The 121,896-nt window shown below is 51.7% G+C and overlaps 7 protein-coding genes and 2 pseudogenes across 19 annotated transcripts; 5 read left to right on the forward strand and 4 right to left on the reverse strand.

Moving 5' to 3' along the window:
• Window positions 1-7,316: 7,316 nt before the first annotated feature.
• On the forward strand, window positions 7,317-27,254 carry HSPA12B (heat shock protein family A (Hsp70) member 12B). Of its 2 annotated transcripts, none has more exons than XM_080685649.1 (13): window positions 7,317-7,421; window positions 12,756-12,815; window positions 15,374-15,471; window positions 16,478-16,602; window positions 19,548-19,734; window positions 20,086-20,190; window positions 20,466-20,582; window positions 22,470-22,644; window positions 23,525-23,611; window positions 24,052-24,156; window positions 24,250-24,508; window positions 24,999-25,102; window positions 25,706-27,254. In XM_080685649.1, exons 2-13 carry the CDS (start codon window positions 12,773-12,775, stop codon window positions 26,365-26,367), a joined length of 2,067 nt encoding a protein of 688 aa, XP_080541775.1. In that variant the 5' UTR covers window positions 7,317-7,421; window positions 12,756-12,772; the 3' UTR covers window positions 26,368-27,254. The 2 variants fall into 2 exon arrangements, with proteins under 2 accessions (XP_080541775.1, XP_080541774.1); XM_080685648.1 differs by lacking the exon at window positions 7,317-7,421 and adding an exon at window positions 8,019-8,112.
• Window positions 27,255-27,645: 391 nt separating this feature from the next.
• On the reverse strand, window positions 27,646-41,474 carry ADISSP (adipose secreted signaling protein). 5 transcript variants are annotated; one of them, XM_080685654.1, is made up of 7 exons: window positions 41,278-41,474; window positions 35,784-35,806; window positions 33,789-33,904; window positions 32,309-32,451; window positions 29,583-29,721; window positions 28,593-28,715; window positions 27,646-28,335 (listed from the first exon to the last, which is right to left on the reverse strand). In XM_080685654.1, the coding sequence occupies exons 3-7, from the start codon at window positions 33,805-33,807 to the stop codon at window positions 28,235-28,237; spliced, it is 525 nt and encodes a 174-aa protein (XP_080541780.1). In that variant the 5' UTR covers window positions 33,808-33,904; window positions 35,784-35,806; window positions 41,278-41,474; the 3' UTR covers window positions 27,646-28,234. The 5 variants fall into 5 exon arrangements, with proteins under 5 accessions (XP_080541780.1, XP_080541777.1, XP_080541779.1 ...); XM_080685651.1 differs by lacking the exon at window positions 41,278-41,474 and adding an exon at window positions 40,533-40,680; XM_080685653.1 differs by lacking the exon at window positions 41,278-41,474 and adding an exon at window positions 40,147-40,476.
• Window positions 41,475-46,499: 5,025 nt separating this feature from the next.
• SPEF1 (sperm flagellar 1) lies at window positions 46,500-54,061 on the reverse strand. Of its 2 annotated transcripts, XM_080683487.1 has the most exons (8): window positions 53,768-54,061; window positions 52,578-52,689; window positions 52,098-52,254; window positions 51,862-51,901; window positions 51,670-51,730; window positions 51,402-51,525; window positions 51,204-51,307; window positions 46,500-47,597 (listed from the first exon to the last, which is right to left on the reverse strand). In XM_080683487.1, exons 1-8 carry the CDS (start codon window positions 53,874-53,876, stop codon window positions 47,576-47,578), a joined length of 729 nt encoding a protein of 242 aa, XP_080539613.1. In that variant the 5' UTR covers window positions 53,877-54,061; the 3' UTR covers window positions 46,500-47,575. The 2 variants fall into 2 exon arrangements, with proteins under 2 accessions (XP_080539613.1, XP_080539614.1); XM_080683488.1 differs by lacking the exon at window positions 46,500-47,597 and having other exon boundaries at window positions 49,025-51,307; window positions 53,768-53,982.
• On the forward strand, window positions 47,472-47,640 carry LOC308255696 (small ribosomal subunit protein uS14-like; annotated as a pseudogene). Its single transcript has one exon. The product of its transcript is annotated as a small ribosomal subunit protein uS14-like (transcript).
• A 3,139-nt stretch (window positions 54,062-57,200) lies between the features above and the next one.
• On the reverse strand, window positions 57,201-60,094 carry CENPB (centromere protein B). The gene has a single exon (XM_080686779.1). It carries the CDS (start codon window positions 59,843-59,845, stop codon window positions 58,022-58,024), a length of 1,824 nt encoding a protein of 607 aa, XP_080542905.1. The 5' UTR covers window positions 59,846-60,094; the 3' UTR covers window positions 57,201-58,021.
• A 5,988-nt stretch (window positions 60,095-66,082) lies between these two features.
• LOC308256580 (ubiquitin-ribosomal protein eS31 fusion protein-like) lies at window positions 66,083-67,384 on the reverse strand (annotated as a pseudogene). Its single transcript has 2 exons — window positions 66,941-67,384; window positions 66,083-66,094 (listed from the first exon to the last, which is right to left on the reverse strand). The product of its transcript is annotated as a ubiquitin-ribosomal protein eS31 fusion protein-like (transcript).
• Window positions 67,385-70,609: 3,225 nt separating this feature from the next.
• Window positions 70,610-80,297, forward strand: CDC25B (cell division cycle 25B). The gene is made up of 15 exons (XM_080683906.1): window positions 70,610-71,050; window positions 71,908-72,017; window positions 72,619-72,670; window positions 74,845-74,886; window positions 75,057-75,093; window positions 75,283-75,630; window positions 75,819-75,950; window positions 76,354-76,434; window positions 76,527-76,703; window positions 76,854-76,949; window positions 77,464-77,526; window positions 77,649-77,747; window positions 77,944-78,077; window positions 78,728-78,839; window positions 78,989-80,297. Exons 1-15 carry the CDS (start codon window positions 70,848-70,850, stop codon window positions 79,127-79,129), a joined length of 1,827 nt encoding a protein of 608 aa, XP_080540032.1. The 5' UTR covers window positions 70,610-70,847; the 3' UTR covers window positions 79,130-80,297.
• Window positions 80,298-91,630: 11,333 nt separating this feature from the next.
• Window positions 91,631-97,294, forward strand: AP5S1 (adaptor related protein complex 5 subunit sigma 1). The gene is made up of 3 exons (XM_080686219.1): window positions 91,631-91,884; window positions 93,670-93,861; window positions 96,161-97,294. The coding sequence occupies exons 2-3, from the start codon at window positions 93,686-93,688 to the stop codon at window positions 96,585-96,587; spliced, it is 603 nt and encodes a 200-aa protein (XP_080542345.1). The 5' UTR covers window positions 91,631-91,884; window positions 93,670-93,685; the 3' UTR covers window positions 96,588-97,294.
• On the forward strand, window positions 97,028-119,635 carry MAVS (mitochondrial antiviral signaling protein). 5 transcript variants are annotated; one of them, XM_080686215.1, is made up of 8 exons: window positions 104,649-104,726; window positions 106,161-106,352; window positions 109,087-109,265; window positions 110,853-111,027; window positions 112,609-112,778; window positions 113,518-113,674; window positions 115,592-116,091; window positions 117,094-119,634. In XM_080686215.1, the coding sequence occupies exons 3-8, from the start codon at window positions 109,149-109,151 to the stop codon at window positions 117,541-117,543; spliced, it is 1,569 nt and encodes a 522-aa protein (XP_080542341.1). In that variant the 5' UTR covers window positions 104,649-104,726; window positions 106,161-106,352; window positions 109,087-109,148; the 3' UTR covers window positions 117,544-119,634. The 5 variants fall into 5 exon arrangements, with proteins under 5 accessions (XP_080542344.1, XP_080542340.1, XP_080542342.1 ...); XM_080686218.1 differs by lacking the exons at window positions 104,649-104,726; window positions 106,161-106,352 and adding an exon at window positions 97,028-97,136; XM_080686214.1 differs by lacking the exon at window positions 106,161-106,352 and having other exon boundaries at window positions 104,634-104,726; window positions 117,094-119,635.
• The last annotated feature ends 2,261 nt before the right edge of the window (window positions 119,636-121,896 follow it).

Raw genomic sequence — 121,896 nt, forward strand, 5'->3', positions numbered from 1 at the left:
AGGCCTAAACCAGCAGTCAGACATTTCCCGAGTGGTCCCGGGTTGCGAGAGGGTGCAGGCTGGGCTAAGGGACCCCCCGCCTCTTCCCATGCACAAATTTCATGCACCAGACCTCTAATTTTTAAATAATAAATAAATAAATAAATAAATAAATAAATAGTCCTCAATGCCCTGGCTGGGTGTCTCACTTGGCTGGAGCGTCATCCCGTAACCAAATAATGTGGATTTAATTCCCAGTCAGGGCACATACTTAGGTTTCAGGTTTCTCTCTCTCTCTTTAACTTTTTTGTTGCTGTTATATTCACCTGAGGATATTTTTTTCCATTGCTTTTTCAGAGAGAGTGGAAGTGATAGAGGGAGGGGAGAGAGAGAAAGAAACCCTGATGTGAGAGAGACACATGGACTGGTTGCCTTTCACACGCTCCCCGACTAGGGGCAGGGAGCAAAACCATAACCCAGGTACATGCCCTTGACCAGGAATCAAATCCACGACCCTTAAGTGTGCAGGGCAGAGATCACTCGCACGCTCTCTCACTCTCTCGCTCTCTCTCTCCCTTCCTCTCTCTCTAAAATCAATAAAAACATATCCTCGAATGAAGATTTAAAAAAGAAAAGCCCTCCTCAAAGCAATTTTCCCAAACCCTGGTCTCTACACCTTTTATCTTCTCCCAGCCTCCCTCCATCCTAATTCTGCATCATCAAAGCTAAGAAGCCTCTGGGGAGACCGAATCCTCCTGACATGATGTTGGAAGGGGTGGATGAAGCTGAGTGGAAAAGCTAGAATCGTCTATCATGGGCACACTCTGCCTGGGTGATCTCATCGCTTGCGTGGCTTCAATTACCATCTCCATACGGACAGCTGCCAAATCTCTACCCGCAACTCCAAACTCTGCTCCGAGCTGCAGATCTGTGTACCAAGTGCCTCGTCAACATTTCTCCTTGGGGTCGAATCGGGTAGGATTACATTCTGCTGTGAGTAACAGAGACCGAAAACACAGTATCCTAAACAATAGAGTGTGTTTCTTTTGCACGTAAAAGTCTAGAAGCACACAGCCCTAGGCTGGCATGGGGACTCGACTCCATGCCAGTCTCCTTGCAGGTCACTGTGACACTATCATGAGGGTGTGTCCCTCAACCTTATGGTCCAACGTGGTAGTTAGAATTACAGTCATCCCATCCACATTCCAGGCAGCAAGAGGCAGAAAAGCAGAATGAGGCATGAGAAACAATGGGCAACCAACAGCAGTGTTTACAGGCTGGAAAACACCACGTAACATATCTCATTGGCCAGAACTTAGTCACACGTCCAAGCCTAGCAGCAAGAAAAGCTGAGAAATCTATTCTCTATGCTGGGTGGCCATGTGCATGGCTAAAAAGAGACGATTCTATTATTAAGAAAAAGAGAATCGACATGGTGGAGGAAGCAGACAGCAGGCCCATAATCTCCTCCAACTTGCCATGACTGAATTGGAATTATCATCTTCCACCAACATTTCTTTTCCCCTCTAGGTCTCTGTACCCCCACACCCTAGCAGAGGGTAACTCTGTGGGGCAGGGGCTGGCAAGGGGAGGTGTCACCAGAGCTAAGTGAAGGGGTGAGCAGAGAGAAAATTGTGCAATGAAGCTGAACTCCCAGGGGTCTGGAATAGAGGCCGAAGACCCCTAACAGAAGGTACCCAAGTGCAGCAAGTCAGGTTGGGGTTTCCTGAGCAAAGGGCCAAGGGTGCCTGCTGAGGTAGGAGACACAGATAGCACCAGGAACAAGCACACCCAGCCCCTCATCCAGCGTGTGGCTGATGCTGTCCATTCCTTCTGCCTCCTGGTCACGCCACCACCCATGCCTTTGTCTGCACCCTTCCTTCTGCTGGCCTGCCCTTCCTGCTTCCCCACATGAGTAACTCTCTCAGTCATCCTTCAGGGCTCAGATCAGGACCACCTCCTCCAAGAAAGCGCCCCCATGCCCCCACTGGGAACTCTAATAACATCACACTGGGGAAGGGGCTGCCCGTGGGGCAGAGTTCTTAGATATGGGGCCGATTCAGGTGCTTTGGGTGTCATATGGGGCAGGGTGTTAGGGAGGTGGGACCCCAGGGCCCTCTTTGTATGAAGGAGGAGGTGTCAGCTGCCCTTGCAACAGTTGAGATAGGGCACCACCAAGGCTGAGCCTTGAACTCCTGGCCACGGGCAGGGCCTCCCACATTCCCATCCCCAATGAGGGACATTATGCAGACAGAGGCTGTGAGCCAGAGAGAGGAAGTCCACCAGGGTGGGGGCAGGTGGAGTAGTTCCTGGAAGGAAGCCCGCACCTCAGGAATCTGATAGAGGAATACTCTAGAGGCCTCTGTCCCAGGAGCCCCACCTCCTGCCCTCAGCCATCCAGGGGATCTGCCTCTGGGTGCCCAGGTCCTCCCTCCCCTCACCAGCCTCCTGCAACATGTGGCCCAGGCAAGAGCACAGACTCTGGGGCAGCCCCTGGGTCTGTGCTCTGTTCTGCCTAAGTCTCAGCTTTCTCCTCTGTAGAATGAGGGTGGAGAGTCCTCCCCCTGCTCCCCACAGGGCGTTGTGGCAGCAGAAGAGGCAGAGTAAGGTACCCAACTAGGAACCAGCACACCATGAGGCACAGTCAACAGGGTCTACTGCTGTAAAAAGCCTCTGCCCATGCCCAGCTGGTGTAGCTCAGTGCTTGAGCATTGACCTGTGAACCAGGAGGCCACAGTTTGATTCCTGGTCAGGGCACATGCCCGGGTTTTGGGCTCAGTCCCCAGGAGGGGGCGTGCAGGAGGCAGCCGATTACTGATTCTCTCTCATCATTGATGTTTCTGTCTCTCTCTCCCTTCCTCTTTCTGAAATCAATAATATACTATCTACTGTATATACCAGAGGCTTGGTGCATGAAATTCGTGAACTAGGGGGGTGGGGTCCCTCAGCCTGGCCTGGACCCCTTGCTCCTTACCGCTCAGCTTGCTGCTCCTTAGCACTGCTGCAGAGGCAGAAGAGGCTCCCGCCACCACCACTGCACTCACCAGCTGTGAGCCCGGCTTTTGGCTGAGTGGCACTCCCCCTGTGGGAGCGCAATGACCACCAGGGAGCAGCTCCTGCATTGACCATCTGCCCCCTGGTGATCAGTGCGCATCATAGCAACCGGTCGTTCTGGTCATTCCACCCTAATGGTCGCTTAGGCCTTTATTATCTACACTAATAAAAGAGTAACACACTAATTGACCATACCTTCATGACGCCCACCAGCCAATCAGGAGTGAGTATGCAAATGAACCCAACAAAGATGGCAGGTTAATTTGTATACGCAGGTGCCGAGCGGCCGGGGGCAGGGCGGGATGCTTGCGTAGTGGACATGGCGACGACGTAGGTGTTCCACACCACCCCAGCCACTCTGGGCCTCTGGGTAGCGTGGGAAGGTGGAAAGGCAGCTCCAGCCAGAGCGAAGGCGGTGCCGGCAGCCAGGGGAAGGAAGGCCCATTCTTGCACGAATCTTCATGCATCAGGCCTCTAGTATAGCTATAGATATATTTTTTAAACCTCTGCCCACCCTACCCTTCCTTCTGAGGTAGGCTGTGGGGGCATCTAACCTCCCCCTGGTGCTCATGCACTTGAGTTCATGTGTGTATGCATGTGCCCCAAGCTCTGAGGTGGAGCAAGCAGCCGGCTTGGGCAGGGTGGAGAGAAGACTGAGAAGTTTTCTCCACAGCCCCTCACCACACATAGGCTTAGGTGGGGGGATGAGGTGTCCTAAAGACAAACGTCACCTCTGCCCTAAAGCTGCCAGGCCAGGCCAGGCCAGGCAGCGGGCCCCAGGAAAGGAGAGCCTTACTCCTGCCTCCCAAACCCAAAGAGTCTTCCTAAATGCCCCACCTGGTGGTGACAGGGCGGGGGCTCTCCGAGAAGATACAATAGGACCCAAAGGGCCAGTTTCTCCCTGGGTGTCCAAACAGAGAAGGATGTTTCCTCCAAGAAGGTCACGGCTGGCCCAGGTGGAGCAAAGGAGCAGAAGCACAGGGGGCAGGTGTGCTGGAGGGGCAGGAGATGGGGCTGGAGGTTAGGGCTGGAAAGGGCAGCTTGAGAGGTCAGTCAAAGGCAGTTCACACCTGGGATCTTCTGTTTTAGCTAATGGGGAGCTATGGAGAGTATGGGAGTGGTGAAGCAATGGGACCAGATTTGCACCTTTTTAAAAAAATATATTGTTTTATTGGTTTCAGAGAGGAAGGGAGAGGGAGATTGAGATAGAAACATCAATGATGAGAGAGAATCATTGACTGGCTGCCTCCTGCATGCCCCCCACTGGGGATGGAGCCCTGACCTCCTGGTTCATAGGTCGACGCTCAACCACGGAGTTATGCCAGCCAGGCCAGATTTGCACCTTTGAAAGTCTCTTCCAGTTGCAAGATAGGGATGGACGGGAGGAGCAGGGCTGGCAGCACTGGCATCCACAGGAGAAGATCCTGAGCAAAGGCCCGAGGAGGGAAGCCTGGCCTGAGAGAGACGACTCCTGGAGGACACTCTCAGAGGCTGATCTTCCTCTCGCTGCCCCCATGGGGAGAAGCAGGAAGCCGCTGAGGTCAGTGGGTGGGCCCACAATGGCGCCCAAGGGAAGAGGAGGGAGGTGCAAGAGCACAGAGAGGACAGTGAAGGGCAGGGGCTCTGCAGGACACTTACCTGCTCTCTCACCATGTGATTCTCTCTCACCATGTGGGCCCAAACCTTCTGAGGGCAATTGACTCAAACCTCCTTTAACTTGGAGCAGGATTCATGGGGATTATTTACTGTCCTCTGTGTCAGACTGGAAGCTGCCCAAGGGTGGGGGCCTGTGACTCCCAAGTCAGGCTGAGCTAAGGGGGCCTGACATGCAGGAGAGGGAGGGCAGAAGGCTGCCAAGCAGGAGGGCGCCCAGAGATCCCCACCCATGAGTCTTCATTCCTGCTCAGAGCCTGCTGCCAGCCCCTCAGAGATGAGCCAATCTGTGGAGCTCAAGATGGGGATGGAGGAAAACTGGGAGGAAAAAGGAAAAACAAGAGGCGGGTTGCATTTGAGGGTCCAGACCTTCTGCCTCTTCCCCACACACTCACAAACAGCCACACTTCAGTCCTCCCAGGCTTTGTTCAACCTCTGAACTGAGAGGAAGGCCTGCCAGCACACACTTGTTACACACTCACAGACAGACAAACAGAGACACTCACACACAGCCCTAGCTGGTTTGGGTCAGTGGATAGAGCATCGGCCTGTGGACTGAAGGGTCCCATTCTAGTCAAGGGCACATGCCTAGGTTGCGGGCTGGAGCCCCAGTAGGGGATGTGCAGGAAGCAACTGATCAATGATTCTCTCTCACCATTGATGTTTCTCTCTTTCTCTCCCTCTCCCTTCCTCTCTGAAATCAATAAAAATAAAAATATATTTTAAAAATAAAAATATTAAATAATACACACATCACAAGAGACACACTCAAACACAAACATACATATACACACAGTCACAGATACAAGCAAACATACCCACATACATACACATACCGCCACACCAACAGATAGACACACTCAGGGCAGCCAGTGGAAGTTGCCAGAAAGTGACATCCAAAATTGTCTAGTGCAGCCCTAGCCGGTTTGGCTCAGTGGGTAGAGCGTCGGCCTGCGAACTGAAAGGTCCCAGGTTCAATTCCGGTCAAGGGCACATGCCTGGGTTGTGGACTTGATCCCCTATGGGGGACTTGCAGGAGGCAGCCAATATCTCTCATCATGGATGTTTCTCTCTCTCCTTCTTCCTTCTTCTCTGAAATCAATAAAAATGTATTTTTAAAAAATTGTCTAGTGCAGCACACACCCTACCCCCAACCTCCTTGCAGGTGGCTCTGGGGCAGTGGCCCTGCCAATAAGGACAACAAGCCTAGGAGAGATGACAATTTAGTTGGGGAGCCTTTAAGCTGGGCAGAGAGGAGGAGGGAGGAAAAATGGCCCCTGCAAAGGTTTGGAGTGGGAGGCAACTATGATGCTCAAAGAACTATGGGAGCCTTGTCTTGGGAGAGGGTTGGGAGAGCAGACAGAGACCAGGTACCCTAGTGTGGAGAGCTGGGCTGAGCCACCCTGAGCCTCTGGGGCACATTTGGTGGAGGGAAGGGGCCTGCTCAGAACAAGGAGGTGCTGGGGTCCTGCCAGTGGCTCAGATGGTTGCAGGTTCATTCCTAGTCAGGGCACTTACCTAGGTTTCAATCGCCTATGGGAGGTGATGAATTGATGGATTGATGTTTCTCTCTCTCTCTCAAATCAAATAACAAATATTTGCCCAGCCTGAGTAGCTCAGTGGTTGAGCATCGACCTATAAACCAGGAGGTCATGGTTCGATTCCTGGTTAGGGCACATGCTCGGGTTGCAGGCTCCATCCCCAATGCAGGAGGCAACTGATCAATGATTCTCTCTCACCGTTGATGTTTCTGTATCTCTCTCCCTCTCCCTTCCTCTCTGGAATCAATAAACATTTTTTTTTTAAAGGAGGTCCTTGGGGGCACAGTCAGCTGCCTTACAGGGGCTTAGCAAAAGGGGGTCTCCACCCTGCAGATCCCCTTTTGGAGGCCACATCCCAGCATCCCCAAGAGGACCTGGGTTAGGTCAGGACAAGTCTGTGCGACCCCACAGAAAAGGAGCGGGTGCTCTGGCAGAGGTAAGATGAGTTCTGGGTGAGCCCCTGCCAGCAGTGGGGACCCAGCCGGTGAGCACCCTTCTCTCTAGGCCTCAGACTTCAGCAAGAACAGAGCCAGGCCCGCTCCCAAGGGCTGCCTTCACCCTCAATTGGCCTCCTGTCTCTCTCACCCTTAGAGACCAAGCTAGGGATGGCGGGGTGGGTGGTCTGAGTTCAGGGACTGGGGGGTCTGGGACAGGGTACTGTGAGGGGCCTGGAGCGAGCTTTCCCTCCCCAGCATACAGGCTCGCCCCGAGGGCTGGCCTAAGCAGAGCCCGAGGTGGGCCTGTTGGGGCAGGCAGGGGGCCCCTCCGCAGGCGAGCCGCAGGAGGCCGACAAGGGGTATGGAATTCCTCTCCCCTCCCTCCCCCTCCCCTCCTCACCCTGTTCCCCCACCCCACCCCCCGGGCTGCTGGGGAGCCGGCCGCCAGGCGCTGGAGAGGCTCAGGGAGGGGCCCTGGACGCCGGGCCAGGCTGGGCCCCTCGGCAGAGGCCCCGCGCAGGCAGGCCCCGCCCCGGCCTCGCACATCTGGGCTGAGAGCGCGGGGCCCACCCGGCGGCGCAGCCGCGCGGCCATCCGGCCTGGGGGAGGGGGCGGCGGGCGGGGTGGGCGGTGCGGGGCGCGGGCGGGCGGCGAAGGGACGGGCACGTCGAGGGCTGCGGACGCCGCGCAGGGCGCTGCCACGGCTGTGGGGCCGCGGTCGAGGCGGCAGGGCAGATCGCGCTGTCGGAGGGCGGAGGTGAGTCCTGGGGCGAGGGGCTCGCAGAGCGGAGAAGGGCACAGAGGTCAGCCCTCCATGCCGGTCTGTCCCGTCCTGGGCTGTCGGCTGAGACCCCGCCACAGACTTCCTGCGCCCGGGACGCTGGGTTGGGGACAGATCGCAAGGCCCTCTCTCCAGCGGGACTGTGGCTGTGGGCTCCCCTCCAGGCGTTGGGACCCCACACGCTCCGCAGAGTGGGGGGCCGGACAGACTCCTTGCTGTGGGATGGGGGTGGGGGTGGTGAGGCTGGGGGGCTGCTCGAGGGGCCAGTTTGTGGAGGGCAGGGTGCCTAGACCTGAGGTAGATACCTGGTGTGTGTGTGGTGTGTGTGTGTGTGTGTGTGTGTGTGTGTGTGTGTGTGTGTGTGTGTGTTTGGGGGGCGTCTTGGATGGGAGGGGCGGTAGTCCTGGGACCTGTGGTCCCAGAAGTTCTAGAGTGGCTGGGTGGCCGGGGTGCCACAGTTCCAGACTGTGGACTGGCCTCCTGCGCAGGGAACTCTGGTTTTCCTCTGTGAGGCTAGCTTCCGGGTCCAGGTGGGGTGGGTCTGGGCTCCCTGCAGGCCAGTGGAGCCTGTGTGTGAAGCAAGCTTGTGTGTGGGAGAGCCTGGGAGGGAGGGAGCGCTAAAATATGGACGCCCTGTGAGAGCTAAGGCTGCCAGTTGCCCCAGAAGGTAAGGGCGGTGATGGGGGGACTGGTGGGCAGAGGATGGGAGGGGCTTCAGGGCCCAGGCTCTGTGGGACAGAGGTTGTTTGTGAACTGGCTACTCCCATGAAGAGGACCTACTGGGTGGGGCAGGATGCATGGAAAGACGGGAGGGGCCATTTCTGTCACCCTTGCCCCAGCACAGAAGGAGGCAGCCTCCCAATGGTCCCTCTGGCTTGAGAGAAATGCCTGTGGCCTCTCTGCCTGCTGAGAGTCCAGTCCTGTGCCATTAGAGGGCTGGCAGGTGCTGAGAGAGAGCAGTGGGTGGGAGAAGCTGGAAATATGTGGGAGAGAGAGGGGACCTGTACAGATCTGGGTGGGCTCTTTGTCCTCATGGGCAGAGGACAGGTACAGGTGGAGCCCTGAAATCCAGCAGCATCACGTGCCCCCAGTGCTCTGGGAGGCATAGGTACCCAGCCTTGACACCCTCACCCCAGGAATAGATCCTTGGAGAATTCTCTCCATCAGGCAAGAAGTCCTAGGCCTTGTGATTTGGGGGGACACTCTAGGATGGGGGTCTCCAGTTTCAAGTCCCTACTCAGCCACACCCTGTCCTGGTCCCCAATGACTGATTGATCATGTCAATTGGGTAGAAGTCAGTGCCAGAAGTCATGGTGAAGGGGCTGAAGATTAGAGGTCGATATGAGGTCAAGGGCTAGGGGTCATCAGTCCATGGGCAAGGATGGGTCAGTCCATGGGCAGGGTTAAGGATCTGTGTCTGTGGGTAGGGTAGGGGTCAGATTGGGGCCAGAGTTTAGCCTGTGCTTGTAGTCAGGAAATGAAGTTACTTTCTGTGTAAATCAAACTGCCGCACCCAGTGATTCTTAAACCTAAGCAGCAGTAGTCTGAAATTAACAAGCCCCTGGGACAGCATCTTCCTCATCCCATTTCCAGCCATGGACTCTGCCCAGACATACAGCTTTGGGAGTTGAGGTTGTCCTGAGCCCCATGTTCATCATTCTCCTTAAATCTTTCTGAGTGTGTGTGCGTGATAGGGGTGGGGTGGGGGTCGTTCCTGAAGACAGATGGTGCTGCCACCCCCTCCACTTCCACCTCTCAAGGAATCAGCAGGATCCTCCTTTTTTAAAAAATATTTTTTATTGATTTCATAGAGGAAGGGAGAGGGAGAGAGAGATAAAAACATCAATGATGAGAGAGAATCATTGATCAGCTGCCTCCTGCATGCCCCACACTGGGAGATTGAGCCCACAATCCAGGCATGTGCCCTGACCGAGAATTGAACCAGGACCTCCTGGTTCATAGGTCTATGCTCAACCACTGAGCCATGCCAGCTGGCAGAATCCTCCTTCTTTAACACAAATTGATTCCAGTCTTCCCTCCCTCGCTAAAGAATGAAGAATGACTACAATAAACTCTCAATAAGACCAAAATCTTCTAAGAAGAGAAATTCAGAATCCACATCCTGAAGGGAAAGAATACTACTCACATCTGTCCAACTCCCTGCCTTTTGTCAACAACCTATTTAAAAAACAAACAAACAAACAAAAAAACACCCATATTTTTATTGATTTCAGAGAGGAAGGGAGAGGAAGAGATAGAAATCAATGAGAATCATTGATTGGCTGCCTCCTGCACGTTCCCCACTGGGGATCAAACCGCCCTTGACTGGAATTGAAAATGGGACCCTTCAGTCCCCAGGCTGACGCTCTACCCACTAATCCAAACCGGACAGAGCTCAACCACTTTTTTCTACCTGAACTTGATCGTCACAAGCCCCCTATATAACCCATTTTGCAGTAAATGCACCAGGGCACAGAGAGGCAACCAGACTACACTCCACCCAGGTGCCATAATAGGTCCTTGCCAGCCCTGAGACCCCAGTGTAAAGCACTCAATGAATCACACACTCAGAAATGAGAGGTAACTGGACCAGCTTCAGGCAGCTGGGGAGATTATAGGCACTCAATTTGGATGTGGAATCCAGCTTAGAGTGACGACTCCTGACTCTTTTCCTGGTGGTTCTAGATTATTTCTCCTCCAGATACAATAGCCTTGGTTCAGAAAATCCATTCATTCATTCAACAAAGTGTTTCTCCGGCACTTAGCTCAGAACCTGGCACAAAGAAATGCTCAATCAGTTTTCGCTGAAGAATTGAAACGATGTACAAATAGGGCTGCCAGCTTCTCCTTTGTGGCCTAGATCCAGTGTGTGCTGGTAAATGTTTTACAGTCAACACTACAAAAGGGAGAAAACCCTGATTTGTAGTGTTTGCCAATTTTGGCTCCCACCATGGCCAATTTCAAGCTACCAATGTGATGTCAATGAATGTGGAATTGGTAAGAGATGTAGAGACTGCTTTTGCCAGCTGGTGGGAATCAGCTCCAGCATGCCACTCCATCACCCTGAACTGGGCTCCTGTCCCTGTCTGTCAAAGCCTGTACCCACCCTGTCTATTTGCTTTCCTTTTCTCAGCATCACTCAGCTGCTCTATGAACACCCATAACCCATCCCTGTCTTTCCCCCTGATTCTGATTCCTGGACATCCAACTTTGCACCTCCAATGAGAGCAGAATTGAGTGTATCTGGAAATCTCCATGGTGCTGGCCATGTGGGAGTATCCTGGACATGTCTGGATGTCTATGCATGACGGGGCTGAGTTGTGTGAACTGTGCATTAGCAAGGATGCATGTGTGTATGTGGGCGGGGGGGGAGGTATGACAGTGCCCACCTGTGTCTGTTGGTGTTCTATTAGCAAAACTTCCTGGCTACAGAGAGGGAGTCGGCTCTGGGCAGCTCCCCTTAAGCTTTATGCTCCTCTGGATACTGTGCATACATCAGCTCCTGATCTCAGCCATCCTCCTGGAAGTGCAAGCTCCATTCGTCTACCCTCTGCTCTCTCCTCACCTAGGCTTACCTGACTCCCACCCCTTCTCATCATTCCACCAAAATGCAGCCCTGGGCCATTCAAACAGGTGTTTCCAGTCTCATCTAACAACTGAGATGCCATAAAACCACAGCAGGCATCTAGGTCTCCTCGGCCAGCCCACCTTCCTGGAGTCAGCCTTTATGCGAAGGGTCCTTTCCCTTCCCTTCCCCCACTCTGCTTTCTGCCAATGACCCCCAGACACACATCTCCACCACAGCTTCTCCCTGACCTCTAGATCATATATCCTCTGGCTCCTTGGTCTGTTCCCTCAGCAGTTCCTGAACTCCACCCAGAACACTGCCCCTTGCGCCCTGCGAGCCTGTGTTTGTGGGTAGGGTAGGAGTCAGGGGAGCTTGCCCTTCTCCACTGTTCTCCATCTGACCACCCATCTGCCAGTTTGACTCAGATACTGTCATCCTAGACACCTTCTTCTTAATCCCCATATCTAATCCTGCCATCCTCCATCCCTGTTGGTTTTAACCTCTAACTTAATTGTATCCTCTTCTGTCTCAGGATACACAGCCAGGAGCATCATCAGTCGCCTGGAGCCCTGATTGTGCTTCTGCTTCCATACTGTCCCACTGCAATCCACACCCCCATACAGCCAGAGGAACTTTTAAAAACGCAAATCTGGCCCTAACCGGTTTGGCTCTGTGGATAGAGCGTTGGCCTGCAGACTGGAGGGTCCCTGGTTCGATTTCGGTCAAGGGCATGTGCCTTGGTTGCGGGGGTGTGCGGGAGGCAGCTGATCGATGTTTCTCTCTCATCGATGTTTCTAACTCTCTATCTCTCTCCCTTCCTCTCTGTAAAAAATCAATAAAATATATATTAAAAACGCAAATCTGGTCATGCCCCCACCTCCACTCTGCCACTTCAAAACTTTCAAGATTGCCCCACCGGTGTAGCTCAGTGGTTGAGCATCAACCTATGAACCAGAAAATCACAGTTGAACCCCGGTTGGGGCATATGCCCAGGTTGTGAGCTCAATCCCCAGTGTGGGACCTGCAGGAGGCTGCCGATCGATGATTCTCTCTCATCATCGATGTCTCTATCTCTCTCTCTCCCTCTCCTTTCCTCTCTGAAATCAATAAAAAAATATATATTAAAAAAACAAACTTTCAAGATTTGCTGTTGCCCTTCATGTAAAACCAAATCTAAAATAAGGTCCACAAGGGCCTGCCTGCAGGGCCAGGCCAGGCCAGCCCCTCTCTCCAGCCTTACCATGCTCTCCTCTCTGTCGCGCTTGTAACCAGCTGTGACCTTGACTGCATCATCTGTAATCTCAAATCCACTTGGGTGTTTATTATAATCAGTTCCCCGCCAGGTTGTGGGCCCCTGGGGCAGAGACAGTGTCTCTCTGGGTCTGTGTCTGATGTCCCCCAGCACCTGGCACAGAGTGAGCACCAAAAACATTTATTTTCATCCTGATTCCAACAAAGCAACTGTTAAAAAAGACCTTTTTGAGAAAAGCTGGGACTGTGGACTGAGCATTAGATGAGATTAAGGAATTAATTTTGTTACACATGGTAATGGTGCTGTTGCAATGTTTTTAACAGTCTATCTGTTGGAGAGACATATTGAAGAATTTATAGGTGAAACAACATAATGTCTGGTATTTGCTTCAAAAGACTCCAGCCAAAAATAAATAAATAAAACAAGTAAGCATTCAATGAGGGAAAAAGGAACAAATAAATGTCATTTGAATGTCTGTTCCTGTTCACAGCCTCAGGGCCTGCAAAGATGCTGGCTGTTCCGGAGCTGGGCATGCAGGGGCTGTACATTGGTAAGAATCCCTCACCTTTGCCCCCACCCACTCTCCACTTGCCCTTGTCTGGATAGGGGGTACCTCTCCCAGAAGAAGTTCCTGAGAGTGTATGTGTGTGCAGCTAGGGTTAGTGCACACAGGACTGTGTATGTAAGTGTGTGTGTTTGTAAACACTTCACTCCTGTGTGCACACAGGACATATCTGTTCATGGGACCCTGTGCGTGTGTGTGTGTGTGTGTGTGTGTGTGTGTGTGCGCGCGCGCACACGCGCAGAGAAGTTCTGTGTGCAAAGGACTCTATGCATGTGCATGTTTTGTGTGTGTACAGGACCTGGTTGTGTGTATTTGTGTGTGTGTGTGTGTGTGTCTGTCTATCTGTCTGTCTATCTGTTTGCTGTGGGCAAATCTCTGTGCGCAGGGCCTTGTATGAGACTGTGTATATCTGCAAGTAGGTCTATGTGCACAGAATTCTGTGTGTGTGTGTGTGTGTGTGTGTGTGTGTGCGCGTGCGTGCGCAGGGGCGGGAGGCCAGGAGGCAGGAGGGACACTCCTCAGGAAGTCCACTCACAAAGACCTGGTGGGCTGGGCCTTCCTTCCTGCCTCCCTTCCCAGGCTCAGGCCACACAGCGCCTTGGCCCTTCAAGCTGGAGCTGGTGGCAGGGCCTAAGCCCATGCTGGTCGCAGGAGGAAAGGGAGCCCTGAGGCTGTGACCAAAATGTCCCTGCCTCTCCAGCACCCCAAGACAGACTCCAGCCCTGTCCAGGCCCTTTCTAGAATCGCCCTCACTTCCTGCCCCTCACATATGTTCCCAGGGTACCCAAGGCCAGGAAGGGCTGGGAACTGCCAGGGCAGCCGCTGAGGGAGCACAGGCCCTGGGCCCCGGCTCAGCCTGAAGCCAAACAGTTTGCTTTGTTCATGGCTCTTTATGCCAGACTCCATCACCCCCTCATCCCATGCCGGAATCTCAGGAGCCCCAGTCCTCCTCACAGGAGCCCTAGGAAAGCCCAGAGTGGTGGTGACAGGCCACCAGCCCACACCTGGGGGATGTCTAGCAGACAGACCCCTGAGCCGCCTGAGCCTCCAAGCCAGGCTTTGGGCTGCCTTCTGGGGCTGTGTTGCTTCCACTGAAGGTCCAGCTCAGTCCTGGGCCTGTGAGAGAGGCTCAATGGGGCCTCATGCCCCCCAATGCTGTCTCCATGTGTATGTGTTGTTGGGGGGGGGGGTTGGGGGGATGACTTGGGATTCACTTCCTATTTTTATGGACACCCCTCAGCTCAGGGCTGGGCTGGGGCGGTGCTGCCCTGCCTTGATCCTCACAGGCAGCCAGCTGGGCCTGTCTTTGGCCCTTGTGGGGAGTACTAGGGGTACCGGTGTATAATGCCGATTTTTTCAATAGATGGAGTTACACATATGTTGATATATATGTGATTTGATATGTATGCTATTTTGTTGTATTGCTTCTTCAGATTACCACTTGTTCCGATCGATGGCACACATACTTTCTGAGCAGCACTTCAAAACGTACGAAGAAGTGGAAAATCGGGTCTCTGAATGGTTTGCCTCTAAACAAGAAAAGTTCTATTGGGACGGTATCCACAAATTACCTGAAAGATGGGGAAATGTGTAGCTAGCGATGGACATTACTTTGAATAAAGCACTTTTGATGTTTCTCTTGAAATTATTGTGTTTTCTTTGATTACAAAATTCGTATTAACCAGTTAATAATGCGGATTAGCTGTTAACCGGTTAAAAATTCAGATTGACTATTAACCAGTTAATATTGTGGATTTTGTAATCAAAGAAAACACAATAATTTCAAGAGAAACATCAAAAGTGCTTTATTCAAAGTAATGTCCATCGCTAGCTACACATTTCCCCATCTTTCAGGTAATTTGTGGATACCGTCCCAATAGAACTTTTCTTGTTTAGAGGCAAACCATTCAGAGACCCGATTTTCCACTTCTTCGTACGTTTTGAAGTGCTGCTCAGAAAGTATGTGTGCCATCGATCGGAACAAGTGGTAATCTGAAGGAGCAAGGCCTGGTGAATGCAGTGGATGGGTTAATACTTCCCAGGCAAGATCTTTTAACGTGTCTTTACTAGTAGAAGGGGATTGCTCTCTCAGGTTCTAAAAACCATGTGGCTGAACTCTAGGGGGAGGGGATCCTCCCCACCTTTCATGGTTTCTCCACCTTCCACCCCAACCCAGGCAGGAGCTCACCCACCCCATCTCTCCTGCTCTTCTATCTCTGTACTCAGTCTAACCCCCCACACACTGCTTCTCTGTCTCTCCCCTCCCTCACTGTGTCTGAGGGGTGAGATGTGGGGTCCCCAGGTGAGGCATGGGTCATCCTCCAGGAATGGTCACCTCTAACCGATAGTAAGTCCTCAGCCTGCTCCTGCCTCAGGTGTCCCTTCTCAGTCTCGTCCTTCCTCCCCTCCCACCCATCCCCCTTTTTCAGCAGGGAACCCTTGCCTTGGCCCAGCAAGGACCGATGGAGAACCTCCCAGGCCTGGGGCCCAGCTGCCAGCCCCCTACCCTGATTGTGCCACAGTGACTTCCCCTCTCTTTGCAGGCTCCAGCCCAGAGCGGTCCCCCATTCCCAGCCCACCCGGCTCCCCAAGGACCCAGGAAAGCTGTGGCATTGCCCCCCTCACACCCTCGCAGTCTCCAGTAAGCCTGGCGTGGATATCTGTGTGGTGGGTGGCCCGAGTGGTGTGGAGGAGGGTGGTGCTCCAGAAAACAAGACCTGGCAGGGCCGGGGCAGGGCTGGGGGTATCACTGTGCCTCCTGCCCCAGCACACCCCAGGCATGCTCTCTGCAGAAGGGTTAACCTTATGTGACCTTGCACTTAAGGGGTAACGATTCTATTGAGGTGAGCCCCAGTACTAACACCCAAATACCCGCTCCAGGATGACGTCCAGGGGCTGTTGCAGCTCACCTGCCTGGGGCAGGCGTATTTCTGAGCATATGGTTTTTTCAGGATCTGCACTGGCCCTCCCAGAGTTACCCCACCCCACTCCTGTCTAGTATAGCCCCACCTGAGGAAGGGGAGACACGCTGCTAAAAAATACATGGTTTAGAAATTACTAGCTTGAACTATCCAGGACATAACCCTCCCCCAAGCTCGCTGGGTCATGTCACCCCAGACAGCCTCACCCAAATTATCGAGCCTGGGGGTCTCCTTTGTTCTCAGGGAGCCAGGCCTAAGAGAAGGCAGGGGCCACTCTGGGCACGTGCACGGGGCCTCTCTCCTCTGCCACAAAACCGACCGTCTGGTTGTGTCACTGTGGCCACAAAGAGCAACACGGTCAAATATACACAGGTCCGTGTGCTGTGAAGCTGCCAGGAGTGGCGTAATTGCTCCCAGCTGGACCCGGGCTGTGAAATGGTGTGAGATGGGGGTGGGCTAAGGCTGTGCAGACAGAAGGTGGGCAGAGAACCAGAAGGCAGGAAAGCAGGAGCTTGAGCTAAAAGCTGCGCAAGGCTACCTGAGAAGCAGTTGGCATCTCCGGGGATCAGCCTGGAGCCTGGGATGGGAGAGGAGCCCAGGCAGGCAGGCAGGTGGGAGGAGGTGAACCAGGGATGGGCTGGACCTCAGCCAGGAAAGGGCGGGGCTCCCATGTACACCCAGCCTGGCCCTTGGGCTGCTCCCTAACTCTAGGTCTTTCACTTGCAGAAGCCTGAGGCCCGAGCCCCCCAGCAGGCCTCCTTCTCCGTGGTGGTGGCCATCGACTTCGGTACCACTTCCAGTGGCTATGCCTTCAGCTTTGCCAGTGACCCTGAGGCCATCCACATGATGAGGTGCGGGCCACTGGGCTGTGAGACTGGGTGGGGGGAAAGGGGTTGGGCCTGGTCCCAGAAGTCCTGTCACTGAGGAGACATGGGGTACCCTCAGAGCTCCTGCCACCCCAAGTCTGGGTTCCCCTCTGGGGTAAAAGTTTGGAGGATGGCCCTTGGCCTGTGCCCCCAGCCTCCACTGGAGCAGTTCCCTGCCCTCTGCAGGAAATGTTGGGCTCCGTTTTTAATTTTAAAACATTTTATTGAGGTATAACAAACATACAGGAAAGTACACAAATATCTGGGCTTGCTTACAAACACATACACTGAGTGGCCAGATTATTATGATCTCTGAATGCATAATAATCTGGCCACTCAGTATATATATTATAGGCCAGGTGCATGAATTCGTGCATGGGTGGGGTCCAGCCAGCCTGGCCAGGGGGAGGGGACATGGGCGGTTAGCCGGCCTGCCTGCTGGTCGAACTCCTGGTCAATTTGCATATTAACCTTTTATTATATAGGATATACACTGAGTGGCCAGATGATTATGCATTCAGAGATAATAATAATCTGGCCACTCAGTGTATATGTATGAATATATGTGTGTATATATGTTTTAAATAAAAGTGGGATATCATACAATTTGCCTTCTTTATTTTTATTTTTTATTGATTTTAGAGAGAGAGAGGAAGGTACAGGGAGAGAGAAACATCAATATGAGAGCATAACATTCATCGACTGCCTCCTGCACGCCCCCTACTGGGATTGAACCTGAAACCCGGGCATGTGCCCTGACCAGAATTGAACTGGCAACCTTTCGGTGCACGGGACGATGCCCAACCAACTGAGCTCACTGGCCAGGGCCAATTTTCCTATTTTAAACTTTCAACACTGTTTTGTAGACATTTCATGTCAATACATAAAGCTACCACTTTCTTTTTAATAGTTGCATAGTATTCCATAGTATGGATGTTTCAAAATTTATCCATTCTTCTACTGATAGTTGGTTTTTTTTTGTGTTGTTTTTTTTTGGGGGGCGGGGGGAGGGCTCTAATTTTTCACTATTACAAAAAAATGCTGCAAGGAATCTCCTTCCTTGAAAACTTGTGCTGGGATTTCTATGGAGTAGATTCCTAGAGGCAGATTCCTAGGTCCAACATCTCAAATGAAAAACAAGGACGTGAAAGATCAGAAGGCTAAGTGAGTTGACATAAGTCACACAGTTGTTATGAAAGAGATGGTCAAAAAATCCATCCTGATGTCGAGTTTATTTGAACAAAACATTTCTTTAAACATTTCTTCTCTCCAGCATCCTAATGGAGGCCTTCTCCCAGCCAGCTAGTTCGCCTCGCCCAAGGCCGTCCTTCACAGCCAAGCTCCTTTAAGGCACTCACGACATTCCTATCTGACCCCAGCAATACCCCAGCAGACGGCACCTCTGCCAGGTCCCCCAAAACCTGAATGACATTCCAAACCTCCCTATTCATAGGCACAGACCTGCAGACCCTGATCCTTAGAGTGTATCTTAGTGGGGCTGCAGCCAATAGGTATAGCTATAGAAGACCCCAAAGCTCCCAACCCAGACTGAAATGGGGGATCAGGAGCATCCCCAGGGCCCGGGAGACTGGATGGAAGGGTGGATGGAGAGACAGATAGTAAGGTCACTGCCCCACAGATACAGGGACTTGACCTTCATGAGCCTGGACTGTCGTTCCCCTTTCTCTGCTCCCCCATATCCACATGAAGCCACAAAGGCTCTGAGCATTTACAGTCCCCTAGGATCAGCACAGAGCAGCTGAGGCCATGCTGCGCCCCATGCTGGAGCCAAGGACACATGAAGGGACACTGCCTCTATCCTGTGGAGGTGACAGTCACAGAAAGTCACTGGGGACATCCTGGCCTCCTCCCAAGCCTTCCCCACCCCTACCAGCCACCAAGTCCCATCATTTCTGTCTCCTTAATATCTCTGGAGTACCATCCACTTCTCTCCACGGCCACCACCCTCTCTCACCTGGATAGTTTTTATTCTCCGTCCCCCCTCCCCTCCAGGCTGTTGCTACATGGACACCTGTGACCTTTCTAAAGGCAACTGTGGATCATGCCTCTTCACTCCCCAACCTAACCCCCAGCAAGAGAGAATTCCGACATGGCATTTGATGTTCTTCTTTAGCTGACCTTAACACTCCTGTCTTTTCTCCTGCTGCATTTTGAGCTAACCTACAGCTAGTTCTCCTGTTCTTTCACATCTCTAAGCGTTTGCACATACTGTTCTTCTACCTGGATTCCCAGTACCTTCCCCAAAGGGCCACAGTGGCAAGTGTGGCCTAGAGGAGTCAGGAAATCAGGGAAGATTTCCAGGTCAGAGAACTGGGCAGGGAGTTCTGGGTGGAGGCCTGCATGTGCCTGTGAATAGGGAGGTTTGGAATGTCATTCAGGTTTTGGGGGACCTGGCAGAGGTGCCGTCTGCTGGGGTATTGCTGGGGTCAGATAGGAATGTCGTGAGTGCCTTAAAGGAGCTTGGCTGTGAAGGACGGCCTTGAGCGAGGCGAACTAGCTGGCTGGGAGAAGGCCTCTATTAGGATGCTGGAGAGACACATCAGGAAGCCAGACCCAGGCAGATGGATGGATGATGGCTTGCTGCTTCGTGTTAAGGGTGCAGGGAGGTGAGGTCAAATGACTAAGGGAACCCAGAATGCCGGGTGCATCCCGTAGCCCCATGAATAGGGAGGATCCAAGAGCAGCATTCATGGAGATTTTACTGGATCCAAACACCATCTTTATTTTCACAAGAACCCTAAGAGGCAGGTACTATTATTATTCCCATTTTACAGTAGGGAAGACTGAGACTGGGGGGAGGCTAAGTGTCCTGCCAAGGTCACACAGCTCACCCCAAAGCCATTATGCAACCCTCCCCGACCCCCAAGTGAGGGTTGCTGCTGACCCCACTGATAGCCCTGTCTCTACAGGAAATGGGAGGGCGGGGACCCAGGCGTGGCGCACCAGAAAACCCCCACCTGCCTCCTGCTGACCCCGGAGGGTGCCTTTCACAGCTTTGGCTACACTGCGCGTGATTACTACCACGATCTAGACCCTGAGGAGGCTCGGGACTGGCTCTACTTCGAGAAGTTCAAGATGAAGATCCACAGTGCCACTGTGAGTCACATTCTGGCTCAGGACCAGTTCCAGCCAGGGAAGCGGGGTCAGGAGGGGAAGGGGCAGGCCTAATGGAGGGTGGGCAAAGAGGAGGGGTGGGGTGTGGTGGCTAAGAGGACGGAGCTTGAAAGTAAAGAAGGGATATAAGGCGTGGCTGAGGGTGAGGATAGGGTTAGAGGAGAGGCAGGGCTAAAGAGGGGCTGTGGACAGAACTCAAGTGAGATTATAGAGTGAGTGGGACGATGCCCAAGAGGATAAGCACCAGGAAATGGAGCGATTTTTAAGAGAGAGGTCGTCAGGAAATGGGGCAGAACTATGGCCTTCTGCAGAGTGGCCCTGTGTCCCTGCCAGGATCTCACCTTGAAGACCCAGCTGGAGGCGGTAAATGGAAAGAAAATGCCTGCCCTGGAGGTGTTCGCCCATGCCCTGCGCTTCTTCAAGGAGCATGCTCTTCAGGTGCGCTGTGGCCCCATCCCCAGGCCCACCCTTTCCCCTTAGCCCATCCCTTGCCACTGTCAGAGATCAGAGGTCATCTTCTCCACTCCCCTGCCTTCTTGTCTGTAGAGCCTGCATGGGCCATATAGGTGTTGGTGGAGGGGTTAGTGTTAGGGATTTTCCCAACTCTTCTGGAAAGCTCTTCCTGAGGCTTGATTAGTTCTCCCAGCTCCCACAGAGGGCTGAAGACACCCCACTCAAGCCAGCCGCTCATCTCACTGCCCCTCCTGCTCCAGGAGCTGCGGGAGCAGTGCCCATCGCTGCCAGAGAAGGACACTGTGCGCTGGGTGTTGACGGTGCCCGCCATCTGGAAACAGCCCGCCAAGCAGTTCATGCGGGAGGCTGCCTACCTGGTGAGGACACGCAGGCAGAGCAGTGGATGTTGCTCGGGAGGGCCCCAGGGATGGCCCCATACATCCCCTCATTCACCCCACCACCCTTGGGACCAGAGATTCATTGTGGGAAGACCTCCAGCCGTTACTTGCTGGGCATTTTGGCCATTTGTTGCCACTGGGGGAGGGAGGTGGCTGCAGGAACAGAGGACTGAGGGACAAGAGGCACTGCCCAGGCCCGCTTAGCCAGTGTCTTAAGTCAGGTCTCCTAAAAGCAGAGCCCAGAATGGGAATTGTGCATTGTTCTATTGAAGGACACTCAGGAGAAAGGGGTGGGGGAAGCAGGACAGGAGAAAGAGCTGAGCAGGGATGTGGTCTCAACTGGAGTGTGATCTCCGCCTGACCCCATGGAGAGCTCTGGAGGGGGAACTGCACCCCCGTGTTGGCCACAGTGAGGCCAGGGGGCCAGTTTTTTGTTACTGGTTACTGGGTAGAGGGGATCCTCTCCAAGTGAGGTGGTTCCCATTCGGCTGAGGGCAGCTCCAGAGAAGGGGGCAGTTGTGAGCCAATAGCAGCCACACTCCCAGTTGCTGGGCAGGGTACTAAGAACATCCACTTCATCCAGCATCAGTATTTTCAGGAATTCACCACCACCACAGCCCCAACCACTGTAAGTTCCTGAGCACAGGAAACTGAAAGGAGGTGGTCTGGGCTAGTGTTCGCTGGTTTTCCTACCATAAGAGGTACCCAAAGGTCTGGGGAAAGGATGAGTGGAGCTCAGGCACCCCCTCTCTAGTAGAGACGGGGGGAGAAAATTGAACAGCCTTTCAGAGCAAGACTCTTTTCTCGGTCCTGACCCTGGGGCTTTGGAGGATACCCTAGGACCTACAAAAGGGGTCTCAGGGCTGCCTGTAGACCCCTTGGAGGATACCAGGGCCCCCAGTGGGTCAGGCATGCGCCCAGGTGCCTATGCTTGTCACTGGAAGAAGCTAACCCTAAGCCTAGTGGGCATCCCCCTGCAAAGACCAGAATGAAAGCAAGGCTGTGCCCAGCTAGAACAAACTCCCCCTCCCCCCCAGCCAAAGTGCTCCTCCTCCTGCCAGTTTACCCACTCTGCTTCCTCCCACACCGTTCCCTGGCTGCCAGCTCAGGAAGGGCTGGCCCTGGCAGGAAGTCTGGATACCTACCCCTCCTCACCCCCCACCTTGTCAGAATCCAGGGAATCCCACAAAATCATAAAAGACTTTCCACAGGGATTCCCCCATTCTGATGCAGGAAGTAACAGCTCCCAAATGGTTTTCTCCCCCCAACTGGCCTGTCTTGGTGCCTGGAATTTCACTAGGCGTTTCCTTCCTCCTACTGAGATTCCCCAGGAACAAAGTTCTCCTGGGAGTGGGGAGGCCTGTGGCTACTGTGCCACCAGCCTGGTGAAGGAGGAGGGCTCAGTGAGCTAAAAGGGGTCCCCACCATCTCATTTGATTGATGGTCTGCCCATTACTCACCACACACCCCCACCCCTTCACCCCCACACACACACACACACTATGCTAGAGTCTCCACTAACACCCTCGGCCAGTGCCCAGCTGGCCAGCCAGCCCTGCTTCTGTGAAGGGGACCTTGCTGCAGCCTAGGCCATATTGGGCAGCTCAGAGGGCCAGATCCCAAGGTGCCCTAGGTCATCACTCTGTCTAGGGTCTCTTCCTGCTGGGCAACCCCATGGTGTTCTTCACAGGGCAACTGTGGAGCAGCTCCAAATTTGTGCAGCATCGAGGGGCCTGAAGGGCTCGCATGGGTGGGGTGTGATGGGGAGGAGATGGGAGCCCCACAGGCCCTGGGTGCCTGCCCTGGGCGCCATCTTAGGTGTGACAGCCCACGGTGCTCCTGGCCCTGCCCACAACCTATCTCCAGGCGGGCCTGGTGTCCAGAGAGACTGCAGAGCAACTGCTCATCGCCCTGGAGCCTGAGGCCGCCTCGGTCTACTGCCGCAAGCTGCGTCTGCACCAGCTCCTAGACCTGAGCTGCCGGGCCCCAGGCAGCGGGCGCCTGGGCGAGCGCCGCTCCATCGACTCCAGCTTCCGACAAGGTGAGCCATCTCCAGGGCCACTGAGACCAGAGCTCAGCTTTGTCCGGCATGAAGGAGAGCCCCCCGCTACTCTGGAGAAGCCCACGAGAGGGCAGAAATATCCCAACTGGAGTTCAGTTGGAATGAGGAGGCACAGCCATGACCCGGGGAGGTCTTCAGGCGTGTTCCCCTGCCTAAACCAGTGGTCAGCAAACCGCGGCTCGCGAGCCACATGCGGCTCTTTGGCCCCTTGAGTGTGGCTCTTCCACAAAATACCACGGCCTGGGCGAGTCTATTTTGAAGAAGTGGCGTTAGAAGAAGTTTAAGTTTAAAAAATTTGGCTCTCAAAAGAAATTTCAATCATTGCACTGTTGGTATTTGGCTCTGTTGACTAATGAGTTTGCCGATCACTGGCCTAAACTGATCCTGTGCCTGGATCCTCCCCTCATGGCACATCAGCTGCTCCCCTCCACCCCCCACATCAGCCCCAAGATCCTGCTGCAGGACCAGGCACTGAGACAGCTATAGTCAGCCTTGTTTATTGTGACAGGGAGAGGTACAAGTCCTGAGCTCCCTGGGTCCCCCAAGACCCACCCTGCACACACACGCAGCTCCTTCAGACCCTCCCAACCCTGATTTTCCACAGCCTGAGCCCTGGTCCTGCAGCCAGAAATACTTCCCCTCAGCTGTCGGTTACAGAGCAGGAGATTATCCCATCAGGTTCCTCCAGCCCCTTGGGGGGTCAGCACCCCCTCTCCCATTCAGGAGTGGAGCAGGAGTTTCAGGAGCGCTGGCTGCTCCAGGTGCTCATGGAGGGTGTTGGCGGGAGGATGAGGATTGAGTGTGGTAGCTGAGACACCTCCTTCTAACCTCACTGTCCTGCTCCCCCTCCACTCCCCAGCCCGCGAGCAGCTGCGAAAGTCCCGCCACAGCCGCACGTTCCTGGTGGAGTCGGGGGTCGGAGAGCTGTGGGCAGAGTTGCAAGCAGGTGGGGAGACCGGGAGATGGCAGGCTATGTCTTGGGCCCTCCAGGCCCCTATACACTGATAGCTGGAAGGGAACATTCAGGAAGTTGGCTCCAGCTCCTAAAAACCCCTCCTGCCAACATCTGCTGTATCTAACCTGGCAGTCCCTTCACAGTCACCTGCACCCTCACCCCACTCACAACCATGCCCCTAACTCATGCTCCTTGCAGAGTTGCAGAGCCCTGGACCATCCCCCCTCCCTGGCACCCCACACATACACATACCTCGTGCCCCTCCCAGTGGCCTTAGGTTCAAGAACCTGAAGCCTCTCACACCTCCACATCGCCACCCCTGCAAGCTGGACTGAGGACCTGCTTGGAGCAGGGCTGGAGGCTGGTCGGGAGGAGGCGTAGGGCTGAGGGTGCAAGGCAGGCCACGAGAGTGTGCTCCCGCTCCGCTGCAGGAGACCGCTATGTGGTGGCAGACTGCGGAGGAGGCACGGTGGACCTGACCGTGCACCAGCTGGAGCAGCCCCATGGCACCCTCAAGGAGCTCTACAAGGCGTCGGGTGAGTAGCCAGGCAGCACCCTTGATACCCAGCCGCCAATGCCCTCTGGCTGCCATGTCTGCACTGGTGCCTTCATCCCCTGCCCCACTCCAGGTGGCCCCTATGGCGCAGTAGGCGTAGACCTCGCCTTCGAGCAGCTGCTGGGTCGTATCTTCGGCGAGGACTTCATTGCCACCTTCAAGAGGCAACGGCCCGCAGCCTGGGTAGATCTGACCATCGCCTTCGAAGCCCGCAAACGCACGGCCGGCCCTCACCGTGCGGGGGCGCTCAACATCTCACTGCCCTTCTCCTTCATCGACTTCTACCGCAAGCAGCGAGGCCACAACGTGGAGACGGCCCTGCGCAGGAGCAGGTGGTCTTGGGGGCCATGGGCTCAGGGGGCTGTGCGGATGGGGAAGGCCCCTATAAGGGAGGATGTAGGCCAACGCGGGCAGTGGGAGTCAGCCTAAAGCACAGCTTGCACAGCTCTAGCCAGCCCTGCAGCAGGGGCGGCACATGAGTAGCCCAGCTAGACTAAGCGGTCCCAACTGGAGCAAGGGAATCATGGGCCTCGGGAAAAGGGCCATCGTCTATCTTCTCTCCCCTCTTACCCCCCCCCCAGACACACACACACACACACACACACACACACACACACACACACACACACCGTGCTAGGAGGCTAGGGAGGCTCCTCTCCTGGGACCTCATGCTTGGAACAGAAGCAGGCCTCGGCTGACGCCCCTGGGAGAGTGGGGATTGGGATAACACATAAGGTGCAGTCAGTGCCCAGGCACATAGGCCCGGGCCAACAGTGGTACCCAGGACCCTGACATATGGACCTGTACCCCCTTCACCTGCAGCGTGAACTTCGTGAAGTGGTCCTCACAGGGGATGCTCAGGATGTCTTGTGAGGCCATGAACGAGCTCTTCCAGCCCACAGTCAGAGGGATCATCCAACACATAGGTGAGCGCCTGAGCTTGGGTCCTCCATCACCCCCACATACACACCCAGATACAGGAATAACGGCCTCTGTTAGTGCCTGGAAACCCCCACACATCCATACACTGGAATGAGACCCAGAATCATCTGGAACCCTGGAGGAGTCAGTGCGTTGGGAAATAAGAGCTGGGAGGGATTGTGTGTAGTCTTGCCAAGTTAAATAACCTCTGGTGCCTCAGTTTTCCAATTTATAAAATGGGGTGATAGTATCGGGTTCCCAAAACTGTTATCACAGGGATTTAAAGGAGCTGAAGTTTCTAAAGAGCTCAATGTCTTGTGCGCAGTAGGCATTTATCAGGTGCATATCCTTCTCTCAGGGCCCCCATGTGGGGGGAGGGGTGTATTGTTGGGGAGGCAGAGCTCTCAGTACAAGCGCTCAGTGTTGTTTTTGTTTTTTTTTTCATCAAAATAGGGCAACCGTTTTATAGTTGAAATGGCTAATTTCTAATTGCCAGGCAGGTGGAGAGGAGGTGCTAGTGGCCGCGCAGTGGTAGCCTCAGCAGCTCAAGCTGTCCCTCTCCTCTTCCCTCCTCCTTCTTCCCCCCACACCTCCACCCCATCCCGCAGAGGCGCTGCTGGCGCGGCCGGAGGTGCAGGGTGTGAAGCTGCTGTTCCTGGTGGGCGGCTTTGCCGAGTCAGCTGTGCTGCAGCACGCGGTGCAGGCGGCGCTGGGCCCCCGTGGCCTGCGCGTGGTGGTCCCGCACGACGTGGGCCTCACCATCCTCAAGGGCGCCGTGCTGTTCGGGCAGGCGCCCGGGGTGGTGCGGGTGCGCCGTTCACCGCTCACCTACGGCGTGGGCGTGCTCAACCGCTTCGTGGACGGGCGCCACCCGCCGGACAAGCTGCTGGTCCGCGACGGCCGCCGCTGGTGCACCGACGTTTTCGAGCGCTTCGTGGCCGCGGAGCAGTCGGTGGCGCTGGGCGAGGAGGTGCGTCGCAGCTACTGCCCGGCGCGCCCCGGCCAGCGGCGCGTGCTCATCAACCTGTACTGCTGCGCCGCCGAGGATGCGCGCTTCATCACCGACCCGGGCGTGCGCAAGTGTGGCGCGCTCAACCTCGAGCTCGAACCCGCGCCCGCTGAAGGCGGCCCGGACGCCGCCGGTGCGCCCCCCGGACGCCGCGAGATCCGTGCCGCCATGCAGTTTGGCGACACCGAAATTAAGGTCACCGCCGTCGACGTCAGCACCAATCGCTCGGTGCGAGCCTCCATTGACTTTCTTTCCAATTGAAGGCGCGGGGTGGGGGGTAAAAGGGGGGGGGGCGCGGTGCCAGCCAGGCTCTGTCCGGCCCCGCCCACCTTCGGTTCGGAGCGCAGGGGACCTGGCAAGGGCTTGCAAACATCCTAGTTCTGGTATCAGCGCTCCTTACCCCGCCCTCCTGCCCGGGAAGATGAGGTCGCAGGAGGGTGGGTGGGGAAACCCAGAGGCTCTGGCTTTGGGATTAGGCCCAGACTGACTGTAAGGCTGAAGGCCTCTGCCAAGGACTGGGGTCAAGGAGGCTTGATCGTCACGCCCATAAGGGAACACCTGACTCCGAAGGCAGAATGCTCCAGATGACTGGATCCTGGCCAGAACTGGGGGTGGGGGGTGGATGCAGTTGGGAGGGAGAGGCCAGGCAAGGCCCATAGCAGAGGGGCAGCAGGAGGAAGGGGGTTGGCTGGGACTGGGCAGTGCACTGATTGGTGGGCTCAGCCCACATAGGAAGGGGGAAGAGCAGCCCAGTACCACAGGAAAGTGACTGGAAGCTGACACAAGAGGGACAGGGGTAGTAGGGCCTTCCTGGGGTGGTGCTGACCACCCAAGTATGATTGTTAATTGTAGAAAGGGCAGTAGCAGGCTCATGAGAAGTGTACAGGGTGAAGGCACTTATGAGGGAATGTGGGTAGCATGCTGGGGGCGGGCTTTCCTTCGGGACAGATGAAGGCACCAAGGGCAACCTGTGAATGACCCACTTGAACCCTATCCCAGCCACAAAATGGGGGAGGGACATTAGGAGGACAAAGGGGACACTAAGGACTGTCTCAGCTCTGCCAGACAACTCAATGTGCCATTATGCCCACCCAGGACATGGAACAGCCCTACCTGCCCAAGGTGACAATAAAGCATTTATGCTGGTACCTCACAAGAGGGAACCCGTAATGTAGTAGAGGGGGCCTGAGTTCCAGAAAAAAGGGAGAAAGCTTTCAGCTGTGCATGGGGCTGGGAACTGATAATTAAGAGGATGCTGGTGTCTCCTTGTCAAGTATCCCAAACAGAACTCCCCCACTCCATAAGACCTCTCTCTGGCCTGAGCAGAAGGGCCATCTCCATCCAAACTCTCTTGGCAACTGTTCTCAGGCCTAAAATGCCATCACTGTAGATAGCTCTTTGGGGACTAGGACTATAATACCACACAGTTCCCTTGCCTCCTAAAAGTAGGAGCTTAGCCAGAACTGTACCTTGGCCCATAGTCTAAGCCTAAGGGCTTGGGCGTTCTCAGGACCCTGAAGAACAAAAATCCCACTGGTCTCTGGTATCCACTGAAAGTTTTATTTCTTTAGGATTTCATCCCAACCATTGTTTAAAAACCAAGTAACACACACCTGGGTGCAGGAGCTAGGAACTGCACCTCCCTCCTACTCACCATAGACAGCAGTGGGAAAGAGGGAGGAGGCAGGAGAGGTGGCTTAAATGAGACAGCAGCAGCAGTAATGGAAATGATGACATCACAGAGCCAGCTCCCTCCTCTCCCGGGCCCTGGCTGGAACTCCTATGGCTTGCAAGTGGGGAGGGATAGGTAAAACCCACCCTAGGTCCTCCCCCTCCTCCACCCCTCCTCAGATAGCCTCCTTGGGGGCTCAACCCATTTCTTCCCGCAGGAGACTGAGGCACATGGAGAGGAGGAAGTGGGAAGAGGAAGACACAGGAGAGGCAGGGAGGTGGCATGAATGAAGGCAGAGGTGAGGTGTGGGCAAGGCCCCAGCTTGGAGGCCCCTAGACACACGACCCCCATGCCCATCCTAGGGACAGATGAGGAAGCCACACCATCATGCAGCATTTGGGGAGATGAGGTGGAGATTAAGGCTGAGGGGCCCCAAGGTGGGCCGGGGTGTGGGCCTCAGTCGAAGCCGTGCCAGTCGCTGTGCTCCGAGTCGTATTCTAGCTCAGCACCCACGCACTTGACACCATCCAGCAGCATGGGTGTGCCATGGTGCCGGTCTGCAAGATAGGCTTCAAGTCAGTATGCCAGGCTGGACCACTGGCCCCACCCACTCCAAGAGGACCCCTCCACCTTCTCTCTGGGCTCTACTGCGGGGGGGGGGGGGGGATGGGGGGGAAGTGGAGACACTCACCAAGGAGGTGGGGAACCCCAGCCATGGCAATGATCCCTTTTTCAGACAGGAGGAAGGCAGAATCCCCTTTTGGCCAAACAGGCGCTTCCCTCCCCTAGCCAGATGCATGCCCTGCACTCTCACCCATGACGCGGGCCTGCACCACCACTCGCACACAGGTGCCTGTGCCACCTTCACAGGCTAGCAACATCTCCTCCTTGAGGACGCCTTCCTTGTGCGCTGTGTACTCACACTTGACGCTGTAACCTGTCCGGGCAATCAGCAACTCCATGGCCTCCAGCCCCTGCCCCCAGCACTCATCATCTCCCTCCTCCAAAAGAGCAAGGATGGCCCAGGACCCGTGCCCCTGGGGCTGGGGCACAGGCGTCAGAAATTTCGCATCCTTCAATGACCTCTACATGCCTCAGGCCTGTGGGCCACCCCATTAAGGTTCCAAGGGTCAAACTTAGGCTTCCAGGAGGAGGGACTGCTGATTCCCCGAAAAGGCAGGCAGGGAGAGGGAGTGATTGGAAAGGAGGGTGGACAGGCCAGGACTTGAGCAGATTAGGTGGCAAGAGGCAAAGGCCTGAGGGAGTTTGCTCAATCCACTTAAGGGTAAGGTATGAGGAGGTGGGGGGACATGTGACTGAAGCTGGGGCTCCGGCACATAGTGAAACTGACACCCTAGCCTATGGAGAGGGTGGAGGCTGAAGCTTAGCAGGGTAGGGAGAGGCAGCCCCCAGCCCAAAGCCCAGGTGGGGGCTAGGAGGGAGCCATGAAGTTCCTAAGGCTCCAGCAGGTTTCTCTTGAGGGACATAGGGAGGGAGGTCTGAAGGTCCAGAGCCAGCTCCTCAGTGGCTCCCATCATCCTGCTGAATGAACTATCAGGCAATGGGGCAGACATAGGCCAACAGTGTGAGTCCATGGGCTTCTGTCCAGGAAGTGAGGCCTGGGGCAAGGGACCTGCCAAGTTGCCACACTGTGAGCCCGTATAGAAGGCGTCATGTTCCCAGATGCTGAGTTGCCTGTCCCCCCTCCATAGGGGGAAAAGAGCATCCCATGTTCTCACTCCCATTCACTCCCAGGCCCTGCTGGAGGAAGGCAAGCCTCCAGCACCCTGAGCAGAGGACACACCTTCTGGGACAGGCATGATGCTGAGGAGCTTGAGGTGCAGGCTGGGAACAGGTGCCTCTCGGACGTCCTTGCTCAGCCTTTGCACCGAGGGCAGAGTGAAGGTAATCTCATACCTGTGCAGGATCTTCAGGAAGCCAACCTGCAGCAGGAAGGGTGGAGGAAGGAAGCACCTTCACTTACAGCCTCCCCCAGGGCCCACCCACGTCATGCCATCTATGATCCTGTGGGCTTTTGCACCTGTTTCCTTGGGGATCCTAAGGGGTCTATCTGCCCCCTCCACTCCAGCTGGTCCTCACCCCAAGCCCGGTGACTCCAGGTCTTTCCCTGAGGACCTCACCCCACAGCTGGGCCACACTCTTCAGCATCTGTCTCATGGGCCCCACAGCTCCTCAGTGGCCCATTTTATAGACAAGGAAATGGAAGCCAGGAAATGATAGGCTACAGCCCTCCTGGCCCCACTTACCATGAGTAGCCCAGAGCAAAGTACCAGCCACTGCCCAGAAGGGGCCATTCACCTGCCCCCATCACTACTATCACCTGCCCAGAGCCAATAGCCCTGGGTCAGGGACACTGGTCCTCCAGTCACTCATGTGGAGGCATGGGGCAACACAAACTGCACATAATGAAGGCTGGGATAGAATTAGAAACTGACACGAGACCAGCTGTGTCAGTCCAGAGCTGGCCCACAGACGTGGCACCAGCCATTGAACCCAGGCTCTTGCCTGCCTGCTGGCATCTGAACATGGATGCCTGCCTGCCCACTCAAAAGCGCACTGTGTCCAAAAGGCCCGACTCAGGGTCCAAGGAATTTCTTTTGTTCATACAGTGCTTGGCAACCAATGTTCTCTGGGATACATGCCATCCTTGGAAACTCCAGTTGTATGAAGGGTCACAAGCCAGGATGGCTGCTGAGCAGGTAGACTGACCGAGTGCCAGTCCAGTAGATACAGAGGTGCATGCTGTACCCACAGCTCACATGCACACACACTCTTCTGTTCATGCTCTCAGGGGCTGGAGGGCGCTATCCCTGGGGGCCAGTTGGGGTTGGCTGCATGGAACATTTAGCCTTTCAATGGGATCAGGCTGATGCCACTGCATGATAAAGCTCAGTCCGTGTGGCTCCCGCATTCTGCAGGTGGAGGACACACTTCTCAAGAGAGCTTTCTGGCTGGAACTGCCAAGGGTGACCCTGTGATGCAGCTGCACCACTTGCAGAATTTTCCAGGGGAAATACTCAGAGATGTGCAAAAAAAATACTCATCACTGCCCTCTTTATAACAGTGAGAAATAGAAACAGCAGTAACACCCGGAATAGGGAGCCAGCTAAATCAACGATGATATATATAATGGAATACAGTTGTAGAATCTCATGGAAAATGATTTACTGACAGAGGCAGGAGACGGTTCACAACAGAAGCAAGCAAAAAAGAGTGTTACACTGTGATACCAGCTTTTTGTTTATGGAAACAAAAGCTATAAAAAAAACTAGAATGACACACATCAAAATATTTACCATTGTTATTTCTAGATTCTAAAATTGTGGGTACTTTTAAATTTCTTTATCGTTTTCTCTATCTTCCAAAGTTTCTGTAATAGACATGATAGATTTTACAATGGAGAGTGGGGGAGAGGGAGAGATTTTTTCACCCAAGGATATTTTTCCCACTGATTTTCAGACAGAGTGGAAGGGGAGGGGGCGTTGAGAAAGATAGAAACATCAATGTGAGAGAGACACATCGATTGGTTGTCTCCCGTACATGCCCCAACCAGGGCGGTGGATCAAACCCACAACCGAGGTACATGCCCTTGACTGGGAATCAAACCCTCGACCCAAACCAGCCAGGGCTACTTTTTTTTTTAAGTTTTATTTCATTCTGTTTATTCCCTTGGGGAAGTTGTCCTAAGAGAAAGAGCAAGGATTGGGCAGAGATGGGTATGAATCTGGGCCACTCCTCAAGGTGGTCTCGATGGACCAGAAGGGCGCCCCCCCCCTGCCCCCCAGCATTCCTGCTCAACTTTGGAGCCCTGGTTTATTGTCCAACCTGAGGGTCTCACTCTCTGTTTCCCCCAATCCATTCCCTTCAGAGACTTTCTCCTGCCCCTCCCAAGTGGATGTGGGATCCAACAGTGTCCCAAGAGTTGGAGAAGCCACACTAAAGGGTATGTGAAGTGTGACCAATAAGAGGTGTGCTCCAAAGAGCAGAAAACATGGGGCCAAATTAGCCAGCGGTTTGGCAAAAAAGGAAAATAAAGTCATACCTTGTTATTAGCATAATTAGTCAGTCTCGCCACTGTGTAACATACATACATTCTTCCATTTTATTCTCGAACAAATTCTATGGGATGTGAATTCTCTTCATTTCAGAAAACAGGAAGCTGAGGTGAACTGTCCAAGGTCACAGAGCCTGACTAGCAGGCCTGGACCTGAACCCAAGCCTGTGACACCACAGCCTGGACACCCACCTTCCATTGCTATATTTAGGGTGATGCAGATGATAACGGCTCCACTCCACTCACCTCATTCAAGGTGACATTCTAAATGTATTCATCTCATTGCAGTCTCCTCACCTCCCACTGCACAGATGGGGAAACCAAGGCCCAGGGAGGGATAAAGATATGCCTATGGAGGCAGCTTAGAGGATGTGAAACTGCCACGCCCAGGAAGCCAAGCAGGGCTGAGAAGGAGGTGGAGGAAGTAAGACTAACGGTGGGAGCTGTGCACATACCTTAACCAGAAAGCTGCTGTCACTCTCCTGGGTGACCATGACTACTGAGTCATGCAGCTTCTCATCAAAGTGGACGTGGCTCTGGGAGCCCTCCGCATCGTGGCCTGCTGCAAAGCGGATGCTCCGGACTCTGGGCTTGTTGCCTAGGAAGAGTGGGAGATGGCTTCAGGGACTGCGGGCTTCCTCTACCCCCAGGAAATGACTCCTCCTTGTTGCTCCCCAAGGCCCTGTAAGTGCCCTTGACATCACCCAGCACTTACTGGCTGAACTCCTTTCAAGGCTAGGCCACATCCTACCAGACTCTTGGGATCATGAGGCTTGAGGCCCAGTCCTCCCATAAAAAATACCCAAAGAATGGGTGTCGGGAATTGGCTAATATCACACCTCACTTAAGGGGAATAAGGCTGACACCAGAGACAAGAAGAGACTCTCACCTAGCCCCAGGTGGACCAAGACCCAGCCCTGGCCTCAGGAAGCCTGCCCAGGGCTTTCCTCTGCAGGACCACGCCCCCCATCTCTGGGACCTTCTCTTCCAGGTACGCCTATGCCTGAGGTCCCTGCCTGCCCCTCCTGATGACCCCAACCTGGTCGAGGTGAGGGGCAAGGACAGGAACAGGCTCCTTGGGACCTGTCTGGGAGTGGGAAAAACAAAGGGAGGGCAAACCCCACACTGAGCCCACCACCTGGGAGAGGCTGCACTGCCCCTAACTCATCACGGATCACTGGCAGGAAAGATGGGAGAACCCAGGGGAGCCTCCAGGACTCTACCCAGAGACACCCTCTTCTGTGTAACCCTTCACAAGACCCTCAGCTGTCCCCAAAGGGGTCAGATTCTCCAAAGCAAGGAGGCAGGAGTTGAGACAGGCAGATATCAGGAGCCAATCCTGGGGGAGGTCTGTCTTACCAAGAGCATGACCCCAGTCCTCTCTGGCCCCCACAGTCCCGAGGCCTTCCAAAAGCCCTGCTCAGAGTCCTTCTGGTGCAGGGCCTGGCCTAGCCCTGGCCTGGGTTCTTAGAGGAGCCAGCCTGGTACTTCCACATTCTTTGCTGAGACCCCAGACCTGACCTTTAAATCTCACCAGCCTCCCTTGCCTAAAACCCTCCAGGAGCCCTTCTGACTCTGAATGAAACCAAAATTCCTTTCTGTGGCTCTACCACATCGCCAAGCTCAGTGCTCACCCAAGCCCCACATGTCCCCCAACCCCCACAGTGCAACACAGAGGATGGAACACAGGGACATGAGGGCACATACTTCCACAGACCAGCACACCAAGGGGTCCCCACATTCCCTGCTAGGGCTTGGGTGTACCCTAGGACCTGGCATAAACACTGGTGCAATTACTGATGTAATTTGTGCTCACATTCAGACACACACACCCCCACACACACAGCCAATGCAGGCCCCACAGGCAATAACACCCCTCTTACCAGCACCCGCTGGAAGACCCTGCAAAGCCCACCAGGCCAGGAAGGCACTCACCCTTGTTGGCTGCAGCCATGGATGCCCTCCCTGCCACGGGGGAGACACGCAGCTCCTTCTGGACCCTGCCGCTTAAGCTCAGCAGCCTCCCATGCTCCAAGGACACCAGCAGGAGCCTGTAGGGTAGGGAGTGGGGAAGGCATGGATCAGGGCCACCCATGGCCTGAGAACAGAGACCTCCCTTTAGGAAGGACCCAAACCCCTGCTGCTCTTAGCACCCCAAGTGGTGCCTGCATCCTCTAGCACAAGGAGCTCTGCCCCCAACTCCTCTACCCACACCCCACATTCACCAAGAGCTCTCACCCCGCCTGACACCCTATTGACCCAGGGCCCAACTGGCAGGCACGGAGCTGCAGCTTCTGGGTGCCAAAGCACCAGCACAGAACGCGTGTGCCAGGCCACCTGAGGCTGACAGGAAGGGCAGTCTGGAAAGGAGGGGACTTCTTTGGCTCTTTCCAGGAGCCAGTTCTAGAGCTGGTGACACCAAGGGGTGTACCCTCCTGCAGCCAGAGTCCACAGTGTTCAGGTCATACACCCAGTAAGTTGGGTCCAGGTCAGAGTCAACAGTATGCTTAGAGGGGAACAAGAATGGGGGTCTACATAAGACGTGTCCTTGGAGCTTTCCCTACTGGTGACTGACCAGGGCCATATACAGAACAGATGCCTGTGAATGGGGACTGCCCTCCCCAGCTCAGCTCCCCAAAAGCAGGCTGCCTCAAGGCAGGGACAGCGGAGGTGCCCAGGAAGCCTGTGTGAGCAGTCGGGCCCCCGTGGGCTGAGCTAGGATCATCTCAACATCAAAACGAATAATAAGTGCCGAAACCGGTTTGGCTCAGTGGATAGAGCGTCGGCCTGTGGACTGAAGGGTCCCGGGTTCGATTCCGGTCAGGGGCATGTACCTTGGTTGCGGGCACATCCCCAGTGGGAGGTGTGCAGGAGGCAGCTGATCGATGTTTCTCTCTCATCGATGTTTCTAGCTCTCTATCCCTCTCCCTTCCTCTCTGTAAAATATCAATAAAATATATTTAAAAAAAAAAAAAAACGAATAATAAGCATGCCAGTGTGGCTCAATGGTTGGGCAACCCATGAATCAGAAAGTCACAGTTCAATTCCCAGTCAGGGCACATGTCGGGGTTTCGAGCTCGATCCCCAGTAGGGGTTGTGCAGGAGGCAGCTGATCAATGATTCTCTCTTATCATTAATGTTTCTATCCCTTTCTTCCTCTCCCTTCCTCTCGCTGAAATCAATAAAAACATTTTTTTAAAAAAGAATAATGAGTGCAACTGAAGGAAACAGATGGAATACATAAAACTGGAGCAGTCACAGAGATGAGGAACAAAAGAAGAGAGAAAGCCAAACAAACAAACCCAAACCCTCATTTGTCACCACTGACAGTGACAATGCCCTAACTCTTTACTCTGAAAATTGGCAATAACGAGAAATAATTCAGCCTGTCTCCTGGCCTTTCCCGTAATGAAATTGCCTGGTGGTTAAAAGAAAGCTCTTTTTTTACAGAAGAATTCTCGCTATTAAATAACAAAGAAATGACCAAATGCCAGAAATTCTGCAACCCCCAACTTGTGCTGGAGGCAGTGAGTCAGTGGATGGTAAACCAGGAGGAAAAAGGTTGACAGAAGTAGATGCTTACAGATTCTCTCTCACATGTCACCAACAGATGACCTAGAGTTCTTAAGGGGAATGACACAAGTTTGCAATGGAGAGATGTAACATCAGCCAGTCATGCACCGGTTAATCGCCCCTCACTCACAATGGAACCTGACCACTGATACCTCCTGATGTGAGGCAGCACCAAATCACAGCACCACTGACAAGGACACAGCACCTGCCCAAAACATCTAACTTGCATCTAATCAAGCCCCTAGCTCCAACTTCTGGCCTATTGAAAACACAGAGGTTAGTGGAACAAATTAAATGACTCCACAAGAAAGCAATGAGACACACCCAGAAGGCAGGATAGTCTTTAGAACAACTGACCTGTTTTGTTATTTTTTTCCAAACTGCAAGAAAAATAAAGAGAAGTTTTTTAGATAGGGGATGGGCAAAAAACAGACTACAGGGCTGCTGCCTGTTTTGTTTTTATTGACTTTAGAGAGATGGGGGGAGAGAGAGGGAGGGGGAGAGAGAGAGAGAGAGAGAGAAACATCAATGAGAGAAATACCAATCTGCTGCCTCCCGCGGGTGCCCAACCGCCCTGCCTACCCTGCCCGAGGATCAAACCTACAACCTGGGTGTGTCCTGACCAGAATCGAACCGGCCACCTTTCAGTGTACGGGAGGAAGCTCCAACCAACCAGCCAGCGCCCCTGCCTGTTTTTTGTCAAGTTTTATGGGAACACAACCACACTCATTTGTTTACATATTATCTAAAACTGCTTTTGCAATAAAAAAAAATTAAAAATTAAAAAAAAAAACAAAAAAAACCTAGTTTGAATTGTTGCCACAGAGACCACATAGCTTGCAAGGACTAAATTATTTACTATCCGGCCCTTCACAGAAAAAGTCTGCCAACTGCTGTTCTAGATTAACACACAAAGAGACCAAGAAGGCAGGGTACTCTATGGGACAAATGACCTGGTTTTTTCCACTACATCAGCTGCAAGAAGAAAAACAAATGGGGTAAGGGGTTTCTAACTACCCATAAAAAATACATTTGGGGGATAATTAGAAAATGTGAATGGGACTGGTTCTTAAGACAACATTAAGAAATAAGGGCTTATTTTATTTGGTGAGATAATGAAATTGTATTCTGTAGAGAAGTATGTCCTATTTTTCAGATACACACTGAAGTATTTGGGAGATGAGTGACCCACGAATGATCTCAGCTAGTCCAGGGAATGAGGAAAGGAAACAAACCACAGATTGGTGGCCTCACAGTGAGGGGCTGGGCCAGCGGAGGGCATGACCTGGAGGTCTTTCAGGTGCTGAGCTGCCTGGGCACCGGCCTCACCTCCCTTTCCACTTCCCAGTTCAAGAAGTCCACCCAGGCCCAACCCTGCCTCCTGGGCACAGTGACCAGCTTGGGTGCCAGGAACCCCTGATTGAAGGAGGCTGCAAGGAAAGGCAAGGCTTGGGTCTCAGGAATGCAGGAGTCACCACAGCAGGTACAGCCCAGGCCAGCACACATCCCCACCCCTTGGAGGCTAGCTCCCAGGCCCCACTCAGAGTGCAAGGAGGGTTACTATGCCCTCACTCATCATCTCTGGCCTGGGCTGCTCTGGGTCTGCTTATCCCCAGGGATTCCGGCTCTAGGGGAGAAGCCTACCCCCACCCCATCCACTCCAGCCACCCTCTGAAGCTATGGACTCAAGAGTATGTGAAAAATGGCCACGAGCAAGGGGTACCAGATCACCTTCCCACTTTTTGAAGAGGCTGTTCCAGCCACACCTCTGCAGCCATGGGGGAATGACTGTCCAATGCTCACAAGATCCCTGCATCTCCCAAGATACTTCCTGGAGGCCCTGGTGAAACTCTCAACCAGTGGCGGATCAGCAAAGGCTCCTGGGGACTCTTCACAAAAACACTCTGACCCAATACTTGCAGGGCTCCCTCCCTGTCTTCCCCCACAATGCACTGCATGTTGCCTGCCCGAAACAATCCTATCCAGAACAATCCTGTCCCCCTGACCTGGATCTCAGTCCTAGCATACCTTTCTTAGGGTAGCACAACACCACACCCCTGCCCATCCCAGCATAGGCCTGAAACACCTTTAAAAGGATCCCCTTCTCATTTATGGGATCACTTAATAACTATGTTCCCTGCCTTTCAAAGGCAGTAACTGTCTTTGCCAAACTCTGTCTTGGCCAAACGCTCCCAGCACCTGGCAGGGAGAACCTGTGTTCAGTTCATATTTGTTAAATGAATGAATGACCAAACTAAGCGGAGCCCGAGTCGGGGCCTTGGCTGGGCCCTCTTGGCAATTCTTACCAAATGCTCTCAGGAAGAGGAAAGCCCTACCCCACTCTCTTAGCCAACTTCTGCCCTGGAGGGCAACCACCGCCCCATCTCAGAGTATAGCCTCCCACTAGGCATTCTTCTAGCCTTGCCACCATCAACTGGTGATCAACCCTTTCCATCCTTGACATGGAAAGCCCAAAAGGTAGGGCCTGCATAAAGCCAGAGAGTAGGACCTGCATCTCCTGCACTGACTAGCAGAGGGGGAGGCGAGTGACTTCAGGGGCCCAGAGCCAGGAAGAAGCAAGCCTCCTTTCTCACAGCAGAAGGCTGTCCCCTGGAAGCCAGGCTCTTCACACAATTCCTTATCGGAAGCAGGAGGAGGTGTCCAGCCTTCTCCTGCTGCACTGTGTCCACAGGGAACTGCGAGGCCCCTTCCTGTGCCAGCCAAGTCCTGAGTATGCCCCAAGTTGCACAGCCTTCTGGAGCCAGCAGGGGCATGGGCCAGGACATGGTTCCTGAGCCCAGCAGTCCTGGTCCAGATTCAAGCTGCCCAGGCAAATTACTTCACATCTCTGTGCCTCAGTTTCCTCATCTGTAACACAGGAAAAAGCAGTGGCCTCTTCCTCAGAGGGTTTGGTGTCTGAAGCTCTGACAACGCTCCCCAGTTCACCCCCATCTTTGCAAAAGCAAACCCCCTAAGGCCTGCTTTTTGAAGCAAAGGCAATTTCAGGGCAGCACTGTGGAGAGAGAGGACTTCAGGCAATCCTGGAACAGCCAGGAATGGCCCTCAGGGTGGGCCCCCCGGGACTTCAGCCTTCTCAGAATACAGTTCATGGGTTGAGGAGCCTCCCTCCCCCTTTCCACCTCCATCCTGCTGTCCTCCTCCTCCACTCCCAGGCCAGGCAGGTCCCCAGGGATTGACAGAGAACAGACTGCTGGAAGCCTGCTGTCCCCAAAACCAGAGGAACTCACAAGGCAGATATGAAGAATGTACATCCTGGAAAATACCCCCAGCCCAGCAAAAAAACGACACCTCTCCTTAGATGGGCTATTAACAGGTCAGGGGTGGTACCATGGACAAGCCACAAGATGGGGAGGGCTGGAAAGCTAGAAGAAGGGCCTTAAGGGCTTCTTTGGCTCTCAGTTACTCTCAGGGATATTGGGGGAAACTTCTTTCTAGAGGACAGAATGCTGCCAGCTCAGGTCCCTCTCACTTTATAGAGAATTGTTGCTTCAAGGTTACCCTATCCAGGGCAGGGCTCAGCCAGGCCCAGTGAAGCCTCTGGCATGAAGAACAGGCCCAGGGACAATGACAAGTGAGTAGACAGATGGACAGTTATACAGAAACCCAGAGTTCTCAGCCCCTTAGACTCCTGCCCCACTGGGTGCTGTCTGTTACTCCAGGCTGTTCCACACTGGGGCCCAAGCCTCCAGACTGGGAAGGAGGACCTATGGCAGGTGGAGCTCCAGAACCCGCCACCTTCTTGGGTTTCTAGCTCAATCCCCAGTAGGGGGCATGCAGGAGGCAAATGATCAATGTTTGTCACATCAATGTCTGTCTCTCCATATCCTTTCCTCTCTCTAAAATTAATAAAGACATCTTTTCTTTAATTGCTCAAGCTTATAAAAAGATTGCCCATTGGGGCCACTGACCTGCTGGCTCCAGAACCCAACAAAGACTGAACACAATGGGGACCCACATACTTAGACCAATGCCTGGAAAGGTAAGACTGGAAGTCAGGTATGGCTGTGGCAGTTTTATATCAACTCAGTCTGGATGTGACTCCATTTCCTTGTAAGGATAGGTATGAGTGTTCTCTCTCTCATCCATCATGCCACACCCTCCTATCTCCCCAAGAAGAGCTGCCTTCCTCTATCCAGCATCCCCTCCCCACAAAATCCTACCCCAAGCCCTCAGCTAGAAGGTGCTTAGATTCCCTCTAGCGTCCAGACTGCCTGCCCCACCCTGGTGGTCCCAACAAGTAAAGGCCAGGCAGGGTCCAGGGTTTGTCAGCTGCCCCTGACTTTCTTCAGTTCTACTGCTTCCTAATGCCAAGAATCAAGAGGAAAGGCAATCCAGTGCCTCCTTTCTCAGTCCAGCAGGGCCCCTGTTCATTAACTGGAACACTGGTTCAGAACCTAAATGGAATCCCTCCTGCAGCCTCAGGGCCAAGTTCCTAGATGCACCAGGGGGCCAGGTGTAGGGCCCTGTATCTTCTCCCGCCTCCATCCCCATGGATTTGGCGCCCCCATCCCCGCCCCATTCTCATTCTCACCGAGGACAAATGAGGGTAAAGGACCCCACCCCCACAACTCCCCATCATATCCCTCCGGTCTGTGAGGCAGCGGCTCTGTCTTCAAAGATAATCCTGTGCCCTCCCCACCAAGACCTCTGTTGACGCAGTCTCTGGAGCCCGCACTCCCCGACACCACCGCCCTCCTACCTGAGGGTGCCGAGGTACTCGAGGCTCAGAGAGGGTACCCGTCCAAGGTCACACAGCGAGGCAGGGGCTGTAGCTGTGGGGGGATGCTGATGGCGCTGACCCCGTGACGCCCCCGCCGTCACAGTGTCACACGTGCCCCGGACAGCGTCCCACAGAAATATCCCAGCTACACCAGCTGACGGTCACCACGTCCCCGGAGCCGGGCATCTCCCCAGCTCAGATGCCAGAGAGCCCTCCCCAGCCCGGCCCCGACAACGGAGCGCCCCTCCACCGCCCCAGCCGCATGGGGTCTCAAGCACCGACTGCTTAGGACACAGGCTCCGCTGGGAGGGGATCTCCGCGAGCGGGGAGGAACCAGCAGGTAGCGGAAGGAGAGGCAGTCTTACCGTGCGAGGCGCACCCCGGGGCCGAGCCCGGACTACCGAGGCGGGGGCAGTGGCGATCGCGGGGGCAGTGGGGGTCTCAACGCCGAGCACGAGGAGGGAGTCCAGAGTGGCACCCACCCGCCTCTCGGGCACGCCCCCGCCTCCGCCCATTGGTGGATTGCTTCAGACCAATAGGCGGGCGCCAGAGAACCGCCAACGGGCGTTGCGCGACTGCATCACATGCAGGGCCATGCGGCTGCGCAGTGCGAGCCCTCACTTAGGGCCGGGGGAGGTGCTGTGATGAAGGCAGCGAGGCCGCCCGACTTAACCTGAGGCCAGCGTCGGGCAGAAGGGAGATAGGCAAGGAAGAGTGCTTGGAGTAGGTCCCGCCCGCGCCCCACTTTCCCCTGTGGAGTTTGCACTTCCGGCCTCTGCCTCAACTTGGAAAGGGCCTCCCCTAGGCTCTGCCCCCTACAGCGGTCGTAAGGCGGGACTCAGGACTAGGTGGGGCACACGAAAGTCGCTCCCTAGCTTGCTTCCGCCATCGGTTCGCGCATCTCTAGGTCCAGTCCAGGAGCTGCTCTGCGAGCCCTGGGTTTTGGCCTCTTTGCCTCTCACCCCTATCCCGTCTTGAAGGAAGCGATCGGGCGCGGACCTGAGACTCCTCCTGGGAGCCCTGCACGCCGAGATAAACATCAGAACAAAGGAGGCACGCGGGGTGGGGGTTGGGAGAACCTGGGGCCCTCCGGGACCGCAGCCTCAGTACCGGGTCTCCAAGGAGGCAGTCGTCATGGCAGCAGGATGCAGGATGTCATGGCAGCGGGATGCCCCTAGCTCAGCGCTGCAAGGTGGGCTGTGGGCGCCTGCCCGGAGTAGAGGAACGAGAGGCAGAGGGTAGCGGTGGGAGAGTCTTCAGCGGCTCTAGCTGCACCTCCGCCTTCCTATCCTTAAACACCTCTACACACACACACACACACACACACACCATTTCCTCCGCCGAGACAGAGTCCCTAAAGTGCCCGCAGGGAGCCCTCCAGAGCATGCAGCGCCCTCCTTCAAACGTGACTAGGAGAGAGATGGCCTGAGCGGCTGAGGTCCTGCCTCCTTTCAGAAGGAACGGATCTCTGCCGTTGGGGAGCCTCCAAGGCTCCTACCCTGTGCTTTTGTCTGCACGCTGTTGGCAAACTAATCTTCCTGAGCTATTGTCTCCATCGAGTCCTACCCTGCTGCAAAGTGCTCCTTGGTTTGCGACTGTCTCGACTGTGTCCAGCAGAACCTCACAAACTTTTTAGCAGCATTTTTGGGTGACTCCTGTGCATTCTGGAGTTTGAGATGCTGTCCTCAGGTGCTGGCACTGGGAGATTTCCACACGGCCCACCAGCTCCTGCCAGATGCTCTCTCACTACCCAATCCCACGTTCCATGCACTCTACTATGCTCCCCCTCCAATTTGTCAAAGTAAGAAAGGTTCAACCTGCAGAGAATTTGTATGAGTTTATTTGAACCAAACTGATGACAATTGCCAGGAAGAAAAACCTCAACGGATTAAGAAAAATGCTCCGCAAAATGGCAGTTCTGCGCCCAGCTTTATACGTTTTAATAAAAAGATAAGACATAAGTGGATTACATGAAATCTACTGGTAATAGATTAGGGAGGTGAGACAAAGCAAAGGCGGGGGGTGGTGGGGGGGAGGGCGCGGTGCGCTCGGGGGAGGAGAACCCCTGGGATTGGATAAAAGGTAAAATGATAGACACATACTTCTTTTACATAGGTGGGTACAGGATAGTTAACAGTCAACAATTTCATGATTGCCCTGACCAAGTGGCTCATTTAGTTAAGCATTGTCCCATGCACAGAGAGGTTACCAGTTTGGGCACATGCCCAGGTTGTTGGCTTGATCCCCAGTAAGGGACGTGCAGGAGGCAGCTGATCAATGTTACACGTGCTCCCACCCTCTCCCTCTAAAAATAACCAAAAAAAAAAAAAAATCAGTAAAAACATTTTTAAAATAAATTTTTAAAAATCCCATTATCATAATAACAGTGAGGGAATTTGTGGTCTCTGCTCTGGTATGGTTGTTGTACCCAAAGAGGTCCAGAAAAAGGGAAATTACCTTGACATTCTAAAGGTATGTTATCATATGCCCTAACCGGTTTGGCTCAGGGAATAGAACGTCGGCCTGGGGACTCACGGGTCCCAGGTTCGATTCCGGCCAAGGGCATGTACCTTGGTTGCGGGCACATCCCCAGTAGGGGGTGTGCAGGAGGCAGCTGATCGATGTTTCTCTCTCATCGATGTTTCTAACTCTCCCTCTCCCTTCCTCTCTGTAAAAAGTCAATAAAATATATTTAAAAAAATAATAATAAAGGTATGTTATCATAGATGCCAAAAGACAATAAACAGGCTCAACTAAGGTAAGGATTGACCTTTGTGCCCTAGCCGGTTTGGCTCAATGGATAGAGTGTTGTCCTGTGGACCGAAGGGTCCTGGGTTCGATACTGGTCAAGGGCACATGCCCAGGGTATGGGCTCAATCCCCACTAGGGGACATACAGGAGGCAGCCAATCAATGATTCTCTCTCATCATTGATGTTTCTATCTCTCTCTCCATCTCCATTCTTCTCTGAAGTCAATAAAAATATACTTTTAAAAAAGAAAAAAAAAAGGATTGACCTTTGTCAGTGAGGATTCTAGCCTAGCCTAGGACTTGACTACCCACCATAAACTGTTTTTAGTTAAAAAGTTTTCATCTCAGACCATTCTATGTGGTTATTTTAGGTCTCTGAGTAGGTAAGGCCACTACACAGGCCTCCCCTGAGCTTGTCAGGTTTAGTACGTGGCCCCTTTTCATCTAAAAATTGTACTCCCCTGTCTATTCTATTCTTCAAGCTATAAAATTGGCAGACAGTGGGCCCAAAACTGCAGTTGTATTTAGTTTATCTTAGGTGGGCTTTTAAAAATTCTAATTTTTCTTTTCCTCCTCTTCCTCTTCCTCCCCTCCCTCTTTCTATTCTTCCTCTTCCTCTATTTATTTCTCTTGAAATATCAGAAGATCTAACAAGATAGACTCACATTCCAGCCTGGCACCAAAGGCTGGCACATCAATTTGCCATAGTTCCCACCAATACCTATTTTCTCACATTAATTTTCTTTTAAATTTTTATTAATTTCAGAGAGGAAAGGAGAGGAAGAGAGAGAGAGAAACATCAATGATGAGAATCATCCATTGGATGCTTCCTGCATACCCCCTACTTGGGATCAAGCCCAAAACCCAGGCATGTGCCCTGCCCAGGAATTGAACTGTGATCTCCTGGTTCATGGATCAAAGCTCAACCACTGAGCTATACTGGGCTTCTCACATTAATTTTGCCTTCTGGATCTGTGAAGATATTTGATTTCATATACCTTCCTTATGCTACCTTCCCACCTGGAATGCCATCCCTATTCTCCTCTCATGGGCAAAACTCATCCTCCCTTCAAGAACAAGGCAAGCCCTGACTGGTTTGGCTCAGTGGATAGAGCGTCAGCCTGGGGACTGAAAGGTCCCAGGTTCGATTCCAGTCAAGGGCATGTACCTTGGTTGCGGGCACATCCCCAGTAGGGGGTGTGCAGGAGGCAGCTGAGCAGGAGGCAGCTGATCGATGTTTCTCTCTCATCGATGTTTCTAGCTCTCTATCCCTCTCCCTTCCTCTCTGTAAAATATCAATAAAATATATTTTTTTAAAAAAAAGAACAAGGCAAGGCCTGCCTTTTTATGTCTTTCTAGCTAACTTCTCAAATCCATCCCTGGCTCTTTCCAACACAGACTAGCTGCTGACTGTGGACTGTCTGGTGCTACAGCAGTCCTTCTCTGATCTGTGATTTAGCTTTTTGTGTTTTCAGTTTCCTGCCATCAACCATGATCCCAAAGTATTAAATGGAAATTTCCAAAAATAAACTACTCATGAGTTTTAAATTGTGCACCATTCTGAGTGCACAAAGAAGTCCTGTGCTGTCCTGCTCCATCCTGACAGTGATGTGAATTCACACTATATATGCTGCCCACCCATTAGTCACAGCAGTCAACTCTGTTATGAGATTGGTATCAGAGGGACCACTGTCACATAACTTTTAGTACAGTATCCTATCTAATAAAGAGGGAATATGCAAATTGACCATCATGCCATCACAAAGATGGCGGTACCCATAGCCACAAGATGATGGCTCTCAGTCCCCTCAGCCCCACCAGAGTCCCCCAGTCCCAGGGGGCTGCAGGCATGCCACTTGCCTGCTGCTGGAGTCCCCCAGTCCTTTCAGCCAAGCCGGGGGGGGAGGGGCGGGCGGGCGTGGCAGGCGCACAGTGTGCCAGACCTGCCCTCAGCCCCTCAGCTGCCCAGGGTGGGCCTGAGGCGCAGGCAAGCCTCAGATGGTGGCTGCCCAGCTGCCCAGGGCCACCCGAGGCTCAGGTAACCAGAACCAGCCGAGGCTTGTGCTGCCAGCAGTGGCAGCAGCAGAAGTGTGATGGGGGCGTCGCCTTCCCCTGATTACCAGGTTGCCTCCCACCCCTGAGGGCTCCCAGACTGTGAGAGGGAGCAGGCCAGGCTGAGGGACCCCACTCCAGTGCATGAATTTTCATGCACCGGGCCTCTAGTATTGTTATAATTGTCCTATTTTATTTTATTTTTTTTAAATATATTTTATTGATATTTTACAGAGAGGAAGGGAGAGGGATAGAGAGCTAGAAACATCGATGGGAGAGAAACATCGATCAGCTGCCTCCTGCACACCTCCCACTGGGGATGTGCCCGCAACCAAGGTACATGCCCTTGACCGGAATCGAACCCGGGACCCTTCAGTCCGCAGGCCGACACTCTATCCACTGAGCCAAACCGGTTTCGGCCTATTTTATTATTAGTTATTGTTATTAATCTGTTACTGTGCCTAATTTATAAATTAAATTTTATCATAGCTATGGATGTGTAGGAAAAAACAGTATGTGTAGGATCTGGTACTCTCCCAGGTTTCAGGCATCTTCTGGGGGTCTTAGAAGTTAACCCCTGTGGATAAGGGGGGACTACTGTATGTTGTAGTGTATATTCTAGTACATTTCTTGGTAAACATATGGATGCATTTCTCTTGAGTATATATTGAGGAATGGAATTGCTGGAACATTGGTTTTATAATATACCAATTTAGAGTGAACTACATTTCCCAGAATTCTCTTGTATGTTTCCAATTAGAGTGGTCCACAACAGACATTTATGCATGAGATTTGGAGGACAGAAGAAAAGCAGTGGCTATATTGGTTTTTACACCTGCAAAGTCTAGAGCTCCTGCCTATCTACTTTGTTGCTGATCTGCTGGCTCATCTCATTGGCATGGTAGCACCCAGGCCCATAACTACCCCATCTTGCCCTGGATTCTCCTTCAGCTTCTCTGACTCCTGGGCCAGATAGGAAAGGGCACTGACTTCTCCAGCACGACACCCACATCATCAAATTTGGAGGCAGTGGGAACTAACATGAGTTCCATTTTTTTTTCAAGGGCTCCAGCTTGTGCTCATGGATTCCAACTCATCCATTCTCTTCCCCACTTTATATCCATCCTCCCTTCCCAACTGCCTGACCTGTGAACTTTGAGCTCCAGAATCAGATGCAAAAAAACAGCCTACAGAGCCTCTTTAACAGTTACCTGACGCCAAGTCCCTGTAACAAATTCTTTCTGCTTCTCTGATTGAACTCATACAATAGCATAGGCATATGCTTAATTTTATATGAAACTGCCAAACTGTTCTGAAATGTTTGTACTTACACTCTCAGCAGAGTATGAGAGCTCCAGTTGCTTCACATCCTCATCAATATAAGAATTAGCAATTTTTAAAAAACACAACACTGCAAACCAAAGCAGGGCAATGGGCCACCAGACTTCAGCCTTTGCTCTGAACCATGCCCTTGGAGATGACAATTTCACAATATCTACCAAGATTGCAAATACATGTACTCTTTTTTTAAAATATGTTTTTATTGATTTTAGAGAGAGAGGAAAAGACAGGGAGAGAAAGAAACATCAATGTGAGAGAGAAACATTGAATGGTTGCCTCCTGAACATACCCTGGGTATGTGCCCTGACCAGGAATCTAACCAGCAACCTTTCAGTGCACAGGACAACACTCAACCAACTGAACCACACCAGCCAGGGCAAATACATGTATCCTTTGACCAAACAACCCCAGTTCTAGAACTTATTGTGCAGATATACTATACACAACATTAAATCATGAATGTGTGAGGTTTTTCATTTAAAAGATTAAAAATAAACCAAGTGTCCATAAAGGACTGATTAAATTTGGTACAGACAATAGAATTTTATTTTGGAAGTTTTCAATGTACATACTGTTATGGAAAAATCTTGCATTAGTCAAGGTTCTCCAGAGAAACAGCACCAATGGAAGGCAGAGATAGATGAGTTAGCTCATGCAATCATGGAGGCTGGCAAGTTGCAAGATCTGTAGGATGAGTCAGCAAGCTGGAGTCCCAGGAGAGCCATGGTTTAGTTCCAGTCCAAAGGCTGGCAGGCTCAAGACCCAGGAAGAATTCATGCTTCAGTTAAAGTTCAAAGGAAAAAAAAAAAAAAAGCCCATCTCCCAGTTCAAAGGCTGTCAGGCAGGAGGAATTCTCCCTTACTCAGGGACTACACAGCTTTTTTATTCTATTCAGGCCTTCTTCAACTGATTGGAAGAGGCCTCCTCACACCAGGGAGAACAATCTGCTTTATTCAGACTACCCATTTAAATGTTAATCTCATCCAAAAACACCCTCACAGAAAACACCCAGAATAACATTTGGCCAAATGTCTGGGCACCCTGTGGCCCAGTCCAGATGGCATATAACATTGACCATCACATATCTAAAAAAGATCGCATTGAGTGGAAAATCAAGATACAGAAAAGAGCCTTTTGCCTTGTTGCTACAGAGAGAGCAAGATGGGTCACCAGCAACTCTACTGGAGCCATCTGAGGAAATTTGGCCAGGGTTCTCCTTCTTGCCGCGTCTGTTCAAACCGCCAGTCTGATCCGGAAATACGGCCTCAACATATGTCGCCAGTGTTTCTGTCAGTACGCGAAGGACATAGGCTTCATTAAGTTGGACTAAGTGAACTTCCATGAATGGGTCATTCAAGACATCTACCTTATGACAGAATGCTATCTTTTTGTACGTAAAATAACTTTTAAAAAACGTTCAAAAATACAGAAAAGAGTGGGTAGTCTGCTTCCCCTTTATGTTAAAAAAGATGGGGGTAAGATAACAATAAATGTGCATATTTGCTTGTATTCACATTAAGATACTATGGAAGAATATGCAAAAACTAAAAAAAAAAAAGGTTATCTATTGGAGGTGTGGGGGACCAAGGAGAGTTTTCACTTTTTATGTTTTTGAAAAATATATGTTTTTTAATATTTTTATTGATTTCAAAGAGGAAGGGAAAGGGAGAGATAGAAACATCAATGATGAGAATCATTGATCAGCTGCCTCCTGCACGCCCCACACCGGGGATTGAGCCTGCAACCTGGGCTTGTGCCCTGACCAGGATTCGAATCTGTGACCTCTTGGTGTATGGGTCAATGATGCTCAACCACTGAGCCACACCAGGCAGGCTTATATGTTTTATAATGATGTGTTTGACCTATTCAAAATATTAAGTAACAAAAAATGTTAAATGTCTTTTTATGTGCCTTTCCCCTTCTAGGATTGTGAAAATGGGATGCAAATCATGTTTTATAGTCATCCTTGTGTTCCTGGTATTTAGTACATAGTAAACACTCAATAAACATTTGAGGAATTAATGAATGAATGAACCAGAAGAAATCTAATTTAGTGTGGATCAGAAAGGGTAGGGGAGTGAGGAGCAGAGTGGGAGGAATATGGTAGTGGCTGTCAGAAGGGAAGCTTAGAGAACAAGAGAGATGTTTAAAGACGAGTTATAGACATAAAGTGTGATGTAATCCACCTTCATATTTGTTCCCAAGAAACATTCAATAAAATTCTCCACTGCTTTTGCTGTTTGATCTATAGGGTTTTGAGATATTAAAACAGACTCAAGCATATCTGGATAGTAGGAATAGGGTGGGGGGACTCAAGGAGGAAGAACCTCCAGGATCTGGCCTAGCCTCTGCTAATGGAGGTCAGCAGTCTCTTAAGGGGGTAACCCCAATCGCTGAACCTGCATTCTGGGTCCATTGTGCTCCTGAAAGGCAGAACCATGCCCTATCCCACATCCTGATCCTCAGACCCCTCTACAAACCATTCCTTCCAGCTCCACACACAGGAGCATGCAAATATGGTCCATGGATGAAAGGTTTAGAGAACAGAACACTGGAGACCCAATGCAGACTATGGAGAGAGAACAGTGCTAGACTGGGTCAATATGTGTACAGGCTGCGGTTAATTTGGGTAAGACAGAGGACAAGGCTGAAGCCAGTGTTTAACCTAAGATCAGACTGAGTGCAAGAGAAGGGCACAGACCAAGGTCAGGAATAGTCATCAGTTTTTATTTTTATTAATTTAGGAACTCAGGTAAATAGAATTGGACACCACATAATCCTTATTTTTTTAATGGTTCAGAACAATAAATAACCTCACACTTGTTTCTCCCCACTTATGAACTTGTTTCAGCCCATTTATGAACACTTGTAAACCCACCACTTTCCCTAAGAACTAAAACATTACAAATAACTTGTATCTACTAATGTGCCTCTTGCATCTCTGCCCTCTGCTTTCTCTCAGAAGTAAACCCTATCCTAGATTTTATCCTCCATTGCTTTTTCCTCCTTGTAGCCAGCTTCTAAAATGGCTTCTATTGATCTCTGCCTCCTGGTATTCAAACCTATGTGTTCCTCTCCCCTTGAATGTTGGCTGGATCTACTGACTTATTTCAAATAAATAGAATATGATGGATGTGATGGATGTCACTTCTGTAACTGCATTAGATAAGACTATAAATTCCACCTTGCTAGCATCTAACTCTCTCCCTTGCTGAATGACAAGTAAATGAGGGCAGCCACCAGCCAACAACCAGCAAGAAAACTGAAACCCTCACTCCAACAGTCCACAAGAAACTGGACTCTATCAACAACCAAATGAACTTGGAAGTGAGTCCCTCCCCAGTCAAGCCTTCAGATGAGACTACACCTCTGGTTAACACTTTGATTGCAGCCTTGTGAGAAACCCTGAGGCAGAAGATCCAGCTAAGCCATCCCCAGACTCTTGAGCAACAGAAAATGTGAGATTAATACATGCTGTTTTAAGCCTTTAAGTGTGTGGTAATTTGTTACTCAGTAACAGATAACGAAAACAAGTTATTTTCAGTTCTTTTGCTATTACAAAATGTGTTGCTATGAACATTGCTATACATGTGCCCCAGAACACAGAACACATGAAGCTTAAGTTTCTCCTGGGTATATGTTGCATATATGCCTAGGAACAGAATTGTAGGGGGTTTAGGATTTACAAATGTTCAATGTTACTGGTCAGAGTTAGGGTCACACCATGGCCATGGTATCTTACTCAGGGTTGGGAGTCAAGCTTGTCTTCAGTCCATAAAACTTGGGATCAGTCTGTGAGCAGGGTTGAGAGTCATTCAGAGGACACATTTAGGAGTCAGTTCACGAGCATGGTTTAGGGTGAGAATGTGGCTACATTTGGAGAGAATTTGAAATCTGGGTTTGGACAGAGTTGGAGGAGACTATGAGGGTGGATTTGGGGGTCGGTCTAGTAGGCCAGAGTTAGAAGTCAGACTCTCCTAGTGCAAAAGACCTAACAATGTAGTATCATCAACCTACAAAGCAGTGGCCACCCAGGGCCCAGCTGCCCACAAGGTAAGACCCATTCTGGGCGTAAAAGGCCCTCAAGGGGTGAAGGGTGCAGCAAAAGGGAGGCAGGACCTCACTGCCCACAAGGATCCAGGCAGAGAGAGAAGGTTAGCACAAGAAAGAGAGCACAATGCTTTTAATGGGGGCAGCCTTGTCCCATATTCCCCAAATATTCTCAACTACACCTAGTGGGAGGGGAGGGCGATTCGGTGTAGGCACAGCAGATGTCTTCCCCACACCTGGCTGAACCCATTCCTCCTCCCTTCCTCTCCAGCAGCTGCCCTCCTCCAGACTCCAGATGGGTCCCAGGTAAGCACCCAGGAGAGGCCAGGGACTCCCTCAGCTGCCTGGGGCAGCTTCCCCATGGCCCAGGGCACAAAGAACTAGCCTAGATGGAGGCATCACTGTTCTCACAGCTGGATGGGGACCCGGTTCTAGTAGTGCGGACCCAGTGGGGGGACCATCCCCCAAAGCCCAGCACAGGGAGCTCCAAAGTGGAGCCCCTGGTGTCTCTCACTGCTTTGGGGTACACACCAGGTCTCCGCACACGGTTTCTGGGTTCTGGAAAGTGGTCCATTCTCCTGATCCGGATGGAGTGGAAGGAGGTGGCTCAGTTCCGTGCTCAGATGTAAGGGCTCCTGTCCCACCGCCCACTCACCATGCTCACCCTCACCCTAAGGGAGGGGCTCCAGGAGGCTCTTAGGAGCTGCTGGATCCGCCCACCTGCCCGCCCCGTTAGTCTGCGTTCTGTGGGTGCATGGGCTGTTCTGTGGGTGTGTCAGCCTTTTTAGGGCTCTGGCAGATACTGGGGCATCCCTGCACGTCCTGAGCAGCCGCTCAGCTCACCGCTGCTTCCGCTCGGCTTGCTGGAGCCGGCGGGAGAGGTCGTCGATGCGCACATTCTTGAGCTGAAGCAGGTGCTCCAAGCGCCGCACCTTCATCTGCAGGACCTGGGCGGCCGCGCAGAGGTCAAACCCAGGGACCCACTGCCCTCATCCCGTCCTCCACAGGCCCCAAGCCCCCGCACCTTCCCAGTGCTCTCACCTGCACAGTCTCCTGCGAGGCCAACAATTCCTGCTCCTTTTCAGCAATCTGGAGGATGAAGCTTGGGTCCCCGTGCTGCATCTGGCTATACCCAGGACGCCGGGGCACCGGCTGCCGGCCCCCCCTGGGGTGGGAAGCAGCTTAGGGGCGGCCTGGCCCTCATCTTTCCAGTGCCCCTTGGCCAGGTCTCCCCACTCCCCTACCCCATTCCTGCCTTCTCTACTTCCTTACCTGGTCTGGTAAGGTCAGGAAGTCCCAGTTTCCTTACCTGAGCTGCCCCCCTCCCTGGGGGTCCTGGGCACCTTCCCCTCGGGCCTTCTGGGACAAACCTGAGAAGAGGTAAGTGTTGGACTAACTCTTCTGGAGTCCTATTTTCCTGTCTTTTCCTCCTCCCTCCCCCCCGAGGAAGGAAAGGAGAAAAGCTTTCCCTGGGAGGGAGAAAAAGTAAAAGGCACTTTACCCACATCCATGTAGCCACTGCCATCCTGGGGAACCAGCTCCTAAAAGAACCCCCGGGTCCACTGTGAGCTCGTGCTCCCCCATCCCCAAAGGGCCGCATGTCCCTTCCACCCACCGTCCCCCAGGCCAGGCTCCCTTTAACCAGGCACCCTTCTTCCACACTTATCGCCAAGGTGGGGGCTTTCTGCAGGCTGAGAGGCTCCCTCAGAGCAGGGAGAAGTCTGAGTAGGGTGGCACCTGTAAGGAGCCCGAGCCCTGCTTCCTGCGTCTCCGCCGCTCTTCCAGGCGCTGCCTCAGTGGAATGAGCACCAACTCCACCACGCCGGGGGTGCACTGCACAATCTGGTGCATCACGTCCTCTGGCACCGAGAAATTCAGCTTGTTCAGCACCTTCCTGGAAGGTAGACACAGGGATGGCAGACCAAGTCCTTAGGAAATGAAGTGAGGGAGGTGGGGGAGAAGAAAAGGGGTGCAGCAGTTGCTGGGCTAAGTGCACAGCCCTGGGGAAATGGAAGAGCACCATACCTGAGCCCTTTTCTTGGGTGTCCCAAGTTACCTTTCACCTCCCCAATAGAAGAGTCCCTTAATGTTGTCACCAGACAGTTCTGTCTGCCTGGGCTGTGGAGACCATAGGAGGTGGAGGGGCTGGGGCAGTCCTTCCTGGGAGCCCAGGGTAGGGGCCAGAAATCCTGCTAGTGTACCCAGATATTCTGCTACCTGTTCAGGTGACCCCAGTTGCTGAGCTTCTGCTGGAGAGAGTTGGCAGGGACATAATTGTGCATCTCCACCATCTTGGGGAAGTAAAACTTGATGACTTCTGCAACCAGAACTGAAGGAGTAGGAGTGGGAGCAGACATGGAAGATGGGGGATGGGAAAGGAAGAAGAGGAAGAGAGAACAAATGGGTGGAATGGGAGAATCATGGGTGGCAGAGTGGTGGGGCCAAGTGGAGAGGTGGAGATGTGGAAATGGAAAAGGATGATAGGAAGAGAGGGGCGAAAGAGGACAGGGGAGAGTGGGGAAAAGGAAGTGAGATCAGTGACCAGCTGGAGACTAAGCTTCCAGCACACTCCAGAGGGGCTATATTCCTTCCCCATTAACTCAGGGCATTTGAAAACTGTGGTCTCTGATGTTCTGATAGAGAAGGACTCTCCATGGGAGCCCTTCAGGATCCTGGGTCTCCATCTTAGGCATTCATATAGATACATACACACACACACACACACTCCAACACCAAAGTCCCAGGAGAAAGTCCCAGATTCACACAGACATATGTGATAAGATCCCTTTACAGTTATGCACATAGGATAGAATGTGTAGACACACAGAGTACATACCTGTCCAGACACACATAGCACACACATACACTACACACATGTCCAAGCACACATATAGCACACATGCAAACACACAGAGATGGACACATACACATATTTCCATCACTGGAGTTCCAAGAAACAGTCACCAACATACACATGAAAGCACAAAGAGTCACACATTAAAATCCCAGGAGACAATCGTAAACACACAACCACCTACACAATCACAAAGCAACACATATGCACACAAGACTCCCCTACATACATACAGGACAAAATGTGTCAATACACATATGAGCACACACACACTCTGACTCCCATAAGATAAACATATAGAATATAGCAATGTGCATGCACACACGCAGAGATGCAAAAATACATACACAGGTATGCATCTTAGTCATTAAGTCCCATGAGAGAGTCACTGACTCACACACTCAGACTCATTTCTGCAATTGAAGTCCTAGGAGATAGACAACCCCCCAAACATGCACACCACATACGTACACAAGCATAAAGATATGTTTGCACAAAGACCCCTTGTACACGTGCATACACAACAGAAATGTGGACATACACAGGCGCACACCTCCGTCACTGAAGTCCCGGGAGAGATTTCTCTTGGGCCGGGACAGAGGGATGTTGTCTATCCACAGGTACAGCTGATGCAGCGCCTCCTCGTCCACACTGCCCGCCATTGGCAGCCTCGGCAAAGGCAGGCTGATCCAGCCGTGCAGCGTCCAGTCCCAAACTCACGGCCGCTCAAGCGTCTCCTCCCTCGCCGCCGAGGGCGTCCAGACCCGCTTCTGCCTCTCTAACCCAGAGACTCCCGTCCCAGCTGGGAGAGGCCATATTGTTTTCTGAAACCATGACAACCATCCTTGACTCCAGAGAGCAGAGGCTTCTGGGAGTTGTAGTTCGTCCCGGTTACCTCCTATCAGGCCTCCAGATTTGAAAGGCGATTATAGGTGGCCTTGTCTTCCCCGTCTCCCAAGAAGAAATAATTTTTGCCCTCGCCACCTGAGGACCAGCTACTGGCTCACTCTGGGTCCTTCCAAAATCAACCAGGCCCCCAGAACCCTACACCAGCATCCCCAGGGCTGGGACCCCCTTCTGGATTATTTAGCGGTCCCAAGTGAAGGCAGCATCTGCTGCTTCCCACCTGGACTTTGTGATGGTACCTCCTTGCTGGATTCCTCCTCAAAGCTCTGTGCTCATAGGTCCATCCCCACTCCCACCCCCCACCCACCCCCCATCCCCATCCCAGTCCCAGCAGTATTCTGGTTGGGCATTTAGTGCGAAACCCAGACTCCCAGGGAGAACACCAGCGCTCAAGGCCAGTGCCTTGGGCAGGTCATTTAATTCCTCCCTATTAACCTCCTTTGTAAAATACTGATAGTCCTCACCTATTTGTTTCAATGGGGTAATAGGGAGGAGAATAGGAAGGGTATTTATAGACCTGTATTTGTATGTGGACTGCTGGAACAGGAGTTTATAGATATAAGAGCTGCAAGAACTCCACATCCCTCATCTCCATCCAAAAAGCTATTCTTCCATGGGTTAGAAATTGACTTCAGCAACCAGTTCCATTTCAAGAGGGCTACCTTTAGCAGGATTAGGAAGATGGGTGCTTCCTTAGTAAAAGGGCGCAGAGTATAAGTAAACAGCAACTTCAAGGGTCATCCTGGGGAGAACACTTGCTTCCACACTAACGGTGTAGCTTTGGGCGCATTACTGGACCCTCCCTGTGCCTGTTTTCTCATGGTTTTACCTACTTCCTAGGGGCTTTGTAAGCATCTAAAGTGCTTAGCACAGCACCTGAGATGTGGTGTTATCAAAAATGAGATGATCTGCCCTAGCCAGTTTGGCTCAGTGGATAGAGCGTTGGCCTGCGGACTAAAGGGTCCCAGGTTTGATTCCGGGCAAGGGCACATGCCTGGGTTGCAGGCTCGTTCCCCCCAGTAGGGGTCGTGCAGGAGACATCCAATCAATGTTTCTCTCTCATCATTGAGGTTTTTCTCTCTCTCCCTTACTCTCTGAAATCAATAAAAAAAAATGTATATTTTTTTAAAAAATGAGGTGATCTTAGTTGCAGCAAAAGAGGTGTTCTTATAGGCAGGAGACAAATGGAAAGGATTTGCCTTGTTATTTGAGGTAAGGGACTTGGATTGGCCAGGGCCCCCTGGGGAGAAGGCTACTGCTCCCACCTACTTACACCAGAGCAGGCCAGGAGGTAGGCTGGTCTCCCTCGTGACTTTCTGGTCTCCTCTCCAAGGCATAGATGGGGTGGGGAGAATGACAGTGAGGGGAATCCCTACTACTTTTTGCTGTCACTTAGTTTCAAAGCCTTCCAAGGCCTAGAAGGGATCTCTGTGTGTCAGGAGTGCGAAAAGGCAAGGGTGGAGCAGTGACTCCACTTTCTGTTTTAAAGTTATGAATGAAAAGGGGCCACATCCTAACCTGACTAACTCAGGCAAAGGCCTGCATAGCAGCCTTGCAAACTCAGAGACCTAAAGTAACCACAAAGGATGGTCTGAAATCAAAACTTCTTAAATTAAAAAGCAGTCTATGGCGGATAGTCATGTCCTAGGGCCAGTATATTCCCTGGTGAAGATCAACTTTGATCTTAACTGAGCCTATTGTCTTTTTGCATCTAAGATAAACATACCTTTGGAAAGTCAGGGTAACTTGTAATGTCCCTTTTTTCTGGACCCCTCAGGGCACAACCAATGCACCTGGGCGAAACCACAAATTCCCTCATTGTTATTGTGTTAATTGTTGACTGTTAACTATCCTGTATCCACCCATTTAAAAAGAAGCATGTGTCTATCATTTTACTTTCTACCCAATCCCAGAGGTCTCCCCGCTTTGCTTTCTCCTGCCTCCCTAATCTGTCACCAATAGCTGTCATGTAACCCACTTACGCCTCCTCCTTTGATTGTAATGTATAAAACAAGGCAAAAAACTGCCATTCTCTGGAGCATTATCTCAACATGTTGATATTCTGCTTCCCAATAATTTGGCTCAAATAAACACAAAAATTATTTAGATTTGAATGTTTCTTCGTTAGCAAAATCATACATAGAGGCCTTGCCTTTCTAGAAGAGACCACACCCCGGGCAGGCAGGAGACAAGATTACCTGGATAGCCCCCCTACCCCCTTAACATTCTAGAGTGGAGAGAGGAACTGCAAGGAGGTGGAGGTGGGGAGGGAACCACAGGGGTGATATGCCAGCCCTAGCCAAGGTGGGAAAACCGGTTTGGGGCCCAGAGTTGCCTATCCTGCTCAAGCTCAGGCCCTGCACTAGGTGGAACCACTGGGGCCTGAAGGCCTCAATGCTGGAGGGCCAGGAAGGCCAGGCTGGCCCTGAAATAAAGAAAGGGGGTAGGATCATCAAAGGGGCCTGTCTTCACCTTTGGACTGGGGGCCCCCTGGAGGCTACCGCAAAGGGAGTTGCTAATTCATTTTCAGTTTCCTGGGGGGTGCAATCTCTCCCCAGTAATATCACCTTTCTCCTGCCACTGTCCCCAAGGATAGCCACTAGGCGTGGAGATGCCCTCTTGAGGCATCTGTATGCCCCTCAAACTCCTACCTGGAGCATAGGAGCTGCCCTAACACCCCTTCCTTTCTGCCCTCTGGCCCCACTCCTGCAACTTTTAATGAGCCTTGAGAGGCCTAGTTCCCAGGTGCCTGTAGTTTAATTTAGCCCAACAGAGACTGCAGCTCCCTCCCTCCTGTCCGTCAACTGACCCCAAGCTTCTCTCTAACCCCAAAGCAGTACAAGGCCTGGCTTCCTCAAAGCCATGCCCAGGCAGGTGCACTGAAAACCCCTTCCTCCCCAAGTCTAGGTCACATTCAGATACAGAGGTGGCCTCTCACCCTAGTCAGGGCCTAGGCTGCGGCCACTCACTCAACACTTGCTTTCATGTCCCACCAGAACAAGGAACAAAGGAAACTGGGAAAGTATGTGTCCCCAAGACAGACGCAAGCCCAAACCATGAAGGATGATGCACCCTTGGCTGTTAAAACATTCACCCCACAAAAAGGAGGTGGACGGATTTATTGAATTCATACTGGGAAAGGAGCAGCTGGACAACTGGACTCTGGGCCCAGACCCAGGCCCCCTGCCCAAGATAGGACCCTGCCAGGAGGAAGGAGAGGCATGGGGCCTGCAGCTGCCCACAAGGGAAATGCCCATTTTCATTCCCCTGGAGGGCCTCTTGGGAACCTCCAATCTGTTAAGAAAACCAAGGGCCAAAGTAACATGGGCTGGGCCAGAGAAAGGGATTGGGGAGGTGGGAAAGCAGGCAGAGGCAGGCTTAGGAGCCTGTGGTTAGACTGTGCTTCTTGAGGCTGTCTGGGGGCAGGGATGGGGGGCTGCCAGCCTCATAGGGGCCTAGGCTGGACCTTCCTCTGAAGCCCTTCCCAGAATGGCTTTGGGGTCCCCCCCACCAAAGACCTGGTGTGGATGGCAGAGGGGAGAGGCACTGTCTGACCGGGAGCCTCCAGGGCCCATCCCTGGTGGCTGCTGTGGCCTAGTCCACTGATGGCATGGTGTGGTAGCACCGGACAGCTCCCCACCTGGTCCCCCAAGTTCAGGGGCAAATGGGGAGGAAATAGGACTCTGAGAAAGAGGCAATAAGCAGGCAGTGAGGCTGACCCCAACCCTGGGCCCTACCAAGATGACTGGGCTTGTTCACAGGGCCTGGGGAACATCGCTAAAGTGATGGTAGCATCTGGGGCTCCCTACTCTGGCTCCATCCACAGCAGCTGCCCAAAGAGTCCTTTGCCCTGGGCTGGTGCTGCCACATCTGGGTTGAGGGCATGGCTAGGCCCAGTGGCTCAGCTTTGATGTCCAAGACCCCGAACTCCTGCCTGCCTGGCATGGTTCTTCCTGGTCACATGGACCAGATCGTGTTCCAAGTGGAGGATGTGGCTCTGCACACGATCATCAATGGGGAAGGAGGTCAGGTACCTCTTTACCATCGCGAAGTAAGCCATGGCCTCCCCAAAGCTAGGCACAGGCACCTCATCACCATCCTCATCTTCATCATCTTCATCATCGTCATCGTCATCATCGTCCTCCTCTTCCTCACTGTCCGATTCAGAGTCTGCCTCACCTTCCAGGAAATGGAGGGTAGGGTACTGGGCCTCCTCCTGGGCACCATAGCCTCCGAAGCTGCCACCGGCCTCCACTACACCCTGGGCCCAGTCCTCTGCCTCCAAGCCTTCAGAGGAGCTCTCCTCCTCCTCCTCCTCCTCCTCCTCTTCCTCTTCCTCACTGTCATCAACATCACCCTCCTCTTCCACCTCCTCCTCCTCCCCCAACTCCTCTCCTTCCCCTGCTTCCTCCTCTTCCTCCCCTTCCTCCTCCTCCTCCTCTGGCTCCTCCTCCTCCCCTTCTCCCTCCTCTTCCTCTTCTTCTTCCTCCTCCTCCTCCTCCTCTTCCTCTCCCTCGCTCTTGAAGGCAGTGGTGATGGTAGCATTTGGGCCACCCCCGAAGCCAGCCTCACGAAAGCAGGCAGCTATGTCAGAAGGCTCCACTGCCTGCCAAGCTGCAGCCACGAAGTGCAGGGCCTCCATGAGGCCCAGCTGCAGGCCTGAACGATCTTGGCCCTCTAGCGCAGCCATGGCCTTGAGCAGCATAGCCTGGCGATAGTGGCCCTTCACCTGTTGGACAACTCCCCGCTCCAGTGGCTGCACAGTGCCCGGCGGGAAGAAGGCTAGCTGCACATGCCGGAGGCCTAAGGTATCCACGGACTGGGCAGCCAGGCGGCCAGCAAGTAGCAGGACTCGGCGAGATTCTGCAGCCATGCGGGTGTCTAGGGCCTTCAGGTACTTGGCCAGGGCCTGGGTGGTAACACCACCCTTGGAGTTAGCGGTGTAGTCGCAGGGCAGGCCAGCTTGGCCAGCACGGGGCTTGGCTGACTTGCCCGCCACCAGTGGGGGCAGCTTCTCGCTGCCATCGGCGTTGGCGCACAGCAACACACTCAGGCGTTGGGTGGCTCTGCGAGCCCGTCCATCGCTGCCGCACAGCCCCGCGGCCTGATCAGGCAGAAAGTCGTACCATAAACTGGTCTCAGTGGCGCTGAACACGTCCTGGGAGGCATAGCCCTCGGCCACCGACGGAGGCTGCTCCTCCTGAGCGCGCCAGCCCGTTGTACTCCCGCCGCTGCCCTCCGAGGGCACCGCAGGTGGGCTGGCGGGCGCTGCTGGGGCTCGGGGAGCAGTGCTGCGTGAGCGGGCGCGGGCCACCCCACTGCAGGACACTACTCCGTGGCGCCGGCGGAAGCGGTCCAGCCAGCCGTTGGAGGCAGTAAAGTCATCCATGCCCAGCTCCTCGGCTATCCGCAGAGCCTTCTCCTTGAGAATGATGCCCTTCACGGGCAGACCAGCAGCGCGGATCTGTTGGAACCAGGCGATAAGCAGCCCCTCGAGCTTGTCGTAAGGAGACAGCTTGTTGGTCTTGCGGCAGGTGGAGGCTACACCGTACTTGCGCTCCGACGCCAGGATGGCGCGCTTGTTCTTCAGGATGGTGCTCAGCGTGGACGGTGGGATGTTGAAGCGCCGCGCGATCTCGCCTTTGCGCAGGTCCGGGTTCTCCTCCACCTCCTGAATGATCCGCGACTTCTCCCGGAACGTCAGCTGCCGCCGCTTGGGGCCCATCCCGGCGCGCCCCCCGCCCCGGGGCCGGGCACCACCGCCACCTCCCCGGGGCGGGGGGCCCGGGCCCGCGGCGGGGGGCACCTGGCGGCCTCTCCCGCGCGCCCCGCCCGAGACAAAGCGGCTCGCGGGGCAGCCGGCAGGGTGGCGACCCGGCCGGGCCGGGGACACCTTCGGGGGCGCCGGCGGGCGCGGCGCCGGGCGGCGGGCAGCAGGCGGCGAGCGCGGACGAGGGCGGGTGGCGCGGGCACCGAAGGCAGGAAGTGGCGAGGCGCGGGGAGCGCGGCGAGCGGGGCGGAGCGGGCGAGTGGGATCTCGCGGGAAGCGCGGGGACGCCCGGCACCGCCTCCTCGTCCTCGGTGCCCACCCTCCTCCCTGCCACCCTGGACGCACCGCCGGAGGGCGCTGCGGCCTGCTGGACCCGCCAGCGCTCGGGATCCCGGTGACCTGGGGACAGGGGCGCCGTGCCTGGCCACTGAGCCCGGTGGGCAGCGATTTGCTGCTTGTAAAGAATAACAATTGTGTTTTGTGTTTTGTTAAGGTAAAAATAATCCATGTTTTTGGCGGAAACTGAAAAATACAGGAAACTAGAATTCACCTTTCACCCCAATACCTGGAGAGATGCGCAGGTAACATTTTTATACAGTTCCTTCCAGTCTTTTCTCTAGGCACATGCAGTTTTCTTTTTTAAAATTTATTGCATAAAACTGGCATCAGACTGTATTAGACTGTATATCTGGCATCTCCTGCCGTTTTACCTGGCATCAAGTGATTAGAATGTTGCCATATCGGTAAAGTATTGCCAACATGCTTTTTAATGGTTGTATATTGTTCCAATTATGGATGAACTAGAATCTGTGTTGCTTGTTGTTACACATTTATAATAGCAACACCAGTTTTAAATCTATTTGATGGTGATCCCACAATCCATAAACGCTGATAACATTTCAGTGTGTCACATGCATAAATGTGTTTGTACCTACAAAAATAACATCATGTATATACATAGGCACACATACACATGAATCCCTGAAACCTCTTGTTCCTGAACCAACCACATAAAAATGAAGTTCTTAAAACATTGAATGTACTACAGGATTTTTAAAAACCTCTTAGAGCGCCCTGGGGTGTGGCTCAGTTGGTTGGAGCACTGTCCAGTACACTGAAAGTTCTAAGGTTCCACTCCTGATCAGGGTGCGTTCTAGAGGCAGCTAATCAATGTTTCTCTCCACATATTGATGTTTCTCTCTCTCTCCCTCTCTCTCTCTTTCTAAAATCAATAAAACAAACAAGCAATCAAAAAACTCTTAGACTGCCCAACTGGTTAAGCATGGACATATGGACCAGGAAGTCACCCACATGCCCGGGTTGCAGGCTCAATCCCCAATGTGAGGTGTGCAGGAGGCAGCCAATCAATTATTCTTCCTCATCATTGATGTTTCTACCTCTCTCTCCCTCTCCCTTCCTCTCTGAAATCAATTTAAAACAACAACAACTCTTAGACTAACATGAGGAGTAGGTAGAGAGGAAGGCTGTGACCTCCAGGCAGACAGCCTGAATGAGGACCTGGAGCTGGATGATGCTTCAAGTGAGTGGATGTAGACAAAGAAGAAAAGAGAACTAAGGACTGTGCCCGGGGCTCTCCAAGGTTAAGGGCTCAAGAAAGAACTAGCAAGAAACTTATGAGATGCAGGAGATGTGGTATATGTATACAATGGAATATTGCTAGGACATTACATAAAAAAGAACGAAAGCTTGCCATTTATGACAACATGGATGGATGTAGAGGGGTATTATGCTAAGTGAAATAAATCAAAGACAAATACCATATGATTTCATTTATATGTGGAATCTAAGAAACAAAACAAGTGGATAAACAAAACAGAAACAGATTCATAGATACAGAGAACAAAATGATGATTGCCAGAGGAGAGGAGAGTGGGTGGTGGTGGGTGAAAGGGGTGAAGGAGAAAAAGAGGTACAAACTTCCAGTTATAAAATAAATGTCATAGGGATGTAATGTACAGTATAGGGAAAATAGCTAATAATATAATAACTTTGTATAGTAACAGATGGTTACTAGACTTATCGTGGTATTCACATCATAAGGTACATAAATGTAGCCGGGCTAGCATGGCTAAGTGGTTGAGCCTTGACCTATGAACAAGGAGGTCACAGTTTGATTCCCAGTCAGGGCACATGCCTGGGTTGCGGGCTGATCCCCAGTAGGGGCCATGCAGGAGGCAGCCTATCAATGATTCTCTCTCATTGATGTTTCTGTCTCTCTCTCCCTCTACCTTCTTCTCTGAAATCAATTAAAAATATATATATATTTTTAAAGGTACATAAATGTCAAATTACTATGTTGTACACCTGAAACTAATATAATATTGTATGTCAACTATAATAATATATATATACATATATATACATACACACACACACACACACACACACACACACACATATATACATATACATACACATATACACACACACACAAGAGGCCTGGTGCACGAATTCATGCTCCGGTGGGGTTCTTCTGGGTGGCCTGCAGGGATTGGGCCGAAACCCACAGTCCAACGCCACCTGCAGCTCCTACCTGCCACTCCCACTCATCCTGGCCCCACTGTGCCTGCCTCTGCCTCACGCCCAATCAGTCCGGATTGGGAGCCATGAGCCCTGCTTCTGGTGCCCTCCCAAGGGGTGTGGCCTACTGGATGGGGCTGAAACCGGCTCTCGGACATCCCCGCTGAGGGGCCCCACCTGTGCACTATCGGGCGAGGAGGGACCACGGGAGGGCTCCAGGGTGGGTCCAGCCCATCTCACTCAGTCCCGGATGGGGTTGGACCCCAGCAGCAAGCTAACCTCCCGGTCAGAGCATCTGCCCCCTGGTGGTCAGTGCCCGTCATAGCGAGCAGTTGAGCAGCCTTAGCGTATCATTAGGATATGATGCTTTGGTTGTTCAGTTGCTCTGCCGTCCTGTCTAATTGCTTATTACCCTTTTATTATATAGGATATTGTTAATCACCCAAGAATATTTTTTCCATTCATCTTTAGAGAGAGTGGAAGGGAGAGCGGAAAGAAAGAGAGAAAGAGAGAGAGAGAAACATTGATGAGAGACACATTGATTAGTTGCCTCCCACACATGCCCAGAGCAGGGATTGCATCTGCAACTCAGGTTCATGCCCTTGACTGGGAATCAAACCTGAGACCCTTTGACGCGTGGATGATGCTAACCACTGAGAAACACTGACAGGGCAATAATATACTCTTTATTTTCTTTTTCTAAAATATTTTTTATTAATTTCAGAAAGGAAGGGAGAGAGAGATAGAAACATCAGTGATGAGATAGAACCATTGATCGGCCGATTCCTGCACATTCCCCACAGGGGATCGGGCCCGCAGCGCAGGCATGCACCCTTGACCAGAATTGAACCTGGGACCCTTCAGTCGGCAGGCTGACGCTCTATCCACTGAGCCAAACCAGCCAGGGCAACGTTTTCTTTTTTTAAAAAGGGAAACTCATGAAGAACAGCTGAAATGTAGGAGGAAAACCAAGCCTGTATGGTGTTCTGGAAGCCAAGGAAGAGAGGGCAACTCCCGGCGGGTTAGTGTGCATTTCTCATTTCATGTGTGTACTGGCCATTTGAATCCTGTGGATTTTCTAGTCAGATCTTTGCTCATGTATCCCTTATATTTGTGTTGTTGTTGTTGACTTTTAGGGGCTCTTCATCTCTGAACAAAATCTTTAAGTATATTGCAAATATATTCTACATTTGTCCTTTAACATAGTCTAAGGAGTCTTAGATATGAGAAGTTTTAAATCTTTAAGTAGGCAGGTTTATCAATTTTTCCTGTAATGCTTCTGGTTTTGTGTCTTACTTAGAGAGCCCATTCCCACCCCTGATATAGAAAAAAATATTCCTCTAATCACAAGATCCAGAAGAAAACCTGGGAGACTTTTCCTTATGCAGGTCAGATCAGTGCGTGGCCGATAATGGGTGTATGGTCCCTGTGCAAAAGTGAATGTAGGGCCACCTGTCTGAGGATTCCTTTCTACACATCTTCAGGAAATCTTGCTACATTTTGGAGAGTTCATCCATGTGATATACACTGAGTGGCCAGATTATTATTATCTCTGAACGCATACTAATCTGGCCACTCAGTGTATATCCTATATAATAAAAGGCTAATATGCAAATTTTCCTCTCGACCAGGAGTTCGGCCAGCGGGCAGACCGGCCAACCACCCATGTCCCCTCCCCCTGACCAGGCTGGCCGGACCCCACCCATGCATGAATTCATGCACCGGGTCTCTAATATATTTATATACACACTGATAATAATAATAATCTGGCCATCGGTGTATGTCCCTCCTGCTCCTCACCCATTCTGGCTTATCAATGGGTGTTTGGGTGATTGCTCTGTGGGTGGGCTTTTTTCCCCCAGTACCTTGCTGAACTTTCCAAGTTTTCTTCAATAAGCAAGTACCAACAGTCCCTTTACAATGAAAAGGAGCCGAAACCGGTTTGGCTCAGTGGATAGAGCGTCGGCCTGCAGACTGAAGGGTCCCGGGTTTGATTCCTGTCAAGGGCATGTACCTTGGTTGTGGGCACATCCCCAGTGGGAGGTGTGCAGGAGGCAGCTGATCGATGTTTCTCTCTCATCGATGTTTCTAGCTCTCTATCCCTCTCCCTTCCTCTCTCTGTAAAATATCAATAAAATATATTTTTTAAAAAAATACAATGAAAAGGAGCCCTGATGGGCGTGGCTCAGTTGGTTGGGCTTAATCCCGTTTGATTAGGGTCAAGTCACATGCCAAGTTGCAGGCTCATTCCTGGCAGTGGGCATACAGGAGGCAGCCGATCATTGATTCTCTCTCATCATTAATGTTTCTATCTCTCTCTTCCTCTCCCTTCTTCTCTTAACAAAAAAAAACAAACAAAAAAAAAAGGCCAGAAAAAAATAAAAATTATACCTGTTCTTTGGAAAATATAGATATTTTTGAGGATAAAAACATTTAATCACCTTTATTTATTTATTTATTTATTGTTTGTTTGTTTTTGTTAATCCTTACCCGAGAATATTTTTCCATTGATTTTTAGAGAGAATGGAAGAGAGAGGGGGTGAGACAGAGAGAAACATCGATGTGAGAGTAACCTGACCAGGGCCCCAGGCTGGGGAGGAGCCTGCATCCAAGGTACATTCCCTTGACCAAAATCGAACCCGGGACCCTTTGGTCCAAAGGCTGATGCTCTATCCACTGAGCCAAACCAGCTACGGCAACATTTAATCACCTTTAATTCCACCACTCAGAAAATATCCTTAAAGAACACTTTTCTGTGCATATTGTTATTAATAGGATCACATTTAGCGTAATATCTTGTAGCCAATATTGTGAACATCTTTTCATGTCAATAAATATCTACATCAGTGAGTTTCAAACTTCTTTTATTTTAGGAACCCTTTCTTCTAAAGACCATTTTCCAAGAGCTCAACATGTAATCATTCAATTACTTATTGGGCCCAGCAGGGTGCCAGGCATCCCTACCCTCCAGTGCCTGTTTGTTTGTTTGTTTGGGGTTTTTTTTAATACGTTTTTATTGATTTCAGAGAGGAAGGGAGAGGGGGAGAGAGATAGAAACATCAATGATTAGAGAAAACCATTGATTGGCTGCCTCCAGTACTGGGGATCAAGCCCACAACCCAGGCATGTGCCCTGACTGGGAATCAAACCGTGACCTCCTGGTTCATAGGTCGATGCTCAACCACTGAGCCATGCCAGCTGGGCGCCTTTCTCTTTAAAGGCTGCAGGTTGCCCTGGCTGGTTTGGCTCAGTGGATAGAGCGCCAGCCTGTGAACTGAAAGGTCCTGGGTTCGATTCTAGTCAAGGGCACATGCCAGAATTGCGGGCTCAATCCCCAGTGGGGGGCATGCAGGAGGCAGCCGATCTATGATTCTTTCTCATCATTGATGTTTCTGTCTCTCGCCCTTTCCCTTCCTCTCTGAAATCAATAAAAATATTTAAAAAAAAAATAAAGGCTGCAGGTATTACACAGGTATTGCACCCTGATTGGCTGTTCCCATGTTGAAAGACACCCACCTTATGCTCCGTGTTTTGTTGTTATTAAAAATGACTCAATGAACATACATACATAGGTGTGTACTTTTATCATATCCTTAAGAAAAATCCCTAGAAGTGGAATATTGGGGTCAGAGGCCAACCTGGGGCTGGAGCCTATTTGAGGTACTGGGAGAAGGGTGGAGAAGGAGAAGACATGGTCCCTGCTCTTCAATAGCTCAGTCAGCTTGAGGAAATGAGACTGAGAAAAGAGAACAGGAGATTTCAATGAATAAGGTCCATACTTTCCAGCGTTTCCACTTTAGGAATTCATGCAATGCATACTTTCTGCATCATTGCAAAAACTAATAACCTAAATGTTCCGCATTAGAGAATTGAATAAATATATATCATTATGGTACTAATATAGATCTATCTCCAAGTAAAATAGAGGAAGCAAGATGTAAAACAATTTTTCATATCCTGTTTGTATATTTATAAAAATATGGGCATACATATGCTTGTAAATGTATAGACCTGCCCTGTTCACTATGGTAGCCACTAATCTCATATGTGACTATCTAGTGCTTGAAATGTACATTTCAAGTCCAAGTTGAGATGTGCTGTGAGTGTAAAATGTACATTGGGCTTTGAAGACTTGGTACCAGAAAAAAGTATATAAAATGTATCAATAATAATTTTTATGTTAATATGTTGAAATGATAATATTTTAATACATTAAATTAAGTAAAATAATAAAGTTTCATGTTTCTTTTTAATTTTTAACGTGGCTACTAAAACTTTTTGAATTAGATATGTGACTCATATTTGTGCTTCCCATTATGTTTCTATGGGCTTGGACTGTTACAGACTATGCAACAAATTTATACTAGTGACTGCCTCTGGGGAGGGAGATTGAATTATCACTACCTTTTTTGTACCAGTTAAATTTTATCCTTTGTCTGAATTTTTGGTACCATGTATCAATTTTTTTAAATGTTAGTTCATGTCTTTTATTAACCCAAATACAATTACTTGTCTTCTGTTGAAGCAATAGGTAAGACAACATTTGCCATAACAATGTCTGTCAAAGTGGCTGGCCATAAAAACTCCTCCACATTCATCTGAAGGGTACTCCCCACGAAGGCGACTGATTTGCCATTCTCATCCACGTTGTAGTATCTCAGGACAGCCAGCTTCACCTTCTTTCTCTTATGCTTGTTCTTCTTGGGAGTGGAGTAAGACTTCTCCCTTTTCTTAGCACCACCACGAAGTCTCAACACAAGATGAACGTTGAATGTTGTAGTCAGACAAAGTACGTCCGTCTTCCAGTTGCTTGCCAGCAAAAATCAGTCTTTGCTGGTCAGGAGGAATTCCTTCCTTATCCTGGATCTTGGCCTTTACGTTTTTTATCATATCTGAGGGTTCAACCTCCAGAGTGATGGTCTTCCCTGTGAGGGTTTTCACGAAAATCTGCATCTTGGCAGCGACTCCACCACAGATGGCGAATAGGAAAGGAAGAGCGCAGCGCAGGCCCACACGGCTCCTGGGGCTGCCGCCGCCACAGCCCATGTACCAATCTTTTTTTAAAATATATTTTTATTGATTTTTTACAGAGAGGAAGGAAGAGGGATAGATAGTCAGAAACATCGATGAGAGAGAAACATCGATCAGTTGCCTCTTGCACACCTCCCACTGGGGATGTGCCCGCAACCAAGTTACATGCCCTTGACCGGAATCGAACCTGGGACCTTTCAGTCCGCAGACTGACGCTCTATCCACTGAGCCAAACCGGTTTTGGCGCATGTACCAATTTTTTAAAATCTCTTAACATGTTGCCCTGGCTGGGTGGCTAAGTTGTTGGAGTGGCGTCCTGGACACCAAAAGGTTGCAGGTTCAATCCCCAGTCAAGGCACATACAGGAGGCAACCGGTAGATGTTTCTCTCTCACTGATGTTTCTCTTTCTCTCTCCCTTCCTCTCTCTCTAAAACTCAATAATAATTTAAGAAGAAAACATATCCTCGGATAAGGATTAAAAAAAAAAAAGAAGCCCTACCCGGTTTGGCTCAGTGGATAGAGCGTCGGCCTGCGGACTGAAAGGACCCAGGTTTGATTCCGGTCAAGGGCATGTACCTTGGTTGCGGGCACATCCCCAGTAGGGGGTGTGCAGGAGGCAGCTGATCGATGTTTCTAACTCTCTATCCCTCTCCCTACCTCTCTGTAAAAAAGCAATAAAATATATTAAAAAAAAAAAAAAGAAGAAACCACTTAACATTGTCACAATCCATGACCCCCAAAAAAAGGTACCAGAAAAATTAGTCCCACAAAGAAGATGCTGTTTGTTAACAGGCTTGAAGAAGCAGGATTTTACAAGCATGTGGTAATTTTTCCTCCTCTCTGGCAGTGCTCTGGGGTCATGCCACACCCCTTAACCAAGCCCAGTGCTTGATGTGTACAGTCTGCTGCCAGGCCATTCCTTTCCATGGGAAGACAGAGCTTTCTGCCCAGAAGTGTGGCTGGATGGGAGGAGTTGATCCTCTAACTATGATGTTTGCAATTGCTTTTTTTTTTAATCCTCACCAGAGGACATATTCACTGATCTTTTTAGAGAGAGAGGAAGGGGAATGGGGAGAGAGAGAAACATCAATGGATTGGCTGCCTCCCATACATGCCCCAACCGAGTATCGAACCTGAACCTCAATATATGCCCTGACCTGCAATTGAACCTGAAATCTTTTGGTGTACAGGACAATGCTCCAGCCAACTGATCCACCTGGCCAGGGCCGCAATTTCTTTTTTTTTTTTTTTTATAATATGTTTTTATTGATTTCAGAGAGAAAGGGAAAGGAAGAGAGAGATAGAAACATCAAAGATAAGAGGGAATCATTGATAGGCTGCCTTCTGCATGCCCCCTACTGGGGATCAAGCCTACAACCCAGGCATGTGCCCTTGACCGGAATTGAACCCGCGACCCTTCAGTCCACAGGCCCACGCTCTATCCACTGAGCCACACCGGCTAGGGCTGCAATTTCTTTTAGCTTATTTTTATTGACTAGGTGTGTTTTTCTTTAACACATCTAATTGGCAAAAGGAGATTCAGGGAGATACACAGAGCTGCTGTGTGGGATGCTCTGGAATGACCTCTCTGTGGTCCTGGCTCCTCTCCACTGGCCCAGAGGTGACCGGACTGTGGGAACTCAAGGGACTGGAATAGAATGGCCCTCTCCCCGCCTACCCCCACCACCTCTGCACACCCTGTGGAAGCAATGTGTGGGTAACCCCTGCTGGGCTGATTTGGCAACGAAACCCTCAGGGCAGTTTAATTTCTGGCCTTTTGGGTGGGAAGCTCCCAGGGCAGTCACAGCCTTGAATCTTGGAGGTTCGGAGCTGGACTCTTGACCTGAAACTTCAGCCTTCCTGCCCAGCACACAGCAGAGCTCCTGGCACAGCACAGGAGCTAGGCAAAATGTTGAGAGGAGGGTCATGATCCCCTCCCAGGTCATCCCTCTGAGGTGGGACTGGGTCTTCCCATCCCCTTCCTCTACATGTCTGTTCCCTGGCAGGCCTCAACCCCCACTGCCAGCCCTCCATTTTGCCGCCAGGGTCGGGTGGTTGGCTGCAGCTCCTGCCTGCCAGAGGCCTGCCCCTCCCAGCCGAAGACCACCTCTTCCCTGGGAAGACAGGATGCAATAGCAGCTTGTCGCCCACTTGATTTTGGGTACAGCCTTCCTGCCTCATTCCAGGAAAGCGGGCTCGCTGGAAGGTGACTAGATAATTAGAAGATGCTCAGTTTAAACTAGTGACAAATTCCGCCTCCCAGGTGATCAAAGAAACACCAATTAAACAATGTGATGCCCATTGGCACCACATTAGTCAAACCATCAACGGGAGATACTTCCATAACTGGGTTTTGAGGTCACCGACACCCTCCTTGGCCCTCGCCACCAGAACCCATGGCTAGACCAACCATCAGAGCCTCCTCTGGCCCTCCTCTGGCGCAGCCAGAGAAAACTGGACCCCTCGGCGTCACCTCTAACCTGGACCCCCACGCCCGGAAGCGCCTATCAGTTACGCGTTGGGCCCCACCGCGGGTCCACCTCCTACGCTGGGGGCCCCTGGAGGGAATTGGGCTTTGGGCCGCCTCTCTCGGGGCAGGGAAGCTGCGCGGGCAGACGTGTCCGGGAGAATCTCGGCTCCACCAGTTGCCCAGCCGTGCGGCTTTGAATGCGTCCATGAACTTCACACCTCAATGTCCCCATCTGTAAAGTGGGGAACACAAGCCTCATAGTGCCGCTGCGTTCGGCAAACTCCTGGGGCGGTGCCTCTCACTGCCTAGCGGTGCTTGTAAATGACATTAAACTGCGGGGGGTTCCCCCCCCAGCCCCCGCCCCGAGGCCGTCTAAGGGGCTGTGGCTCCCTCTGGGGCCCTCTCCGCTCGGGGTAACTCCAAACCACATCCCGAGAAACCGGATCTGGGAAGCCAGGATCCTCAGGCCCTGACTTCAGGGGTGGGGTGCGGGGGGTGGGGCCTGGGAGAAACCCCAATTCCTCCGCTTCCACCGACGCCTGAAACTGAGCGGGCCGGGCTGGTCCCTCCGCGCCTTTCCCCCGCGGGTCCCGCCCTCGGGCCCGCCCTCCTCTAACCCGCGCCCGGATTGGTGGCGTCCGGCGGCGCGGCCGCTGTTATTTTTCGAATATATAAGGAGCAGAGGTGGCAGCTGCTGCTAGAGGCTTCCCGCACGGGTGGCTGATCCCCGCGCCCTCCGCCCCTCCCCGCCCTCCCCGCTTCCCTCTCCTCCCTCGCATCCTTCGCTCCGGCCCCGCTTTCCTCCCTCCCCCCCGCCTCCACCCCAGGCCCGCTCCCCACCTGGTCCGGACCAGCTGTGACCGGCGTTTGTGGGTGTCCCGGCCCCCCGGGCAGCCTCCGCGGGCCCCAGCGCGATGGAGCTGCTGCAGCCGGACCCCGCCGCACCGAGCCCCGCTCTCAGTCCCGCCGGCGTGCGCGGGGGCGCCGAGCGTCCGAGCCACCTCCCGGGCCTCCAGCTGGGAGCTCCGGGCCTCTTGGGGTCCCCGGAGCGCGCGGCCACTTTCTCGCCGGTCGCCACCCTCACCCAGACTATGCACGACCTTGCTGGGCTCGGCAGGTAGGGCGTCCCAAGGAGGCCGGGTGTAGGGTGAGAGGTCGGCACTAGGGTGTTGGTCCCGGGCCTCCTGGGGAACCCCGCATGGGATCCGAATCCGAGAGGCGAGTAAGGATGCATCCCAGGTAGAGTCTGCTTTGGGGACCCGGGACAAGGGCGGTGAGGCCAGGACTGTGCTGCTTACACTCTCTAGGTGACCTGTTCTTATTCGGCACAAGACTCTGAAGATCCTCCTTTTCCCCTCCTCCTCCTCCTGCCTCAGTGTGCCTCCATCATGCTGCCTCCCTATTGCCCATATCTCCACCATTTTGCCCCAGGCAGGGGATCGTGAGCCTGGAGGGGGAATTAGGTGGCACAGCAATCCAGTTCTAGGTCCATTGCCCCTGCTCCCTCTACCCCTGGTTCTTTCCTGGGGGTTAAAGGGTTAAACGCTGGTCCTGCTCCCTGAGTTACCTGCAGGGTCCGGGCTGGGTTGTCCTCCCAGCAACAGAAACCCAAGTCTTGGCTGTCCCCTTAGGAAGGCTTGTGGATGGGTAGGAGCTTAAAGGCTCTCCAGGCCGCTCTCCTGCCCCACCCCCAGGATGATCCCCGGCCCAGCTCCTTCCTCTTGTGTTGGGCTCACCTCCCCCTGTACCCTGGAGGATCTTTCTTAAACCAACCAACAAAGAGAAGACACTCAGGGCCTCTGGGAGCCTGCCTGCAGAGAAGAGGGCAGGTTTTCCATGCCATCACCTACCCTGGGGCCGTGCAGAGGCTGGATGGGCCCTTCAGAAGTGGGGGGCTGGTGGGAACATGGGCCAGCCAGCCCTTGAACCCCACATTTACCTTTCTACTTCCCTGGGTCCCTGCTCCCTTCCCAGAGAGGCCCCAAAGAGTCAGGTAGGCAGCCTGCTCACATGCCTATCCCTGTCCCCGCGGCGAGCGTCTGCATCCTCCCTGTCGTCTGAGTCCTCTGAATCTTCTGATGCAGGTGAGGCCCAGGGGTGCCAGGGGGACTTTGCGGGGCTGCCTGAGCCTCCTCATTTCCCTGCCAATCAGACTAATGTCCTTCCAACAACCTGGGAGCCTGAGAAGCCTCCCCTGCCCTCCTCTGGCTGGGCTCACCACATCCCGGCAGAACCGGTGGTTGGGCAGGGCCCTCTGCAGGAGATGAGATCTCACCTATTTAAAACCAAAGGCCCTGAACCACAGCCCCACCTGGGAGGCATTAGAACGGAAAGCTGGTTCTTTTATAACACCCACTTGCCCCCAGCTATAATATTTTCCTTTTAAAAAGCTATTATCTCTTCCAGAACAAATGATCTTAAACCAGTTCAAGAAAAATGCTTAACAAAGTTTTGATTTACAAACCTTGTAGAAGTGTTTTCATAGTAAATAGGGAGTGGAGCCCTGGACATTTGGGGGGCAGGCTCAACTGTTGGGGTCCATGGGTGGGTTTTGCTTCATTTTTTAATGTGTCAAGATTTAAAATAGAAACAGTTTTTTCCTTCTCTGAATAGGGTTGGGACATAGTGGGGGAAGGTATACAGAAAATGGCACTACTTTCAAACCAAAGCACTCTGTCCCCTCAGGGCTCTGCATGGATTCTCCCAGCCCCATGGACCCCCAGATGGCGGAGCAGACGTGAGTAAAGAAGAGGGATCCCCGTACAGGATTTGGCACCTGCCTTTGGGAATCCCAGCTGTAGTGTAAACTCACTGGGGAAGCCTGGGAGAATGGACAGACCCCTCTGGATCCCCATATGGGGGGACTAATTGACCTTCCTAAGTTCTGGGATCTTGCTCCCTGTCTCCGAGAAGGGTCTGTTCTCACAGGAGCATCTGAGAGTAGGCTCAGGGCCAGGGTGGTGGGGACAGCGGCCTCTGGGAGCAGCAGATACTTGATGCCAGTCAGCCCTTATGGGAATACTAGAGGCCCATTGCAAGAACAGGCCTTCCTTCCCCTGGCTTCGCTCCCTGTCCGGGAGCCTTTGCAAGTCTTCGCTTCCGGCTGCCTCCCAGGAGCCTGCAAGTCTCCGCTCTGGGCTGGAGCACCGCTCCTGTAGCTCCCTCCACCCCCCACCCTCCCCCTAATAGCAGGCATCCCGCTCTGCCTGGCCGCTCCACGTCTGTGTATGCAAATTAAGCCGCCATCTTTGTTGGGTTAATTTGCATACACACTCCTGATTGGCTGATGGGCATAGCGGATGTATGCTCAGTTTGCATATTTCTCTTTTGTTAGGGTAGATAGGTTGGTATGTGTCCTCTTTTCCTTTCTGCCTATACATATGTGTGTGTGTATGTGTGTGAAATATCACAATTTTAAAATATGGTCCAACTAATTCAAAACTTTTATCACTCTAGGCCAAACAAAATAGTTGCTACTGGCTGGTTTGGCCCTCAGCATTCTTATCAGCAACCTCTGGCTTCAGTGACACTTGACCCTCTTGTCCACCCCTGGACCAGGCTCTTTGAGAGATGGCCTGGAGAGGGAGCTGGTGGGCTAGATCCCACCCCCTTGGTTGTGGGGCAGGAGTAGTACTTTCTAGAGCACAGCTGTCCTATCCAGGTGTTCAAGCCTCAGGAGGGAGAGCAGCTGCCAGGCATTAGTGAGAACAGCTGGGCATCCCCAGCCTGGGCTGGGGGACTATGGCTTTGAGTTTAGGGCAGTGGCTGTTTTTCCTCCCACTGCCTTTGATCAGACTAGGCTGGGCTACAGGGTTTGTTCACAAACAGGAAACGAGAAGAGAATTGGGTGGAGGGACTGCAAGTTCGGTTTTGGTGGCAACGGGCTGTCCCTGCTTTACCCCAAGGCTCAGGTGCAAATTGGAGACCAAGCCTATGAAATTGGTCATCCCTGATCTCAGGTTGTCTGGGCACAGACACCTGCCTACACCTTGGGGCCCAACCCCCTGACATTTTAGTCCTCAGTGCCCGCCCCCTCCCCCCCCCCCCCCCGTCCCCGCCGCACCTGCTTTGACTGTTACACAGTTTCTCAGAAAGAAGCGATGTGTGTGTGTGTGTGTGTGAGAGAGAGAGAGAGAGAGAGAGAGTGTGTGTGCACGCATACGCATAGATGCACAAAGCCCTGCATGGCAGGTGGTCTCTGGTAACATAGCTGGGGGGCAGGGGGGCTATCTACAGAAGCTTGTGCTCCTGCCTCAAAAGGAACATCTGTTGGAATTCCTTGCCTGCTGGCCTCTCCTCAGGCAGAAGGAGGGGGTGTGACAGAGGCTGGGTCCTGAAAAATTCCATAGGAGGGAGAAGAGGGTGTAACCCTACACATTTGTCACTAGGGGGTCTGGCATGGCAAACTGGCTGATCCAAGGGCACACTAAACCAGGCCGCTATCCTGGGGGGAGCCCAGAGAGCCCCACACAAGGGGAGGGAAGCCCAGCCTTCCTGGCATCCAGGCCCTGAAGACACCCACAGTGTCAGCCAAGGCCTGTCATCATGGGATGGATGAATGCCTTTCCTGGCGGCCATATGGCCCCGCTGAGGTGATTTGCATACAGGTGGAAGGCCTGTGGGCAGGCTGGCATGACTGTTGTCTGGGTAACGCTCAGCCACCTTTTGACCTACCCCAGCTGTCTCCATTGCTGCCATTCTCTGGGCCCTCTTCCATTCAGGGAGCCTTTAAAATTCCAGGCTGACTCTCATCTTCCCCCTCCTCAATATCTGAGTCCCCAGATAGTTGCCATTCTCCCTACTTCCCCTCTCCACTGTCCTTAGCCCTGGTCCTTAGGTCTATGGACTGGGGACCTGATGCTGGTGGTGGGTGTTGGGAGGTGGGCTACATGGAACCCTTCTCTCTCCCAGGTTTGAACAGGCCATCCAGGCAGCTAGCCGGTTCGTTCGAAGGTAAGCGCTTGGGCTTCCCCTTACAGGCTCTGGTGGTCTACCCACCACAGGCTACCTCTGCCCCCATTGGCATGGGCAGGGTGCTCAGGGCTCTGGTGGAGGGGCATCCTGCATGCTCGCCATGACGGTCCCAGACTCTCCAGCCCTGATGTGTCCGTTTCCTTCTGCAGCAAGCAGTTCACCATCCGACGCTTCCAGTCCTTGCCGGTGAGTGCCCTCTGGGGAAGGGCAGGAGGGTGCCAAGGCCCAACTCCTGGTATGGCTATGGGAGGTGGACTTTGGGAGGTGAATGGGTGAGCAGGAGGACTCAGGGAGGGATGGAAGAAGGTAGGGCCTGGGCTGGTGCCAGAGAAATGTAACCTTCAGTGCCTGCTGCCCCCCGCCCCGGCTCCCCAGGTGAGGCTTCTGGGCCACAGCCCTGTGCTACGGAACATCACCAATGCCCAAGCGCCTGGCAGCTGGAAGAAGAGCGAGGCTCGTGACCAAACTGCCCACAGCTCTGAGGAGGATAAGGAGAATGTGCGCTTCCCGCAGGCCAGAATGGGAACACTCCAGGGACAGAAAGGGGCATGCTGGGGTGGTTCTCTGGCATTTGATGACGCCACCTCCCCCCGCCCACAGGATGGATTTGTCTTCAAGATGCCATGGAAGCCCACACATCCCAACCACGCCCATGCTCTGGCTGAGTGGGCCAACCGCAGAGAAGCCTTTGCCCAGAGGCCAAGCTCGGCCCCCGACTTGATGGTACATCGGGAGAGCTGACCCTTGCAGGGCAGGCATGCACACAGGGCAGGTGCCCCCGAAGGCAATCTGGTGATGGGAGGGTGATTCTGAGCCTGAGGCAGGGGAACCTTTTATCAGAAGGATAGGGGTGGGGACTGCCTTGGGTCCCCACCACTGAGTAGCCTGCATCTGTTCGTCACCCATACAAGTGTCTCACCCCTGAGCGGAAGATGGAAGTAGAGGAGCTGAGTCCCCTGGCCCAGCGCTTCCCCCTGACCCCCACCAAGGGGGTTCCCGATGAAGATGACGGGTTTGTGGACATCCTGGAGAATGACTTAAAGGTAAGCAGTCTTGCTCCATCAGGCCCCCTACATCTCCCTCCCTGGGATGTCCCAAAGCGGAGAGCTCTGAGCTCCTGCAGCAAGACTATGACCCCATCCCAATGTCAGAAGATCTGAGGTAACTGAGTCACAGCCTGACCTCTGGCCAATCAGAGAAGAGCAGGTGGCTGGTGCTGCAGTGAGGGGAGGATGGGCAGGACGGAGGGAATGCACCCCTGCACGGCTTCTCATGGTTCTGTGCAAGCCCCAGCAGTGAAGGGTCCCTGCCCTCTCCTGGTTCTGGGGGGCTGCCCTGTGTGGAGGTGCTGGCAAGGCCAGAGAAGGCTGCGCTGGAGGACTGGGGCCTGAGGGATTTGGCCTGTGCCTGTTGGTGTGACCCATATCCTTGTTGATTTGGCTTCAGGATGATGATTTAGTTCCTCCAGGCATGGAGAGCCTCATTAGTGCCCCACTGGTCAAGACTTTGGAAAAGGAGGAGGAGCAGGTGAGTTTCTGGGGTGGCCCCCTACCTTCCAGGTGGGATTGGGGGAAAGCAGGCGCTGAGCACTCTGACCCCCGACCTAATGCCCTTGCCAGGACTTCATCATGTACAGCAAGTGCCAGCGGCTCTTCCGCTCTCCGTCCATGCCCTGTGGTGTGATCCGGCCCATCCTCAAGAGACTAGAGCGACCCCAGGACAGGGACCTGCCCATACAGAACAAGCGGAGGAGGAGTGTGACCCCTCTGGAGGAGCAGCAGGAGGCCGAGGAACCTGTGAGAGCCCTCCTCCTGGGGCGGGGCTGCCACCTTCCCAGTCTACCCTGCAAGCCCTTCTCAGCCAGGGTGCAGGCAAGGCGGGTACCACCCAGACTGGGCCTGGAGGGGCAGCTTCCTCCCTGACCTTGCTTGCCATCTGTCTCACAGAAAGCCCGTGTCCTTCGCTCCAAGTCCTTGTGTCACGACGAGATTGAGAACATCCTGGATAGTGACCACCGTGAACTGATTGGGGATTACTCTAAGGTACCAGCTGGCAAGACCCTCAGGCTCCACCCCTTGCCGACTGTAGCCCCCGAGCCCAGCAGCTGCTTCAGTGCCATCATTCTGTCCCCAGAGGCCCCTTTGCTCTGTCCTTTGCATATTATCGTCCTTTACTCTCACCTGGACTCTACTCTCCTGACTCTATCTCACATGTGTCCACGCATCAGTGATGTCTCCACCTTGGAAAACACTTCCAAACGGACGTCTAGCTTGACTCTCCTTGGGCCTCATTCCCGGGCTTGGCAGAACTGGAGGTAGAGGCAGGAGTCCGTCGCTTCTGCTCCCCTTCATTTCCCCTTGGAAGGTTGTTCCTGGGGCATCAGACCCAAAAGGCTCCTCTCAGTTGCTATGGGAATCAGCTGAATTTGAAGGTCAAATCAGGTGTGGCCTCTGGGCTTGGGAAAGAAACTCCATCCTTTCCGTGCTCCTCATCTTACCCATTTCACCTTCTTCCTCTTCTCCTTCTCAAGCTCTCTCTCTCCCCACTTCACTGCAGGCCTTCCTCCTACAGACTGTGGATGGGAAGCACCAAGACCTCAAGTACATCTCACCAGAAACGGTATGTGCAGATGAGCTGTTCGCCTGTGAACCTTTGCTGAGAACAGGCTGCAAGCGCTGGGCAGGGTAGGGTTATGAGCCAGCCCCTGACCTGCTGGAACCCACCCCCGTGGCCTCCTACAGATGGTGGCCCTGCTGATGGGCAAGTTCAGCAACATCGTGGAGAGGTTTGTGGTTGTGGACTGCAGATACCCCTACGAGTATGAAGGCGGGCACATCAAGGTGAGGCAGGGTGACGAGAGAGGTGCTGAAGACCCACCAGTTCTATCCTTCATCTGTGGGGGCGCCCTCTTGTGGGGAAGGGTCCTGCCCAGCAAGATGTGGGGTCACCCTTTTGAAAGATGGGAACTGCATTGGGGGGGGGTGGGGTCTGCCAGCCAGGCCCAGGGCAGTGGCCTGACCTCCAGCTACTCTGCAGACTGCTGTGAACCTGCCCCTGGAACAGGACGCCGAGATGTTCCTGCTGCAGAGCCCCATCACACCCTGTAGCCTGGACAAGAGAATCATCCTCATTTTCCACTGTGAATTCTCATCTGAACGTGGGCCCCGCATGTGAGTTCCAGCTCTACCCAAGCTCGTGGGTGCTGGAGCCATCCTATGGCCAAGGGCCTGAGCCCAGGCCCTCCTTGGCTTGGGCCTCTTGTCTCAAATGACTGCCTGGGCAGACCTCATCCCTGTTTTCTTGTGCATGGCACCCTCCCCCTGTCTCCCTCTTACAGTCCTTCCCATCAAGCCTCACCCTCTATCCATTGTCACCCCATCCCCCGCCCCAAAATCTGATTCTAAGCCTTCAGCTGTCCTTAAAATCCAAGGACCCTGTCCGAGTCCTCAGTGACATTGACCCTTCTGGTGTTCAGATGTCCTTTCCTTTCCCCACCTCTCGCCCTCACCGAGTATTGTCCAGACCTCCTGAACATATCTCTCGAATTCTGGCAGCTCCTCTTCATTCTGCTTCCCCTTTCCCAGTCCAGGCCAGATAACACTGATGACTCTGCAACTGCCTTCTAGAAACAGAGAGGCTCCCTTGGCTCTCCTTCTTCCCTCCATCTCGCAGCCTCTTCAGTGCTCACTAGCCAGACTGACCTAAAAGTGCCTTTTGTGGTTCTCCAAGGCACTCAAAGGAGTGGGCAGGGAACAGGTTCCCTGAGGTCCACCCTACCTACCGCATGCCCGGCTCTGACTCCCACACCCATTGGTCCCAGGTGCCGTTTCATCAGGGAACGAGATCGAACCATCAATGACTACCCCAGCCTCTACTATCCTGAGATGTACATCCTCAAGGGCGGCTACAAGGAGTTCTTCCCACAGCACCCGGTACCGCAGGCAGGGGTGGCCACAGCCTCTGGAGGAGGGTTGGACTACAAGGAAAGGGCTTGGCCAGGCAACACCCTAAGAGAAGAAGGGAGGCTGCCCCCCCATTACCCATTCCCCCATATTGATTGACCTCTCCCATCCTGCCCTAGACCTTCTGTGAACCCCAGGACTATCGGCCCATGAACCACGAGGCCTTCAAGGACAAGCTGAGGACCTTCCGCCTCAAGACGCGCAGCTGGGCTGGGGAGCGGAGCCGGAGGGAGCTCTGCAGCCGCCTGCAGGACCAGTGAAAGGCCAGCCACGGACTCACCTACCTTCATTGCCTCAAGTGGCCTGGGCATCAGCTACCCAGAGGCCTGTAATACTAAGGATCTGCTGGAAGCCCCAGGACAGTGAGGGTGTCCTGTCCATCCGCCCCAGTCCTGATCCCCTTGTCTCACTCCAACCATACTCCATATCCTGGTGCCACCCCTCTACCAACACCCTAGCCCCTAGAAGAACCCAGCCTGTTGAGAGTGAAATTGGATTTTGTCCAGCTCGAAGGAAGTCTTTTGTGTCCAACAGGAACCTTTTGCGTTTTTTCTTCCTTGTTTGGGTTAACACTTTGTCTTCCTGTGTCTAGAAAAGTCCCCTTTTTCCTAGGGGCTTTGTATGTTTGAGGCTGAGGGAAACCACAGCCCCAACATGGGCCAGAGCCACACTCCTCCCTGCCCTGGGAGTAGCACTGTGCCCTGGCCCTCAGTAGCACTCCTACGTGTGTCTGCATGTTCCCTCTTTCCTGTCCCTCCTTACGTGCACCTCCAGCACAAACATAAGCTCTTACTCTTCCTGTTTCAGTGTTACCTGCATGCTTGATTTGTCTGTCTGATTTTTTTGCCCATCTCAGGACATCCACAGGCAGTCAAGCGGTCACCTGAAGGGAGGGCTGACCCACTCGAAGTTATTCATTAGGCTCTCCTGGTCCAGTTGGAGTTATAGACTCAAACCTTAATTACCCACTTGGCCTGACTTCTGTTGCCTCGGAAAGGAATGTTATACGTGGGGGCCCCTGGGTGAGGGCTAAGGCCTGTGTCCTTAACCTCACTGGAAGCCCAGCCCCCACTGCTGTGAACCCTGGGGCCTGACTTGTGAGAACTTGCTGCTGTCTTGTCATGAATGAACAGATGGATGGACAAATGGATGGATGGAGAGCTGTAGATGCACAATGCCTTGCACATAAACCCCTGGGTGGAAGCATTTCAGTGCCTGACAGCCTTCGGCCATATGTGTCTTTCTGGACAAAATCTTTACATTTTAAGGTTGGAAAATATTCAAGAGGAAATGTCGAGGTAGCAGCTAAACCAAGGACAGAACCACCTCTGACTTATTAATCTCAGGATGTGGGAAGGGCTGTGCTTGAAGGCCCTGATGAGTCATCTGTTAGGGCCTTGTTTCAATAAAGCGCTGAACAAGTTGAGCAACCAGCATTGTGTTCTGTGGAGCCCTTGACAAGATCACGGCAGGTGCTGATGGTGGGATAGGGCAGAGGCAGATGGGCAGATTGGGGCTGGAAGACTACAGGGGAGGCTGCCTCATGCTGTCTTCCCAAGTCTTGCTGAGACTTTTCCCCTCATCTGGCCACTCAAGCAGCCTTCCTAAACTCTGAACCAAGAAGGCAAGAGTAAACCCATCGCTCCTCTAGAACTCGTTGCTCACCAGCCTCATTGCTCCCCTCTGACAAATGCTCCATGCCTTGCTCTTCACAGTTCCGTGCCTTTGGATCTGTTGCACCACCCTCAGAAAGGCTCTCCCTTATCTGTTATTCCTCTTGTAAGACTCAATTTCATTTGTCACTCTCAGAAGCCTACCAACTTACCAATCCATTGCCCTGTCAGGGAAATGGATTTCCTCAGTATCCCCAGTGCCCTACAGAGCTTCCACCACCCAGGAGATGTTGAGTTCAAGATCAGCAAATGGGAAACTGCCAGTGTGGTAGAATCAGTCCCAGGCCCAAACCTGGTGTCTCAGGAAATACCACTGCTCTGTTAACTCCCCCTCCCTCTCCCCCCTCACCGCCCCCTGCCACCACCACCAATGTGAGCTGTTGGTGATTGCAGGGACTCCTTTGCAAATGTACACATAAGATGCTGTCTGATACAGAGTACACACAGGGCAGGAGTCATTACCACTTTCTGTGGAAGTTCATCTACCTTCTGAAGTAGGTGGTGCGGTGATTACTCACTCCATTTTGCAGATGGGGAAATGGAGGCTATTTCTAGCAATCAGAAGGGCCTCCAGGTTCCAAGTCTGAGTCTAAAGGACACTTGCCCTGTCTTCAGCTTGACCTCCAAGTTTGTTATACCTAAAGGATTGGCTTTTACTCCTGCTCCAGATCCCCCTGCAAGGACACAACAGGTGTGTGGTCAGGTACCTGGGGACTGGGCCTCTGCTCAGAGAGTGTGGGGCCATGAAGACTCCAGAATGCCCCCCTATCCACCAAGCAGGCAGCTGCCACAAAGGCCAACATTTATTTGGGTGAGGGGGCTTGCCCCAGAAATGGAGAAACAGCTGTGCAGACCCCTGAGAAAAAGAGTGAGCCCTGAGCATTATCCTGCTGAGAATTGTCTGTCCCACCCTAAGTGCTCAGATGGTCTCCTGACTCCCCCTATCTGGTTTTACAGAGGAGGAAGGCAACGTTGCCCAGAGAGGGCACTCACTTGCCCCAGGTCACACAGCAGATACAAGCAAAGTAGACATTCCAGCAATCCAGGACTGTCTCACTCCTCACTTCCTGCCTTGGTCCCAGAGCAGTCAAGGGGGTGGGGCTGGGCTGCCTGGCTTCTGCTCTGAGTGTACTCTCCCCACTCCACCAGTCTGGATCAGACCACATGGGGAGGAGAGGAGGGAGCAACGGGCACTGAGTGTCTAACAAAGCCCAGGCTGTGTGCCAGGTGCTGACATGCACAGCCATGTCTGCCCTCATAATCCACCATCGGAGTCATAACTGCAGTCACGGGGCACTTAGTCTGCTCCAGACACTTTTATATATTATCTCAAGCTCACCAGGTCAGTTTTCAGGTCATTGTGCAGGGGAAACAGACGAGGAGGGCAGGGAGGGGATTGGGGCAAGCCAGGAGACAAAACTTCCACAAGAGAAGGCCCTGGTGCTGGCATCTACCCTGAGGAAGGTGCAGGCCTGAGCCTGGGGGCGGGGTTCACCTTTCCAAATCAGGCCAGGGTCCCTTCTGACTCTGGGAAGTTCAAGAAATGAAGCAGAGGTGCTCAATCCCCCAACCCTCCAGCAAGAGAAGCTTTAACTTTCTTCCTGGATGCTCATAAAGGGAAGAGGATCAGACAAGGAAGTGGTTTAAATCCTGGGCTGCTGGCCAATTTTAAAGGTTGTTTTGCTTGGGCCAGGGTGGGGCAGGAATTCTAGTCTGCAAGGAACCATGTGTGGCCGGCTCACGTGGTTAAAGAGATGCATGCGGTTGGGCGCAAGTGGGAATCTGGCCTGTGCCTGGCCTAGCCAAGTCAGTGGGCAGGCCCAGGGTCTGGGCCTCATCTGAATTGCTCTCCAGGTAACTTGCAATGGCAATTTTAAAAAGTAATGTTTGCAGCGCGCTCTCCCTCTGGGGAACGTGCCTGTGCCATTCCCTTCCTTCTCTCCTCCCCCCCCCCCCAGCCCCCCAGGCATGCATTTCCTAAGCTCTAAGGGATACAGGGGAGCCTGGGCAATGGCAGCTTGACCTGGGCTAACCCCCTGAACCTGTCCCCAAGACTCCCTTTTCTCTGACTTCCCAGTGAGCTAAAGCAGCCCAGCCTCGGCTCTCCTGTTGCTTCTTCTATGCTAAGCCCTTCCTTGTTTCACTGTCCCCAGCTTTAATAAACGTACACTCATACTAAAAAATAATAATAAAATTAAAATAATGTTTTTGTTTTTTTTTAATTGATGTTAGAGAGAAGGGAAGGGAGCGGGAGTGAGAGATAGAAACATAAATGTGAGAGAGAAAGCTGCTTTCTGCACATCCTTTACTAGGGATCCAGACAGGAACCCAGGCATTTGCCCTGCCCAGGAATAGAACCCACCACCTTCTGATGCATGGGACGGCACACAACCAACTTAGCCACACCCATACCAGCCAGGACAAAATAATGTTTTTTTTCGTGTGTGTGTGTGTGTGTGTGTGTGTGTGTGTGTGTTAAGTTGGATAGTCAACATTTCCTCAAGGGCACACATGTTAAGCATAGAGCAGAGACCTGAAGAACCACCACACAGCTCAAGGTACAGGAGTGTCTCCAATCCCAGGTTTCTTCATGGTCCCTCCCAGTTATCTGAATTCTGAGGTCACCACTATTCTGACTGCTTTGACAGGTTAGTTTCACCTGTTCTAGAGCTGTGACATCATAGAGTTCACTAAGTTTCACCTGTTCATATATGTGAAATCATAGAGTTCTTATCTTTTGTGTCTGGCTTCTTTCACTCAGCATAATAATTTTGAGACCCATCCATGTTTCCTTCAGCAGTACTTTATTCATCACTGTGTAGTATTCCATTATATGAATACCAGAGGCCTGGTGCACGAGATTTGTGCACTAGGTGGGGGGTCCCTCAGCCCGGCCTGCACCCTCTCGCAGTCCAGGACCCCTCAGGGGATGTCCACCTGCTGGCTTAGGCCTGATCCTGGGGATCAGGCCTTAGCCAGCAATCAGACATCCCTTTCGCAGTCTGGGGTTCTCGCAGTCCAGAACCCCTCGCTCCTTACCCCCGCCTGCACCAGAGGTGGGAGAGGCTCCTGCCACCACCACTGTGCTCGCCAGCCATGAGCCTGGCTTCTGGCTGAGCGGCGCTCCCCCTGTGGGAGCACACTGACCATCAGGGGGCAACTCCTGTGTTAAGCATCTGCCCCCTAGTGGTCAGTGCACATCATAGTAACCGGTCATTCTGCTGTTGGGTCAATTTGCATATTAGCCTTTTATTATATAGGATACTCCTAAGTTGAATTATTAATTCTACTTTTCTTTTATGACTTTTAAATTAAAAAATTAAGATATAGCACTAAGCCGGATAGCTCAGTTGGTAAGAGTGGCGTCCCAATATTTCAAGGTTGTGGGTTTAATCCCTGGTCAGGGCACATATAAGAATCAACCAATGAATGCATAAATAAGTGGAACAACATACTGATGTTTCTCTCTCCCTCTCTCTCTAAAATCAATCAATACATTTAAAAATATTTTATTGATTTCAGAGAGGAAGGGAGAGGGAGAGAGATAGAAACATCAATGATGAGAGAGAACCATTGATTGGCTTCCTCCTGCATGCCCCCTGGGACCAAGCCTGCAACCCGGGCATGTGCCCTGACCAGGAATCAAACTGTGGCCTCCTGGTACATAGGTCGATGTTCAACCACTGAGCCATGCTGGCCAGGCAGTTTTTTTTTTTATTATTATTAAGGTATAATTTATATGCAGTCAAATTCACCCTTTTGAGTGTACAGTTCTATGAGTTCTGACAAATGCACACCCTTGTGTAACCTCCACTGCAATCGAAATATAGGTCATTTTCATTCTGCCCTCCATGGATTATTTGGGACTATTTCAATTGTACTGAAAATATACCCAGGAGTGGAATTGCTGGGTTATAGTGTGTATGTTCAGCTGTAGTATTTTCCACACAGTTCTCCAGGGTTACTATACCCACCTGCAGGGTTATTTCCCACCTGCAGTGTCTGAGAGTTCTTTTGCTTCACATTCTCATCAAAACTGATGACTTTTTGCCCTGGCTGGTGTTGCTCAGTGGCTAGAGCGTCAGCCTGTGGACTGAAGGGTCCCGGGTTCCATTCCCGATCAAGGGCACATGCCCATGTTATGTGCTTGATCGCCAGTAGGGGGTGTGCAGGAGGCAGCTGATCCATTATTCTCTCTCCTCATGGATGTTTCTCTCTCTCTCCCTCTCCCTTTCTCTCTGAAATCAATAAAAATATTTTTTAAAAAACCAAAAAACTGATGACTTTTAATCTCTCTCTTAACCAGAGAATTTAATTGTTGCATATAGCAAAGAGCTCTGTTGTCAAGGCAGACTCTACAAGCCATGGCATGGCAGAAGCGGGGCTGGTGCATCACCGACCCAGTCTGTTTTCTGACTCTCCTATATTGAAATGTTAGCCTTGATTTTTTTCTCATCAGAGTCTTTTAAAAAGTTACAGCGACTCTGGAGTTAATTGGCTGTGTGTCACTGGCTTGTTTCCATCCAATGACAGCTCACAACCATCTAGAAAACTTGTGATTTCTAAAAAGTCTTTATCCCTGGAACGGAACACACAGGCACCGTACTTTCCAGAGGCAATAAACTGTTGGTGCAGAAGGGTGTTTAGACAAGGAGGTCCATGGCCACGTGGGATCTGGAAACAATCAGGAGAGGGAAGTTGAGTAATGATGGAGAAGTGGCTGTTTTGCAGCCATGAGAGTCAGGCCTGAGAGAATGTTGGATGATGTGAAGTTATTCACAGGCTATTGTGTAAAGAAGACAGTGGGTTATGGGACAGAAGGTAAGAAGCAATCCCACCCAGCTCCCACAGGAATGTGTGTGGGTGTCAGGCATCGCTATGGAGACTGCCTCTGCCCCACCCAGCCCACACTGCACGCACACCCCTGGGAGGGGTGGCAACTGCAGCTGCCAGGCTCTGAGTCAGCATGCCTGGGGCAGCGGGAGGGGAAAGGGCCTCACGTGTCTGGGCCTGAGCCACCTCGTGGGGCCTCCTGGCTCTCAGCCCTGCAGGAAGCAAGACGAGGCCGTTTGAAAGGGCCAATCACACTTGGACGAGTCCTCCTGGGGCCCAGCCAAGACTACTTCCATAGGCCCTGGGGCTCACGGAGGGGAGGGCTGGGAGGGAGCTTCCTGGGTTGGGCCTGGGAGCACTGGGTAAGGAAGTCACCAATCTGGGCGGGAAGAAGTTCCCAGAGTTGGGGTGTAGGGGGTAAGTAGTGCTAAGCTTATGGCCTCCAGGAGCTGGGGGCAGGAGCTAAGCCAGCCTCTGAGGTGACCCTGAGGGGAAACCCAAGGGGAGGGGAAGGAGCAGACTAAAATCAATCTGTTTTGACATGAACACCTGCCTCTGCACATGTGTAACGTCGTGAAAGTTACTTGATCTTGCTATGCATCAGTTTCCTCATCTGTAAAATGGAGATAATAAAACCCCGACTGCCCATCCAGCCTGGCTCAGTGGTTGAGTGTCAACTTATGAACTGCGAAGTCACGGTTCGATTCCTGGTCAGGGCACATGCCCGGGTTGTAAGCTCAATCCCCAGTAGGGGGCGTGCAGAAGGCAGCCAATCAATGATTCTCATCATTGATGTTTCTATCTCTCCCTCTCCCTTCCTCTCTGAAGTCAATAAAAATATATTTATAGCCAAAACCGGTTTGGCTCAGTGGATAGAGCGTCAGCCTGTGGACTGAAAGGTCCCAGGTTCGATTCCGGTCAAGAGCTCGTAACTTGGTTGCGGGCACATCCCCAGTAGGGGGTGTGCAAGAGGCAGCTGATCGATGTTTCTCTCTCATCGATGTTTCTAACTCTCTATCCCTCTTCCTTCCTCTCTGTAAAAAATCAATAAAATATATTTAAAAATATATATATTTATAAAAAATAAAATATAAAGCCCTCCTTCAAAGCGTTGTGGGTTAGATCAAATGAGTTGGTGTGTGCAAAACATTCAGAACAGGGTCTCCTACAGCCAGTGCCATGTAAGAGTCTGCTATGGCTGTTATTACTTAGAGCACGGGGGGATCAGACAGGTAAAAGGATGCATCCCAAAACATTTAATTTTAAAAATGGGGACAGCCTGGGTGTTTTCTCCCCTTTCTGTACATGGAAAAGCCCATGAGTGATGGGTTACAGGAGAAAAACCCAGCCACTGTATGTAGAAGGCAGGAAGCCTACTGCACAAGTCTGAGTAACAGGAGGCTGTGAATGGGGTTTTGGTGGTGACAGAGGAGAAGCCTTCAGGATGGCCCATGGGAGGCGGCTCACACAGGGCAATGTCATCTCTGAGCTGGTTCAGGGAGTGGGAGGAGAATGAAGGAGAAGTCTTGCCCAACTTTGGTCCCCTTTATTCTAGGGCAACCATATCCACTAAGTCTTAGCTGGCCTGTATTCTCTAAAAAGCAGGCCCTTTCTCCCTCCTAGTTTCCTGCTTTTATCTTCCAGAAATGCCTAGATAGCCTTAACAGGAAATCAATCAAAAATCCATTGCCTGAGGCTGGCAGATTCCACCTAATTGCTCTCCACATGTCCAGAAGTAGGCGGTGGCTTGACTGGTATGGCCTGAAGTCTTGGGGTCTACAAAGATCATTGATAAGGGTTTCCAGCTGTCAACAACCAATAGTGCTGTCCTGTGTCTGGAGATGTGTAAGTGGGACCTGGGGCTTGGTCCTAATGCCTGGGAGAAGCAGCAGAACTTCCCAAGCCAGGCTGCCCACCAGTGGTGCAGGACCCTGCTGTGCTTGGGTAGGTGGGGAATAGAACCTGCTTTCCAAATTGAGTCAATGATGGTCATCAAGCGCATCCTAGTGGTTACACCAAGGGAACCAGAAGAGGCAAACACCAGCTGCCGGGCACTATGGGGCAGGCCTGGGTAGAGATCTGGGTAGAGAGCAGAGGAGGGTCAGGATGTGGGGAAGGGGCCAATGTGAGGGTCTGTAGGCATTACGCCAAACTCAGAAGACCACTGAGAAGAGCAGGGCTGGGGAGTGAGGCTATAGTCCCCTCTGCCCACAGCCAGAGGGAGAGGAGGGGAAATGACAGGAAGGTGTGCACGCGCCCTCTGCCCCCCCCCCCCCCCCCGGTCACATTTAGGCAGGTGGGACAGGCCTCAAATCCAGCCATCTGTCTGCTTCCTTCAGGCTCCTTTAATGTTTTTTATATATATATATTTTATTGATTTTTTACAGAGAGGAAGGGAGAGGGATAGAGAGTTAGAAACATCGATGAGAGAGAAACATCGATTCAGTTGCCTCCTGCACACCCCCTACTGGGGATGTGCCTGCAACCAAGGTACATGCCCTTGACCGGAATCGAACCCGGGACCCTTGAGTCCACAGGCTGATGCTCTATCCACTGAGCCAATCTGGCGAGGGCCTCCTTTAATTTTTTTGTTGTGCTTTATTTAATTTTACTTTTCTTCCTTTGCTTGTCTGTCTGTCTCTCTCACACACACACCCATCTATGCATATCCCACAAACCCACATCTCTACATATTAACTGTGGGCCTGGCCCCACCCCAATCTCTAGGGTAATCACTATAAAAGCCTCACACACATAAACATGCACACACATTGCCCTCATCACTCAGACTGCTCCATTTTTCTTCAGAGGTCTTATAACCCCACAAAGAACTGGAAAGTTCAGCCTATCCATCCCCCTACTCTGGGCTGCCACCAGAACAGAAGGCCCCACCTGCTTTAGCTCTGCTTTCCTGTTCTGCCTTTGGATTAATAGTTGCCAAAATTTGCCCTGGCCAGTTTGGCTCAGTGGATAGAGTGCAGGCCTACGGACTGAAGGGTCCTGGGTTCGATTCCCTGTCAGGGCACATGCCCGAGTTGCAGGCTCAATTCCCAGTAGGGGCGTGCAGGAGGCAGCCAATCAATGATTCTTTCATCATAGATGTTTCTCTCTCTCTCCCTCTCCCTTCCTCTCTGAAATCAATTAAAAAAAAAGTTGCCAAAATTTATTGATTTACTAAGTGCCTACTGCACACCAAGCTTCATCCTGCCCACTTCACATGCTGCCTCACTTGGGAGGAGACAGGCTGCATGTAACAGAAGCCCCACACAGCAGTTGAACAAAACTGAAGTATGTGTTCCTCACTTAGCAAGAAAGCTGTGTGTCTCAGCAACCCAGGCTCTTTCCTGCCTCACTGTCCTCAGCACATGGCTCTTTTTGTTTTGTGTTTTTTTAATGTGTCCCAGGCATGAAACAGCTCTGGCCACCAACATAGGCATCAAGCTAGGATGAACTAAGGATTGTACATCTGCTCTGCCCCTGGCTGATATAAGAGCCACACCAGCAATTAGGTGTCTCCTTGCCCATTGCCAGGGGGTGCACATGGCTTTTTTTTTTTTTTTAAGCTAGAGGCCCGGTGCACGGATTCATGCGTGGGAAGGGGAGTGGTCCCTCAGCCTGGCCTGCACCCTATCGCAATCCAGGACCCCTTGGGGGATGTAACAGTGCACCAAGCAGCAGGCGGCCAGGGAGGAGCCTGAGCTGGCGCTGTGCCACTCGTGTTCATCCCGGCCCGCTGCACCTGCCACCACTGCTCAGTAGCACTGCCATGGAGTAGGGAGAGGCTCCCACTGTCGTAGCTGCACTAGCCAGCTGTGAGCCTGGCTTTTGGCTGAGCAGTGCTCCCCCTGTGGGAGCGCACTGACCACCAGAGGGCAGCTCCTGCATTGAGCGTCTGCCCCTGGTGGTCAGTGCACATCATAGCGACTGGTCGACCGGAGGTTCTGGTTGTTCAGTGGTAATGGTCACTTAGGCTTTTATATATATAGATATGTTTTTATTGATTTTTTTAAAGAGAGGAAGGGGGAGGGATAGAGAGACAGAAAGATTGATGAGAGAGAAATATCATCAATCAGCTGCCTCCTAAACGCCCCCTACTAGAGATGGAGCCTGCAACCCAGGCATGTGCCCTGTTCAGGAATGGAACCAGTCACCTCTTGGTTCATGGGTAGATGCTCAATCACTGAGCCACACCAGCTGGGCGGCTTTTTTTTTTTTTAAGGAGTCATGCCCCTGTGGCTATTTTTTGTTTGTTTGTTTTTAATTGATTTTAGAGAAAGGAAGGGAGGAGGGAGGGATACAAGGAGGAGGGAAGGAAAGAAAGAGAAACATTGCCACATCCATTGGTTGCCTCCCGCACTTGCCCTGACCAGGGATCAAACTCTCAACCTGGGTATGTGCCCTGACCATGAATCAAACATGCCACCTTTTGGTATATGGGATGACACTCCAACCAGCTGAGCCACACTGGCCAGGGAGCACATGGCTTTTGATCTCAGGGGCATAAGCTGGCTGAGGGGTAAAAAGTCAGGAATGCACCTGAGATTGCCCCACTTATCTGGACACCACCTCATCTGGGTCCCCCACTGACTTCAGCATAGTGGTTCAGACCAGCTTCTCCCTGTGGTTTCCTCCATGCACCTCACACAGGCCGGCCCCCCAGTGGCCTGGGACTTGGACTGTGAGGAGTAGACAGAGGCCCATATACTGTATTCCAGATGTCTGGTGGCCCCCAGTGACCAGAGCCCTTTGCCAGCTCTCTGCTGTAATCAGCTGGCAGACATGAGTCCTGGCTGAGAGTGATAGGGACTTGGGATCAGGAACTGAGCCAACATCACCCCAGCCTTATGGCTGAGGCCCCACACCCACTGGGCCTGCCCCTTCATCCACAAATAAGTTTGTGTGTTGTACTTGTGGTCAAAATGCCCACATGCCCTGCTCACCCCTCTAGACTCCCTTCAGCGGCCCCTGCCCAGGCCTATGGCCAGAAGGGCCCAGAGTGCATGCCCTTGGAGGGCCCTGGCGCCCTGTCCTTCGTTTTTTCAGTTGTCAAGGACTGTGTTTGGGTTGGCTCCAGGCCTTCCTTGTGCATGGCCCTAGCTGAGTGCCATAGTCAGGCTGGATCCCCATCAGAGACATCACTACCATAGGCTGACCCTGGGTGCAAAAGGGACACCTGAAGGTTAATGGGTTGTTTGGACAGGAAGGCTTCCCTAAGTTTTGGTCTGAGCACATGCTGAAGGATAAAACGGAGAGGAAAGAGCCTTCCAGGCTGAGGGAACAGCCAGCGTGGGGGGTGAGGGGTGTGTGTTGGTTTTGAGAAATAGAACACTGGGACACATCTGGGGAGGCACCAGCAGTTCACATGCCAAGAGGTAAAGAAAAGGAGTGTGTATTTGTGTGGGGAAGAGTACCCCAGGCTGGCACTGAGCCTGAAGACACCTTGTGGGGCCCCAAACACCTCTCCGCCAAGCCCCCATTGGGGCTTTTACTCCATGCAGGGCTCTGGAAGCTGGCAGTGGGTTGTGTTCCTTTCAAGTTTAAGGTATAAGCCTCTTCACTATGCCTTTGATGACAAGGAGGGAGCTTGTTAGAGGTGGGAGTGTGAAAGGAAGACTGGTCAGCCTACTAAATCCTATGGACTTCACTGGGGCCCAACGAAGTGACTGACCTGCCAGGGACACACAGCTGGCGACACAGCTGGGACCAGAATTTGAATCATTCTACTCCAAACAGAGCCCTAGTTTTAACCCACTGCAGGAACCACAAGCCAAAATCACACCCTAAACCTCACAAATATGCATATTTCCCCCTAGTCATAATTTCCAGGAATCTGCATTTTTAAAAATTTGTTTTTTATTGATTTCAGAGAAGGGAGAGATAGAAACATCAATGATAAGAGAATCATTGACTGGCTGCTTCCTGCAAGCCCCACATTGGAGATCCAGCTGCATCCCACCCCAACGGGGAATCGAACCATGACCTCCTGGTTCATAGGTCCACGCTCAAACCACTGATCGGCATTTTATCTGACATCCCAGTGATTCCCACGCATATTGGTCTATTTGAGAACTCGGGCTCCACGTTCAGGTCCCGCCAGCCTCACAGGGCTGGCAGAGACCATGGGATTGTGAACCCCGCCTTCTGGCGATGACTCGGCCACCCAGCCTCTTCCTCAAGGTCCACAGCACGGGTCGCTGCGCCCCCTCGTGGCCACCGGAGCCAGTGGACGAACCCTGCATAGCTCGTCCAGGAGTGACGGGCGTGGGCAACGCCGGGAGCTCGGAGCTCGGAATCTTACGTGGGATTAGGAAGGTCACCCGCGCCGGATGTCCAGAAGTGGGAACGCCTGGAACGCCCCCGCCTGGCGTAGGGAGCACCGCACCCTACGCCCGTCACCCTCGTGCACGCGCCCACGACTCGTGTGCGCAGGCGCCTACCGGCCTCGCAGCCGCCATTGCTCCCCCGCCAGCGAAGCGGCCTGTTAGAAGACTGCGGCAGCAGAAAGAAGGGTAAGTGCAATGCCTTGAGGACAGCGGCAGGGGGCTGAAGGGGTAGCATACTCACGAGAGGACACCCCCGCTTAGCCCTTGCCGACTGGAGCAAGGAACTACAACCCCCAAAATGCACTGTGCTGCAGGGTTGCGCGAGGCAGTGACGTAAAGGGTCTTTGCTGCTACCTTTTCTCTATGGGGGAAACGACATGGCGAGGATTGATGACGCGTTCTTCTTCTGGTTAGAAGGTCAATGGAGGTCAGCAGCAGGTCAGCGGGCTCCGGTTCTGAGAGCGCCTTTGCGAACCTTCTTCCTGTTTGACCAATTTAAGATCTTGCCCAACCAGTGTTGCTCAGTGGTTGAGCTTTGACCCATGAACCAGGAGGTCACGGGTTGGTTTTCGGTCAGGGCACATGCCTGGGGTGTGGGCTCCATCCCCAGCAGGGGCATGCAGGAGGCAGCCCATGGATGTTTTTTTTTCTCTCTCTCCTCCTTCCTCTCTCTTAAAACAAAACAAATAAATAATAAACATATCTTAAGAATAAGAAAAATAAATCGATGGTCTACTTATCTACAAATATCTGTATACTGTGTATCCACTGCCTTTGAACCCAGGCTGGCTATTGAGCCAGTCAGACACCATCATGACCATGATCATCATCATCATTATTATTTAGTCTTTATTTTGAAATAACCTCAAATTTTAAGAATTTTTAAATAAAGCACTCCTGTGCCCTGGCTGGTGTGACTCAGCCGCCCGTGGTGTGGACCCGCCCATGGGAGGGTCGCAGGTTCCATTCAGGGCCAGGGCACGTACCTGGTGCAGGTTCTGTGCCCCCCCACACCCCCTAGGGCTCATGAGAAGGCAACCAATTGATGTTTCTCTCTCACATCAAAGTTTTATCTCTCTCCCCTCTGTCCCCCTCCCCCTCCCTTCCTCCTTTTCACTTTTCCTGAAAAGCAATGGAAAAATATACTCGGGTGAGGATTAAAAAATAAAAAAAAATAAAGAACTCCTGTATCTTCCGTGATAATTAAGTTAGTTACAGATGTGATGCCCCTTTACCTCTATGTTTAGAGATATATCAGTGTGTATTTTCCTTTTTAACATATTCTTATTGATTTCAGAGAGGAAGGGAGAGTTAAAAACATCAGTGATGAGAGAGAATCATTGATTGGCTGTCTCCTGCACACCCCCCTACTAGAAATCTGGCCTGCAACCCTGGGCATGTGCCCTGACCAGGAATCCAACCATGATCTCCTGATCCATGCTCAGTCACTGAGGCATACCGGCCATACCGGCCCAGTATAAGTGTGTATTCTCTAAAAAGAAGGACATTACCCAATGTTCAAAATCAGGAGATACTGATCAAAACTATTATCTAACATATAGTCTATATTTAAATGCTTTAAGTTGTCCTAATAGTGCCCTTTATTGAAACTACCTTTTTCTTGGCTCAGGATCCCATCCAGGAACATACTTTGCCTTCTCTTTATTCTCTTTAGTCTCTTTCAGTCTGGAGCAGCTCTCCAGCTTCTCTTGACTCTGATGACTTTGACACTTTTGCAGATTCCTGGCCAGTTATTTTGTAGAACTGAATTTGAGATTGTCAGATTTCTTCACCACCAGACTGTTACTTAGAGGCTGGGGCTGTGTCTTGGATGGCTGAGGAGGACCAGTGACCAGCCACACCAGCCTCTATACATACTTCCAGACCTTGCTAGGCCAGACCCTTTCTGTGGTTGCCTCCCCTGTCGGGGGTTTCACACTCATCTCACTGAGGTGTTTGGCTTCCCTGTAGCACCCACCCTGGAGCCATGGTCCACGCTTTCCTCATCCACACCTTGAGGGCCCCACAGGCAGAGGACTCGGGCCTTTGCCGAGTGCTCTACTCCTGCGTCTTCGGTGCCGAGAATTCACCTGATGACCCACGACCACACGGTGCTGAGAGGGACAGGCTCCTCTGCAAGGAGCAGATTTTGGCTGTGGCCAGGTAATCGTACAACCTAGTATAGCTCTGTTATTGGTGGAAGTGGGGTGTCCACTATCCTGGTGGAAGTGGGGGATCCCTTTCCTCACTGGGTGCTGGGGGACGGGTCCTTAGGATCTCTTGACAAAAATAATTTTCTGAGGCTCGCCCAGGAGAATGAGTAATTTTCATTTACGTGGAATTACATCCCTGCATTCCCAAGATCCCATTTCCCTTCATCCAGTCTGGGAAGAGAGGCAGGTGGGGATTCAGCAGAGCTAGAAGCAAGGGCAGTGTCCAGAGTTTCCGTTCCATGGTGGAGCTGGGTCTGGCACAGCATTAGGCTAGTTACAGTCCATTAGTCCATTGTGGGTGGGGTCCACATGGCTGTGAACCATGTGGGCAAATGCAGGGGAGCCAAGAGAGCATATCCCTTGCAACAAGAGTCCCAAGAGTCCTGAGCGAACTGAGAGGCAAGAGAGGCAACTCCTTTGTTTAGGAGCTAAGTATCATATATATATATATATATGTGTGTGTGTGTGTGTGTGTGTGTGTGTGTGTGTGTATGTATATTTATTTATTTATTTATTTATTTATTTTATTGATTTCAGAGAGGGAGAGGGAGAGAGATAAAAACATCAGTGATGAGAGAGAATCATTGATCGGCTGCCTCCTGCACACTCCCTACTGGGGTCGAGCCTGCAACCCAGGCATGTGCCCTTGCCCAGAATCGAACCTGGGAGCCTTCAGTCCACAGGCCGATGCTCTATCCACTGAGCCAAACCAGCTAGGGCAGGAGCTAAGTATCTTAAATCTTCCTGTGCTTGCAGTGGCCACACCTACTCTGACCAATGAATTGTTCCCAGCTGTAACTGACAGACTGGACTTTATGTCACCTATACTTTACTGGGCATGCTCTATTCCTCCCCTGTACAGACTCTTCCCCCAGAGATCTGCCGGGAATAGACCGGTGGCTTTACAGCTTCCTGGCAAAGCTGCACAAATGGCATGCTCTTACCATTTGGCCATCTCCCTGCTCCTTTCCTGCTAATTAATAACTGGATTAATTACAATGGTATCAGCCCCACAACTTCATTGAATACATGCCTAATTGTGATAGGTTTTCAGGGGAGCACAAGAAACGGGGATTAAGAATCAGAGAGGAAGTTTTAGAGTAGCATTTTCCAAAGAGTCTTTTATAGTTGTTCACAAGTGTTATGTGAAAAAGGGTTAAAGAAAATATGAATGCCTTTATTATTGTTATAGTTAAGATTTATTGAACCTGAAATATGTGCTAAGCATTTATGTTCTGAGCATTTCATGTATATGAACTCATAGGTACAGTTATTATCCCCACCTTACATTTGAGTCAACTGAAGTAGAGAGAGTTTAAGGAACTTACCCTACACAAGGTTATGCAGCTAGAAAGCAATGGAGGTGGGCATTAGACAGCCAACACCGGTATAGATTAGACATGCTTTGCAGTGCAAGAATCCTCAGGGCCGTTAGTGTGCCTGTAGGCTTTGTACATCTCTAAGTAGGAGAGAGAATATGGGACAAAGGAAGTCCTTATGCTCAGAGCCTTCCAAAAGCCTGGGATCTAGAGTACAGTTTGGGAAACACTGTTCCAGTTGCAGTGCCCATCCCAGACTGAGTCAGTGGGTGCTAAAATCTGGTCTCTGTGCATTCTGGGAGGAGGATTAACACTCTGAGACAACCTGGTGTCAGACCTCTGCCATCCATCCTCTGGTTCCTCTGGACCTCTGCCTCCTTCTGTGGCACAGAAAACAAAACATTGCTTTAAGACCAGCCTGTGCATGGCCCAAATTGGAGGGCAGTTCAGGAGAAATGAGAGAGTGCCTTCAAAAGCCTGGATGGCCAAGAGAAAGGTCTTTCTTTTTTATTTGGAGAGGGTTGCAGGAGGGGAAGTGGGTGGAGAGTTTGGACAGCCACGTTGGACGTGGCTTTTACACCACTTCTCATTGGTTGCTTTTCTTTATGTTGAGGAAGCAGGTGCGTCAGGATTTTTCCCCCCAGTTTGTCCAGAGTCTGGAGAAGGAATTCAGTACTGCCCATTTTTAGCCCAAGGAATTCAGTTCAAAATCTGCCTTTTCTTGGCCACACTGAGTGAAATGGTTCAGGGCCTGGAGGCTGGAGTCTAGATTTCTGTTCCAGCTCACACTTCCTTCTGTGGCCCTCGGCAGGTCACTTAGTCTCTTTGGGGCTCAGTTTCTACATCTGAGATATGGGGATACTGGCAGCTCCCAGCTCCAAGGATGGTCAGGAGGATGACAGAAGTCGGTGACCCACCCACTCTCCCCAGGCAGGTGGAGTCCATGTGCCGGCTGCAGCAGCAGGCGTCCGGCAGGCCTCCCACGGACCTGCAACCTCAGCCCTCAGATGAGCCGGTGCCCCTGCATGAGGCCCCACGAGGGGCCTTCCGCCTGGCGGCAGGGGACCCTTTCCGGGAGCCTCGGACAGTGGTGTGGCTGGGAGTGCTCTCCTTAGGCTTCGCCCTGGTGCTGGATGCCCACGAGAACCTGCTGCTGGCAGAGAACACACTTCGGCTGCTGGCACGCCTTCTCCTCGACCACCTCCGGCTGCTGACCCCTGGCACCAATCTCCTGCTGAGGGCTGACCGAATCGAGGGCATCCTTACCCGCTTCCTGCCCCATGGTCAGCTGCTCTTCCTCAATGACCAGTTTGTCCAGAGTCTGGAGAAGGAATTCAGTATTGCCTTGCCCCGCTGACCCCTCACTGAATGGGACTTTGCGAGAGGGCATTGAGGAAGGACAAGGATGTTGAGACACACAACCTGTTAAAACTTGGCATCTAACTCCTACCCAGCCTGCTCCCAGCTCTGGTGTGCTGCCACACCCAGGACAAGTGGATGGGACAAGCTGGCAGAAAAGGGGGCAGGGCAGAAGGTAGAGGGGAAGAATCACAACATTCTGTGCCTGGAGGTGCCTTATGACTTATTCAGACTGCTACCAAGGGCAGCCCCTCTTGTCCTTGACTCCACTTTCTCCCATCCCCATCCGCCAGTCCTCTACAGTGCACCAGCTCCAAGTGCTGGGGTGGTGAGGATCAGCAGCCTGGAACTTGGTCCATGTTCTTTTCCCAAACCCACAGTCATCACAATGCAAAAGGAGTCTGAGACTCAGCTCCACCACAGTTCACAAATACGTCAGTCATTGAGGGGGACTCTGTAGGTCCTTTTGGGCTCAGTCCATGCTCGCCAAGCAGCCTCAGGATAATCATGGGCTTCCCTTGTCTGCAGGGAGAGAAGGTGCCATCAGGTGGGTACAAGAAATCGGGCCTGGATGATGTTATCTTTCTCATTTTTAATTAAAAGCACCATCTATATGATTTTGTCACTGACCCCTGTGGGTCAGGGATCCAAGATCGTGGTGGTTCTGCTCAGTGTTGCTTGTGCCAATAAAATGAAACTGTTCTGTAAAGTAGATCAGAGAGTTTATTCTTTGGCCAAGGAATTGAGAAGGACGAGTTGTGCTCAAAAGACCCCTTCTCCACAATTCTGGAGAGTTAGAAAAGTCTTTTATTATTATTTTTTTTATTTTTATCATCACCATTAATCTCCTCTATGCCCTCTTCCACCTCTATTCCCTCCCTCCCCTAGGAAAGTCTTAAAGGGTTTGGCAGGGGGGAGTAGTTAGGCAGGCTCAGGGACAGAGATTCCCAAGGAAGGGTGGAGGGTTCTGTGATTGCCAAGGGAGCATGCACGGTTCCCAAACATGCTTGGAACATGCCTAGCCATACAGTGCATGTATCATTTTAATGTTAAGTTTCCATCCCTGGCATGAAGGAAAGTTTGTCAAAGGTTACGTGGGAAGGGGTTTCAGATGCCATCTTGAATTTTTCCGGCGCTTACCAGTGTTTTTTTAATCTTCACCCAAGGATATGCTTTTATTGATTTTGAGAGAGAGAGAGAGAGAGAGAGAGAGAGAGAGAGAGAGAGAGAGAGAGGTCAATGTGGTGTACGGGACGACGTTCAAACCAACAGCCATCCGGCCAAGGCACAAACCGGTTTCTTTGTTGTGGTCCTTGGGTTCCTTATCTGGTTCTAGGCTGCAGGCTTAGCTATCTTCTCTTGAGGAGTTCAACCTCCTTGTGTGAGAGGGTATGTTGGGGAGAATACAAGAAAGTTAATGGAAGTTTAAAGATTAATAATGTGGGACAACCCAGTGACAATTACACCCTCCATTTCTGTGAATTGAATTAATGCTTATCCGTTCCTCTGGGTAAATGCCTTTCTGTATGGCCCTGAGCTGGGTGTCTGAGCCTTCATGGTTAAGGATGCCCCCAAGAGGCCTCTTGGGAGGTCTCTACCTCTTGTCTGCCGAAACACCTCTGTCTCCTTAGGTGCATCCTTTGAGGGTAGCTCTTGATTGAGGATTAAAAAAACAACACCCCCCCAAAAAAAACACCACACATTGTTCTGGCCTATGGATTTTACCAGACAGCCCAAGGAGTCACTGGCCTGAACCAGGCAGGTTAAGCACCACACTCATCTAAAGAAACAGAAAGCCCCATGTATGAAAACCCTCCTCTTCTGGTCTGTAGAGGCTCTTCTATGAGTGAGTCCCCCACTTGGACCCCCCCCCCGAAAGGGAGCTAGCCAGTAGATGTACACACAACTTCCTCAGTGCTTTTTATTGCCTCATTTTTAATGCAAAGTTCACCAGACATCTGGGGAAAGTGAAATTAAATTAAAAACAATAAAAATGGTTTCAGCCCTAACCGGTTTGGCTCAGTGGATAGAGCGTCGGCCTGCGGACTGAAAGGTCCCAGGTTCGATTCCGGTCAAGGGCATGTACCTTGGTTGCGGGCACATCCCCAGTAGGAGGTGTGCAGGAGGCAGCTGATCGATGTTTCTCTCTCATCGATGTTTCTAACTCTCTATCCCTCTCCCTTCCTCTCTGTAAAAAATCAATAAAATATATATTTTAAAAAAAATGGTTTCAGAGGAAAACCATGCAGGGGACATGAGATAACTATTTTAAAAAAGGGGTGGTAAAAAAATAAGTTAAAATTAAAAAGGGTGTTGGGGTGGGGCTCTCTAATTACTATTCTCAGTAATTAGATTCAGGAAGATATCACTCCCATAAAGCAAAGACAGGAACAGCAGAGAACAAGAACAAATTCTCCGAAAATAAGTGTTATTGCTTATATTAAAAATTAGCCCAGCCGGAGTGGCTCAGTGTTTGAGTGTCGACCTATGAACCAGAAGGTCACGGTTTGATTCCCGGTCAGGGCACATATCCGAGTGGCGGACTCGATCCCCACTAGGGCATGCAGGAGTCAGCTGATTGATGATGTCCCAGTCTCATTTATGCTTCTATCTATCCCTCTCCCTTCCTCTCTCTCTAAAAATCAATATACTGCTGGTGGGAGTGTAAAGTGGTACAAACACTTTGCAGAAATGTTTGAAAGCTTCTAATAAAGCTAAACATGCCCTATCTTATTTTCCAGCACTTTTAAAATAAGTGCTAACTCCTCGAAAAGACATATATGTGAATGTGCATACAGTTTTATTCCTAATAGCCTGAACCTGGAAAAGCCCAAATAGCTCATTAAAATATAGAATGAATAAACACATTGTGATATATTCATATAATGGACTACGATTCAGCATGAAAGCAAATTCTGACACATGCAACAACTTACATGGATGTCAAAAACATGTTGAGTGAAAGATGCCAGACACAAAATAGTATATATTATCTGAATCCATTTATATTAAATTCAAGGACAGGTAAAAGTAAACTGGTGATGAAATCAGAATAATGATTGGGGGTGGAGATTAATAAACAAGGATTACAAGGGAACTTTCTGGGGAGATGGAAATAGGCCAGATCTTGATCAAAGCGCTGGTCACACAGGTATTCACTTGGATAAAAATTAATCAAATTGCACATTTAACATTGATGTATTTCATGGAATGTAAATTATGCATCATATAAAAAAACTCTTCCATGCACAAAATTCCTAGAGTGGTTTCTGTTTTCTTCACTGAGCTCCATATCCAGGGGGAAGGGCCCTAAGACAAGAGACAGCAAAGAAGGGCTGAAAGCAGGCAGGGCACCAGCAGTGTGGTAGGAAGCTAGGGCCATGGAGGGATGTGGCCAGGGAAAAGTCTGCATTGGAGGAAGCCTGAATTTCTGGGATTCTGATATCTAACTTCAAAGGCATGTCCTGCTCATGCACTCCTTTCCGTTTCCCACCAGCCCCCATTTAAATGTCTGTTGCCAAGCAACTTATGCCAGTGGTTCTCAGGAATGAATAGCATGATGGCAGTCCCTGAGTGGCTGATGAGGAGGCCATGCTGACCACAGGGGCTGGACAGCTCTGGAGGAGCTGGATGCAGCAGGGATTGACCCATGAGCTGAGATGGTCCAAAGCCCCTTCCTCCTCCTGAGACCACTGAGATAGGGCTCATACCAGAGACCCTGTCATATCCTAGATCATGACTTGAGCCATCTCATGTGCTTGTCAAGGCAAGGGGCACTGAAGCCAGAGGAAAAGAAAATACTAGAAGAAAAGACACCAGAGTATCACTAGCAGTTTCTTCTGGGTGGTAGCATTTTGAGTACAGATTTTTATTTTCTTCACCCAACATGTCTGTTTTCCCTTATATGAACTATATGAGCATATATTAATTTCCCCCCAGCTTTATTGAGTACATATATTTTACTAACATCTGTACTAAAACTAACTGATGAAAATATAAAAGTTTAAAGAACAACAGTTTAGGAACTTACCTGAAATGAGACTGTAAAGGCAGGGATCATATTTTGTTTTTCAGTTTTGAAGCGTTCCCTGAAGGGACTCGGACATGAGAACATGTCCCTTTTGGGAGCCCTCTGGCACTATCTTTGGGCCTGACTTGGTTGTCTAGAGGAAATGTGAGCTGGTGGTTGCCGAGTCATCACATGTGAGCCACATGAGCCACAGCCTTCCTTGGAGCACTGGCCTGCAGACATGGCTACCTGCCTGGGGATGAGCTTTCCTGGGGAGGGGGGTTCCAAGGCCCTCATTGGGGGAGCATATAGATCACTCTTTGGATTCGTCCTTCCAGTAATAAATGGGCAATAATCAGTGAATTCTACTCAAGTAATAGGGTGGTATGCAATCAACAGTAAAAGATAATATAAATAGCCAGTTTTATTTGACCCAAACACTTGCCATTTTCTGTTTGTTTTAATAATAGCCATCTTAATGGTTGCTATCTGCTATAAACTGAATGTTTATGTCTGTCCGTCCTCCCCTCCCCCCAATTCATATATTGAAATCTAATCCCCAATGTGATAGTATTTGGAGATTTGGAGGTGGGGTCTTTGGGATGTGATTAGGTCACAAGAGTGAAGCCTCCAGGAATGGAATTAGTGCTTGCTCTTCTTTTTTTTTTTTTAAGGCCAAATTTTTTTAAGGTGTTTTTTTTATTTAATGATTTTAGAGAGAGGAAGGGAGAGGGAGATAGATATAGAAACACCAGTGATGAGAGAGAATAATTAATCGGCTGCCTCCTGCACATCCCCTACTGGGGATCAAGCCCAAAACCAAACCCAGGCATGTGGCCTGACCAGGAACCAAACCGAGACCTCCTGGTTCATGGGTCAACACTCAACTTCCGATCCACACTGGCTGGTTCTTCTTTTAAAGAAGAACCCAGAAAGCCCCCTTGCTCCTTCTGTTATGTGAGGACACAGTGAGAAGACTATGCCAATGAACCAGGAAGCAGACCCTTACCAGACACCGAATCTTGGACTTCCAGACTCCAGAACTGAGAAATAAATGTTTGCTGTTTAAGCCACCCAGTCTATGATATATTTTTTAATATATATTTTTTATTGATTTCAGAGAGGAAGGGAGAGGGAGGGAGAGAGATAAAAACATCAATGATGAGAGAGAATCATTGATCAGCTGCCTCCTGCATGCCTACCCCCACTGGGGATCGAGCCTGCAACCCAGGCATGTGCCTTTGACCGGAATCGAACCTGGAACCTTTCAGTACACAGACAGACGCTCTATCCACTGAGCAAAACTGGCTGGGGCTATGCTATCCTATATAATAAAAGGCTAATATGCAAATTGTCCCTCGGAAGTTGGACCAACTGGGAGTTCGACCACTCACTATGATGTGCGCTGACAACCAGGGGGCAGCGTGGAACAAAGGAAGGCCCCAGCTGGTGGCTGGCAGCCAGGGGAAGGAAGCCCCCGAATGGCCCTGATTGCCGGACCGGCCTATGATCCCTACCTGTGCATGAATTTCATGCACCGCGCCTCTAGTTTTTGTTATAACATCCCAAATGGACTAAGTATCTCACAGTGTTTTTGAGGAAGCTGTTTCTTTTCTTGTTTTGTTTTTTAATGTCCTGTGAGGTCCAGCAAAAACAGGTAATAACTGCATTTGAAAGCAAGTCACCACACTCCTAATGCTCTGCCTGCACAGATTAGATATGAAGTCACTGGGTTTGGGGTCAGTAGTAGGCAGGAATAATTTTGGAACCAACCAACGTTCACCCTGTCTTGGCTAAACAAGGCAGAGCTGGCTTTATTACAGTTAATTGAGTTTAGGTGTGATGTTAACATTTTGTAAATGCTGAATGTTGTAAAATATACACAAAGTTACCAAGTAAAAGAATAAAATCTCACCTGAAAAGTGTTCAGGCATCTTCCTACGGTTCAGTTTAGGAGTACTGGCTTTAGAGACAGGTATGCATTTGGATGTGATCTTGGCCAAAACTTTTAACCCCTCAGGTGTCTGTCTTTTAAGTTGCAGTATAAAGTGTAAAGACCTTAAGTGTACATATGGATAAGCCCATGAATCTAACACATCAAGATACGCAGTATGTCCTTCCCACCAGACGGCTCCCTGTACCCTACCCTCAGCGTCCTCAGAGGTAACTAGTGATTTGATTCTTTTTTTAAATTTTCACCTGAGGACATGCTTAGAGAGGAAGGGAGAGCTAGAGGAAGAAACATCGATGTGAGAGAGAAACATCCATCCATTTGTAGCCCTCCCCATATGCCTGCTGGGGGGATGGACCAGGCAACTCTCACCCCGACTCCCCTCGTGCACAGGATGACGCTCCACCAACTGAGCCACTCCTAGTGGGCTGATTTCTGTTTATGTGGGTGCGTTTTGCCTGTTTTTGAACTTTACCTTGTGACTGGGGACAGAGAACATGGCTTGGTTAGCCATAGTGCCCATTCATCCTGAGTCAGCCATGTTGTGTGTATCAATAGTTTGTTCTGTTTCATTGTTGCATGCTATTCTATGATGTGAGCACGCCAGAGTTTGTCTCTCCATTCTCCTACTGATGGATCTTTGGGTTGTTTCCAAAGTTTGCCTATTGCAAATAAAGCCACTATGGCCTGGCTGGTGTGGCTCAGTGCTTGAAGTTCAACCTACAAACCAGGAGGTCCCAGTTGGATTCCTGGTCAGGACACATACCTGGATTGCGGGCTCCATCCTCAGTGTGTGGCGTAAGGAGGGAGCCAATAAATGATTCTCTCTCATCACTGATGTTTCTATCTCCCTCTCCCTTCCTCTCTGAAATCAATGAAAAGATATACTTTTTTTTTTTTAAAGCCACTATGAACATTATCTATTGTGTATGTTTCTAGGTGGATGCATACCCAGGAGTGGTTGCTGAGTGATAGGGTTGGCTTATGTTTTTTGTTTTTTTGGCTCCTAGGTTCTCCACTTCATTTTTTTATATTTTTTTATTGTTTTTTATTGTTTGAAGTATTACAAATAGTAGTACATATGTCTCCTTTTTTGTTTTTCCCCACTGACCTCCCCCCTGGCCTCCCCTACCCCCCCCCCCGTACATGCCTTTACCTGCCCCCGCCCCCCCCCCCCCCGCCAGTGTCTTGTATCCATTGGTTATGCTTATATGCATGCGTACAAGTCCTTCGGTTGATCTCTTACAGCTGCCCCCCCCCCCTCAGCCTCCCCTGCCTTCCCGCAGGGTTGGCTTATGTTTATAAACTTTAGTAAGAACGGCCCCAATCTTTAAATTTCTTTTTAAAACAGAAAACTCCCCCACACCATTCTATCTCGTTATTGCGAAAGATTTAATGGGCTCTAAGATATGGACTTGAAGCCTGTCCTGGAACACAGTAGGCGCTCAAAGTGCTGGCTTCTGCCCAAGCAAGTGTCCTCTGCCCCATTAGAGGAAGGACAAGGCAGTTGGCAAGCACTGCAAGGGAGGTACCCACGGGGACCAAGAAACCTTTCTCACACCCAGGGTGCCAGGCGAGCCAACCTTGGTGCTCATGCCCTGCGTCAGGAATCTGCTCCTCGGGCTCGGCATGCGCTGTTTCCTGGCTGAGCTCTCGCATCCATGTAAACTTTGCGAGTCACCGAACACTTAACTGAGCACTAACTGTGTGCCAGGCCCCGGGCGTCCAAGAGCGAACGAACTAAATCCCTTCACCTCTTAATTTACTCCACGGGAAGAGGGGTGGCTTCGCGTAGGAAGCGTGGGAACCGAACTGGCCTCGGACCAGGAGGTGGGCCGCCCACTTGGTTTCTAGCCAGACCCTGGACTTCCCCTGAAAGGTGCTCGAGAAGGACAAGGAAAGGAAATGATCTGCTCCTTAGAGCCCCAGCAAGAACCTCGGTTGGTCCGGAGCGCGGGTCCAGCGGATCCAAGCCCCCAAACCTAGGCCTAGCGCCCGCTGCAGCCGCCAAGCTGCCCCCGGGAGCCCGGGCGAAGTCCCGCCCCTGCCGTCCGGCCAGTGGCCCGGCGGCCCTGGCCCCGCCTTCCCTTCCGCGGGGAGAGTTCCGGCTGTAGGTGGCGGTGGCGGCGGCGGTGGTCCGCGGCTGTCGGCAGGTCGCCGGGTGGTGGCTACCCCAGGTAAGATCCTTTGGGATCAGCTCGCACGGGCGCCTTTCGGAGAGGTTTCCCGCGGAGGCAGTGGCCGAGTTGGACTCGGAGGCCGCCGGGTCGCACAGGGTCTGGGGCGCGCGGGGTCGGGGTCGGGGACAGAGTACGGGGTTCGGGGCAGCGGGGGCTCCACGCTCCGCCTCCAGCACCGGGCGGGAGTGGGGGTGGGGTCGGGAGGTGCGTGGCGCTGGGCTTGCGGGGAGTTTGGGCCGGAAGGAGACGGCTCCGGCTGCTGAGCTCCAGTCGCCCGCAGGCTCAGGGTGACCCCCGGGCGGAGCCTACCGACCTCGAGAGTTACGGCCCTCCTCTAAGACTTGACAGTTTTCGGTGGTGACACCTACTCAGAAGAGCAAGCCTCCCCGCCCCCCGTGAACTTGGGTCTGGCCCAGGAATCTAGGGATCTGAGCCGAGGCTGGGCGGCCTCACCCCTCCGCGCGAGGAGCTATTTCTGCAGCGCACTCAGAGCCCTAGGGCAGTGGGGTCGGACACGCTCCTCCCAGCGTGGGTGCGGAACACTCCGCCGCCCATCTTTTCTGAAGCCGTAAAGACGTACCAGGAAAACATTGAGGAGAAAAAACAAAAACCCCACAAGACAAAACACCCCAAAAACAAACTTCTCCGTGTAGATGCAATGGAGCCTCAAAAACATCTGGAAGGAGTGTCAGCGACCTGAGAACCGTGCTGCGTTTCTCACAAGGGACTAAATGTTGCATCCTCCCAGGCACACCTCACCTAGCGACATGCGCCCTTCTTCCCCCCCCCCCCCCCAATACACACACACACTCTGGCAGTGACCTTGGCCCCTCCCTGAAATTGAAGCCGGGGACTATGAGTCTCACTTGCTGCAGGGCCTCTATTCCTGCAAGGTGTATGGTGAACTGCAGTGAGGCAGTAAGTCCTAGGTTCAAATCTGTCAGGGCCACTAGTCAAATGTGCAATTTGACATCATTTCTTACATGGCATTGTGGCAAAGATTAAATGAAAGCAATTTAGGATATGCCTGCCTGTAGTGGGTCCTCAATAAATGTGAACAAATATGGACTTTGTTTCTTTTTTTTTATTTGCTTAATTTTTTTATTTGGAATATTTGGGAATGAACACAGAGCCATGCTTAAGATTTCAAATATTTTGTTAGAAGGTCTTTAAAAAATGTTTTTCTATACTTACTCTTTTCTTTATGATTTACCCTTTATATTTAGGACTTTAATTTATTTGGAGTTTTCTGTTATCCATTGTGTAAAATTAGGATCTAATATTTTCTCATAGAGAGCTAGTTTTATGAATAATGTCTTCTAAACAATTTAATCACTATTTAGTGACACTTTTATCATGAATGTCTGATTTTTGTACAGTTCTCTTATCTGTACTATTTTTTTATTAATATATTTTATTGATTTTTTACAGAGAGGAAGAGAGAGGGAGAGGGAGTTAGAAACATCGATGAGAGAGAAACACCAGTCAGCTGCCTCCTGCACACTCTCTACTGGGGATGTGCCCGCAACCAAGGCACACGCCGTTGATGGGAATCGAACCCGGGACCCCTGAGTCCGCAGGCTGACGTTCTATCCACTGAGCCAAACCAGCCAGGGCTGTGAGGTGCTTTTTATTTTTTATTTTTCCCAATGTCTTTGGTCTCTGTTCTTGCTTCAATATTAGTCTTTTTAAAAATATATATATTTTTATTGATTTCAGAGAGGAAGGGAGAGGGAGATAGTAAGAAACATGAATGATGAGAATCATTGATTGGCTGCCTCCTGCACGCCCCCTACTGAGGATGGAGCCTGCAACTTCTGCATGTGCCCTTGACCGGAATCCAACCCAGGACCCTTCAGTCTGCAGGCGGAGGCTCTAGCCACTGAGCCAAACCAGCTAGGGCCAATATTAGTCTTCTTAATGTTTAAAAATTATTCTGGCATTGTTACATAAACCTTTATTTTTTTCTTTTTTATTGAATTTATTGGGGTGATATTGATGAATAAAACTATATAGGTTTCAGGTGCATAATACTATGATACATCATCTGTGTTGTATTGTGTGGTCACCACCCAAGTCAAGTCTCCTTCCATCACCATTTATCCTGCCCCCCATACCCTCTTCTATCTCCCCTCGCCACCCCTCTCCCCAGCCCCTCTCTCCCCACTTCCCTCTGGTAATCACCATAGTCTTTGTTGTCTGTGTCTATGAGGTAGGGTTTTATTTGCTTTTTTCTTTGTTTTGCTTAATCCCTTCACCTTTTTCACCCAGCCCCACAACCCCTGCCCCTCTGACAGCTGTCAGTATATTTGGACTTCATTTCTTTTTAGTGGAACCATACATATAAACCCATGCCCCCCAAACTCTGAGTCTTAAGGGCTGAGGGTAGAATGCAGAAGAATGTATCACCTGACTCCTGGTACCTCTCTGGATACCATAGGAGGGAAGGAGAAAAGGATCTATTAACTACCACGGAGTTGTTCTTTGTTCATCTCTTGAAGTCTCCGAGGACCCCTGCCCCACCTCCATGATCCTCTTGACCTCTTTCATTAGCACTTGCCCCACGAGGAATGTACCACCCGGTTGGCAAAGCAAGTCATGCAATGTGAGGTGGTGAGGCCCATAGACTGGACTGCTGTCCTGTTTCCTGTGTAAGAGACTGGTGGCCTCAGCAGCTTTTGTACACTCTGCTCTACAGCACTGTCTCCTACTGGTTTCACTCAAGCCTGGCCTTCTCCCCGGCCCCTTTCCTCCCTGAAAACCCATCTGGACATCCAATAGGATCTCAAGCTTCACTTGTTCAAAATGGAGCTTGGGAAACCCCTGACACTGCTCCTATCCCTGAATTCCCTGGTTGGCTTAATGCACCATCCATACACCCAGTGCCTAAGAAGTCATCCTTGATTCTTCTCTCTCTCTCACCTCCCAAGTCCACAAAACACCAGGAATCCAGCCATCTCTTGTCACCTCCATGGTTACCATCCTAGCTATACCCATCATCTGTTTGTCCCCTGCTATGGTCTTGTGACTTGTCTCCTTGCTTCCATCTGGCCTCTCCACAGTCCAAGGTCCTCACAACCGCCAGAGAGGTCTTTAACATAAATCAAGTCCTCTCCCTTCCCTGCTCAGAACCCTCCAATGGCTCCCTGTTTCACTCCAAATAAAACCCAACATTTTTCCTATAACGCTATATATAAGCGGCCCTCCTTGACCTTGATCTCTGCCCCTCCCCTAGCTTTCTAAACCTGGACTACCTGGACCTGCTTTCTCTTCTTCAAACATGCCAAGCTCGTTCCCACTTTAGGACTTCTCACTTGCTGTGCCCTCGGTCAGAAACACCACTCTCACAGCCAGGAAGGAGCTCAGCTCAAATGTGGCTAATTCAGAAAGGCTTCTCAGACCATCCCAGTTCAAGCAGCATACCCTTCTGCATCGGCTCTGTCTCATTACCCTGCTTTATTTTCTTTGTAACCTTTATTACCACCCGGGATTCTTATTTATATGTACGCTTACTGATTTGTTATCTGTCCCACAAAATAAAATATAAATTGGATGATGGTAGAGAAATGCATTCCCTGCATTTCTCCCCAGGGGGAGGCAAATAAGAAATGAACAAATGCATCTATAATTGCAAATTGTATTAAGTGCTATATAAGGGACTGGCAGTAATTGCTTGTATTTGAGACCCTTGTAAATTTCAAGCTTACAAGGCAGAACTACTGTATTATCAGAACAAGCTCTTTGAGCCATTTTAGGGGTGAGGATAGGCCTGGAAAAGACTGGTAACTTGCCCCAGGTCAACAGTGAGTTCAGGGAAGTGGAACTCAGCCTCCTACCCTCAGAACATGTATGTAGCAAGCTTTAAATGGTAGGCCTGCAATAATGTTCTGGAAAGAACCTCATCCTTTGCTCTTCCACTAACTAGCAAGCCCCCTTCTTTTCTTAATACTTAATTTTCTTTACCTTTCAAGTAGGATGGGTCAAATTATTATCATGTTGGGCTGCTGCTTCATTTTTTCTCAGTGTACTTCAAAGAAGCAGCACATCTAGTTGGAGCCCTCCTGCTGTCAGCAGCTAGGGGCACACACAGACTTGGGGACAATGGCGAGGAGCCAGACCCTTCCCAACACTGACCAACTTGCACGGCAGAGATGGACCCTCTATCTTCTGGATCTGATGTTTGTGATCATCAATTTGTTTTTAAGCAAATTCCTTGAGGGCCTCTGAGACTCAGGTAACAATAAAATAGGATCGTTAAAGGGAAAAGGCCAGAATTCCAGAGTTGAGAAAGAAAGAATTGCCTTTTGTCCAACCCCACTTCCACTCCTGCTGTCATGTATGGTCTGTTTTCTTCCAGTCTTTTTCCCTCTCTCTCAGTCCCACTGAGTTAGAGCCCTCGTCCTGCAGAGCTGGAGAGTGATGACGTTTGCCGAGGAGAAGACTTTTGAGTATATCCGCCGCAATTACCGCAACTTTCACCATATTCCTGTTCTGGAGATTCTGCCTTACTTGTCTTGCCTCACAACCAGTGACCAGGTGAGCCAGGGCATGGCAGCAGTCAGACTGGGGGCAGGGCTGCGGAATTCGGAGCCTCACCCAAGCCAGAGCCAACTCCTTCCTTCCTTGTTGTCTAACCCACTTCCTGTCCTTGCCTCTTTTCTAACTTTCAGAATGAAGTGTGGTTCAGGGTGGCCTTTCCAACTTCCCTGGGCTCCCTCTGGTGTTGTTTTGGTGCAGTGCTCAACAATATGGCAGTGCTGCCTGAAATTTCTGTGTTCTGGGCCCCACACAAACGTGTTGTGTGTTTTTTTGAATGATAGACACATACTTCTTTTTTTAAAAAAAAATATTTTTGTTGATTTCAGAGAGTGAGAAGGGGAAAGATAGAAACATCATCAGTGAGAGAGAATCATGAATTGGCCACCTCCTCACGCACCCTAGTGGGGATTGAGCCTGCAACCCAGGCATGTGCTCTTGATCAGAATCGAATCCGGGATCCTTCGGTCCACAGGCCTATCCACTGAGCCAAACCTGGCCAGGGCCCCACACAAACTTTTATCAGAACCATCTTTTTCTTTTTTCTTTTTTTAAAAGATATTTTTATTGCCTGGCTGGCATGGCTCAGCAGTTGAGCATCAACCTATGAACCAGGAGGTCACAGGTTTGATTCCAGTCAGGGCACATGCCGGGGTTGAGGGCTCTATCCCCAGTGTGGAGCATGCTGGAGGCAGACTATGAATGATTCTCTCTCATCATTGATGTTTCTATCTCTCCCTCTCCCTTGCTCTCTGAAATCAATAAAAATATATATATTTTTAAAAGATATTTTTATTGATTTTAGGGACAAAGGGAGAGGGAGAGGGAGAGATAGAAACATCAATGATGAGAGAGAATTATTGATTGGCTGCCTCCTGTACGCCCCCTACTGGGGATTGAGCCCACAACCCAAGGCATGTGCCCTGACCTGGAACTGAACCATGACCTCCTGGTTCATAGGTCAATGCTCAAACCACTGAGCAACAACTGTGGGTTTTTGTTTCTGCTATCTGGTTGCTTGTTTTTATGTGGGAATTCAGGTGGGTTTAAAGCTCTGCAGCTGCTGCTTCATCTCTGAATCTCCCCAGTCCCTCCTCTTCCCTGGTCCTTATTATTGGCCTCCTCTCTTTTCTGTTATGCCCTTCTTCATCTGCAGTTTCCTATACACCTTTCTCTCCTTTGTTAATCTAAACCCTTTTGCCGTGGAGGCTGTATAAACAAACCCCAGGCTTTGGCATCAGACTCACTGGGTTCAGATCCTGCCTCGATGCTGAAGGATCTTTGCTGCCTTACTTCTGCAAAGCCTCAGCTTCCTCATCAGCAGAGTAGGAATAATTGCATTAAATAAGATAATTCATGCAAAGCCCTGAGCTAGAGAACCCAGGACACAGTACGAGCCTCTTTCCTGATAGCTGCCTTTAAACTTGAACTCAAACTCTAACTTTGCCCTGTGCTCTGACCCAGTGTCAGATGGCTGCCTCCCTCTTGTGGTTGAGGGGCTCTGCCCCTCTCTGCAGCTGTCCCCTCTGGAGTGGGAAAAGGGCCAGGGCCACCTGGCTTGAGCAGAGCCACGGCTGTGTCTTCCAGGACCTACTGCGGGCCCACCTCAATCTCAAGGGGAACCGGAACACCATTTGGGATCTCTTCAACAGCCTTCAGCGGCGCAGTGGCTGGGTGGAGTCCCTCATCTGGGCACTGAGGGCCTGTGAGCTGGCTGCTCTTGCTGACGAAGTGGACCGCGTCTATCAGAGCCACCTGCCCTGTAAGCCCTACCCTGGCCCTGCTCTTGGAGCCCCTGTGTGTTCCCCTGCCCTCCACTCTCCCTGTTCCCTCACTCCTGGACCTCCTCCCTTCCTCTGTCACCCTCTCTCCCATCACTCCGGGGCAGTAGACAAACCTGGGTTTAGATCCCAGCTTAGCTACTTAGCTGTGTCCCTTTGGCCAGGTTTCTTAATTTCTCGGAACCTCAGTCTTCTCCTCTGTAAAACAGGGCTAATGGCAACATGTACCTCATGGGCTTGTGGTGGATAACCTGGGATGTCAGCATGTGGGGTGCTTAGGGGGGCTGAGCACCTCCCTGTGCTCAGTAAATGGAGCCTCCTCTCATTTTTGTGGCTGTCATGTTTGCCTCCCACACCTGTTCTCACTTTCTCCTGTCTCCTCTTCCTCAGTTCACCTTCTCTCTCTCCACTCTTCTCTCTTTCCCTCCCTTTACTGTCTCCTTTTTCTCCATCATGGGTTTCTTTTTTCCTTTCTCCACATCTCTTCCCTTCCCTTAGCAGTGGTTCTCAACCATTTTAATGCCGCGACCCTTTAATACAGTTCCTCATGTTGTGGTGACCCCCACCCATAAAATTATTTTCGTTGCTACTTCATAACTGTAATTTTGCTACTGTCGCGACCCACAGGTTGAGAACTGCTGCTGTAGAGCCTAAGACCATCGGAAAACACAGATATTTACATTATGATTCATAACAGTAGCAAAATTACAGTTATGAAGTAGCAACGAAAATAATTTTGTGGTTGGGGTCACCACAACATGAGGAACTGTATTAAAGGGTTGCGGCATTAAAAAGGTTGAGAACCACTGACTTAGAGCCTTTTAGATTACCCACCCCATTACCCCTGAGCTCCCCTCAGTACCCCCTGTCAGGCCAAATGCCCTTAGGGCGTTTTGTGAGGTCAGGGTCTGAGGGACTGAAACAGGAAGAAAAGGCAAGCCAGCCCTATTTATATTTCATCCTAGAGACCATTCCTGAAGCCCTGCCTAGATTTATAGCCTTACAGTATCATGCTGTTTGTCTTCTATCATTTTTCTCTACCTTCTGTCCCTCCGTTCCTTCCAAACGTGTCTCTTTATTTGTGGAGATTAACAGTGATTCCCTGCGTACAAACCACTGTGGTGGGGCCAGGGGTAGGTGATGGGGGCAAAGGGGAGGGGCTGAGGAGGAGGCAGCATCAGGTAGGGGGTCAGTTGGTGGTGACAGCCACCCACAGGAGGAGAAAGCCACTGGGTAGAAGAACACCTGGGGACAGTGAAGCTGTGACTGCTGACCCAATCTGGGTTGTGTGAGGCCAGTGAGGCACCCCACATTCTCCTCTTCCATCTTGCTCCACCTTCCTCTCCTTGTCCTCCCCAACCCCTGCCTCCCTCCCACTTCTGCCTCCCACTCAGTGAAGCGTGTCTCCTCTGAGGAGTGCCAGTCATATCAGGACAGCTTTTGGAGCTGTGGGGGTTTCGACAGCCATGGCCCTGGGGGTCCAAGAGCACCTCTCCTGTCACTGCTTAGGTGCTTAGGAACACCCCTGATTCCCCCTTGACATCACTATGTCTGTCCTCCAGTGAACCAGAGACGCCCCCCAGCCCCACCAGAGCCGCCGTCAGTTCCTGCTGAGACACCAGGGCCCTCCACACCCGCTGTGGCCCCCAGTGCCTCTCACAATAGCTACAGAGACGAGCCAAGTTACCCCATGCCTGTCCAGGACACCCAGTCGCCAGCGTCCCCGGGAGAGGTATGTCCTCACGATCTGCCTTCTGCCCCCTGCTTGTGTGTTGCCATCTGCCTACTTCTGCTCACCCAGCCTTCCAGAAGCCCTCTCCTACACCCCACAAATTGTGTCTAATCTCTGCTCAGAACCCCAGGGCTCCCCTAGTGGGGATCTGCCCCAGACCAGCTCCCAGACTGTTGGCCAAGGCTTCACTCTATGGCAGCCCAATCCTCTCATCAACCAGTTGTACCGTCACAGTTTGAGGTCTTTGCAATGGTGCATGTGGGTTGTTGAGAGACTAGGGGTTGATCAGATGAGGGGGCATAAGGTAGTAGGAGGTGATGGGGTAGCGGGTGGATGGTGGAGCTGTAATTATTGCCAATAAAGTGAAGTTTGGGGGAAAGATGACTGATTCTGTTGGGATAGGATGAATGGGCAGTGAGTGTTCTGGAGACACCAAACTGTGGATTTGAAGCCCAAGAAAGGGGTCTGTGCAGTGGCCTTACAGAGGGGGGACCTTTCTACAAGAGCGGAGGGATAGATAGGGACTCCCCAGGGGATGGTGTGTGTGGTTTCTATGAGGTGGATTCGAAGTCACCTATAGACAGAGGGTCTGGCTATAACCAAAGCCAAAGCAGTGGCTTCCTTGTTTCCTGTGCTCCGTGGTGTGGGCTGAGGCCTCTAGGAGCTGCCCCCAAGCACAAACTATCCTTTGCCAGCTCCTGGGAGAAGCAGTTGCCTTATTTAATTTTGCCTCTTGCAGAATTCAAAGAAGTCCCCACAGACAGCCAGCTCTGGGGCTGACCTGAGGAGGCCCACTGGCCCCCAGGAGCCCTCCTCTGACATGGCGTCCCTCAGCCCTCTGACAGCCAGTGGGCCTCAGGAGCAGGAAATAGAACTGGGCAGTACCCACGTAACAGGTATGTATAGAATCTGGCGTAGAGCCTCTCTGATCTCTAAGTGAGGGTGAGCATTAGAGTTGCCCCTCTGGCTTTCTTAGACAAGAGGCAAGGGTGGGAATAAAGGGAGTTTACCCCAGGGAGAAACCCAGTTCCTTAGAGGGTGTATTGGTTAGCATTTGCTGTATAACAAACAGTCCCCCAAAATTTAATAGCTTAAAATTTGACCATTTACTTAGTTCATGATTCTGTGGGTCAGCAATTTGGGCTGGTACAAGTGGTTCAGATCTTGGCTGAACTCTCTCTTGTGTACACATTAGTGTACACATAAGCTCTGCTTGTAGCTGTTGTCTGGGGCACCTTGGTTCTCTTCCATGAGTCTCTCATCCTCCAGCAAAAAGCCCATTTAATGGCAGTTGAGCAGAGTTCTGAGAAAGAGAGGGCTCTTGGGGCATAGGCTCAAAACTGGCATGGTGTTCCTTGTGCCTCATTGTATGGGCCAAAGAAAGTCATAAGGCCAGCCCAGAGTCAAGGAGTAGGCGACATTCCATCCTTACATGATAGGACTGACAGAGTCATATTTCAGAGGGCATGGATACAGGTAGGAGAAGAGAATTGGGGCTATTTCTGCACTCTACCAAAGGGACTGTATAGGGATCTGCCAGTACCTGGAGGACAGTGCAGAAGGGAGAGTACAGGGTAGCACTTAGGCACTGCCCTGCCCTAAAATGGTCTCAAGCTCCCAGAAAATCATTAAAATTTCTCAGCCCCCAGCGGAAGTATGGTCTTCATCAGCCAAAGGCCCAAATCCCCACACTAGACCTCAGTATTCCCCCTTAGGTATGTAGAGCTGTCCACTGTGACTATCCAGGCTGGCATCTCTCTGCACCACTATTTCCCAAGCTGTGTTCCACATGACACTGGTACCTGGCCAGCCCTCGGTGTCCCTGGGACAGCCACGAGGCACATGAGCAGTTAAAGGCTCAGAGAAGCCATCTTAGTGGCCCTAGACTTCTGTCGCCTCATACCCTGCCCCAAGCACGCATTTGCATTTTGCAGTGTCAGCTTGCCATGCACTACCTTTCAGGAATTGCTGCTGTGGACCAGAGAGAGGCAAAGGGCACTTCGATTTCATTCGTGTGTGGACAGGTTCCACAAGATTCTGTGGTGTTATATTTGGGGTGGTGGGCACATCAGAAGCACTCCTGGCCTTTGTCAGCTGTAGGGTGTTGGGTGTGCATTCTCAGAGTTCCATAGAAAATCCTGACATAACTGCCCTATGGACAATCACCACCTGTTCCCTCTGCTTTCCCCAGGGCAGGCCCTCCTCCAGGGGTGGCTTTGTGCCTGCAACCCCTCCTCCCCCTCCCGCCCCCCCACACACATCAAGCCCTTAGGCCTCCTAGGAGATTTGCACACATTGGGGGGTTGCTGGGCCTCTGGAACCACGGGACTGGTATGAGCTCTTCTGCTTGAGCCATCCTGCTGCCCTGATCCAGGATTGTCCTGCTGGGCTGGGGCAGGGAGAAAATATGGCAATGGGAGGAACATCTAGGATTCTACCAGGCTAGGGAGGAGATGGAAAAGGCAGACACTGGAGGAAAGGGGGTGTGTCCCAGGCAGGAGGAGAAGAAGCAGAGCAGATAATTAATGATATTCAAGCCCCTAGAGGCTGTTGGAGAGATGGACCATTTCATTTTTGTGAGAGAACAGACTCAGTGCTATAGGTCAAGGACTGAGGATAGACAGGACCAAGGATGTGCCTGTAGCTGTTGGGCCTTCAGGCCTAGGAGCAGTGACCAAAGGGATTGGGTAAGAAGTTGGGAAGCCTTGATGCCATAGAGATGGTGTGAGCTGGGGCAGAGGGACCCTTTTCCAGCTCTCTGATCCCAGCCCTCCTGTGGGTTTGTGTTTCCTCTTTTGTTTTATCACCTGCAGACATAGTCTCCAGCATTACATCATCCCATGGGCCTGTCTCTCCAACTGCCTCCTTCAAGCCCCTGGCCCGTTCTACCCCCAGGGCAAGCTGCTTGCCTGGACCCCCAGTGTCAGCTCCGTCTACTGGGACCTTCTCCTCCTCTGCAGGGGGTGCTGGTGACCAGGCTGAAACTACCACCTGCTCCAGTGGAGTAGCGGTACCCACCAACTCTGTGACCACCAGCACAGCACCTTCCAAGGTGCCCCGCCACTCAGCACTTACCAGCACAGTGCCTTCCAAGTTGCCCACCAGCTCAAAGACCCCTGGTATAATGTCCTCTAATGTGCCCACCAGTCTAGCACCTTCCAAGTTGCCTATCAGTTCAACATCTGCTGGCACAGTGTCACCCAAGGTACCTACTGGCTTGGTGCCTGACCACAGGATGCCCATGAGCTCGGTGTCCAGCAAGGTGCCTGCCAACACAGCACCCACCATCAGGAGTAGCAGCAGACCCTCGGAGGTGAGTCCTCACCTCTCGAAGCCGTGATCCAGGCCCCTTCCATAGCCCTGTTCTTGGACCCTTGCCGGTTTCCATTCTGGTCCAGAGCCTCTTTTTGAGGGTATAGGGACAGCTGAGAAGTAGCCTCATCCAGACCCCACACCATGTCCTTTAGAGCAGCGGTCGCGGACCACTGGTGGTCCGTGAGGTCCGAAAGGTTGGTGACCGCTGGTTTAAGGAAACCTTTGGAGCAGTGGTCGCCAACTGATGGTCCGCGAGGTCCAAAAGGTTGGCGACTGCTGCTTTAGAGTAATAACAATCATTAGAGCTCTTAAGTGTGGATACCTCAGGAGAGTCAGGCATGGTGGGCCACCCCCACTGGTCACATGCATTCATCCATTTAGATCTTACAGCTCCCTGGTAAGCTTAGTAATTCAGTTTTGCAGAAGGGGAAGCAGTGAGAGAGAGCGGAATGGCCTGTCTGCCTCAACACTTTGCTCTGCCCCTCCATGACCAAGGTTTTACAGACAGCAGTCCCATCCCATTTAGCCTGGGCAGCTACTCTGACCCAGCAGCCCCCCACAGCTACCTCTTTGAACCTGCACATATCACCCTACTGCTGCTATCTGCCCAGAGGAACCAAGCCCATGTGGCTGGCCACTCCATGGTCCTCAGGCCCAGGCTGAATGTTGGTTCAGATGGGGCCGTACACACCAAGGGCTCCCAGGGGTGGGGTTGAATTCACAGGCAAGCCAGTGAGTAAGGACAGGGCTGCTCTGGAAGAAGTCGCCACTGATGCTGCTGCAGGGCCTGGGTCTCCTCCCCCTACTGCTTTCCTAAACTATCGGTGGGTTGACTCCCTAAGAGGGTGACCTCATGGGTACTATGGGCTGGGAATTACAAGGTTGGGGTGCTAGTTCACGCCCTGGCCTAGGAATGGGGCCGTCCAACCTGGCTGGCAATCCCCAGTCCGTTCCATCCTCTCTCTCTCCTCTCTCTCTCTCTTTTTTTTTTTTTAACCAGGAGACGCCAGTGTCTCCAGCGCCCACAAGTGCCACTGCTAGAGGCAGCTCACCTTATGCAGACAGCAGCTCCAACAGCTGGGGCTCAGGGCCAGAGTTGAGCAAGCCAGGCAGGCTATCTTCCCAGATAGACAGCCAGCCATTCTCCGGCTGCTCTGCGGACCTTGCCATCAGCTACAGCAACAACACGGAGCCAGGACCTGACAACACCCCGGAGGAGAACGAGTACATGTCAGGGGACATCCTTAGGGTCCATGTAGCTGAGGGTCCCAGTGCTGACCTCCTGACAGGCAATCCTGGGCTGCATGCTGACCCCCAACTCATGGAAGAGAAGGAATTGCTGTGTGATGGGAAGACTCCCAGGGCTCCATGGCTTGGGATGGCCGCTGTCGGGGCGCTCCTGGCCACAGTCCTAGTAGTTGTGCTGTACCGGCGGCGCCTACACCAGTGAAGCCCTCTGCCCTTCCCACCATGCATCTGCTCTGTTCTCATTTATACATCTTCCTGAGGCATGCAGCCAGTCCCATTCTCCTTGTCCCTTCCTTGGGTCTGGCAGAGGCTGGGTCAGAGGGGGCTGCAGCCCTGCGGGGAGGCTGTGCCATTGCTGACTGAATCCTGGGAGGCAGCATTTCTGTCCAGCTGGTGCATTCGGCAGCTTCCTTACCATCCTTGGCTTTCTGGGCTCTGGGCTGTCCTGTGCCCTCCAGACCTGCTGCCCAGCAATCTGGGTTGTCGCCCTTGTCCTCTGGAGGAGGTCCCTCCGTCCAGGCCTTATCTATGTTTGCCATGGATCAGGAGGCACTGCTGAAGAGTGCAAAGGGTTAGCCAACCCTAACCCCCATCCTGCCCTGGTCCTTGGCAGCTGACGGGTGTCCAGGGAGGGGGATCCACAGGACCTCACTCCTGAGGCCATTGCCCTTGAGAGCAATGAGAGAACACTGGAGCTGCTTCTTATCCCCTGTCCCTTGTGTTCTCTGCCCATGCCAGGCAAGGGTGGGGAGGAGCCCGGGGGACCCTATAGACCCCTGGGAAAGCCCCTTTCCAGTCTTCTCACCACCTTCTCTGCTTCCCCTTCCTCCTGGTCCCCATCCCCATGCAGGTTGGGGAGGGGCCCTTTGGGGCAGACTCAGGCCGAAGTTAGAATTTCAGCTTCACCCCTTCCTAGGCTGTGTGGCTTGGGCAAATAGATGATCAAACAGCTCTGGTCTTGCTCTCCCTCATGGACTGTGAGTATTATGGCTCATCCTTCACTGTGTTCTAATGAGATTGAAGCATACAGGTGTTTGTCAAGTGCCTGGCCCAGAGCAGGTGGCCATTAATTGCTTCTCCCACCTCTCCCTGCCCACTCTGATAGAGAGGAGGGCATGAGAGGCAGAGTGCCCAGTGGGTAAGAGTAGCCTAGGCCTGAATCCCGCTCTGCCTCTCTCTCACTTTGCTCTTGGGCAAGGTGTTAACCTCTGTGCCTGTTTTCTTAGCTGTGAAAGAGGGATGAATAGTAAAAAAAATAAGTATATATACATATATATTTCTCCTAGTGTTGTTGTGAGGATTAAATGAGTTTATATAAATCTTAGAATGATTCCTGGCATTTACTAAGGGTGGGAAACATGTCATCATTCAAATTGGAGGGGCTGGAGCACCTGGCTACAACTTTAGAGGCAGACTCAGACCCTACTGCCTCATCCCCACCCTATTTAAATTTTTTTTTTTTATTGATTTCAGAGAGGGAAGGGAGAGGGAGAGAGAGAGAGAAACATCAATGATGAGAGAGAATCATTGATCAGCTACCTCCTGCATGACCCCTACTGGGGATTGAGCCTGAAACCCAGGCATATGCTCTGACCAGGAATCAAGCCGTGACCTCCTGACTCATAGGTCAACACTCAACCACTGAGCACCACCGGCCAGGCCCCTCCTGGTTTCTTGGTCTCTGTGGATGGCATCCAGTTCAGAGTTGATGGCCAAGAACAACCCTCTTTCGTCCATCTCAGTAAAGTAGTGTCTAGGGTTCCTGGTCTAACCTGTGCTGGAAGTGATAACTCTCCATAGATCAAAATTACATGTGCCTCTGTGCTCACCTTCCTGCTCTTTTCCATGTAGCCCAGGGCCACGAAGTTCACACCTGGTGTTTGGCATGGTCACTCAGCAGTACTCATTCCTGCTGCTGCTACTGTTAACAGCAGTAATAAAAAGGGCTACCACTTACCCTACACTTCACTGTGTGCCAGGCACTGGGCTTACGCACTTTACATATATTGACCCCTTTAATTCTTACCATTATGACCCAATCTATGGCTAGTTTGCAAGACTGGGAGGGAAAACTCTGGCCTCTGAGCCCCAGAGTGGGATGTTCTCCATGCCCATGACCCATAGTTTGGAGCCAGGAACCCCATTTAGAGTGAGCATTCATACCAACACATCCCTGCCCAGTGTGCCAAGTTCTGCCACCTGCTATAATAGTGTAATAACATACAATGTGTAATGAATATAGTCTCAGAGATGTAACAATCTATACTAATAAAAGGGCAATATGCAAATTGGTCAGGATGCCTTCACAGTAACAACCGAACAGCAGCTGTGTGGGGCGACCAGGCCAGCAGAGGTGGGCAGTGAGGGGCAACCAGGCCAGCAGGGGGGACAGTTGGCGGCGACCAGGCCAGCAGGGAGGGCCGTGAGGGGTGACCAGGCCGGCAGGGTGGCACTTAGGGGCAACCAGGCCGGCGGGGGTGGGACACTTGGTGGGGACCAGACCAGCGGGGGGTGGGGGAGCAGTTGGGGGCGACCAGGCTGGCGGGGGGGGCAATTTGGGGCAACCAGGCCTGTGGGGGGGCAGTTGGGGGTGACCAGGCTGGCAGGGGGGGCAGTTAAGGGTGACCAGGCTGGCAGGGGGGGCAGTTAGGGGCATTCAGGCTAGCAGGCAGAGGCGGTTAGGGGTGATCAGGCTGGCAGGGGGGGAAATTAGGGGCAATCAGGCAGGCAGGCAGGTGAGCAGTTAGGAGCCAGCAGTCCCAGATTGTGAGAGGGATGTCCGACTGCCGGTTTAGGCCCAATCCCCAGGATCGGGCCTAAACCGGCAGTCGGACATCCCCTGAGGGGTCCTGGATTGGAGAGGGTGCAGGCTGGGCTGAGGCCCCCCCCCCATGCACGAATTTCGTGCACCAGGCCTCTAGTATGACTATAATCATCATGTGTGTCTAGACTCAATGGTCTGAGGCTGTGTGTGGTAGGGTGAGGGGAGCAAGCCTAAAATGCCAGTCCTCTGGAAACCAATTTGGTTTAGCAGACATTGTTTAATAAAGGATCCCCCATACTGGGTCTAAGGCCTAAAATGAGGAAGACACCTATTGCATACCCTCCAGTGGTTAGAGACGGCTCACAGAGTGTGGTGGAGACAAATAGGTTTTCATATCATCATTTCACGTATTTATACAATATTTATATTATACCTATTGTGTGCAGAGTACTGGGAAAGGCTATGGAAATGCAGAATAATACAGCAAAGAGCCCACCCTAAGAGTCCCCTTCCACCACTTATTGTTTCCAATACCATAGTGAGTGGTCTAAAGGAATGTTCCTGAAGCATAGATGGGGATGGGGGGAAGAGAGAAGTATTGTCTGGGTCAGTTATGTACTATTAATAATTATAATACCAGCCCTGGCCGGTGTGGTTCAGTTTGTTGGACATTGTCCCGTGCATCAAAAGTGTGCCGGTTCAGCCCTAGCCGGTTTGGCTCAGTGGATAGAGCGTGGGCCTGCGGACCAAAGGGTCCCAGTTCGATTCCAGTCAAGGGCACGTATCTGGGTTGCAGGCTTCTCCCAGGCCCAGGCCCTGGTTGGGGCGTGTTCAGGAGGCAACCAATTGATGTGTTTCTCTCACATTGATATTTCTCTCTGCCTTTCCCTCTCTCTTCCAATCTCCCTAAAAATCAATGGAAAAATATCCTCCATTCAATTCAATTACTGGTGGGGGCACATGCCCATATTGTTTGTTTCAATCCCCCCCATGCAGGGGCGTGTGGGAGGTGGCCGATTGAGATGTCCCTCTCACATCAATGTTTGTTTCTCTCTCTGTAAAAATCAGTTAAAAATCTTCTTAAAAATTATTATAATACCGAAATCCAGGAAAACAGTAACACTTGGAGCTGATAGGGAATAAGAAAAATATTAAGTATAAATTTACAAAGACACTACCAGAAAGGCTAAAACAAGAGTGTCTGACAGGATCAACTGTTGATGAAAATACTATAGAGGAACAAACTCTCATGAACTTTTGGGGGCGTGTAAGTTGGTATATAATCTTTTGGAAAACTGGCAGTACTTCCTAAAGCTGAACACATGCATAACCTATGACCCAGCAATTCCACTTCTGGGTTTATACACAACAGAAACAAGAGTTTACATCTACCAAAATATGTGCAAGTATGTTGCTTCTTTTTTTTTTAAATTTAAATCTTCACTGTTGAAAGTATTACGTATGTCCCCTTCCCTCCCACCCCCATTGGCCCCTTCTAGCCCGCCCCCTGCCCCAGGCCTATTGTCTGTGTCCATGGGTTATGCATATATACATACAAGGTCTTTGGTTGATTACCTCCTTCCTACCCTCCTTCTCTCACACTCTGTTCCATGCTTCCATGTCTCTGGATCCACTCTGTTCATCAGTTTATTTTGTTAATTAGATTCCACATATGAGTGAAATCATGTGATACTTGTCTTTCTCTGATTGACTTATTTCACTTAGCATGATACTCTCCAGGTCCCTCCATGCTATCTCAAAGGGTAAGAGATCCTTCTTTTTTACTGTTGC

Source organism: Plecotus auritus, assembly GCF_963455305.1.
Source record: "Plecotus auritus genome assembly, chromosome: 8".
Classification (NCBI taxonomy): Eukaryota; Metazoa; Chordata; class Mammalia; order Chiroptera; family Vespertilionidae; genus Plecotus; species Plecotus auritus.

Coding starts and splice junctions, on each gene's coding strand:
- HSPA12B (XM_080685649.1), top strand. CDS start 12,773: ATGCTGGCTGTTCCGGAGCTGGGCATGCAGGGGCTGTACATTG. Junction 20,191..20,465: donor TCAAGGAGCATGCTCTTCAG/GTGCGCTGTGGC, acceptor CTCCTGCTCCAG/GAGCTGCGGGAGCAGTGCCC. Junction 22,645..23,524: donor CGACTCCAGCTTCCGACAAG/GTGAGCCATCTC, acceptor TCCACTCCCCAG/CCCGCGAGCAGCTGCGAAAG.
- ADISSP (XM_080685654.1), bottom strand. Junction 28,716..29,582: donor CATCATGCCTGTCCCAGAAG/GTGTGTCCTCTG, acceptor TTGCCCGGACAG/GTTACAGCGTCAAGTGTGAG. Junction 28,336..28,592: donor GGTGCAGGCCCGCGTCATGG/GTGAGAGTGCAG, acceptor CCTATCTTGCAG/ACCGGCACCATGGCACACCC.
- SPEF1 (XM_080683487.1), bottom strand. CDS start 53,876: ATGGCGGGCAGTGTGGACGAGGAGGCGCTGCATCAGCTGTACCTGTGG. Junction 51,731..51,861: donor CAGTGGCTACATGGATGTGG/GTAAAGTGCCTT, acceptor ACCTCTTCTCAG/GTTTGTCCCAGAAGGCCCGA. Junction 51,308..51,401: donor CCTCGCAGGAGACTGTGCAG/GTGAGAGCACTG, acceptor GCGGCCGCCCAG/GTCCTGCAGATGAAGGTGCG.
- CENPB (XM_080686779.1), bottom strand. CDS start 59,845: ATGGGCCCCAAGCGGCGGCAGCTGACGTTCCGGGAGAAGTCGCGGATC.
- CDC25B (XM_080683906.1), top strand. CDS start 70,848: ATGGAGCTGCTGCAGCCGGACCCCGCCGCACCGAGCCCCGCTCTCAGT. Junction 71,051..71,907: donor GACCTTGCTGGGCTCGGCAG/GTAGGGCGTCCC, acceptor CTCCCTTCCCAG/AGAGGCCCCAAAGAGTCAGG. Junction 77,527..77,648: donor AGTACATCTCACCAGAAACG/GTATGTGCAGAT, acceptor GGCCTCCTACAG/ATGGTGGCCCTGCTGATGGG.
- AP5S1 (XM_080686219.1), top strand. CDS start 93,686: ATGGTCCACGCTTTCCTCATCCACACCTTGAGGGCCCCACAGGCAGAG. Junction 93,862..96,160: donor CAGATTTTGGCTGTGGCCAG/GTAATCGTACAA, acceptor CACTCTCCCCAG/GCAGGTGGAGTCCATGTGCC.
- MAVS (XM_080686218.1), top strand. CDS start 109,149: ATGACGTTTGCCGAGGAGAAGACTTTTGAGTATATCCGCCGCAATTAC. Junction 109,266..110,852: donor GCCTCACAACCAGTGACCAG/GTGAGCCAGGGC, acceptor TGTGTCTTCCAG/GACCTACTGCGGGCCCACCT. Junction 113,675..115,591: donor GGGCAGTACCCACGTAACAG/GTATGTATAGAA, acceptor TATCACCTGCAG/ACATAGTCTCCAGCATTACA.